This window comes from Rhinoderma darwinii, chromosome 6, assembly GCF_050947455.1.
Source record: "Rhinoderma darwinii isolate aRhiDar2 chromosome 6, aRhiDar2.hap1, whole genome shotgun sequence".
NCBI lineage: Eukaryota > Metazoa > Chordata > Amphibia > Anura > Rhinodermatidae > Rhinoderma > Rhinoderma darwinii.
The window spans coordinates 7,367,101-7,488,996 of record NC_134692.1 but is presented as its reverse complement, the minus strand read 5'-3'; the positions used below and the strand labels follow the sequence as shown (position 1 = coordinate 7,488,996).

Genomic DNA, 121,896 nt, shown 5'->3' with positions numbered 1-121,896 from the left:
AGTTGCTATAACTGCTATACAGGAAGCACGGCCGCCATCAAGACTGAACTAGTGTTACTGCCGTCATGGACCCAGCCGCAAATAATAAAAAGAAAAGGCTAATACCTCTACTGCCCACCACAATTTGTGCCTCCTACCCGGTAGAACGCCTGCCACCTCGTGTCTTACCACACTGAGCCCCTGCCACCTCATGTCTTACCACACTGAGCCCCTGCCACCTCATGTCTTACCCGCACTGAGCCCCTGCCACCTCATGTCTTACCGCACTGAGCCCCTGCCACCTCATGTCTTACCACACTGAGCCCCTGCCACCTCATGTCTTACCGCACTGAGCCCCTGCCACCTCATGTCTTACCGCACTGAGCCCCTGCCACCTCGTGTCTTACCGCACTGAACCCCTGCCACCTCATGTCTTACCGCATAGAGCCCCTGCCACCTCATGTCTTACTGCATAGAGCCCCTGCCACCTTATGTCTTACCGCACTGAGCCCCTGCCACCTCGTGTCTTACCACACAGAGCCCCTGCCACCTCATGTCTTACCACACTGAGCCCCTGCCACCTCATGTCTTACCACACTGAGCCCCTGCCACCTCATGTCTTACCGCACTGAGCCCCTGCCACCTCATGTCTTACCGCACTGAGCCCCTGCCACCTCGTGTCTTACCACACAGAGCCCCTGCCACCTCATGTCTTACCACACTGAGCCCCTGCCACCTCATGTCTTACCCGCACTGAGCCCCTGCCACCTCATGTCTTACCGCACTGAGCCCCTGCCACCTCATGTCTTACCACACTGAGCCCCTGCCACCTCATGTCTTACCGCACTGAGCCCCTGCCACCTCATGTCTTACCGCACTGAGCCCCTGCCACCTCGTGTCTTACCGCACTGAACCCCTGCCACCTCATGTCTTACCGCATAGAGCCCCTGCCACCTCATGTCTTACTGCATAGAGCCCCTGCCACCTTATGTCTTACCGCACTGAGCCCCTGCCACCTCGTGTCTTACCACACAGAGCCCCTGCCACCTCATGTCTTACCACACTGAGCCCCTGCCACCTCATGTCTTACCACACTGAGCCCCTGCCACCTCATGTCTTACCGCACTGAGCCCCTGCCACCTCATGTCTTACCGCACTGAGCCCCTGCCACCTCGTGTCTTACCGCACTGAGCCCCTGCCACCTCATGTCTTACCGCACTGAGCCCCTGCCACCTCATGTCTTACTGCATAGAGCCCCTGCCACCTCATGTCTTACTGCATAGAGCCCCTGCCACCTCATGTCTTACTGCACTGAGCCCCTGCCACCTCATGTCTTACCGCATAGAGCCCCTGCCACCTCATGTCTTACCGCATAGAGCCCCTGCCACCTCGTGTCTTACCGCATAGAGCCCCTGCCACCTCATGTCTTACTGCATAGAGCCCCTGCCACCTCATGTCTTACCGCACTGAGCCCCTGCCACCTCATGTCTTACTGCACTGAGCCCCTGCCACCTCATGTCTTACCGCACTGAGCCCCTGCCACCTCATGTCTTACTGCACTGAGCCCCTGCCACCTCATGTCTTACCGCACTGAGCCCCTGCCACCTCATGTCTTACCACACAGAGCCCCTGCCACCTCATGTCTTACCGCACTGAGCCCCTGCCACCTCATGTCTTACCGCACTGAGCCCCTGCCACCTCATGTCTTACCGCACTGAGCCCCTGCCACCTCATGTCTTACTGCACTGAGCCCCTGCCACCTCATGTCTTACCGCACTGAGCCCCTGCCACCTCATGTCTTACCACACAGAGCCCCTGCCACCTCATGTCTTACCGCACTGAGCCCCTGCCACCTCATGTCTTACCGCATAGAGCCCCTGCCACCTCATGTCTTACCGCACTGAGCCCCTGCCACCTCATGTCTTACTGCACTGAGCCCCTGCCACCTCATGTCTTACCGCACTGAGCCCCTGCCACCTCATGTCTTACCACACAGAGCCCCTGCCACCTCATGTCTTACCGCACTGAGCCCCTGCCACCTCATGTCTTACCGCATAGAGCCCCTGCCACCTCATGTCTTACTGCATAGAGCCCCTGCCACCTCATGTCTTACTGCATAGAGCCCCTGCCACCTCGTGTCTTACCGCATAGAGCCCCTGCCACCTCATGTCTTACTGCATAGAGCCCCTGCCACCTCATGTCTTACCGCACTGAGCCCCTGCCACCTCATGTCTTACTGCACTGAGCCCCTGCCACCTCATGTCTTACCGCACTGAGCCCCTGCCACCTCATGTCTTACCGCACTGAGCCCCTGCCACCTCATGTCTTACTGCACTGAGCCCCTGCCACCTCATGTCTTACCGCACTGAGCCCCTGCCACCTCATGTCTTACCCGCACACACAGAAGTCTGCTGATTTGAACAGCCCTGACTCCTCCCCCTGGGGGCCTAGAATTATTGGATGTCTGGAGCCCTGTCTAGTGGTAACGCCCATGGCCTGGGTGACGACTGCACTGAGAGAGCCGTGAAATCCGCTGATTACAGACAGGTAACGGTGCAGTCACACGCGCCGATTTTGTGGAATCTTTTTTTTTGCTGTGATTGTAGATTGCGATCTTGTGGCAAAAATGCTGCAGTGTTGCAAATTCACAAAAAAAAATAGTGTAGTTACGCAAAACCGCAATGTCTGACAAAATTCTGCGAAACTGCAGCTTTACTATGTGATAATTGCAGCGAAAATGCCACAAAATCGTCACATAGACATATTCTACGCAAAAAGCTCCTACATGGGCAGGGAATGGATTACGGCACTGGGCGGATATATAAGTGCCGGGACTGTTCCCATCGGCAAGGTTCACATTATATTTCAGCTTTTCCTGATACATCGAACGTGCCCATAAACTTTCATTAGCCAAACATATTCCAAAAGAGTTTCCTTACGAATATATGTTTTGTGTATATCCCAACTCATCGAGTAGAAATGTGTACTATAAGGTCAGTGATGTGAGTTCCTGTATAGGCATACAAAAAAAAATGGGACATAGAATGTAATTAAAACCACAGAAAAGGCCATACTCACAGATTAGGTGGTGGGTAAAATACCCGTTCCAAACAGGACGCAACCAGGTCAGAGAATGCTGTTGATGGGAAGTGCCCAGGTGTGTTTAAATAATGATAGCCACTCCCACTAACCTTGAGGGGAGTGGTGTGTTGGGCATGGAGGTAAATGTGTAATAATAATAAATAAATAATAAAGTACTATTCGGCGATATATGCTGTGCCTCACTATCCAAACACTATGCCTCCATGTTTACACACTACACTCACGTTTTTGTTTCACTCACAGCCCTGATTTCTACACACTACACTTAGTCATGTCCCCTATACCTCACATGTGCACTATACACAGTACTTTATTATTTATTTATTATTATTACACATTTACCTCCATGCCCAACACACCACTCCCCTCAAGGTAAGTGGGAGTGGCTATCATTATTTAAACACACCTGGGCACTTCCCATCAACAGCATTCTCTGACCTGGTTGCGTCCTGTTTGGAACGGGTATTTTACCCACCACCTAATCTGTGAGTATGGCCTTTCCTGTATAGGCATGTATAGTGTGTATAGGTGTTAGATGCCTCTGGGACATACGCTCAAGAGGTAATGGTAATTTTAACATTGATTTGTAAAGTTAATAATTTCATGATACGTCATTTGGGTCATGTGATCATTCATGAAAACGTAGCAATATATAAAGAATTCCTCTATACGTGTCGGCTGCGGCAATTTACCATATGTATTCCTATAGGTGAATAAAATCTCCAGCACCTACGTGGTTTGAATTTCCACACGGTAGTTTTCAATAGAGCGCGCATGCTCGACCGCCGCTCCATCCTACTCCTCCTCACTGCGGTGGTGCGGTGAGGAGGATCGGGGGGCTCAGGACTCTCCGTTCTTGTGATCGGTGGGGTTTCCAGTGATCAGATATTTATTACCTGCCCTGTGGATAGCTTATAAATGTCGATCTTGGTACAACCCCTTTAATTGCACGTCTGCGAGGTCGGGTGGTCTTATTCATTTTGTTCAAGAAAGAAAAATATCTTGTTTAACGGCAGAGATTGAAACCCCAATCTATCCATCATGTGCTGTCCCTAAAGATGTGTGAAAGTGATACAAATGACCTGTCACCCAGCGGCAGATATTAATGGACTGTTAAAGAATGGATAATGTTTATCTCCCGTAAATATGGAACAGCTTCACCGGGCAAGATGGGAATTTCTGATAAAAGTAAAGAAAAATATACTTAATTAATTGTTATTATTATTATTATTGTTTATTATTATTATTGTTATTAATATTATTATTTATATTGTTATTTGTATTAATATTATTATTAGTGTTTATTATTATTTCTATTATTATTATTATCATCATTATTATTTGTATTATTAGTGTTTATTATTATTATTACTTTTGTTATTATTATTTGTATTATTATTAATATTATTGTTATTGTTGATATTATTTGTATTATTATCATTATCATAATAATTACTTGTACTATTAGTGTTTATTATTATTATTATTATTATTATTAGTAGTAGTAGTAGTCATAGTATCTTTTTAAATTATATTTATTATTATTTTTGTTATTATTATTCCCCCTATTTTTTTCTTGCAAAACTTCATTCACATTCCAGTCCCGTTGCAGTGAATGGGATATTTCTGACAACAAACTCAAAGATCTGTTGATCTGCTAGTCAAAAGACTTAGGGCAAAGCACATGGGGGCGCTCCACATCTCCTCAGTTCTAGCGATCGGTGTGTACCACAGGGCTCAGACCCTACAAATAACATTCTCAGTGACATAATATTTGGAGGTGAATCTTCCTTTCAAAGAGGTTGTACAGGATTATAAAAATAGTGCCACTCTTGTCCACAGGTTGTATGTGGTATTGCAACTCAATGCAATCCCCTTTATTGGTGCTGAGCTGCAATTCCAAACACAACCCATGGAAAGGTGCAGCGCCACACCTGTCCTGGAAAGCAGCCATGTTTTTCTAATTCTGTACAACCCCTTTAAGTTTCATCTAAACTCTATTCACAGCCAAAGCTGCATAAATAGTTGTTGCTGATTGCTACTTGGAAACAGTCAATACTACCAACCCATAAATTCTTAGGACACATCCTACAGTGCACTGTATTCTGGGGATTTCGTTTTTCTCTTCAATAGTCTTGTGCATTGATTCACAAACTTTTGGGCCCCTCCACATGTTGGTGAGACACAGTTGGGGTGGTAGATATGACAGAAATGATCATATGCTGCAGAGGACGTTCTATGGCTGCAGCTTTAATGTTATACTGGGTTCAGAAAATAAAAAAGGACTATGTTTTACCTTTGGCATGGTGAGCCCCAGGCATCATCATCATCATCATCACATCATCATCATCATCATCTTCTTTCTTGGTGAAGTTGTAGTAGATACTGTAAAGGTTGAGATATCCTGACTTACTGTACAGTGTCTGGTGTAAAGACTACACCGCCCAGAATGCAAATCAGCAACTGTACAGACACTGAACAAGCAGGGAGAGAGGGTCTGAGTGAAGTTAGGTCACAAGACGAAGCCAGCAGAATTCTGAATGCAGATATGATAGAACTCAAGATCTGTATCACCTAATGAAATAAAGTAAAGTACAGAATCCATTGACATTTTTTGTCAATTTAAAATGTTGAGTTCCCCTTTAACTTGGTTTAAAGGAGATTTTCAGGACTGTAATATTATACAGCGCCGTACATTTGGTTGTGGCTTTCCCTGGTACTGCAGCTCTGTCTCATTCAACGTTGCTGAGCTGCAATGCCAGGCATCAGATAATGATGGTCTGTCCGTAGAAAAGGCCGTCAATATTACAGTCCCAGAAAACCTCTTTAAGTATTTGTCAAATGGTTAGATATAAACAAATGTATTGGCTTCATACTGGAAACATCGTATTTGAGGTTTCCTTCTAATGACATTGTTACATCCCACAAAGGTAAATCAGGTAAAGTGTGTGACAGAGAAGTGACCGCAATGTAGAGGAAGCATTCTGGAAATATAAAGCCTTCCCCGCTAGAACAGTTATTAGTGTCAAGGGCTCGGCCATCATTACCAGTAGAGTATTCCCAACATCCGTCAAAGGAAAACTGGGAAAATACAACAACCATCATCTCAGTCACTCCGCAGCGCTCAACTACAGTGAGGTCCAGAATTATTTGGGCAGTGACACAATCTTCATGATTTGGGTTTTGCTGCCACCACATTGGACTGGAAATGAAACATCTGAGATACAATTGAAGTTTAGACTTTCAGGTTTAATTCAAGGGGTTAGAACAGGGGTGGGCAAACTTTTTGACTCGCGGGCCACAATGGGTTCTAAAATTTGACAGAGGGGCCGGGCCAGGAGCATTTGGAGGGAGTGTTTGGGCCGGATATACTAAAGCATTAAATGTAGTGTGTGCAAACCTCATAGCACAGTAAGAACACTACAACCCAATTTATTAACTGTCTTTCAAATGTGAAAAATAGCCCTTATCAGTTAATAAATTTGTCTCAAGGAATATGCAAGATATGGCATTTACATACTATTTCGCAGATACTGGGAGGAGGAAATGTAAATAGATTAAAATAACATACGCACTGTGATTTATCAAGAAAAAAGTTCTGTTGACTCTGTAAATGAGCTGCCAACCTCTGAGCAGTAGCCGCCCGTTCTTGTGTTGACTGCTTGCTAGCATAGTTTGCATGCTTCGTGGCAAAGTGACGGCTGATATTGTACAATTTGAAAACCGAAGGGCTTAATGGTGACGTGAAACGAAGTGAAAATTAAAGTGAAATAAAGAGAAATACGCGCCACATTAACCCCTTAATGACCGGGCCATTTTGCACGTTAATGACCAAGGATTATTTTTTGTTTTTCCACGGTCGCATTCCAAGAGTCGTAACTCTTTTTTTATTCCGTCGACATAGCCGTATAAGGGCTTGTTTTTTCCGGGACGAGTTGTATTTTGTAATTGTACCATTTTTAGATGCTTATAACATATTGATTAACTTTTATTAACTTTATTTTAGGAGAGAATTGAAAATAAGCAGCTATTCCAGCATTAATTTTCACGTTATAAATTTACGCCGTTTACTATGCAGCGTAAATAACATGTTAACTTTATTCTATGGGTCGGCACGATTACAGGGATACCAAATGTGTAAAGGTTTTATATGTTTTTTCTACGTTTGCACAATAAAAACCCTTTTAGAAAAAAATTACTTGTTTTTGCATCGCCGCGTTCCAAGAGGCGTAATTTTTTTATTTTTCCGTCGATGTGGCCGTACGTGGGATTGATTTTTGCGAGACAATGTGTAGTTTTCATTAGTACTATTTTGGGGTACATAGGACTTATAGATGAACTTTTATTTTATTTTTTATGGGGGGAATGGGAGAAAAGAGAGAATTTTGCCGTTGTTTTTTGCGTTTTCTTTGGACGCCGTTCATCCGGCGGTTTAATTAATGTGTTCATTTTATTGGTCAAGTTGTTACGATCGCGGGGATACCATATATGTGTATGTGTGATTTGTTTTGACCGTTTTATTAAATAAAACCACTTTTTGGGGCAAAAAAGTAGTTTTATTTGACTTTGACTGTAATTTTTTTAATTTTTTTTTTCACAAACTTTATTTAACGGTTTTACTTTTTTTTTTTTAGTCCCACCAGGGGACTTCACTATGCGATGTGCCGATCGCATATATAATGCTTTGGTATACTTCGTATACCAAAGCATTATTGCCTGTCAGTGTAAAACTGACAGGCAACCTGTTAGGTCATGCCTCCGGCATCGCCTAACCGGCAGATGCTGAAGACAGACCTGGGGGTCTTTGTTAGACCCCCGGCTGTCATGGAAACCCGACGGCGACCCGCGATTTGTTTGCGGGGGCGCCGATCGGGAGACAGAGGGAGTTCCCCCCTCTGTCAAACACATTAAATGCCGCTGTCACTGTTGACAGCGGCATTTAATGGGTTAAACTGCCGGAATCGGCGCGTGCTTCGATTCCGGCAGTTGCAGCAGGAGCCAGGCTGTGTATAACAGCCGTGCTCCTGCCGCTGATCGCGTGGGTAAACTGTCAGTACCCGCGCGATCACAGAACGGATATATCCGTCCTCCTGCGCGAACTAGCAGCTGCTGAGGACGGATATATCTTGGACAAGTTCGGCGGGCCGGATTAAAAAGCCTAACGGGCCGTATGTGGCCCGCGGGCCGTAGTTTGCCCATGTCTGGGTTAGAACAAAAATATCCTGTGAAACGTTTAGGAATTGCCGCCATTTTTCTACACAGCCGCCTCATTACAGGGGCTCAAAAGTAATTGGACAAATTAACATTACCATAAATAAAATGTTTTTTTTTAATACTTTGTAGCAAATCCTTTGCAGGATATGACGGCCTGAAGTCTGGAGCCATGGACATCACCACACGCCGGGTTTCCTCCTCTGTGAGGCTTTGCTCGGCCGTCTTCAGTTGTCGCTTGTTTGTGGCTCTTTCTGCCTTAAGTTTTGTCTTATGTGAAATGCTGGATCGGGGTGAGATCTGGTGACTCGGCCATTGCAGAATATTCCACTTCTTTCCCTTATAAACTCCTGGGCGGCTTTCACAGGATGTTTCGGGTCATTGTCATCTGTCCTGTGAAGCGACGTCCAATCAACCTGCTGCATGTGGTGGAATCTGAGCAGAAAGTAAATCCCTGAACACTTCAGAATTCATCTGGCTGCTGCTGTATTCAGTGACATCATCAATAAACACTAGTGACCCAGTGCCAGGCAGCCATGCATGCCCATGCCATCACACTGCCCCCACCATGCCATCACACTGCCTCCACCATGCCATCACACTGCCCCCACCATGCCATCACACTGCCCCCACCATGCCATCACTCTGCGTCCACCATGCCATCACACTGCCTCCACCATGCCATCACACTGCCTCCACCATGCCATCACACTGCTTCCACCATGCCATCACACTGCCTCCACCATGCCAACACACTGCCCCCCATGCCATCACACTGCCTCCACCATGCCATCACATTGTGCCCACCATGCCATCACACTGCCTCCACCATGCCATCACACTGCCTCCACCATTCCATCACACTGCCCCCACCATGCCATCACACTGCCTCCACCATGCCATCACACTGCCTCCACGATGCCATCACACTGCCCCCACCATGCCATCACACTGCCCCCACCATGCCATCACACTGCCTCCACCATGCCATCACACTGCCTCCACCATTCCATCACACTGCCCCCACCATGCCATCACACTGCCCCCACCATGCCATCACACTGCCTCCACCATGCCATCACACTGCCTCCACCATGCCATCACACTGCCTCCACCATGCCATCACACTGCCCCCACCATGCCATCACACTGCCTCCACCATTCCATCACACTGCCCCCACCATGCCAACACACTGCCCCCCATGCCATCACACTGCCTCCACCATGCCATCACACTGCCTCCGCCATGTATTACAGAGGATGTGCTGTGCTTTGGATCATGAGTCGTTGTCAGCCTTCTCCATACTTTCTTCCTCCCATCATTCTGGTCCAGGTTGATCTTAGTTTCGCTTCTTTATTTGTTGTTTGGTAAAGTCTAATCCCGTCTTTCTATGTTTGAGGCTGATTAATGGTTTGCACCTTGTGGTGAACCCTCTGTATTTGCTCTCATGAAGTCTTCTCTTTATGGTCGACTTAGATACTGGTCCACCTACTTCCAGGAGAGTCTTCACTTGGGTAGATGTTGTGAAGGGGTTTTTCTTCACCATGGAAAGGATTCTGCGATCATCCACCACAGTTTTCTTCCGTGGACGTCCAGGCATTTTGGAGTTAACGAGATCACCAGTGCACTCTTGTTTTTCAAGAATGTACCAAACTGTTGATTTGGCCACTCCTAACATTTGTGCTTCTCTCTGATGGATTTCTTCATTTTTGTCAGCCTAACGACGGTCGGTGTCACTTGCATTGGGAGCTCCTTTGACCCCATATTGTGGGTTCACAGCAACAGCTTCAAAATGCAAATACTGCACCTGGAATCAACTCCAGACCTTTTACCTGCTTAATTGATGATGTATTAACGAGAGAATAGTCCATGTAGCCCATTAAGTAGCTTTTGAGATAATTGTCCAATTACCTTTGGTCCCTTGAAAAAGAGGCAGCTACATATTAATGAGAAAGATTGAGAGAGAGAGAGAGAGAGAGAGAGAGAGATGGATGGATGGATGGATGGATGGATGGATAGATAGATAGATAGATAGAAAAATATATAAAAGTGTGTCTTCAGAAACATGTTTAAAAAAACGTGGCATTTAAATGTTTCCCTTCTACATCATTTTTCAGAGCAGATAAGATCTAAATAGAAAATGAAGATATTTTTCAGAGAAATATAGTGAGTGGCGCCGGGTAGAGTAATGTAAAGGTTATGTCAGAACTCCGCCATGAAATATCACTCCTCTTATGAACGAGCTGTGAAAGGCTCGGAAGGTCAGGGCACTTTACACAATGGACTCCAGGATCAGAAGGAACGTCGCCCCGTTATTGATCAGAATTGTGACCTATCTTATAATTCATATTACGCCTCACAAGGATCCAGCGCCTCATCGTCAGTGACTCCGCAACAATGCCAGCCAGAAAGACCATAATCAATACAAATATAATTGTTGTCATCTTGTAAACTTTGTTGAAGAAGCAAATAGATGAATTAAAGGAGACCGGGCGCCCAATGACCTAAAACTTTACAGAATCCGATAGATTTGATCTAGGACAAAGGACAAGTGATGAGGCTCAGAGCTCCAGCCTGGCACCTCCTCACCCAGAGACATTCCTACCACCTGAGAGAATAAAGATTGTGTGTTAACCTTGATGAGGCCAGAATTCACCTCGTGCAATGTTAAGGGAAAAAAATTAATATCTAGTTCAGAACCCGAGGGGGTGGAGCATGACACAGGGATTCAAAGAACACCAATGAGAGAATCCCTGTGTCATGCTCCACCCCCTGGGGTCCTGCACTAGGTATAACACAGTGTATTCATTTATTAATTTTGCCCATAGTGTTAGTTTAACCTTGAACAATGTGAATTCTGACCTCATCAAGGTTTACACTCCACCTTTATTCTCTCAGGTGGTAGGAATGTACCTGGGTGAGGAGGTGCCAGGCTGGAGATCTTGGCTCTCCACCCCCTCAAGTCGTGCTCTAGGCAGTGTATCTGTTTTGCCCGGAGTGGTCCTTTAATAAATTACCCAGTTATTTTTACTCCTCTGGTGGGAGGAGGTGGGCATCTTGTGTCCTCTCCAGGGCAGAATCAGAAGTGATGTCGGCCAGCCTAAGGCTGGTGAAAGTGCAGGTATGGACTATGTACAGATGTAGCCAAGTTTATCTTGACTGATAACTTGCTGCAGAGTGATATTACACAACAAAAGCCATTGAAATGTCATTGAAAAGGTCAAGTTAGAGTTTCTTGCCACTGTATTTAATGTGTTGAGTCAAGATAAAGATGGCTACATCTGTATCTGACAAAAGCTGCCTCCTGCAGTCAAGGGAAGGATATTGCATAAGGCAAAGTTCTCATCTTGTTTCCTGGATGGTTCCTCGCTGGGCATGTCTCAATGCTGGAGCTGCCAGCGCTTGTGCTGAATGTGGGTGGCACATAGAGATGAGATGAATTCTGTTCTGTTGTTCAGCCATACAGTGTCTAATCATCAGCGTCATACAGCAGGGTGCCCAAATAACAGTGCCATATGTTGGCCAAAAGAAACTTTCATAAACAATGCAATACAGTGCCACCACCCTACACTGCAAAAAATAATAACCTGTGCAGCAGCAGTGTCACACCATGCCACCATACAGGGGTATACAATTGACAAAAAAAGCAGAGCAGCAGCACTCACCCCTGAAAAGATATGTCTGGGTGCCTAGCAAGTAGTCCTGATCCTTAGGACCATATACAATATTCAAAAAGAGATCTTGCAGCACTCCAATGGATAATAAAAAGGTATCATTTATTCAGTCCACATCCGAAAAGGTGCAACGTTTCAGTCCTGCAATAGGACCTTTCTCAAGAATGTTTGGGAAAGGTCCTATTGCAGGACTGAAACGTTGCACCTTTTTGGATGTGGACTGAATAAATTATACCTTTTTATTATCCATTGGAGTGCTGCAAGATCTCTTTTTGGATGGGGTATACAATTGAGATACCTGCTGATCACAAGCCTCATATGCCAGGTCTGCGGTGGTGCCCCTTTTATCCAGGACAACCCTGAGTCCAATTATGAAGTCCACTACAATGTCTCATTCAACCAGATCACATTGGGAATCCATAATGAGATGTTGTTTATCTTAAATAATACTACAATGTATCAGTGAAGTATAAATGTATCGTCGTGGAGTCCGGGCCGTTTACTGCAGCTCATAGAAGATGTTCTAGACTGGATACAATTGTAGCAAATACATTAGATTTATCTCAGCCTTATGATGTAACCAAGAATTTTCCCATTCATTGACAGCAATCAGAGATCTTCAAACACAAATATATTAGAAAGTAGCAAAACTTCTGTTATGCAATGAAATCATGACGAGTTAGGCCATGTTCAGACGTGGCGGAATTTTTCCGCTGCAAATGTTGGTGCAGATTTGAGACAATTACGCAATGAATCTGCAGCAACATTTGCATATTTGACAGGTAATTCAGACGTTGCAGATATCACAGCGGACTTGCCACAGATTTCAGTTTTTGCATTGCAAAGGCTGAAATCCGCAGTGAAATTCCGCTTCTCCGCAACAGACAGTGCATGCTGGGAGGGAAAATTCTGCACCGCAGCCTGATTTCCGCACAGTTATTTTCTGCAACGTCTGAACTAACTTTCCTAAAAGTGTATAGAAAGAAATGAAAAAAACGGCCGCAGCGCAATTCAACAGCAATCCCGCCAAGTCTGAACGTGCCCTAACGGTCTTTACATAAGTAGTTTCTGACACTTTTTTTCACGATTATGAAAACCACAAGAAATTAATGTCTCATGTAAATACTTCCGTAAACTCGGCTCTGCTACATCTGTGTAAATTCATAGAAATAGGTCTAGGGGCTGAGTGCTGCCTCTCTGACATTGGCGCTAGGGCTGAATGTACAGTATTTGCATTCTCCCCGGTCTCCCCCGTACAGCGATTTCACTCTTTACCAGTTTGCCGCGCTCCCCTCGTCCCCTCTTTTTGCGGCGAGACATGCATGTAATCAAAGTGTTTCAGAAAGCAATAAACTGTGAACAGCTGAGTTGTGTGATGAATGTGCTCCATTACCAATGTGATTTTCAATAAATCTTTCAACCATTAAACGCATTCTCAATACATTTTCAAAGCCAAAAAAGAGTTTTGTCCTTGAGTTGCTTGGCAGTCGTCAGACGGAGCCTAAGATTGGAAGAAATTCATTGTCTCATCATTCTCATTCATCGTGCGCCCCACTTTATAGACGCCCCTTTATTATTACATGGAGGATAAAGCTGCAGCTGCTTTATATGAGTCAGGAACAGTCTCTTCATGTGACATTAGGCGCCAACCAAGGTTAAATGATAGATCCGCTCAGTGCAATGTAACAACAATTCTCTCAGCAATTATGTAATCTAGTAGCTGGTGACAATGGATATTGTCCTGATTATAATTTACATGAGGTGTTATGCTCCAGTCACATCCAAAGCTGCATTCAGAGTTCTTTTTTTTTTTTACCCCTGTGCTGCTTCAAGTCCTGTACAGACTGTTGTGTATTATGGGAGATGTAGTGTTTATAATGTCCTAGAAAGAGATACAGCAGAGTGCATTACATTCTAGAGTCTATCAGTGAGGGGAGGGTCAGACAGTGCAGTGTTGACTGATTACAGGCAGCTACAGCAGAAATCTAAAAAGAGCTCATAGCAATTACATGCTCCAATAACTGATTAACAGGTAGACGATTTATATACTATTTGATAATGACTGAATGACTTACATAATGTCTTATACTCCAATCACATCCCAAGCTGCATTTACAACACTTGTTGCCCGATAATGGTTAATTTCCTGTATAGAGCATGCTTTACTGTGATGAATGTGGGAGATGAAGTGTTGTCAAGCAGTCCTAGAATTGTACATAGAGGTGTGTCTGTCAGCACAGTGTTGACTGAAAGTAGCAACCAAAATAATTTTGAATGCAGCTCTGGTTGTTACCGGAGGAATGATGTATACTGTAAATCAAGATCAGTACAAGATAAGTGTGAAAAATATTTGCAAATTTGTGGAGCATTATATGCAGATTAGATAGAGATGGAAAGTAAACTGTAAAGATGAACCCCAATAAAAAAAAAAATCGATCACATGGTCCCCAACTGTGACATGGAATTGTTAGTACTGCTGTACTCTTATGTAACCAGTGCTGTACCAACCATAGAGGCAAGGCATATGTTATAGTGGGAAGAGACCTGGCACTTTACATGGACACTGACACAATAGCTTCCTGCTCCCACCACTAGGTGGAGCTCATTGCATACAGATTTATACAGCTTCTCTTGAGTTCAACACTGGCTGTATAAATCCACGTGCAGTGAGCTCCCCCTAGTGGAGGCTGCAGGAAGCCATTTATCATTAATTAAGTTAGAAGAATAGAGCTCCCTATATAGATTTATTATGAAATGATACACAGAATTTTGGACCTAAAATATAATAGTGGACAGTAAAATGGGAAGTGGGGTCCATTCTGAGTTTTTCTATAGGGCCCTATGATATCTGTGTATGTGGCACCAGAGCCTAGGGGACCTCAGCAACCTCTGCGCTTCTATAGTAAGGCCTCTGATAATAATATATATTAATTCTCAGTGGATCTATAGAAATGTTTGCCAACAATATGAAAAGCCGCCTCTAGTCTGATCTGATGTGATCGCATCTAGTCTGCTGTCACAGCACTTGGCAGATTCCGTTATTTGTTTGTAAAGGATCTGCCAGACACAGCTTCTGTGTCGACGCCCGTGGTTAGTCAGTCTGCACCTGGTTCTATGTCTGATAGAGTGACTCCTTCTTCTACCACTCAGGCTGGGAGGCTGAGGAGTGGGAGAGCCTATCACAGCCTGGCCAGACGGAGCTAGCTCCCGCCCTCTGTCTATTTATACCTTCATTTCCTGCTTCTCCTTTGCCTGTGATTCTCCCAGGTCCCGACCAGCGGGCTTACTATGTTCTTTGCCCATTCCCCAGAGACCTTGGACCCATATCTCCATGGATTTTATCACCGATCTGCCTCCATCTCAAGGCAAGTCGGTGGTGTGGGTTGTAGTAGACTGCTTCAGTAAAATGTGCCACTTTGTGCCCCTCAAGAAACTACCCAATGCTAAGACGTTAGCTACCTTGTTAGTCAAACCAGGAGTGTACGAGGTACCAAACACAGAGCAAGAGAGTAGTCAGTAAAGCCAGGGTCAATATGAAGCAGAGGACAAATAGTACAAGCAGCAGCAGCAGAGACAGGAAACAAGCAGAATCACAGGCAAAGGAGAAGCAGGAAATGAAGGTATAAATAGACAGAGGGCGGGAGCATGATAGTATTATAGGGGTATACGTGTAATGTATATACGGCACATGAATATTGAAGGGAACTTGGCACCCGGTATATAAAGCCACAAATTGTTACGTAACTTTATTCCACTAATCCGGCACATGATGATTCAAAAATGTTGGTAGTTCGGCATGCTAAAAATATAAACCCCTGCCGGATTAGCAGAAATTGACCTGACAGTCCGGGATTTTACTCCCTCAGCAGGTTCATGGCATCTCTCAGCTCCCCGGAGGGTGCACAGGGGATACTCAAAATATATATATATGTCTAATACTTGGAATGTCTGATCGCCCAGCACCACAGCTGCTGCTGGAATAAAAACATATTGGCCTTTTACTGTACGTTGTCTAGCTTCAGTTACATCATGTATGCTCTAGTCACATTTAAAGCTGCATGTTTTATACTCAAGTCACATCCAAACCAATTATGTTGGTTTCTTTTTCTATTGTGCAAGCTCAAATAACAGTAACTCAGTCGGCAGGGTTGTAGTTTATGCTGGAGGAACAAACGGGGGGTGGGCACCAACAAACCGGTCTGTCTTGGCCAGGGTATACAGGGCTGGGGCAGTGAACTGAATATTTAACAGAACCCAGAACCCTAAATGCAGATCCCACACCAGACCCCTAAATACAGACCTCACGCCAGACCCCTAAATACAGACCTCACACCAGACCCCTAAATACAGACCTCACACCAAACCTGCTAAATACATACATACCCTCTAAATATAGACCCCAGACCAGACCCCCTAAGTAAACACAGACCTTAGATCAGACATGCAGATTGGCGCATTTCATTTCAGATTGATTTAAGATCAGATGTTTGCGTCTCACTAGACGCTAGAAAAAGAGGCGTGGCTTAATGGCGAAGGGAAGATTACTTCAAATGCGCCGAACGAAAACTAAGGCAACCAAGAGATGGTATAAGAAAGTGGAAAGTGTCCAACATGTCTAGCAATGATGGGGGTGCAATGCAGTCAGGTCCCGGCTCATAGTATCCAACATAGAAGAAGAACTTGTGTCATTCATTTACTCAGGTCATGATGGGGTGGGAAAGACCCAGGTTGGGGTTGAAACGTTGCATTATGACTTGGGTGAATATATGAGTAGTGGCGCCGCTGCTCACTGTGTTCCTCCTATCATCATGACTTGGGTGAATATATGAGTAGTGGCGCCGCTGCTCACTGTGTTCCTCCTATCATCATGACTTGTGTGAATATATGAGTAGTGGGGCCGCTGCTTACTGTGTTCCTCCTATCATCATGACTTGGGTGAATATATGAGTAGTGGCGCCGCTGCTCGCTATGTTCCTCCTATCATCATGACTTGGGTGAATATATGAGTAGTGGTGCCGCTGCTCACTGTGTTCCTCCTATCATCATGACTTGGGTGAATATATGATTAGTGGCGCCGCTGCTCACTATGTTCCTCCTATCATCATGACTTGGGTGAATATATGAGTAGTGGCGCCGCTGCTCACTATGTTCCTCCTATCATCATGACTTGGGTGAATATATGATTAGTGGCGCCGCTGCTCACTGTGTTCCTCCAATCATCATGACTTGGGTGAATATATGAGTAGAGGCGCCGCTGCTCACTGTGTTCCTCCTATCATCATGACTTGGGTGAATATATGAGTAGTGGCGCCGCTGCTCACTAGGTTCCTCTTATCATCATGACTTGGGTGAATATATGCGTAGTGGCGCCGCTGCTCACTAGGTTCCTCTTATCATCATGACTTAGGTGAATATATGAGTAGTGGCGCCGCTGCTCACTAGGTTCCTCTTATCATCATGTGACATTTTTTAAAACTTGCAAAAATATAAATAAAAATAAAGTCAGTGAAGAAACACAGAACAAGTCATTTGCATAAATCTGGTCTTAATTCTGCGCGTCTCGTGTGTTTATTGAACAGAGATGTTTTATTACCGTGACTGGATTTCTATAATGAAGATTGAACAGGCCGTATATTAGAATTAATGAGTTACAAACACAAACACAATCACATTGGAATGACAGAACACAAAGTCCTGGAGAAAAGCGTCACCACGAAGAGTCACACGTGAAATATTACTAATAGGGGGTAATCAAGACGCCGTCAGGGTGCGGAGCGTCCCAATAGATCACAGGGTAACTCTACAGATAATGCCCAGAAAGTATATAATTACTTGGTTTACTTGTACTGATCCCGAGTTCCATCATATCTTATCCTCCAGTCACATCCAGAGCTGCATTCACATTCTGCTGCTGGTACATATGGAAACAGACAGCAGGCAGTCATGTGACCTGATAGCTGAGCTCCAACTGCGGACTTGTAATCTGGAATGAAATGCGACAATCTGCTTGTCTGATGTAAGGTCTGTATTTACTTAGGGGGTCTGGTCTGGGGTCTATATTTAGGGGGTATGTATGTATTTAGGGGACTGGTGTGAGGTCTGTATTTAGGGGGCCTGGGATATGTATTTAGGGTTCTGCGTTCTGTTAATTATTAGTTCACTGCCTCAGCCCTGTATACCCTGGCCAAGGCAGAGTGGCTTGTTGGGTTCTGGGTTCTGTATTTAGGGGGCCTGATGTGAGATCTGTATTTGGGGGGCCTGGGATTTGTATTTAGGGGTCTAGGTTCTGTATTTAGGGGGCCTGGGATCATTATTTAGAGGGTCTTGGATCTGCATTTAGAGGGTCGTGGGTCTGTATTTAGTGGGTCTGGTCTGAGGTTTTTATTAAGGGCATGACCACACATGGCGGAATTCCTCCGCAACTGTCCGCATCGATGCCGCACAGAATCTGCGTTGCAGATTCTGCAGCGGATCTGCACAAAATGTGCAGTACATTGATGCGGACTAGCTGCTGCAGACTGCGGGAAAAGTGCTTCCCTTCTCCCTATCAGTGCAGGATAGAGAGAAGGGACAGCACTTTCCCTAGTGAAAGGAAACGATTTTCATACTTACCGGCCGTTGTCTTGGTGACGCGTCCCTCTTTCGGCATCCAGCCCGACCTCCCTGGATGACGCGGCAGTCCATGTGACCGCTGCAGCCTGTGCTTGGCCTGTGATTGGCTGCAGCCGTCACTTACACTGAAACGTCATCCTGGGAGGCCGGACTGGAGACAGAAACAGGGAGTTCTCGGTAAGTATGAACTTATATGTTTTTTTACAGATACATGTATATTGGGATCGGTAGTCACTGTCCCGGGTGCAGAAACAGTTACTGCCGATCGCTTAACTCTTTCAGCACCCTGGACAGTGACTATTTACAGACGTCTCCTAGCAACGCTCCCGTCATTACGGGAGCCCCATTGACTTCCTCAGTCTGGCTGTAGACCTAGAAATACCTAGGTCCAGCCAGAATGAAGAAATGTCAAGTTAAAAAAGCAAGACGCATCCGCAGCACACATGACATGTGCATGACAGCTGCGGACTTCATTGCGGAACTTAGAATCTCCATTGAAGTCAATGGAGAAATTCCGCCATGAGTCCGCCACTGCTCCGCAACAGACAGAGCATGCTGCGGACACCAAATTCCGCTCCGCAGCCTATGCTCCGCAGCGGAATTGTACGCATCGTGTAAACGAACACTGCTAAATTAAAGTGAAAGTCAATGGAGAAACGGCTCCGCTGCGGATTAACGCTGCGGAGTGTCCGCAGCGGAATTTAAGTGGAATTCCGCCATGTGTGAACCCGCCCTAAGGGGGTCTGGGATCTGTATTTAGGGGTCTGATGTGAGGTCTGTATTTATGGGGCCTAGGATCTGCTTTTAGAGGGTCGTGGGTCCTTATTTTACGGGTCTGGTCTGGGGTCTGTATTTGTTTAGGGGGTCTGGCCTGTGCACCGGCGCCATTGTTTACTTTGCCGCAGGAGCCAGTGTCATGTGACATACTAACTTATATAAGTCCTTGGTCTGTAAATGATACGATATATGGGTGGTCTTAAATAATACATATTACCAATAACAGTATATAATAATAGTCACCTGGGCTGTATACTGGGCTGTATACTGGGCTGCATAATGGGCTGTATACTGGGCTGTATACTGGGCTGTATACTGGGCTGCATAATGGGCTGTATACTGGCTGCATACTGGGCTGTATACTGGGCTGTATAATGGGCTGTATACTGGGCTGTATACTGGGCTGTATACTGGGCTGTATACTGGGCTGTATAATGGGCTGTATAATGGGCTGTATACTGGGCTGTATACTGGGCTGTATACTGGGCTGTATACTGGGCTGTATACTGGCTGCATACTGGTTTGTATACTGGGCTGCATACTGGGCTGCATACTGGGCTGTATACTGGGCTGTATACTGGGCTGTATATCACACTGTGTGCAGAGGAAAGTTCTAATCTACCATGCAAGACAAAGCAATAAGGAGGCGCAATAACCAAGTGTTACAGGAGAGATTCCTCGCAGTCAAAGTCAACTGATCACATGAACAAATGTCAGATACCGACAGCAGGAAAAAAAAAGAAACAGACACCCCCTTTAAATCATCAGGGTTTTTTTTGGGGGGGGGGGTGTATTGCAAAATGCTGTAGTTCATATTACAAACACCAGGTGGCGCTACATTACTATCTGTGGTAACAACAGCAGAGCATTACAGGGAAGCATAACCTGGCGCCAGCTATAGCTCCAGTTAGGCTGGGTTCACACGTGGCGGAATTTCACTTAAATTCCGCTGCAGACACTCCGCAGCGTTAATCCGCAGCGGTGCCGTTTGTCCATTGACTTACACTTTAATTTAGCAGTGTTCGTTTAGACGAGGCGTAAAATTCCGCTGCGGAGCATAGGCTGCGGAGCGGAATTTGGTGTCCGCAGCATGCTCTGTCTGTTGCGGAGCAGTGGCGGACTGGTTGCGGACTCATGGCGTAATTTCTCCATTGACTTCAATGGAGAGTCAAAATTCCGCAATGAAGTCCGCAGATCTTATGTGTGCTGCGGAGCGTATTGGTTTTACTACCATGACATTTCTTCATTCTGGCTGGACCTATGTATTTCTAGGTCTACAGCCAGACTGAGGAAGTCAATGGGGCTCCCGTAATGACGGGAGCGTTGCTAGGAGACGTCTGTAAATAGTCACTGTCCAGGGTGCTGAAAGAGTTACGCGATCGGCAGTAACTGTTTCTGCACCCGGGACAGTGACTACCGATCTCAATATACATGTATCTGTAAAAAAACATATAAGTTCATACTTACCGAGAACTCCCTGCTTCTGTCTCCAGTCCGGCCTCCCAGGATGACGTTTCAGTGTAAGTGACGGCTGCAGCCAATCACAGGCCAAGCACAGGCTGCAGCGGTCACATGGACTGGCGCGTCATCCAGTGAGGTAGGGCTGGATGCCGAAAGAGGGACGCGTCACCAAGACAACGGGCGGTAAGTATGAAAATCGTTTCCTTTCACTAGGGAAAGTGCTGTCCCTTCTCTCTATCCTGCACTGATACAGAGAAGGGAAGCACTTTTCCCGCAGTCCGCAGCAGCTAGTCCGCATCAATGTACTGCACATTTTGTGCAGATCCGCAGCAGAATCTGCAACGCAGATTCTGTGCGGCATTGATGCGGACAGTTGCGCAGGAAATCCGCCACGTGTGGTCATGCCCTTATAGTCCACAGTGGTCCAGACTCTGGGAGGATTTTTTCCCGGTTTTGGACTCGGCTTTATTCTCCTTCCCCTGATGATTTGAAGTTGAAGAGTTGAACAGATGGCGCTGAAGCAGTAATGAGACTTTGTAACAAGAACAAGAATCTGCACCCCCCTCATAGAAATTCTTGCTGCATTTGTAGCGCTGTCCATCAGCCTCACACCTGCCCGGCCGCGCGCCGTCCACATGGGATCCAAGAGGCGGAAATACTGGAGAAGTTCTAGAGGAGGAGGCGAGGAGAACGCTGATTTATAGCAGAAGTCTCACAACGACATCTTGGGATTTCTGGGCAGCCCCAAGTCATTTCCTATTTGCTGATGATTAACAAAAATCGATTAGCCGCCATATTTGCGGTTATTAACTTACCCGTGACAGATTTTCTCCAGCGCCGCGCTCCGTAATTTTATTATTTGCACTTGAAAGGCTTTTTTTTTTTTCTCTGGATGATTAAATCATTTATTTTAATGGAAAAATATGAAGGACAATTAAAAAAATAAGTAATTTCAGCTAAATAGATTTAGCAATTATGAATTCATCAATTTGTTTATCTGATGAAGTTAAGCTGTGCGGATATTTGTCTGATAAACGGGAGGAAGGGGGCCACCCCCCCCTATGCTATGTAAGGACGTATGGAGGAGATTTAGGGGGACCCCCAGGGACCCTCTGCATGGAGCACTGGAGTAATTGATCACTTAGGGGGGGGTCCTAGCAGATGGTCATTGGGGTTCTGCCACCTTGGGAAAAGTCCTTTAAAGTACATTTCCAATCATTCCTTTTAACTTTCTCGAGGAGCCGTCAGGTTTTGCAATATTTGTATTCCAGTCTGTGCCCTCCATTAAAATAAACCGAAATCCTAAGGAGTTGGCATTGCCAGAGTTCCTGTGGGCTGTCATGTGGCATTAATAGGTTTTGTATAGTTGTAAGGCGCAGTTGGCTTCTTACCATGAGAGTAATAAACACAAGACTGACAGAAGGAAGAGTCTGTGTTTTCTTGTATGCAGGTGGGTGACTGGGTGACCAAAAGATTCATCTCCATATCTCTAAAAATGATTCCCATGGATAATTGATATATGACGTCCCCAGCAAATATTAAATAGTTGAGGTGTTGGTTAAATATTAATTCAGTTATCTCTTAGTTACATCCATTTCTGAACCAGTCTGTGATGACATCCCCCGCAGAAGTAATGTCCCAGCTTTCTAGGAGTCCGGAATGGCAAGTTTGAGTGGTTGTGTCACCAGGGCCGGGCGGCACATTATTGAGTCAGAGCCTGAGCACTCTGCAGGATCTTCTGTAACTCTTTTGGGTGGACCTTGGGCCCCTTAGAGAAATTGGTCCCACCTGAAGATCCTCTGGTATATAATTCTGCCAATCTGACCCTACAACGATTCAAGGGTGAAATCTATATCACTACATCGGCCATGGAGAAGAAGCTTGAGGGCCGCACACAAATATCTCCATTCCTTGGCCGCCTCACCAGGCAGGACGGGGTTTTTGTAATGGGTTTGGGTTAGGGATGAGCGAATTTCCTGAAATTCATGTTTGGTCCGATTTGTTCAAATCGGCCAACAGATTTGATTCGCCACAAGTGCCCCGATTGCCCTGAAAACTCGTGTCTGACCCTCTGATGTCTCCTAGGACTGAAGGGGTCGGCCACTTTGTTAATTATCACTAATAAGTGGGAAACAGCATTATGTGGCACTTACTCATACATAGTTCTACGAAGATCAGCGTCAAAGTCTTCCTCTAAGAATTGCCGCCCCTCGTAAGTACAGTCTTCTCCACGGACTGTACGGTGTTTCCGTTTTGAATAGGGTCGCTGATGGAGGGGGCATGTGACTAGGCAAATCCATCAGCGCGTCTATTATAATGCCAAGCCAGCATAATGGCGGCTGGAGCTAGACAGTGGCCACTATTTTGCCGAGGTCCATGTGCCATGAACCCCAAGAGTTTCAGATTTCAAGGGACCCAAAACTTTGGGGAACCTTTTGACCGAATTAGAATCATGTAGATTTGATTCGCTCATCTCTACTGTGGGTCCTAGACGTGGCACCTAGCAGACATTTGTGGCAGATCTTGTGGAAACACCATATATGTCTATGATGGGAATACCCCTTTAAGGACAAGTGTTATTCTCCTGTAGATACTTTGTTACTTTCTTTGGCATTAAGCAATATGATAAACATACAATTTATTAAAGATAAAAAAATGTGTTTCCTGAGACCCTTCTTACCCCTCTATCAGGGACTGGGGGAAGCTTTCCAGTGGCAGCAGAGCCCGTCAGATGGTTTCATGTCGGTGCAGAGCGTTTTCGGGTCCCAGCGCTGTATATCTGTATTACACCTGCCACAATATATTTCTGAGGTCGCCAAACGCTGCATCGGGGATAACTCACTGTCTACCTGGTCAGCTGGAATTTACATGGTACTGAAATGTCAGAAGAGGTGATTCCCAGGCTGCTCCTCAGCTCTTCACAGCTCGCTGCTCCGGGATCAAGGTCCAGGAAGATCAGGGCTTCAGCTGTTAAATAGTTTCATGGAGTAAAATTTAGAATTTATTGGAGAACACGGCTGGAATTTGTTTATTTTATGGGGGATATTCATTATGCGAGAATCAGTCCTGTCCTGCAAATTGAGATTGTCAGGTGATTCTCTAAATTATGTCAGCAACATGGGAGCCAGAAAAATGATTGGAAACTCGGAGATGTAGTTAATAATGTGAACAGCAGTAAAACATGTACTACATATATATATATATATATGTGTGTGTGCGTGTGCGTGTGCGTGTGCGTGTGTGTGTGTGTGTATACTTATGTATAGTAACACAATATGGTATGTATGCATTTATATGTATGTATGTAAGTGTGTATGTATGCATGTATATATGTTTTTATATTTGTGTATGTATGTATGTATGTATGTATGTATGTGTGTGTATGTATATGTGTATGTATGTATGTATGTGTGTGGATGAATATATGTGTGTGTGTGTGTATGTATGTATGTATGTATGTATGTATGTATGTATGTATGTGTATTTCATATATGTATGTATGTATCTGTGTATGTATATTCCAACAAAGAAAGCAGCAGCACTCAATCCCAACAAAGGAAAAGCTTATACATGTGAACAGGTGCCAGCAAGTAGTCCAGATCCAAGGACTATATCAATATTCCAAAGAAGTAAATCTTGCAGCACTCCAATAAAGTGGATGAAAAACGGTGATTTATTCACGCCAACATACAAAGGTGCAACTTTTCAGTCCAACATTAGGACCTTTTTCAAGCATGTGTGTGTGTGTATATATGTGTGTGTGTATGTAGTGTGTGTGTCTATATATATATATATATATATATGTTTGTGTGTGTGTGTATATATATATATATGTATACATGTGTGTAGGAATATATGTATGTATGTATGTATGTATGTATCTGTGTATCTATATATAAACTTCTCAAGTCATAAAAAACAAAGATGTTTTGGATGCTGGGTGTGATCTATTATCTTATTATCAGTGAGGGTAACAGATGACTGCAGTGTTCTAGCTGAAAAGAGAAAAAAAATCTGCTGTATAAAGGGAAAATATCTTAACATTACTTTTTTTTTAACTGAATTTTTATTTTTTATTTATATAACAAACAGAATCTTCTAAGAAAATCCTGCAGAGACTTGTGTTCAGTTCCAGCTGTGGCCACTAGATGACAGCAAAGGGATTATAAATGTCCAGTAGAAATACACAAAATAAAGGGCGTCAGAGCGGCTCAGCGCCTGAAATATTTACCAATAATTTATCCATCAGGATTAGAAAGAGGACAAGCTGAATATATTTTATAGGATAATGTCAGCTTATAAAAATCACACGTATGAGATAACTCTAAAGAAGTGGCAAACAACTGCATCCCCATTGTAATCTACTTCCATATTGTATACCGGTCGCTAGATCAGTTTCATCACATAATCTATTACCAGGGCCACTTTAACCATAGAGCAAACGGGTCCAATGGTGGCGGTAAAACTTTCAACTATATCTGTGTAGACCCAGAAGAGGTATACAGATGAACACTATGGCAGAACAGGAGGCCACGGGCTCTCTGCCCCGCAATTCTCTCTATTAGATTACAGGCCAAGCACAGAGGGCACCAATATGCGCTGAAAAACTGAGTGCCCAGGACGAGTTGTGGCTAGAAGAAGTCTTCATGGCGTTCTAGGCCCGGATAGAGAAGAAAAGAAAGAGTGAATGAGAAGACGTCACCTGTAAGTCAGAACCTTTCCCATGAATGCATCTAATAAATTCCCTCGAAATATATAGAATTATTTATATAAAGTACAATTGACTGTGAATTTTTCTTGACTGTTTCGTGTCCCCATATATGTATAGTTTCGCTCTGATGACATCACTGTTCATAGGAAGTAAAATCAATATCCCCTCTGTAGGCAAAGTGGACTATTCCCTAAAGTATTGATGCTGCAGATAAACCAGCAAATCTTGACACTATAGAATGAATCTAGGATGACAGAAATTATTGCAGTGCAAATACTGTCACAATGACGGATGAGCTGCATCTCCGCAGAATCCATGATTACGGATTTACATGGCTGCAGTTCGTTCATTAGCCTCCATGTAACTTCAGAGGAGATTACAATACGTAAAAATATTTATGCAAAATTAAGACAAAGGCTACACGGCAACGCAGAGTCACCTGCCAGTCATGGGAAAATCGCGACTGTGATGCAACTTCATTACTTCCTTATAAGAGTAATGCAAAACGTCCGGCCGTGTGAGAAAAGTTTCAAAGTCACTTTTTTCCCTCACAATTTTCTTTTCCCACATGGAAGTAATTTTACCACGACTTGTGTCGCCGTATATTGTGTCGCCGTGTAATTCCAACCTAAAAACGCTTTGTTTCTCTTTTACCAATCTTTTGGACCAAAAACTTCTAGTCTGAGGACTTCCTCCTTCACTGCCGAATGTAAAAGCAACTCTCACTTACTCAGCCCCCTCCCCCACACATAGGGTGTATTTACACATGGCTGTTTTGGGGTGTTCTTTCGCTGTGAGCATCGCAAAACATATGCGCAAACAACACAATAGTGCGATAATCGCGGCAAACGCCACATGTAAATACACTTTCATAGATGTCATCCAAGATTAGAAAAACATGGCTACTTCCTTCCATTCCAAACATCGCCCCACCTGTCCATGGACTATGTCTGGTACTGCAGCTCAGCCCATTCAGTGTAATGCCAGACACAACCTGTGGACAGATGTGGCGCTGTTTTCAGAAGAAAGCAGCCATATTTTTCTAATCCTGGACAACCCCTTTAAAGAAAGTGGGGTTCAAGTGAATGGCTGTGGTGTAGTATCGGGCACACCTGCACACGTGGATGATCCACTGTATCTGGGTAAACAATAAAGGAGCGTCTGTTCGTGCTGGAGTGCTGCGGCCCCTTTATTCTGACGGGAGTCTTGGGGAATGACCACCGCCGATCAAACCTTAATGGCCTATCCTAAGGATCAATGAATAACTAGAGGGTGTAAATGGCACTCGAGTTGTCGTAGCTTAGCTTGCCTTGTGAGCACGCTCAAATATTCTGAAGAATGGTCACATGACACACTTCCTGTTTCTAAGGAGTCTGGGAGGCGGGCTCACATCTTCCAGACCCTGATTGGTACTTCAGGAAACCGGCGCAATTTCATCTAACAATTTGGCATAGATAAGATATTACACATATTTCCTAATCTATTGGGAGTCACATTTGATAGCAGGTCCCCTTTAAATCTGAGTGGAGAGACACTTTAAATGTTAGACCTGATCCAGTTTTGCTGCCTGCAGAGCGTGACAATGTTTGCACGGAGTGACCAGCTTATCTCCATTCTTCAGAATGCCCCTAAACAGCATGGCAGCGGGCAGCTGTGACATCGCCTCAGACAACGGCTCGCCTTTGGGAAATTCTGTCGTAGACGCTGGAAAAAGAAAAATATAATCATATCAAAAGTTATCGGAAGCCTTGATTGTGAAAGGTCAAGCGTTTGAAGCAGCTCAACAATTTCATGTTCTGTTCACGAGCTTAAAACACAAAGAGGCAGCGAGGAGGGTCAGCGAGGAGAGGCAGCGTGGAGGGGCAGCGAGGAGGGGCAACGAGGAGAGGCAGCGAGGAGAGGCAGCGTGGAGGGGCAGCGAGGAGGGGCAACGAGGAAAGGCAGCGTGGAGGGACAGCGAGGAGAGGCAGCGAGGAGAGGCAGCGAGGAGAGGCAGCGAGGAGGGGCAGCAAGGAGGGGCAACGAGGAGAGGCAGCGAGGAGGAGCAGCGAGGAGAGGCAGCGTGGAGGGGCAACGAGGAGGGGCAGCGTGGAGGGGCAGCGAGGAGGGGCAGCGTGGAGGGGCAGCGAGGAGGGGCAGCGAGGAGGGGCAGCGTGGAGAGGCAGCGAGGAGGGGCAGCGAGGAAAGGCAGCGAGGAGAGGCAGCGGGGAGGGGCAACGAGGAGAGGCAGCGAGGAGAGGCAGGGAGGAGAGGCAGCGAGGAGAGGCAGCATGGAGGGGCAGCGTGGAGGGGCAGCGAGGAGGGGCAGCGTGGAGAGGCAGCGAGGAGGGGCAGCGAGGAAAGGCAGCGAGTAGAGGCAGCGAGGAGAGGCAGCGAGGAGAGGCAGCGGGGAGGGGCAACGAGGAGAAGCAGCGAGGAGAGGCAGCGAGGAGAGGCAGCGGGGAGGGGCAACGAGGAGAAGCAGCGAGGAGAGGCAGCGAGGAGAGGCAGCGGGGAGGGGCAACGAGGAGAGGCAGCGAGGAGAGGCAGCGTGGAGGGGCAACGAGGAGAGGCAGCTAGGAGGGGCAGCGAGGAGGGGCAACGAGGAGAGGCAGCGAGGAGGGGCAACGAGGAGGGGCAACGAGGAGAGGCAGCGAGGAGAGGCAGCGAGGAGGGGCAACGAGGAGAGGCAGCGAGGAGAGGCAGCGGGGAGGGGCAACGAGGAGAGGCAGCGAGGAGAGGCAGCGTGGAGGGGCAACGAGGAGAGGCAGCGTGGAGGGGCAACGAGGAGAGGCAGCGAGGAGAGGCAGCGAGGAGGGGCAAGGAGGAGAGGCAGCGAGGAGGGGCAACGAGGAGAGGCAGCGAGGAGGGGCAACGAGGAGAGGCAGCGAGGAGGGGCAACGAGGAGAGGCAGCGAGGAGGGGCAATGAGGAGAGGCAGCGAGGAGAGGCAGTGTGGAGGGGCAACGAGGAGAGGCAGCGAGGAGAGGCAGCGAGGAGGGGCAACGAGGAGAGGCAGCGAGGAGGGGCAACGAGGAGAGGCAGCGAGGAGGGGCAACGAGGAGAGGCAGCGAGGAGAGGCAGCGAGGAGAGGCAGCGAGGAGGGGCAACGAGGAGAGGCAGCGAGGAGAGGCAGCGGGGAGGGGCAACGAGGAGAGGCAGCGAGGAGAGGCAGCGTGGAGGGGCAACGAGGAGAGGCAGCATGGAGGGGCAACGAGGAGAGGCAGCGAGGAGAGACAGCGAGGAGGGGTAACGAGGAGGGGCAGCGAGGAGAGGTAGCGAGGAGGGGCAACGAGGAGAGGCAGCGAGGAGGGGCAACAAGGAGAGGCAGCGAGGAGGGGCAACGAGGAGAGGCAGCGAAGAGGGGCAGCGAGGAGGGGCAGCTAGGAGGGGCAGCAAGGAGGGGCAATGAGGAGAGGCAGCGAGGAGGGGCAACGAGGAGAGGCAGCGAGGAGGGGCAATGAGGAGAGGCAGCGAGGTGAGGCAGTGTGGAGGGGCAACGAGGAGAGGCAGCGAGGAGGGGAAACGAGGAGAGGCAGCGAGGAGAGGCAGCGAGGAGGGGCAACGAGGAGAGGCAGTGAGGAGAGGCAGCGAGGAGGGGCAGCGAGGAGGGGCAGCGAGGAGAGGCAGGGGCAGCGAGGAGAGGCAGCGAGGAGGGGCAGCGAGGAGGGGCAGCGAGGAGGGGCAGCGAGGAGGGGCAGTGAGGAGAGGCAGCAAGGAGAGGCAGCGAAGAGGGGCAACGAGGAGAGGCAGCGAGGAGAGGCAGGGGCAGCGAGGAGAGGCAGTGAGGAGGGGCAACGAAGAGAGGCAGTGAACAGGGGCAGTGAGGAGAGGCTGTGAGGAGGGGCAGTGAGGAAAGGCAGCGAGGAGGGGCAGCGAGAAGGGACAGCGAAGAGAGACAGCGAGGAGGGGCAGCGAGGAGGGGCAGCGAGCAAGGGCAACGAGAAGAGGCATTTATCTAGCATAGCAAACTCTTGACTGGGGCCCCCCAGGTGCCACAGGCAGCCCCCCTTATAGATAGTGCCCACTGTAGATTGTGCTATACAGCCCCCCTGTAGACAGTGCTTTACAGCCCCGCCAGTAGACAGTGTCACACCTCACTTGTAGATAGTACCCCCCACCTCCTCCTGTAGATATCGCCATAAAGCCCCCCTGTATATAGCGCTATACAGATCCCACTGTATATAGTGCCACACAGCCCCCTCCCTTGTATATGGTACCACACAGCCCCCCCTTAGTTGATAGTGCCACACACAGACCCCTGTAGATTGCGCCACACACAGCCCCCTGTAAATTGCGCCACAGCCCCCCCTTGTAAATAGTGCCACACAGCCCCCCCCTTAGTAGTGCCACACAGCTCCCAATGTGTATAGTGCCACACATCTCCCCCTTGTGTATAGTGCCACACAGCCCCCCTTGTGTATAGTGCCACACAGCCCCCCAAGTAGTACAAGGCAATGGCACATCCGAGAAAGTTGTATCAGCCAGGGGCATGTCAATCAAACATGAAAAGGTGGGTTTGGAGGCAGGACTATGTAACTCTTCAGGATAGCGGCACCGCCGCATGAGCCTTTAATAAATAATTAGCATACAGTGTGCGTTGTTTTAAAAGTTGATTTTAAAGATTTTGCTGCATCTGAAAAAAACATACATTTGTGAATATTGTCAGGTCATGTATTACCGCATGGTGGCGGTTCAAGGGGTTAAAAAAACAGACAGATTCCCATTAAATATACAATGAATTGAAAAGTACTCCATCTGCCCTGAAATTGTGTTATTATAAATATATCCTATATAATTACAACTCCAGAACCAAGCGAATACATATATACAGTACCACAACCAAGCTCATACATATATACGGCACGAGAGCCAAGCTCAATATATATACCAGAACCAACCTCAGTACATAAATACAGCACCAGAACAAAGCTCAGTACATAAATACAGCAGTAGGACCAAGCTCAGTACATATATACGGCCCCAGAACCATGCTCAGTACATATATACAGCACCAGAACAAAGCTCAGTATATATATAAAACACCAGAACCAAGCTCAGTACATATATACGGCCCCAGAACCAAGCTCAGTACATATATACAGTGCAAGAACAAAGCTTGGTATGTATATAAAACACCAGAACCAAGCTCAGTACACATATACAGCACCAGAACAAAGCTCAGTACATAAATAAAGCACCAAAACCAAGCTCAGTACATATATACAATACCAGAATCAAGATCAGTACATAAATGCAGCACCAGAACAAAGCTCAGTACATAAATACAGCACCAGAACTAAGCTCAGTACATATATACATTCCCAGAACCAAGCTCAGTACATATATACAGCACCAGAACAAAGCTCAGTACATATATACAGAACGAAGCTCAGAACATAAATACAACACCAGAACCAAGCTCAGTACATATATACAGTGGCATAACAAAGCTCAGTACATATATACAGCACCAGAACAAAGCTCATTACATATATACAGCACCAGAACAAAGCTCAGTACATAATAACAACACCAGAACAAATAAAACTGAATTTAATGCAACCCCTGCCGTATATGTCTGTATGACGTAAAACTACAGATCCCAGCATGGCACAAACAATGGTACGGATATGCTGGGAGTTGCTGTTTCACAAAAAAAAATCATACCACCTACCATCTCAGATCATACAGTGACTACAATACTGATTAGAGGCAGAATCAACATTTACATTAAGTGAGTCACCGGTTACATCTCAGATTCTAGGTCTTTTTCTCTTTTCTTCTCCCTCCGGTCCAGACATCTATGATGGATTTCTACCGGCCTCGACCCATTTCTGTAGTTTTCCGCTCAGATGTCTTCAGCTTCCAACTTTTAAAACATTGCTGCACCTATAAAAAGAAGATAAAATTCTCAACACCTCTAAATATAATAAAGTGCCATATACTGTGTCCCACATACACACAAACCGTACCCCCTGTAGATAGTGCCCCCCATTGCCCCCTGTATATAATGCCCCACATACAGCCCTCTGTAGATAGTGCCCACATATGGACTCAAGAGCTGCAAGGCAATAGTGCTAACCACTAAGCCACAGTGCTGCCCTACATATAGCTTCTCCTATAGACAGTGCCTCAGATATAGCCCACCCCTGTAAATAGTGCCCCACAGGTAACCCACTCCTGTATATAGTGTCCCACATATAGCCCACCCCTATAGATAGTGCCCTACAAATAGCTCCCCTATAGATAGTGCTCCACATATAGCCCACCCCTGTATATAGTGTCCCACATATAGCTCACCCATGTAGATAGTGCCCCACATATAGCTCCCCCTGTATATAGTGCTCCACATCCCCACATATAGACCCCCACTGTAGATAATGCCACACACAGTTTTAGTAGAAAAAAATAAATTACATACTCACCCTGATCCCATTCCCGGAGCTGGTGGCAATGCAGATCTGCTCTCTTCTGAGTAGGTCTGCTAGAGCTGAACGACGCAAGTGGCGCAACGTTGTAAGGCGCTGATTGACAGGGCAGAATGACTTGCCCCGTCAATCATCGCCTTTCAAACACGGAAGCGGTGCGATGACACTAGCGTCGTTGAAAGGCGCTGATTGGCGGGGCAAGTCATTTTGCCCCTCCAATCAGCGTCATTGTAAGGCGCTGAATGATCGGGCACGCAAGAGGGGACGGCTGTCGCTAGCACCGGGGCCACATTCGGTGCTAGCGACGCCACCGGGCATGAGAGGGCCGATTCCGCCAGGCACATAAATGTTAGAGGCTCTGCGGCGCTGGCCCCATAGTAGCGTTGCTCCCGCTGCAGTGGCCATAACGGCTGCTAGCGACGCCACCGGGCATATGGAGGGGGTTGTCAGCGGGTGGCACGGCCTCCTTAAGCCGCGGGCCCCATAGCAGCTGCTACCTCTGATACAGCAGAAGTTATTGTCTGTCTGTCTATCTATCTATCTATCTATCTATCTATCTATCTATCTATCTATCTATGCAGACAAATTAACTTCAGAAGTCACATAATTAGATGAATAAGGTCGCCCTGTGTGCAATCAAAGTGTCGCATGATCTGTCACATGAATCACATAAATAACCCTGTTCTGAATGGCCCCGAGTCTATAGTGTCACTAAACAACATGAAGACCAAGGAGCTCTCCAAACAGGTCAGAGACAAAGTTGTGGAGAAGCTTAGATAAGAGTTTGGCTAACATCAAAAAAGCGTTCCCCCCCCCCCTTGTAAATAGTGCCACACACTCCCCCTTTATAGATAGTGCCAAACAGCCCCCCCTGTAGACAGTGTCACCCTCCACCTATGTATATAGTGCCACACAGCCCCTGTAGACAATGTCACACTCCCCCTGTAGATAGTGCCACACCCCCTGTAGATAGTGCCACACACCCCCTGTAGATAGTGCCACACACCCCCTGTACACAGTGTCACACTCCCCCTCCTTATATAGTGCCACACAGCCCCTGTAGACAGTGTCAAACTCCCCCTCATTATATAGTGCCACACACACCCTGTAGATAGTGCCACACCACCCTGTAGATAGTGCCAAACAGCCCCCTGTAGACAGTGTCATACTCCCCCTCCTTATATAGTGCCACACACACACCCTGTAGATAGTGCCACACCACCCTGTAGATAGTGCCAAACAGCCACCTTTAGACAGTGTCACACTCCCCCTCCTTATATAGTGCCACACAGCCCCTATAGACAGTGTCACACTTCCCCTCTGTGCATAGTGCCACACAGCTCCTGTAGATAGTGCCAAACAGCCCCCCTGTAGACAATGCCACACAGACCCCCCCGGTGTATATTGCTACACAGCCGCTGTAGATAGTTCCGCCCCCCTCCTTTGTAGATACTGCCTCCTCATTCCTGCAGCCTATGAGGCGCTACAATGGGATACTTGCTTAGGCCAGCGTGATTCAGTGACATCATGGTGCCGGCATGCGTAAGGATCTTGTCCCAGCATCTTATAGGCTGCAGGCTCAACGTGGCCTGTAGCCTAGTTAATGGCAGAGCAGGAAGCGGATAGCTTCCTGCTTTTCCATTGTATTCAATTGTTTCTGCACCTTGAGGACGCAGATACAATTGAATATGAGGGGCAGGGTTTGCCGGGGCATGTCCCAGGACAGTAATATACCCGGATTGTCTCTGTAAATTCAGGACAGCGCCGGCAAATTCTGGACTGTTGGCAGCAATGCAGGTTGCAGCCTTTTTCAGCGCCCCCAGCCGGTGCTAGAGACGGCTGTGTGTGGTGGCAGAAACTGTAAAACTGGTCAGGCTTGAAGGAAAAAGGGGTGAATACTTATGCACATTCAAGTTCTCCGTTTTTTTGTCTTATTTATTGTTTGTGTCACAGTAAAAAAATATTTTGTACTTTCAAAGTGGTTGACATGTTGTGTAAATCAAATGGTACAAACCCCAAAAATTACATTTTAATTCAAGGTCGTAATGCAACAAAACAGGAAAGACACCAGGGGGTGAATACTTTTGCAATGCACTGTATATGCGTATCACTGGTGCTATTATAAGACACCTATTTTTAAATCTCCATAGTGAGCAATATCTATTCTGCTGAGTAACTAAGGTCCCCAAGATGTTGCTTTATGCTGAGACGGTGCCACGTGTGGTTATGCAAGGTCATTAAAACGTCTTGATGAAACAATTAGTACAATGATCAGACATGTTTTCTGAAGGCTTCTTATGAGTCTTTGGCTATGACTCCTGAGACTTGGTAAAAGACAAGTTAATGAGAAGAACTTTACATCAACCATATGTTGTTAGTCAGCGTCACAGAGTAATGCGAGCGCAATGGGGTCAGATTCTGGATCCAGACAGATCTGGTTTAGAAAACTCATTTTCAAATCCCCTATTAGTGAATTCTGACTTAATATATGTTAGGCGGAGTGGAGAGCACCTTACAATGAATGTCTTCTCGCTGGAGGACCCAAATGTGTGTGCATTATACAGTCTATTGATTTTAATGGGAACTGTGTAATGCTTCATTTCCCCTATGGAGGCGCTGCAGGGAAATTCAACACTTGCTGCCAGGTTCAACCACTGGTCCTCAGGGGACTTTCTTGCGAAAAGTGATTGTCCAAAGCTGGCAACTTTTTTCAAGTAGAAAGAACTATACTGGACCGCACATTTCACCTATAGCACCCCCTATAAATTAGAAGGAAAAAAAAGTAGAAAGGGCAGGTGGTAGGTACTAGTACTGTTAGCAATGTAAGATATCATAATCAGCCATCAGGGTCAAAATCAAGTAGGACGTAATCAGAAAACCGATTCAGTACAGGGGGCACAAACTTCTACATAGTTAGAAACGAGCAGTGGTCAATAAATGTAGACGGCAGCAATCCAGTTTTGTTTCAGACAGATAGCGTAGTCAGTCAACCCGGGTCAAAACACAAGTCTAATAGCAATACCAGGCATAACAAGGAATAAAGCTGGGTACAGGGTATAGCTAGAGACAGGGAAGGATACAGGGCAGTTTAGATACAGCGCCCTCTAGTGGGATTGGTTGAGGGGTTGGGCGTCACTTAATGCCCCAGGAGGACATTGTTGGCTCGTTGTGAGGTTTATTACACAATCCGTTTCACAGCTTTAGGGTCTATTCCCACATATGCCGGAGGTATCCAAAGGGGTCTCATTCACCCAACAGATTTTTTTAAAATCCTCTTGTATCCGTTGGGCCAGCATATGTCCGTATACGTTTTTTTTTCAACTGGAATAGCGTTTTGTTTTTTTACATGGGAGCCTATAGGTGACGTATGCCCCTGTGTGCCTATACAGTAGCATGCGTGCGTTGCAGGCTTCCATCAGCGCTATATATCAACAGCTTCATGTAGGGCTCCCCATGGTCTTGGGTGGGTGCCTTAGGACCCCGTTAGAGGTTGGGCTCTCTGCCTTATAGATAAGAAGATTGTCTTTATCTTTGTGGCCGGAAAAATGTTTCATATTTTATCCGTGGAGCAATGGCGGCTTCTCCTTAGCCCATAATTTGTGAATATCTTATTTATTAATTGTTTTATTTTCCGGCAGAGCTAAAGTCAGTTCACCAATTGCTTCCGTAAATAACGTTGTTGGGTGAAGGATATTTCTTCTTCGGCTTGTTCATGGTTTATAGAAATTGTAATTAGTTGTGAGGTTATCATCAAGCCACTTGAATCTGCATCATCTCAGCTCAACGTATACAATGTACACGGCGAGATGTTGATTCCTCAGCTAAAAAGCGGGCGCCGATAATACGAAATTAACTTGTTCTAATTAATGTTACTCCATGCAGCTTGATTAGAATGGAAATAATTCACTGGTAAATCTCTCGTGCCGTGTGGTAGACATGTCCTCCAACTCACAAGATAAAATACATGATATTTTCTGTAAATTCTCAGGATTAATACATTTCTTATCCAACTTTTCAGCCAACAAATATATATTTTTTAAGTTTGGAGGATATTTTTAGATATACTATATGGAGAAAAGAATGTGGATCTCCCTCTAAATTAATCATCTCAGGTTTTTTAGTCACACCCACTTAAAACAGGTGTATAAAATCAGGCACACAGTCGTGTAGTCTCCATAGAGAAACATTGATAGTAGTATGGGTCGTACTGAAGAGCTAATAGGATGCTACCATTTCCACAAGCCAGTTGTTGATATTTCTGCTCTGCTACTGTAGCGTCCATGGCCTCGGACCGTCGGGTTTACTCACCCCCTGGCGGCCAAAGCCATGGATCCGTGAGCGCTGGCTCGCATCTCCTTCCCAGGAGACGCCAGTGCTCACTTCCGCTCCGGTCCGCTGTGTCCCGTAGGGTAAAACGTGCACGCTTGTGCCCGGCCTTAAAGGGCCAGCGCACATGGGAAATCATCATCATCATTTGCCATGATTTCCTGGACTATAAGAAGAGCCCTGTCCCTTAGCTCATTGCCTGCGCGTTGTTAGTTTTCCCATGTCAGTCTTGCAAATGGTCCCTTAGTGTTATCTGTTCCTGTAGTTACCCGTGCCCTGCTACCTGTATCCTGTATCCCGTGCTATGTTCTTGTTCATGAGCCTGTTGGAGTCGTGCCCTATTGCACCTGCTGTCGTCTGCCCCATCCAGTGTTATCTGCCATGTCTGGCGCAACCTGCTGCCCCTGCTGTCATCCACCATGTCTGGCGTAACCTGCTGCACCCACCTCCATCCATGTTAAAGCCTCAGCCACTGTTTGGACTATTCAGGTACCCTAGAGTGGGACTTTGTATTGCTGGGGTGATCTGTTGTTTGGCCAGCTGCCTCCCCACTACGGCGGTGCAGCCTAGTGGGTCCACATACCCACAGACTGTGACAGCTACATTTGCCTGCTCACTTGTAAGTGTCATTATTATCTGCTAGATCTGCCCCAGTCAACTGTGAGTGTTATTATCTGCTAGATCTGTATGGTCACCTGTAAGTGTTATTATCTGCTAGATATGGTTTGGTCACCTGTAATCGTTATTATCTGCTAGATCTGCCCTGGTCACCTGTGAGTGTTATTATCTGCTAGATCTGTATGGTCACCTGTAGGTGTTATTATATGTTAGATCTGTATGGTCACCTGTAAGTGTTATTATCTGCTAGATATGGTTTGGTCACCTGTAATCGTTATTATCTGCTAGATCTGCCCTGGTCACCTGTGAGTGTTATTATCTGCTAGACCTACCCTGGTAACTTGTAAGTGTTATTATTTTCTGCTATTTCTGCCCCAGTCAGCTGTAGGTGTTATTATTATCTGCTAGATCTGCTCCGGTCACCCATCTGTAAGTGTTATTATCTGCTACATCAGCCCCGGTCACCTGTAAGTGTTATTATTATTATTTTTATGTTCTAGATCTGTCCTGGTCACCTGTAAGTGTCATTATTATGTGCTTGATCTGTCCTGGTCACCTGAAAGTGCTATAATTATGTGCTAGATATGCCCTGGTCATCTGTAAGTGCTATAACTCCATAGTGGAAGCATTAAGGAGTAACATCAGCTCAGCTGTGAAGGGGTAGACAATGTAACCCACAGAGTGGGTCCGCCGAATGCTGAAGTGTGTGGTCAGTAAACATCTGTAAAAATCAGCTATCCTCTGTTGTATCACTCACTGCAGAGATCCACACCGCTTCTGGAAGTGACATCAGCACTAGATCTTTGCATCCCAAACTTAATGAAATGGGTTTCCATAGTCGCTGCACACAAGCATAAGATCACCATGCACAATGCCAAGCAGCGGCTGGAGTGGTGTAAAGCACGAGACCACTGGACTCTGGAGCAGCGTGTTCTCTGGAGAGATAAACCACGTCTTACTATCTGGCAGTCTGATGGAGGAATCTGGGTTTGACGGATGTCAGGAGAACTTTACCTACTTGAATACAAAGGGCCTATTGTAACATGGGGTGGCGGAGGGGTATAATGGTCTGGGGATGTGTTTTAGGGTTTGGCTCCTTATGGGAATTTCTCATTACTCAGCTGAGACAGACCTTCTGCTGGGGGGACCTGGGGAACTGTGTAAGTTCCTTGACTGGGCCAAACTGTGGGAAACTGGCCAATCCCGAGAACAAGCTTTGATATTGACAGTCTGGTTAAATTTCAGGCCAAACTGTTGAATGCTTTGGTTATAAAAAAAAAACAACAACGATTTAGCGCTTTTACTCTTGAAAAAAAAAAAGGCTTTGTAATAAGACGTTGGTTAAAAAAAATCCCCTATGGCGACCACTAAACTGAAAACTTCATATAAACATTGAAGCAGTGCTCAAGTAAGTCAATCTTCCCACTATCTATGCAATGTATAGGAGAGACTTTCCCCCCTGCAGTTGTGGGACATGTCTGAAATACGCCTCGGCTGCAGCAAAAAGATTCTCTGTGCAATGTACGGGTGTCCAGTACAGACCATGATGGGGGGCATGTATGGACATGAGCACTGCTGCAATGTTTTCAATAATAAGAGGGCTAATTAATAAAAGATAAATCCTGGCCAACCATGTTAAGGTTACACTTGGCAAATCCTAGGCTAAAATGTTGTTATAGAATTCAAGACCATCTTCACCAGCCCAAGTTGTTATGGTGAGATCCTGGCAAAGATATGATGAGATCCTGGTGAAGATGTTATGGTGAGATCCTGGCAAAGACATGATGAGTTCCTGGTGAAAATGTTATGGGGGAGATCCTAGCAGAGATATTTTAGTGAGATCCTGAGAAAGATGTTTATGCAGCAAACAAAAAAATGTTGACCACACACTGCAAACACTAATGCCACCTAAGCCGCTAAATATAAATATATATGCATTAATGCTAAATCTACTAACAATAGGGTGGTTGTTAGCGCACATTTTGATCAAATTGTGTGAGCCCACCTGCCACGAAAAGGCGACCTCTATGAGGTAGGAACCGACGCTGCACGTACACCCAGAACTGGGACTAAGCCTACAATCTATTTGGAGATGGAAGGAACCAGCATTAAACTAATTAAAATCACCCAGGACAGAATGGGAGGAGGGCAAGATCAAAATTGGAGGCAGTCACTAACCCCACATATATGGATCACATAAACAACACAAAAATTTGTACAGTACATTCCAACAAAATGAAACAAAACGTGTATATAGGTGCAAGAATGCTGTGACTAAAAAAATTATACAGCACACAAGATAATGGCGACAGCACACTACGAACACTAATGTCACCTAAGCCACTAAATATAAATAAATATACATTGCTGCTAAATCTACTTACAATAGGGAGGTTCTTAGCGCACATTTTGATCAAATTGTGTGAGCCCACCTGCCACAACAAGGCGTCCTCTATGAGGTGGGAAGCTACGCTGCACAAACACCCAGAACTGGGACTAAGCCTTCATGTACTTGGGGATGGTAGGACCCATCATTAAACTAATTTAAATCACCCAGGGCAGAATGGGAGGAGTGCAAGATCAAAAATGGAGGCGGTGTGCTGTATATTTGCAGTCACGGGCGTTCTTGCTCCTGTATACACGTTTTTTTTCATTTTGTTGGAATTTGCTGTACAAACTTTTGTGTTGTTTATGTGAGTCATATATGTGGGGTTAGTGACAGCCTCCATTTTTGATCTTGCACTCCCCCCATTCTGCCCTGGGTGATTTTAATTAGTTTAATGATAATTCCTACCATCCCCAAGTATATGTAGGCTTAGTCCCAGTTCTGGATATATGTTCAATTTTTTGTGTTGTTTATGAGGAAGATGTTATGGTGAGACCCTAGCAAAGATGTTATGGTGAGATTGTAGCAAAAATCTTAGGTGAGAACCTGGCAAAGATGTTATGGTGAGATTGTAGCAAAAATCTTAGGTGAGAACCTGGCAAAGATGATATGGTGAGATCCTGGAGAAGATGTTTTGATAAGTTCCTAGCGAAGATGTTATGGTGAAATCCTGGCAAAGATATTATGATGAGATCCTGGTGAAGATTTTATGATGAGTTCCTGATGTTATGGGGGGAGATTCTAGTAAAGATATTTTGGTGAGATCCTGAGGAAGATTTTATGGTGAGATCCTGGTGAAGATGTTATGGTAAGATCCTGGTGAAGATGTTATGGTAAGATCCTGGTGAAGATGTTATGGTAAGATCCTGGTGAAGATGTTATGGTAAGATCCTGGTGAAGATGTTATGGTAAGATCCTGGTGAAGATGTTATGAAGAGATCTTGTTGAACATGTTTAGTGAGATCCTAGCAAAGATATTTTGGTGAGATCCTGGTGAAGATTTTATGATGAGTTCCTGATGTAATGGGGGGGAGGAGATCCTAATAATGATATTTTGGTGAGATCCTGAGGAATATTTTATGGTGAGATCCTGGTGAAGATGTTTAGTGAGTTCCTAGCGAAGATGTTATGGTACTATCCTGGTGAAGATGTTATGAAGAGATCTTGTTGAACATGTTTAGTGAGATCCTAGTGAAGATATTTTGGTGAGATCCTGGTGAAGATGTTATGACAAGTTCCTAGTGAAGAAGTCCACATTTCACCAACTACTCTACAGGGGGTCCACTATCCAGTTATGTTACACTGACAGAAGATTTTGGTTTTAGAAGAATATTCACTAGATAAATTGCTATTTATTTATTCAATCAAAATTGAGGCTGATGGCCCAACCCTACGTGACAGTCTAAGAAAACAAACATTCAGTATTGAGGATCCAGAATGAGTTCAGAGGGAGTGACAGAGACAAGTTTATGACTTTGATCTTGTTTCAGAAAGTGTCCAAGTATTAAATATACAAAGAGCTTAAATCTGCCAAATGTGGATTTGAAGGAAATATATGAATAGAAAGAAAAGGTCTTGCTTGATAAGAACACCAAGGATCTTCATAGCTGTGACCAAGGCTGATGGATGTGTTGTCAAAGTTCCGAGCATAGGGGTAAGTGAGCTGTGTGATAGAATCCGGAGGAAGATCAGACTAAATGGACTGAGGAACATTGATACATTGTTCACTGCACCAGAGGATATTGGATTAAAAACCGTATTGGATTCCGTTAAATCCTTTATTACGTGGAGTGTGAGTGGTCTACAGGGATGATCTGTCCCCACCTAAGTGTCGAGCTTGTTTTATCGATCACTAACGGCTATTCATGTGAATTTCTGTTAACAATCTCTAATGAGAACGGCACTTCAGAGAACTGGTCCTAGGGATGAGACTTGATTTCAAATCCCAGAAACCTCGTTAAGGAGAGTCCTGGCGGGTAATTTAGATAATTTAAAGGTCATTCACAAGTTGAGAAATATGCAAGGTGCACAGCGTTTATGGGCATCAAGTACTAATTGTCTGCCTTGGGGATAATAAGCGGCACACCCATCATTTATAAATGCGAGCATTTCTGAAAAAAAATAAAAATGGGCACGTTCCTGGGTCATCGCAACTTCACAAAGAAACATCCTGATTCTGACTGACAAGAACATAACTACTATGATACTGCCCCTATATACAAGAAAATAACTACTATAATACTGCCCCTATATACAAGAATATAACTATATACAAGAATATAACTACTATAATACTACTCCAATATACAAGAATATTACTACTATAATACTGTCCCTATATACAAGAATATAACTACTATAAAACTGTCCCCTATATACAAAAATATAACTACTATAATACTGCCCCTATATACAAGAATATAACTACTATAATACTGCTCCTATATACAAGAATATAACTACTATAATACTGCCCCCTATATACAAGAATATAACTACTATAATACTGCTCCTATATACAAGAATATAACTACTATAATACTGCTTCTATATACAAGAATATAACTACTATAATACTGCTCCTATATACAAGAATATAACTACTATAATACTGCTCCTATATACAAGAATATAACTACTATAATACTGCCCCCTATGTACAAGAATATAACTACTATAATACTGCTCCTATATACAAGAATATAACTACTATAATACTGCCCCTATATACAAAAATATAATTACTATAATACTGACCCCCTATATACAAGAATATAACTACTATAATAGTCCTCCTATATACAAGAATATAACTACTATAATACTGATCCTATATACAAAAATAAAACTACTATAATACTGCCCCCTATAGACAAGAATATAACTACTATAATACTGCTCCTATATACAAGAATATAACTACTATAATACTACTCTATAATCAAGAATATAACTACTATAATAGTCCTCCTATATACAAGAATATAACTACTATAATACTGCCGCTATATACAAGAATATAACTACTATAATAGTCCTCCTAGATACAATAATATAAGTACTATAATACTGATCCTATATACAAAAATAAAACTACTATAATACTGCCCCCTATATATAAGAATATAACTACTATAATACTGATCCTATATACAAAAATAAAACTACTATAATACTGCCCCCTATATATAAGAATATAACTACTATAATACTGCCCCTATATACAAGAATATAACTACTATAATACTTCCCCCTATATATAAGAATATAACTACTATAATACTACTCTATAATCAATAATATAACTACTATAATACTGCTCCTATATACAGGAATATAACTACTATAATACTGCCGCCTATATACAAGAATATAACTACTATAATAGTCCTCCTATATACAAGAATATAACTACTATAATACTGCCCCCTATATAAGAATATTACTATAATACTACTCTATAATCAAGAATATAACTACTATAATACTGCTCCTATATACAAGAATATAACTACTATAATACTGCTCCTATATACAGGAATATAACTACTATAATACTGCCCCCTATATACAAGAATATAACTACTATAATACTGCTCCTATATACAAGAATATAACAACTATAATACTTCCCTCTATGTACAAGAATATAACTACTATAATACTGCCCCTATATACAAGAATATAACTACTATAATACTGCCCCTATATACAAGAATATAACTACTATAATACTTACCTCTATGTACAAGAATATAACTACTATAATAGTCCTCCTATATACAAGAATATAACTACTATAATACTGCCCCTATATACAAGAATATAACTACTATAATACTGCCCCCTATATATAAGAATATAACTACTATAATACTACTCTATAATCAAGAATATAACTACTATAATACTGCTCCTATATACAGGAATATAACTACTATAATACTGCCCCCTATATACAAGAATATAACTACTATAATACTGCTCCTATATACAAGAATATAACTACTATAATACTGCCTCCTATATACAAGAATAAAACTACTATAATAGTCCTCCTATATACTAGAATATAACTACTATAATACTGCCCCCTATATAAGAATATTACTATAATACTACTCTATAATCAAGAATATAACTACTATAATACTGCTCCTATATACAAGAATATAACTACTATAATACTGCTCCTATATACAGGAATATAACTACTATAATACTGCCCCCTATATACAAGAATATAACTACTATAATACTGCTCCTATATACAAGAATATAACTACTATAATACTTCCCTCTATGTACAAGAATATAACTACTATAATACTGCCCCTATATACAAGAATATAACTACTATAATACTTACCTCTATGTACAAGAATATAACTACTATAATACTGCACCTATATATAAGAATATAACTACTATAATACTGCCCTATATACAGGAATATAACTACTATAATACTGCCTCCTACATACAAGAATATAACTACTATATACTGCCCATATATACAAGAATATAACTACTATAATGCTGCCCCCTATATACAAGAAGATAACTACTAGAATACTGCTCCTATATACAAGAATATAACTACTATAAGGGCATGACCACACATGGCGGAATTCCTCCGCAACTGTCCGCATCAATGCCGCACCTAATCCGGGTTGCGGATTACGGCTGCGGATCTGCACAAAATGTGCAGAAAATTGATGCGGACTGGCCGCTGCGGACTGCAGGAAAAGTGCTTCCCTTCTCCCTATTCAGTGCAGGATAGAGAGAAGGGACAGCACTTTCCCTAGTGAAAGTCAAAGAAATTCATACTTACCGCCCGTTGTCTTGGTGACGCGTCCCTCTTTCGGCATCCAGCCCGACCTCCCTGGATGACGCTCCAGTCCATGTGACCGCTGCAGCCTGTGCTTGGCCTGTGATTGGCTGCAGCCGTCACTTAGAATGAAACGTCATCCTGGGAGGCCGGACTGGAGACAGACGCAGGGAGTTCTCGGTAAGTATGAACTTATATGTTTTTTTACAGATACATGTATATTGAGATCGGTAGTCACTGTCCAGGGTGCAGAAACAGTTACTGCCGATCGCGTAACTCTTTCAGCACCCTGGACAGTGACTATTTACAGACGTCTCCTAGCAACGCTCCCGTCATTACGGGAGCCCCATTGACTTCCTCAGTCTGGCTGTAGACCTAGAAATACATAGGTCCAGCCAGAATGAAGAAATGTCATGGTAGTAAAAACAATACGCTCCGCAGCACACATAAGATCTGCGGACTTCATTGCGGAATTTTGACTCTCCATTGAAGTCAATGGAGAAATTCCGCCATGAGTCCGCAACCAGTCCGCCACTGCTCCGCAACAGACAGAGCATGCTGCGGACACCAAATTCCGCTCCGCAGCCTATGCTCCGCAGCGGAATTGTACGCATCGTGTAAACGAACACTGCTAAATTAAAGTGAAAGTCAATGGAGAAACGGCTCCGCTGTGGATTAACGCTGCGGAGTGTCCGCAGCGGAATTTAAGTGAAATTCCGCCATGTGTGAACCCGCCCTAATACTGCCCCCTATATATAAGAATATAACTACTATAATACTACTCTATATACAAGAATATAAGTACTGTAATACTGCCCCTATATACAAAAATATAACTGCTATGATACTGCCACTATATACAAGAATACAACTACTATAATACTGCCCCTATATACAAGAATATATCTACTATAATACTGCCCCTATATACAAGAAAATAACTACTATAATACTGCCCCTATATACAAGAATATAACTACTATAATACTGCCCCTATACACAAGAATATAACTATTATAATACTGCCTCCTATATACAAGAATATAACTACTATAATACTGCTCCTATATACAGGAATATAACTACTATAATACTGCCCTCTGTATACAAGAATATAACTACTATAATACTGCCTCCCATATACAAGAATATAACTACAATAATACTGCCCCTATATACAAGAATATAACTACTATAATACTGCCCCTATATACAAGAATATAACTACTATAATACTGCTCCTATATACAAGAATATAACTACTATAATACTGCCCTCTGTATACAAGAATATAACTACTATAGTACTGCTCCCATATACAAGAATATAACTACTATAATACTGCCCCTATATACAAGAATATAACTACTATAATACTGCCCCTATATACAAGAATATAACTACTATAAGACTGCTCCTATATACAAGAATATAACTAGTACAATACTGCTCCCTATGTAGAAGAATATAACTACTATGAGGGCGGGTTCACACATGGCGGAATTTCACTTAAATTCCGCTGCGGACACTCCGCAGCGTTATTCCGCAGCGGAGCCGTTTCTCCATTGACTTTCACTTTAATTTAGCAGTGTTCGTTTACACGATGCGTACAATTCCGCTGCGGAGCATAGGCTGCGGAGCGGAATTTGGTGTCCGCAGCATGCTCTGTCTGTTGCGGAGCAGTGGCGGACTCATGGCGGAATTTCTCCATTGACTTCAATGGAGATTCAAAGTTCCGCAATGAAGTCCGCAGCTGTCATGCACATGTCATGTGTGCTGCGGATGCGTCTTGCTTTTTTAACTTGACATTTCTTCATTCTGGCTGGACCTATGTATTTCTAGGTCTACAGCCAGACTGAGGAAGTCAATGGGGCTCCCGTAATGACGGGAGCGTTGCTAGGAGACGTCAGTAAATAGTCACTGTCCAGGGTGCTGAAAGAGTTAAGCGATCGGCAGTAACTGTTTCTGCACCCGGGACAGTGACTACCGATCCCAATATACATGTATCTGTAAAAAAAAATGAAGTTCGTACTTACCGAGAACTCCCTGTTTCTGTCTCCAGTCCGGCCTCCCAGGATGACGTTTCAGTGTAAGTGACGGCTGCAGCCAATCACAGGCCAAGCACAGGCTGCAGCGGTCACATGGACTGGCGCGTCATCCAAGGAGGTCGGGCTGGATGCCGAAGGAGGGACGCGTCATAAAGACAACGGGCGGTAAGTATGAATTTCTTTTACTATCACTAGGGAAAGTGCTGTCCCTTCTCTCTATCCTGCACTGATAGGGAGAAGGGAAGCACTTTTCCCGCAGTCCGCAGCAGCTAGTCCGCATCAATTTTCTGCACATTTTGTGCAGATCCGCAGCCGTAATCCGCAACCCGGATTAGGTGCGGCATTGATGCGGACAGTTGCGGAGGAATTCCGCCATGTGTGGTCATGCCCTGATACTGCCTCCTATATACAAGACTATAACTACTATAAGGGCAAAGCCCCACGTGGCGGAATTGCTCTGGAATTCCGCTGCGTACACTCCGCAGCGTTAATCCGCAGCGGAGCCGTTTCTCCATTGACTTCCACTTCTATTTAGTAGGCTTCGTTTAGACGAGGCGGAAAATTCCGCTGCGGAGCATAGGCTGCGGTGCGGAATTTGGTGTCCGCAGCATACAATGGATGTTGCGGACCTGTGGTGGACTGGTTGCGGACTCATTGCGGAAGTTCTCCATTGACTTCAATGGAGATTCTAAGTTCCGCAATGCAGTCCGCAGATGCCATGTACATGTTATGTGTGCTGCGTATGCATATTGGTTTTTTAACATGACATTTCTTTATTCTGGCTGGACCTATGTATTTCTAGGTCTACAGCCAGACTGAGGAAGTCAATGGGGCTCCCGTAATTACGGGTGACTACGTGTGTGCACCCGTAATTATGGGAGCGTTGCTAGGCGACGTCAGTAAATAGTCACTGTCCAGGGTGCTGAAAGAGTTAAACGATCGGCAGTAACTGTTTCAGCACCCTGGACAGTGACTACCGATCACAATATACATCAACCTGTAAAAAAAATAGAAGTTCATACTTAGGCCTCATTTACACGAGCGTATTATACGCGCGTGCGACGCGCGTGCTTTTCACGCGTGTCGTACGCACCTATAATAGTCTATGGTGCTGTTTAGACGATGCGTGAATTTTGCGCAGTGCGCTTGCGTTGCGTAAAACTCACGACATGTTCTAAAATCGTGCGTTTTTCGCGCATCACGCACCCATTGAAGTCAATGGGTGCGTGAAAACCACGCATGCCGCACGGAAGCACTTCCGTGCGAACTGCGTGATTCGCGCAAGAGCTGTCAAACTCCTGAATGTAAACAGAAAAGCACCACGTGCTTTTCTGTTTACAAACATCCAAACGGAGTGTCAAATTCGAGATGAGTGCACCGAACTTCACCGGGTTCGGCCAAACTCGTTTTGACCGAAACCGGTAAAAAATGTTCGGGTACGCGACGTCAGGAGACAGTCTCTGTCCACGGTGCTGAAAGCGTTAAACTGGTTCAGCACCATGGACAGTGACTTCCGCTCCGAAAATCCATGAACCTGTAAAAAAAAAAAGACGTTCTGACTTACCGATAACTCCGGGCCGACCTCCCGGGATGACAGTTAAGTCCAAGTGACAGCTGCAGCCAATCACAGGCCAAGCACAGGCTGCAGCCAATCACAGGCTGCAGCGGTCTCATGGACTGCGGCGTCATCCTGGGAGGTGGGGCCGGATGACGAGAGAGGGACGCGTCACCAAGGCAACGGCCGGGAGACCGGACTGGAGGAAGCAGGCAGTTCATGGTAAGTTTGAACATCTTTTTTTATTCACAGGTTGGTGTATATTGTGATCGGCATTCACTGTCGAGGGTGCTGAAAGAGTTACTGCCGATCAGTTAGCTCTTTCAGCACCTTGGACAGTGACGGGCGTCGACTAGCCTCATCTCTATGATGGCGGCTGCGCGAAAATCACGCAGCCGCGCATCATACACGGATGACACACGGAGCTGCCAAGTGCCTTTTGCGTGCGCAAAACGCAGCGTTTTTTGCGCGCGCAAAACGCACACGCTCGTGTAAATGAGGCCTTACCGAGAACTCCCTGCTTCTTCCTCCAGTCCGGCTTCCCAGGATGACGTTTCAGTCTAAGTGACGGCTGCGTCATCCAGGGAGGTCGGGCTGGATGCCGAAAGAGGGACGCGTCACCAAGACAAAGGCCGCTAAGTGCGAAATTATTTTACTTTCACCATGGAAAGTTCTGTCCCTTCTCTCTATCCTGCACTGATAGAGAGAAGGGAAGTACTTTCCCCTCAATACGCAACGGCCAGTCCGCATCAATTAACTGCACATTTTGGGCAGATCCACAACAGAATCTGCAACGCAGATTCTGTGCGGCATTGATGCGGACAGTTGCGGAAGAAAACCGCCACGTGGGGCCATGCCCTAATACTGCCAGCTATGTACAAGAATATAACTACTATAATACTGCCCTCTATGTACAAGAATATAACTACTATAATACTGCCCCCTATATACAAGAATATAACTACTATAATACTGCCTCCTATATACAAGAATATAACTACTATAATACTGCCCCAATATACAAGAATATAACTACTATAATACTGCTCCCTACATACAAGAATATAACTACTATAATACTGCCCCCTATATACAAGAATATAACTACTATAATACTGCCCCCTATGTACAAGAATATAACTACTATAATACTGCTCCTATATACAAGAATATAACTACTATAATACTGCCCCCTATATACAAGATTATAACTACTATAATACTGCCTCCTATATACAAGAATATAACTACTATAATACTGCCCCCTATATACAAGAATATAACTACTATAATACTGCCCCCTATATACAAGATTATAACTACTATAATACTGACAACTATATACAAGAATATAACTACCATAATACTGCCTCCTATATACAAGAATATAACTACAATAATACTGCCACTATATACAAGAATATAACTACTATAATACTGCCCCCTGTATACAAGAATATAACTACTATAATACTGCCCCCTATATACAAGAATATAACTACTATAATACTGCTCCTATATACAAGAATATAACTGCTATAATACTGCCCCTATATACAAGAATATAACTACTATAATATTGCCCCTATATACAAGAATGTAACTACTATAATACTGCCCCCTATATACAAGAATATAACTACTATAATACTGCTCCTATATACAAGAATATAACTACTATAATACTACCCCTATGTACAAGAATATAACTACTATAATACAGCTCCTATATACATGAATATAATTAGTACAATACTGCTCGCTATGTAGAAGAATATAACTACTATAATACTGCTCCTATATACAAGAATATAACTACTATAATACTGCCCCATATATACAAGAATATAACTCGTATAATACTGCCTCCTTTATACAAGAAGATAACTACTATAATACGGCTCCTATATACAAGAATATAACTATTATAATGCTGCTCCTATATGCAAGAATAGAACTACTATAATACTGCCCCTATATACAAGAATATAACACTATAATACTGCCCCTATATACAAGAATATAACTACTATAATACTGCCCCTATATATAAGAATATAACTACTATAATACTGTTCCTTAAATACAAGAATATAACTACTATAATACTGCCCCAATATACAATAATATAACTACTATAATACTGCCCCTATATACAAGAATATAACTACTATAATACTGCCCCTATATACAAGAATATAACTACCATAATACTGCCCCTATATACAAGAATATAACTACTATAATACTGCCTCCTATATACAAGAATATAACTAATATAATACTGCCTCCTATATACAAGAATATAACTACTATAATGCTTCCCCCTATATACAAGAATATAACTACTATAATACTGCTCCTATATAGAAGAATATAACTACTATAATACTACCCCTGTGTACGAGAATATAACTACTATAATACTGCTCCTATATACATGAATATAACTAGTACAATACTGCCCCTATATACAAGAATATAACTACTATAATACTGCCCCTATATACAAGAATATAACTACTATAATACTGCCTCCTATATACAAAAATATAACTACTATAATACTGCTCTTATATATAAGAATATAACTACTATAATACTGCCCCCTATATACAAGAATGTAACTAGTATAATACTGCCTCCTATATACAAGAAGATAACAAGATACGGCTCCTATATACAAGAATATAACTACTATAATACCGCTCCTATATACAAGAATATAACTACTATAATACTGGCAGCTATATACAAGAATATAACTACTATAATACTGCCCCATATATACAAGAATTTATCTACTATAATACTGCCCCCTATATACAAGAATATAACTACTATAATTCTGCCCCAATATACAAGAATTTATCTACTATAATACCGCCCCCTATATACAAGAATATAACTACTATAATACTGCTCCTATATACAAGAATATAAGTACTATAATACTGCCCCTATATACAAGAATATAACTACTATAATACTGCCCCCTATATACAAGAATATAACTACTGTAATACTGCCCCCCTATATACAAGAATATAACTACTATAATACTGCCCCCTATATACAAGAATATAACTACTATAATACTGCTCCTATATACAAGAATATAACTACTATAATACTGCCCCTATATACAAGAATATAACTACTATAATACTGCCCCTATATACAAGAATATAACTACTATAATACTGCCCCCATATATAAGAATATAACTACTATAATACTGCCCCCTATATACAAGAATATAACTACTATAATACTGCCCCTATATAAAAGAATATAACTACTATAATACTGCCCCCTATATACAAGAATATAACTACTATAATACTGCTCCTATATAGAAGAATATAACTACTATAATACTACCCCTGTGTACGAGAATATAACTACTATAATACTGCCTCCTATATACAAGCATATAACTACTATAATACTGCCCCCTATATACAAGAATATAACTACTATAATACTGCTCCTATATACAAGAATATAACTACTATAATACTGCCTCCTATATACAAAAATATAACTACTATAATACTGCTCTTATATATAAGAATATAACTACTATAATACTGCCCCCTATATACAAGAATGTAACTAGTATAATACTGCCTCCTATATACAAGAAGATAACAAGATACGGCTCCTATATACAAGAATATAACTACTATAATACCGCTCCTATATACAAGAATATAACTACTATAATACTGGCAGCTATATACAAGAATATAACTACTATAATACTGCCCCATATATACAAGAATTTATCTACTATAATACTGCCCCCTATATACAAGAATATAACTACTATAATTCTGCCCCAATATACAAGAATTTATCTACTATAATACCGCCCCCTATATACAAGAATATAACTACTATAATACTGCTCCTATATACAAGAATATAAGTACTATAATACTGCCCCTATATACAAGAATATAACTACTATAATACTGCCCCCTATATACAAGAATATAACTACTGTAATACTGCCCCCCTATATACAAGAATATAACTACTATAATACTGCCCCCTATATACAAGAATATAACTACTATAATACTGCTCCTATATACAAGAATATAACTACTATAATACTGCCCCTATATACAAGAATATAACTACTATAATACTGCCCCTATATACAAGAATATAACTACTATAATACTGCCCCCTATATATAAGAATATAACTACTATAATACTGCCCCCTATATACAAGAATATAACTACTATAATACTGCGGAAAAAAGAAAAAAGAAAAATGATCCAGGAATATAAATAGGCACTCTTGGGTTAAGTAAAATTCAATATAGTATTTTATTTTTGAATCCAGATAATACCGGCAATATAAATTTTAACAACAAAAAAAGTATATTTTTAAAAAGAACCTCCTGGCCAGGAAAAAGGAAAAAGGACATACAATGGCACCCTTAATACATTAGAGATATTACCAGATGAATATACAACGTACTATATATGTACAGAACAGTTTTGAAAAGATAAGAAATTCCAAATGAAAACCGCTGGGTTGTGTTCACACTTGCGGTTTTCAACCATATCTGTTATTTTAATCACAAAATGGCCAGAGTTCCTATTGGGAGTGACTGGTAATGATGTTTATGAAGAAATTCTTTTGATACGCATATAATTGAATATAACTCTAACGATAGGAAGATAGCCCCATGTATTAAGGGGATGTAGTTTACAGCATGTTTTTTTCCTCTCATAAGTGGATCCTTGGTTCTAATTTGAATCTTGTGGTGATAGGAAGTCTTTTCACAGACCCGTAGGGTCAAATGTGTAGCCCTCGTAATCTTGAGCTTTAATACAAAGCACTCTTATAACTTGTATAGGATTTTTACCTTTAACATCCAGCGAGTGCCGAGAGGCCAGCTGTAGAGGTGGTCAGCCCAAGGATGGAAAATAGTAGATCTCCACAGAAGCAGAGTTCATCTGTATGGCCACACATTTAATTCAAAGCCTCCAAATCTCCACCATCACATCAAATGACGATCTCCTCCTTTCATCCATGCGGGTATTTCACCACTGCACTCAAAGAGATACGGACCTGAGAGGGCAGGATCACATGCCGGCATCAAGGTGGATTAGGAGCACTCCGAGAGACACAGACCCGACAGGGTAGGATCGCACGCCGGCAACCAGGTGAGTTGAAAATCCAAAGTAAGTTTCCTTCCACGTGGTATCTCCAACATTGGACAGGGATTCTCAGGGCAAGGTTTAGACGTCACTACCTGCCCTGTTGATTAGAAACTGCTCTGAAGAAATCCCGTTCAGGGATGAAACGCGTCAGCTGTTCTAATCAACAGGGCAGGTAGTGACGTCTAAACCTTGCCCTGAGAATCCCTGTCCAATGTTGGAGATACCACGTGGAAGGAAACTTACTTTGGATTTTCAACTCACCTGGTTGCCGGCGTGCGATCCTACCCTGTCGGGTCTGTGTCTCTCGGAGTGCTCCTAATCCACCTTGATGCCGGCATGTGATCCTGCCCTCTCAGGTCCGTATCTCTTTGAGTGCAGTGGTGAAATACCCGCATGGATCAAAGGAAGAGATCGTCATTTGATGTGATGGTGGAGATTTGGAGGCTTTGAATTAAATGTGTGGCCATACAGATGAACTCTGCTTCTGTGGAGATCTACTATTTTCCATCCTTGGGCTGACCACCTCTACAGCTGGCCTCTCGGCACTCGCTGGATGTTAAAGGTAAAAATCCTATACAAGTTATAAGAGTGCTTTGTATTAAAGCTCAAGATTACGAGGGCTACACATTTGACCCTAAGGGTCTGTGAAAAGACTTCCTATCACCACAAGATTCAAATTAGAACCAAGGATCCACTTATGAGAGGAAAAAAGCATGCTGTAAACTACATCCCCTTAATACATGGGGCTATCTTCCTATCGTTAGAGTTATATTCAATTATATGCGTATCAAAAGAATTTCTTCAAAAACATCATTACCAGTCACTCCCAATAGGAACTCTGGCCATTTTGTGATTAAAATAACAGATATGGTTGAAAACCGCAAGTGTGAACACAACCCAGCGGTTTTCATTTGGAATTTCTTATCTTTTCAAAACTGTTCTGTACATATATAGTACGTTGTATATTCATCTGGTAATATCTCTAATGTATTAAGGGTGCCATTGTATGTCCTTTTTCCTGGCCAGGAGGTTCTTTTTAAAAATATACTTTTGTTGTTGTTAAAATTTATATTGCCGGTATTATATGGATTCAAAAATAAAATACTATATTGAATTTTACTTAACCCAAGAGTGCCTATTTATATTCCTGGATCATTTTTCTTTTTTCTTTTTTCCATAATCTTTATCAGTAATGGCACCGTGCTATATTATATTGCAATTTTGGGTTTGTTAGGTTTGGTTTGGTTATAACCACATCTTTTTTCTTTACTATAATACTGCCCCCTATATACAAGAATATAACTACTATAATACTGCCCTATATACACAAGAATATAACTACTATAATACTGCCCCTATATACAAGAATATAACTACTATAATACTGCCCTATATACAAGAATATAACTACTATAATACTGCTCCTATATACAAGAATATGACTACTATAATACTGCTCCTATATACAAGAATATAACTACTATAATACTGCTCCTATATACAAGAATATAACTACTATAATACTGCTCCTATATACAAGAATATAACTACTATAATACTGCTCCTATATACAAGAATATAACTACTATAATACTGCCTCCTATATACAAGAATATAACTACTATAATACTGCTCCTATATACAAGAATATAACTACTATAAGGGCATGACCACACATGGCGGAATTCCTCCGCAACTGTCCGCATCAATGCCGCACAGAATCTGCGTTGCAGATTCTGCAGCGGATCTGCACAAAATGTGCAGAAAATTGATGCGGACTAGCTGCTGCGGACTGCGGGAAAAGTGCTTCCCTTCTCCCTATCAGTGCAGGATAGAGAGAAGGGACAGCACTTTCCATAGTGAAAGTAAAAGAAATTCATACTTACCGCCCGTTGTCTTTATGACGCGTCCCTCCTTCGGCATCCAGCCCGACCTCCCTGGATGACGCGCCAGTCCATGTGACCGCTGCAGCCTGTGCTTGGCCTGTGATTGGCTGCAGCCGTCACTTACACTGAAACGTCATCCTGGGAGGCCGGACTGGAGACAGAAACAGGGAGTTCTCGGTAAGTACGAACTTCATTTTTTTTTACAGATACATGTATATTGTGATCGGTAGTCACTGTCCCGGGTGCAGAAACAGTTACTGCCGATCGCTTAACTCTTTCAGCACCCTGGACAGTGACTATTTACTGACGTCTCCTAGCAACGCTCCCGTCATTACGGGAGCCCCATTGACTTCCTCAGTCTGGCTGTAGACCTAGAAATACATAGGTCCAGCCAGAATGAAGAAATGTCAAGTAAAAAAAGCAAGACGCATCCGCAGCACACATGACATGTGCATGACAGCTGCGGACTTCATTGCGGAACTTTGAATCTCCATTGAAGTCAATGGAGAAATTCCGCCATGAGTCCGCCACTGCTCCGCAACAGACAGAGCATGCTGCGGACACCAAATTCCGCTCCGCAGCCTATGCTCCGCAGCGGAATTGTACGCATCGTGTAAACGAACACTGCTAAATTAAAGTGAAAGTCAATGTAGAAACGGCTCCGCTGCGGATTAACGCTGCGGAGTGTCCGCAGCGGAATTTAAGTGCAATTCCGCCATGTGTGAACCCGCCCTAATACTGCTCCTATATACAAGAATATAACTACTATAATACTGCCCCTATATACAAGAATATAACTACTATAATACTGCTCCTATATACAAGAATATAACTACTATAATACTGCTCCTATATACAAGAATATAACTACTATAATACTGCCTCCTATATATAAGAATATAACTACTATAATACTGCCTCCTATATATAAGAATATAACTACTATAAGGGCATGTTCACACGTGGCGGATTTCCTCCGCAACTGTCCGCGTCAATGCCGCACCTAATCCGGGTTGCGGATTACGGCTGCGGATCTGCCCAAAATGTGCAGTAAATTGATGCGGACTAGCTGCTGCGGACTGCGGAAAAAGTGCTTCCCTTCTCTCTATCAGTGCAGGATAGAGAGAAGGGACAGCACTTTCCCTAGTGAAAGTAAACGAATTTCATACTTACCGGCCGTTGTCTTGGTGACGCGTCCCTCTTTCGGCATCCAGCCCTACCTCCCTGGATGACGCGGCAGTCCATGTGACCGCTGCAGCCTGTGATTGGCTGCAGCCGTCACTTAGACTGAAACGTCATCCTGGGAAGCCGGACTAGAGACAGAAGCAGGGAGTTCTCGGTAAGTATGAACTTCTATTTTTTTACAGGTTGCTGTATATTGGGATCGGTAGTCACTGTCCAGGGGGCAGAAACAGTTACTGCCGATCGCTTAACTCTTTCAGCACCCTGGACAGTGACTATTTACTGACGTCTCCTAGCAACGCTCCCGTAATTCCGGGAGCCCCATTGACTTCCTCAGTCTGGCTGTAGACCTAGAAATACATAGGTCCAGCCAGAATGAAGAAATGTCATGTCCAAAAAAGCAAGACGCATCCGCAGCACACATAACATGTGCATGACAGCTGCGGACTTCATTACGGAATTTTGACTCTCCATTGAAGTCAATGGAGAAATTCCGCCATGAGTCCGCAACCAGTCCGCCACTGGTCCGCAACAGACAGAGCATGCTGCGGACACCAAATTCCGCTCCGCAGCCTATGCTCTGCAGCGGAATTTTACGCATCGTCTAAACGAACACTGCTAAATTTAAGTGGAAGTCAATGGAGAAACGGCTCCGCTGCGGATTAACGCTGCGGAGTGTCCGCAGCGGAATTCAAGTGAAATTCCGCCACGTGTGAACCCAGCCTAATACTGCCCCCTATATACAAGAATATTACTACTATAATACTGCCCCTATATACAAGAATATAACTACTATAATACTGCCCCTATATATAAGATTATAACTACTGTAATACTGCCCACTATATACAAGAATATAACTACTATAATACTGCCCTCTATATACAAGAATATAACTACTATAATACTGCCCTCTATGTACAAGAATATAACTACTATAATACTTCCCCTATATACAAGAATATAACTACTATAATACTGACACCTATATACAAAAATATAACTACTATAATACTGCTCTTATATACAAGAATATAACTACTATAACACTGCCCCCTATATACAAGAATATAACTACTATAATACTGCCCCTATATACAAGAATGTAACTACTATAATACTGACACCTATATACAAAAATATAACTAATATAATACTGCTCCAATATACAAGAATATAACTACTATAATACTGCTCCTATATACAAGAATATAACTACTATAATACTGCTCCTATATACAAGAATATAACTACTATAATACTGACACCTATATACAAAAATATAACTAATATAATACTGCTCCAATATACAAGAATATAACTACTATAATACTGCCCCCTATATACAAGAATGTAACTAGTATAATACTGCCTCCTATATACAATAAGATAACAACTATAATACGGCTCCTATATACAAGAATATAACTACTATAATACTGCTCCTATATACAAGAATATAACTACTATAATACTGGCAGCTATATACAAGAATATAACTACTATAATACTGCCCCCTATATACAAGAATATAACTACTATAATACTGCCCCCTATATACAAGAATATAACTACTATAATTCTGCCCCAATATACAAGAATTTATCTACTATAATAACGCCCCCTATATACAAGAATATAACTACTATAATACTGCTCCTATATACAAGAATATAACTACTATAATACTGCCACTATGTAAAGGAATATAACTACTATAATACTGCCACTATGTACAAGAATATAACTACTATAATACTGCCCCTTATATACACGAATATAACTACTATAATACTGCTCCTATATACAGGAATATAACTACTATAATACTACCCCTATATACAAGAATATAACTACTATAATACTGCCCCCCTATATACAAGAATATAACTACTATAATACTGCCTCCTATATACAACAAGATAACTACTGTAATATGGCTCCTATATACAAGAATATAACTACTATAATACTGCCCCTATATACAAGAATATAACAACTATAATACTGCCCCTATATACAAGAATATAACTACTATAATACTGCCCCTATATATAAGAATATAACTACTATAATACTGCCCCTTATATACACGAATATACCTACTATAATACTGCCCTCTATATACAAGAATATTACTACTATAATACTGCCCCTATATACAAGAATATAACTACTATAATACTGCCCCTATATACAAGAATATAACTACTATATTACTGCCCTCTATATACAAGAATATAACTACTATAATACTGACCCTATATACAAGAATATAACTACTATAATACTGCTCCTATATACAAGAATATAACTACTATAATACTGCTCCTATATACAAGAATATAACTACTATAATACTGCCCCTATATACAAGAATATAACTACTATAATACTGCCCCCTATATACAAGAATATAACTACTATAATACTGCCCCTATATACAAGAATAGAAATACTATAATACTGCCCCCTATATACAAGAATATAACTACTATAATACTGCCCCTATATACAAGAATATAACTACTATAATACTGACACCTATATACAAGAATATAACTACCATTAGTGCAAAGCCCCACGTGGCGGAATTTCTCTTGAATTCCGCTGCGGACACTCCGCAGAGTTAATCCGCAGCGGAGCCGTTTCTCCATTGCCTTCCACTTCTTTTTAGTAGGCTTAGTTTAGATGTGGCTGAAAATTCAGCTGCGGAGCATAGGCTGCGGTGCGGAATTTGGTGTCCGCAGCATACAATGGATGTTGCGGACCAGTGGCGGACTGGTTGCAGACTCATTGCGGAAGTTCTCCATTGACTTCAATGGAGATTCTAAATTCCGCAATGAAGTCTGCAGATGTCATGCACATGTTATGTGTGCTGCGGATGCTTCTTGCTTTTTTGACATGACATTTCTTCATTCTGGCTGGACCTATGTATTTCTAGGTCTACAGCCAGACTGAGGAAGTCAATGGGGCTCCAGTAATTACGGGAGCGTTGCTAGGAGACGTCAGTAAATAGTCACTGTCCAGGGTGCTGAAAGAGTTAAGCGATCGGCAGTAACTGTTTCTGCCCCCTGGACAGTGACTACCGATCCCAATATACAGCAACCTGTAAAAAAATATAAGTTCATACTTACCGAGAACTCCCTGCTTCTGTCTCCAGTCCGGCTTCCCAGGATGACGTTGACAGTCTAAGTGACGGCTGCAGCCAATCACAGGCTGCAGCGGTCACATGGACTGCCGCGTCATCCAGGGAGGTCGGGCTAGATGCCGAAAGAGGGACGCGTCACCAAGACAACGGCCGGTAAGTATGAAATTATTTTACTTTCACTAGGGAAAGTGCTGTCCCTTCTCTCTATCCTGCACTGATAGAGAGAAGGGAAGCACTTTTACCGCAGTACGCAGCAGCTAGTCCGCATCAATTTACTGCACATTTTGGGCAGATCCGCCGCAGAATCTGCAACGCAGATTCTATGCGGCATTGATGCGGACAGCTCCGGAGGAAAACCGCCACGTGGGGCCATGCCCTAATACTGCCCCTATATACAAGAATATAACTACTATAATACTGCCCCCTATGTACAAGAATATAACTACTATAATACTGCCTCCTATATACAAGAATATAACTACAATAATACTGCCCCTATATACAAGAATATAACTACTATAATACTGCCCCCTGTATACAAGAATATAACTACTATAATACTGCCCCCTATATACAAGAATATACACTACTATAACACTGCTCCTATATACAAGAATATAACTACTATAATACTACCCCTATGTACAAGAATATAACTACTATAATACTGCTCTTATATATAAGAATATAACTACTATAATACTGCCCCTATATACAAGAATGTAACTAGTATAATACTGCCTCCTATATACAAGAAGATAACTATAATACGGCTCCTATATACAAGAATATAACTACTATAATACTGCTCCTATATACAAGAATATAACTACTATAATACAGCCAGCTATATACAAGAATAAAACTACTATAATACTGCCCCCTATATACAAGAATATATCTACTATAATACTGCCCCCTATATACAAGAATATAACTACTCTAATTCTGCCCCAATATACAAGAATTTATCTACTATAATACCGCCCCCTATATACAAGAATATAACTACTATAATACTGCTCCTATATACAAGAATATAAGTACTATAATACTGCCCCTATATACAAGAATATAACTACTATAATACTGCTCCCTATATACAAGAATATAACTACTATAATACTGCCCCTATATTAAAGAATATAACTACTATAATACTGCCTCCTATATACAAGAATATAACTACTATAATACTTCCCCCTATATACAAGAATATAACTACTATAATACTGCTGCTATATACAAGAATATAACTACTATAATGCTACCCCTATGTACAAGAACATAACTACTATAATACTGCCCCTATATACTAGAATATAACTACTATAATACTGCTCCTATATACAAGAATATAACTAGTATAATACTGCCCCATATATACAAGAATATAACTAGTATAATACTGCCTCCTATATACAAGAAGATAACAACTGTAATACGGCTCCTATATACAAGAATATAACCACTATAATACTGCTCCTATATACAAGAATATAACTACTATAATGCTGCTCCTATATGCAAGAATATAACTACTATAATACTGCCCCTATATACAAGAATATAATAACTATAATACTGCCCCTATATACAAGAATATAACAACTATAATACTGCCCCTATATACAAGAATATAACTACTATAATACTGCCCCTATATATAAGAATATAACTACTATAATACTGCCCCTTATATACACAAATATACCTACTATAATACTGCCCCCTATATACAAGAATATTACTACTATAATACTGCCCCTATATACAAGAATATAACTACTATAATACTGCCCCTATATACAAGAATATAACTACTATAATACTGCCCTCTATGTACAAGAATATAACTACCATAATACTGCCTCCTATATACAAGAATATAACTACAATAATACTGCCTCCTATATACAAGAATATAACTACTATAATACTGCCCCCTGTATACAAGAATGTAACTACTATAATACTGCCCCCTATATACATGAATATAACTAGTACAATACTGCTCCCTATGTAGAAGAATATAACTACTATAATACTGCCCCTATATACAAGAATATAACTACTATAATACTGCTCCTATGTACAAGAATATAACTACTATAATACTGCCCCATATATACAAGACTATAACTAGTATAATATTGCCTCCTATATACAAGAAGATAACTACTATAATACGGCTCCTATATACAAGAATATAACTACTATAATACTGCCCCTATATACAAGAATATAACTACTATAATACGGCTCCTATATACAAGAATATAACTACTATAATACTGCTCCTATATACAAGAATATAACTACTATAATACTGTTCATATATACAAGAATATAACTACTATAATACTGCCCCCTATGTACAAGAATATAACTACTATAATGCTGCTCCTATATGCAAGAATATAACTACTATAATACTGCCCCTATATACAAGAATATAACAACTATAATACTGCCCCTATATACAAGAATATAACTACTGTAATACTGCCCCTATATATAAGAATATAACTACTATAATTCTGTTCCTTATATACAAGAATATACCTACTATAATACTGCCTCCTATATACAAGAATATAACTACTATAATTCTGTTCCCTATATACAAGAATATTACTACTATAATACTGCCCCTATATACAAGAATATAACTACTATAATACTGCCCCTATATACAAGAATATAACTACTATAATACTGCCCTCTATGTACAAGAATATAACTACTATAATACTGCCCCTATATACAAGAATATAACTACTATAATACTGACACCTATATAGAAGAATATAACTACAATAATACTGCCTCCTATATACAAGAGTATAACTACTATAATACTGCCCACTGTATACAAGAATATAACTACTATAATACTGCCCCCTATATACAAGAATGTAACTACTATAATACTGCTCCTATATACAAGAATATAACTACTATAATACTGCCCCTATATACAAGAATATAACTACTATAATACTGCTCCTATATACAAGAATATAACTACTATAATACTGCCCCTATATACAAGAATATAGCTACTATAATACTGCTCCTATATAATAGAATATAACTGCTATAATACTGCCCCTATATACAAGAATATAACTACTATAATACTGCTCCTATATACAAGAATATGCGGTTGGGTAGAATGTATTTGGCACATTATGCTATAGATGTGTAACTACTTTAGCATTTGATGAAATGGTTCCATATCAAATAAACTAAACATCTCTTTGTATCTGTAATTTTGTAATGCAGTTTTTTTATTTTGTGGGATTGTTTGTTCTCCTGATTGGTTACTTTGTTCACACTTCTGCTAGTTCAGATCAGGTCTCCATGGCTCATTGCTGGTGTACGTAGTACGTTGCGCCAATCTCTCCATTAAAAAAAAAGCATGCAGTAAAGTTGACGTCGGTCATACGGATCTGTCATATTCTTTATGGATTCTGTAAAATCGAAAGCCATATCATCAGTGTGAGCAGAACCCAACATGAAGGTTAATATGATAATGACCAGCAGTTTGGTTAAAATATGGTGTTACCACTTCTGCCTCCTCCATGCTGGTTAGACTGTGGTCACATCTGCATGCAACGCTATATTCACGTCAAAACGACAGACACCCCAATGGGACCCAACTTACTGCATTATAAGTCAATTGAGTCTATCAGGCGCCGGTGGAATCCCTATAATGGCAGATACGGCACTACGACACAGATGTTAACAGATTGGTAACAGAGTTCTTTACCTGTATACATATATAGGGTTTTCCAACATAAAAAAAGGTATACATGTGCATTAGTGTATACTATTAGTCCCTAGAGCAACATGGCAGTACTCATATAAACATTCATCAATACTAAAAATTACAAACAATAGCAATTAAATAATGAATCTACACAGATGACAATAACGGCCACCAATACAGGGATATCACATCTTTTACATATAGCAGTGCCTCGGTACAATATCTATGCATCACTTCTAAATATAATATACTTGATCAACAGCATGATATAAAGGGAATGTGTAAAGGATCTGCCAGACACAGCTTCTGTGTCGACGCCCGTGGGTAATCAGTCTGCACCTGCTCCTAAGTCTGAGAGAGTGACACGATCTTCTACCAGTCAGGCTGGGAGGCTGAGGAGAGGGAGAGCCTATCACAGCCTGGCCAGACGGAGCTAGCTCCCGCCCTCTATCTATTTATACCTGCATTTCCTGCTCCTCCTTTGCCTGTGATTCTGTCTATGTCCTGGCTCTGCTGCTTGAACATTTTGTCCTCTGCTTCATTTTGACCCTGGCTTTACTGACAATTCTCCTGCTCTGCGTTTGGTACCTCGTACACTCCTGGTTTGACTCGGCTCGTTCGCTACTCTCGTTGCCCCATTTCCCTAACTTCTGTGTTCCTTTGTCTGTTTGTCTGTCGTGCACTTATCTAGCATAGGGACCGTCACCCAGTTGTACGCCGTCGCCTAGGACGGGCTGTTGCAAGTAGACAGGGACTGAGTGGCGGGTAGATTAGGGCTCACCTGTCTGTCTCCCTACCCAGTCATTACAGAATGTTTCAAAATAGCATCAAATGTATGTGTTGGGAAGGAGAAATGTGCAAAGTTGTATCAGTTCTCTCAATAGTTATTATAAGTTACCTATTTGTCACAATACTAGTACTATGTCTACTCTATATAACCGACCTCAGTATAAAGTGCTAAGTGCAATATATTAAGTATATAATGAAGGAGGACAATGTACTAACCGGTCATGTTAAATCCCTGAACTGGCATCCTGCCCCGACGCGAGTTTCGCTTCTGCCTTCGTCTGGGGGTGGCGCTACTTTCTAGGGGCCATTCACATATGTCCGGCGTCCGCTTCAGTTTACCTCTGGCGTTTTGAAGTAAAGCCGGGGGCAAGCTGATGCTAGAACGGATCCCATAGCTTTCTATGGAATCTGTTCTGGTGCAGGGTACATCAGGACCTCCCTGGGAGCCAGGTCCAAAAACGTTACCTGCAGCGGTTTTGGTTCCGGCTCCCATTGAGGTCTGGCGCTGTATCCTATCTATTTTAATTGTGGCCGGATGAACGCCGGGTGCTGCCGCATCCACCTTCCGGCAGCACCCGGCTGGAAGGTGGATGTGAGCTAGGAACGGAATCCTCGGTCATAGCGTTGCCGGGGATTCCGCTCCAGGCATGGCTCATGATGACTACATTCCCACCCGTCCCAGATTCATCAGGACAGTCCCTGATTCCGGGCGGTGTCCCGCTGCTCCGTGCGGCCGGGGGTATGTGCCCCTGTCAACTGTGTTTGCGTCCTCAGGACGCAGACACAGTTGAACTTAATACTGAAGCAGGGAACAATCAGGTCCCTGCTTCAGAATGAGTTCAGAGCGGAAGAGCAGAGGAAGCTCCTTCGCTCACCGAGAATTCCACGGGCACAGTGCTACTTTAAGAGCTAAGTTCGGGGAATCCCTTGATATCCCTGTCCATATATGGACAGTGATGTCAGTGACTACTGATTAAGCGGAATCGCCATTGCCCATGATCTGGCCGAGAATTCTGCTCTTAGAGGAAACTCCTGAGGTTACTGCCCATATATGGACATTGACGTCAGGGGCTGCTCCTTGAGCGGATCCCCGGCCAGAGTCAGCAACGTCGATTCCGCTCACAGTGTAGCTACTGATGTCACTGTGGGTCCTCCATGAGGGAATCTCCGGACACAGCATCAGCGATGCTGTGGCTGGGGATTACGTTCAGGGAGTAACCCCTGACATCACTGTCCATATATGGACAGTGGTATCAGGGGGTCCTCCGAGAGGGAATCCTCGCCACAGTATCAGCAATGCTCTGGCCGGGGATTCCTCTGCTAGAGGGAGGTTCAGTGGCGCTATCTACAGGGGAAGGGGGGTAGCACTATATACAGTGGAGGTGGCGCTATCTACAGGGGCGCTATGTGGCACAACCTACATGGGGCACTATGTGGCACAATCTACATGGGGCGCTGTGTGGAGCCATCTACAGGGGGGCTGTGTGACATTATCTACATGAGGTAGTGTGGCATTATACTCAGGGGGTACTCTGGCATTATACAGAGGGCACTGCGGCATTTTCTACAGTGGCGTGTGTTTGGTGCCATCTACAGTGGGCGCTGTGTGGTGCTATCTACAGGGGGTACTGTGGCATTATATACAGAGGCATGTGTGGAACTATATACAGTGGCATGTGTGGCACTATATACAGGGGGGTGGCACTATCTAAAGAGGGCACTACTGCATTATTTACAGGGGGTGTGTGGCACTATATACAGAGGGCACTGTAGCATTAGCTACAGGGGGTATGTGGCACTATCTACAGAGGGCACTGCGGTATTATCTACATTGGGGTGTGGATATATATACACAGAGGGCACTGCGGTATTATCTACATTGGGGTGTGGATATATATACAGAGGGCACTGCTGCATTATCTACAGAGGGCAGGCTTTCATTATCTACACATGAAATTCATCTGTTTTTAAAAATTTGTCAAAAACTGAAAACACGGAACAGATAGAAAACGGATGCAAAACGGCCGTCAAAAACGTACCTAGATGGCTGTTTTTAACGGCCGACACCCGAACCCTGTTTTGTGAATAAAAACAACAGCAATCCCTGCCTGGTGTGGGGTGGGTATGAGATGTGGGGTGGTGTTGGGTAGCTGTAAAGGCGCCTAAAACTATCTACTTCCTGAAGTTATGGTTAGTGTTTGGCGTCTTTTGAGGATCCCATGTCTGCTTCGAAGATTTGATCTGAGGTCAGTGGTCAGCAGCTGCCTTCTGGGCTCTCTCTCTCTCTTGGCGCCGGCCTTGGCGCTGCACTGAATATAACACACATGATATTACAATGTGTGTGTCAGTCCTCAGTGTAGCGCTGAGGCTGGAGCAGAGAAGGAGAGCCCTGACATGGTACACAACAAGTATCTAATCTATCACGTATCCAATCTATCACAAACTATGCACCACTCTGATACAAACTGATGTTAAAAACGGATGGTAAAAACTGATGACAACTAAAGACAACTGAAGACAACTGATAGTTTTGTAGTAAAATTTGTGAAAAAGTCTGATGACAACTCATACGTTTTTGCATTCGTTTTTGCATCAGTTGTAATCACTTGATAGACAAAAAAACTGATGCTGATGCAATTGATATATGTGAACGCACCCTAAGACCTATCTATTTAATATACGTGGTGACCAATTACAAGTGACCTGGTCCATGTGGATAAATATATTAATCAAGGGATTTTTTAAAAAGATTTATGCTAATTAGTTTCTTAATAGACAACTGGGCGTGTTTTAACTTTTTTACCAAGTGGGCATTATAAAGAGAAGTGTATGACGCTGACCAATCAGTGACGAATCAGTGACCAATCAGCGACCAATCAGCGTCATACACTTCTCTCCATTCATGTACTCAGACATGAATGGGACTTACTCACACAGCACAGTATGATCTCGCGAGATCACGCTGTCAATTACTGTACAGCGTGATCTCGATGTGCTGTGCTGTAAGTCCCAAACAAACGTTACCAAAGTGTCGGGAGTGTGAATAGACATCGCGTCCTGGCTGGAGGTGATGTCTATTCACTCTCAAGACACTTCAGTAAAGTTAATGTGTGAGTAAGTGACAGCACATCGTGATCTCGCAAGATCACGATGTGCTGAGTACATGAATGGAGAGAAGGGTATGACACTCATTGGTCACTGATTGGTCAGCGTCATACACTATGTCAAAAAGCAAAAACACGCCCAGTTGTCTATTAAGAAAGTCATTAGCATAATTCTAAAATAGGTCGTAACTTGGTCAAAATGTATTGTTTTTCTAAATAAAAACCACTGCTGTAATCTATATTACAGCGCCGATCACATTATGTAGTAGATAGGGCACTTATAATCTGGTGACAGAGCCTCTTTAATGAGTAATTAGAATATAATGTGCGCCGTTTTGAAAGTTGATTTTATAGATTTTGCTGCATCTAAAAAAAACACACAGGGGAATGTTTGGAAATATTGTCAGGTCATGTATTAGTGCATGGTGGATGTTCAAGGGGTTAAAACTACCTGACAGATTCTCATTAAATATACAATGAATTGAAAACAATTACATCTGCCCTGCAATTTTGTTATTGTAAATATATCCTATATAATTACAGCTCCAGAACCAAGCTCTGACATATATACAGTACCACAACCAAGCTCATACATATATATAGCACCAGAACCAAGCTCTGCCATATATACTGCACCAGGACCAAGCTCAGTGCATAAATACAACACCACAACCAAGCTCAATACATATATACAGCACTAGTACAAAGCTCAATACATATATACAGCACCAGAACAAAGCTCATACATATATACAGCAGCAGAACCAAGCTCAGTACATAAATACATCCCGAGAATCAAGCTCAATACATAAATACAACATCAGAACCAAGTTCAGTACATAAATACAGCACCAGAACCAAGCTCACTACGTAAATACAACATCAGAACCAAGCTAAGGACATAAATACAGCACAAGAACCAAGCTTAGTACATAGAGACAGCGCCAGAACAAAGCTCAGTACATAAATACAGCACCAGAACCAAGCTCAGACATATTTACAGCACCAGAACTAAGCTCAATACATAAATACAGTACCAGAACAAAGCTCAGTACATATATACAACACCAGGATCAAGATAAGTACATATATATATATATAACACCAGAACCAACCACAGTACATAAATACAGTACCAGAACTATGCTCAGTTCATAAAAACAGCACCAGAACCAAGCTCAGTACAAACACACAGCACCAGAACAAAGGTCAGTACTTAAATACAACATCAGAACAAAGCTCAGTACATAAACACAGCTGCCCCTACTTCCCCTTTGCTTCTGTGTGCCCTTGTCTTGTGTTGTCTGTCTTGCACTTACTGAGCGTAGGGACCGTCGCCCAGTTGTACGCCGTCACTTAGGATGGGCCGTGCAAGTAGGCAGGGATTGAGTTGCGGGTAGATTAGGGCTCACCTGTCATCTCCCTACCCCGATTCATTCCACAGCGCCAGAACAAAGCACAGTAGATAAACACAGCATCTGACCCAAGCTCAGTACATATATACAAAACCAGAACCAAGCTTAGTACATATATAACAGTGCCAGAACCAAGCACAGTAGATAAATACAACACCAGAGCAAAGCTCAGTACATAAATACAGAACCAGAACAAAACTCAGTACATAAATACCGTCGAAAATATGCTGGTCCGTTCACCAATGATACAAATTGGTACACCACGTCTCTGTCTTGAATTTGTGCTTCGGACAGAAGATCTACGTCGGAGGTAGGCAAGGATCCAAAAGTTCTAGAGATGGGTCCGGCACACAATATGTGTAAAATTCAATGCTGCTTTATTGGTACATAAATACAGTACCAGAAACAAGCTTACTACATATATAAAGCACCAGAACCAAGCTCAGTACATATATGCAACACTAGAACCAAGCTCAGTACATATAGTACCAGAAACAAGCTCACTACATATATTCAGCACCAGAACAAAGCTCAATACATATATACAACACCAGAACATCCTCAGTACATAAATACAACAACAGAACCAAGCTCAATACATATATACAACGCCAGAACAAGCTCAGTACATATATACAACACCAGAACAAAGCTCAGTACATATATACAGCACCAGAACAAAGCTCAGTACATAAATACAGCACCAGCACAAATACAGCTGAATTAACCCCTACCGTATAGGTTTGTACGGTGTAAAACTACAGCTCCCAGCATAGCCTGAACAATGAATACCTATATAGAACCAGACCTAACGATAAACGTTATAGTAAACGTCCACACATATCAAGGAAAAACAGACAATAAATACCTATAACTGTATGTGAAGACAAATCAAATCTCCCAAAAGGGAAAAATAATGACACCAAGTACAGTAAGTAACTTGCAAAAAATATAAATTCTTTATTACAATATACATAAGAACATGTTGGCCATCAGGACCTAAAAACCACAGACAATTAAAATATACAATGTGGAGAACATGAGGCTACTCAGAATGGCCTATATTCAACATTCAATAATACCGGACCGGGTCACTATGACAGTCATGCTATAAATGTACAGTACAAGGATAGCCGACACCACAAAATGTGTCTCCAAAAAGCATGCTGAAACAGAACAATGTAATACAGACCCTGTAAAGTACAGGGTCTGTGACGTCTTTTCAGATTCTAGTTGTTCACTTTTCTTCTCCATCCTGTCCAGACCTTTATGATGACTTCTACCGGCCACAGCCCATTTCTGCAGTTTGCCGCTCAGGTGTCTTCAGCTTCTCATTTTTCAAACATTTCTGCAACTATAAACAAAGATAAATTTCTCATGGTGCACAATACACTGTGTCCCTGATTATAATAGTGCCATACATTACTCCCCTAAATATAATAGTGCCATACACTGCATCTCTAATTATAAAAGCGCCATACACTGTGTCCATGATTAAAATAACACCATACACTGTGTCCTGCAACACACACACAGTGCTCACTGTAGACAGTGCCCCCATAGAGCCCACTGTAGATAGTGCCCCCATAGAGCCCCCTGTATATAGTGCCCTCCATAGATACTGCCCTACATAGATCCCCCTGTAGATAGTAACCCCCATAGAGACCCCTGTAGATAGTGCCCTACATAGATCTTCCTGTAGATAGTGGCCCCATAGATCCCCCTGTAGATAGTAGCCCCTGTAGATAGTGCCCTACATACAGCCCCTTGTAGACAGAGCCCACATATAGCCCCCCTGTAGATAGTGCCACACATATAGCGCCCTCTTGTAGATAGTGCCCCACATATAACCTGCAGATAGTGCCACACATATTGCCCCCTGTAGATAGTGCCACACACATATAGCCCCCCCCTTTAGATAGTGCCCTACATATAGCCTGCAGCTGGTGCCACACATATTCCCCCCTGTAGATAGTGCCCCACATATAGCCCCCCTGTTGATTGTGGCTCACATATAGCCTGCCTGTAGATAATGGCACTCACATTTTTTAAGAGAAAAAACTTTACATACTTACCTGATCCCGTTCCCATGCCGTGCTCTGTTAGGCAATGCAGACCTGCTCTCCTCGGAGCAGGTCTGGCCGGGCTGAACGACGCAAGCAGCGTGATGACGTCATCGCGTCACTTGCATTGTTAAAAGGCACTGATTGTCATTCTGCCCTGCCAATCGGTGCCTTTCAACGACACAAGCGGCACAATGACATCATTGCTTGCGTCATTGAAAGGCGCTGAATGACGGGGCAATCAGCGCTTATGTATGTAATTGTATCTGCATCCTACAGAGGCACATGTAATTGTATCTGCATCCTACAGAGGCACATACAATTATAGTGCAGGACCAGTGGCGGAGAAGCTCATATCGCCTCATGGACGGTGCGGCCCTGCCTGTATTGGTGGCCCTTCTTGTCATCTGTGTAGATTGATTTTTTAATTGCTATTGTTTGTCATTTTTAGTATTGATGAAATAAAAACTTGATGTTTTATATAATATGGACTCAGTTTCTCTTATTGGTGGTATATATAGGGTTGTGCCAATTTCTTATTCCCAAAGACTTTGAAGGACACAGACAAATGATTGTTACTTTCTTATTTTGTCTCAGAGCCAGAGAAAGAGGGAATGAAATGACGTTGCTCCGCAATGCATCTTACAAATAGCTGAACCCAATCAACAAGGCGCATCTTAAAGACGTCTGGAAGTGAGACAGCTGCAGCTGGCAACCCGGGCGCACACTCTTCTGCCTCCATAATGTGTACAGTCATTTTCTGCTATTTCGATTGAGACACAAACAGACGGACAATAAGGTCTCACTTCCCGGAAGGTAATCATCGAAATGGCGCATAACTGATTTTAGAGGAGGTCACAGACTGAGTTGTGTAGTTAAAGGAGCTGAGTTTTCTCAGCAGCACAGAGTAATTTAGGAGATACATGTTCTCATCTTATGGGAGTTCACATACTGAGAGTTACATAGTGGAAGGAGCAGAGTCCCCAGCAGCACAGAGTATTTCAGGAGAGGAGTGTGCTGATCCTTGGGGGGAGTGACTCCTGTGATGATGTTAGTTAGGGCTGGGCTGTATGAGACAGGTGAATAAAGATAAGCAAGAGCCATAGACTACAGACTCCCCAAACAGCACACGGGTATATAATATGTAAGTACACCCCTCAATAGGAGCTGCCCTACGTTCTGTTTATTGAAGGTTGATCTGGAAAAATCACTTTAGTAATCAGCAGCTCTGAGATTATATAAACATCTCATCCTAAAAATTCCCTTTTCCAATCCCTTCTTAAATATTCAATTTCATCACGGCGGGGTTAACGGCCCATCAATTATGAATAAACTCCCAAATGAACCCAAGCACCTTCCATTAAATATTTACCTGCGCCGCGGCCTCCCTCGCTCGGGTGCATGTTATCTACTAAGGAGGCCGCACAGCCATTGTGTTCATTAATTTTTAGGAATAATTGTGCCGGGCTTAATAATTAATAGCCGCTGTTCAGACCTGTGCATATTATATGTGACTTCCTTGTTAGAGTCAGACCTGCACACACAGACGCCGGGTCTATAGAATCAAATCCACTGCCAATCTACTATCCCCGGAGAATACACTCAGCTATTTACATGATCACATGATCTAAAGACTAATTCATTGTACAATGGGACAAAATGCACACAATGTATAGAAATGTAATCTATCTATCTATCTATCTATCTATCTATCTATTTATCCATCTATCTATCTATCTCATATCTATCTCATATCTATCTATCTATCTATCTATCTATCTATCTATCTATCTATCTATCTATCTATCTATCTATCTATCTATCTATCTATCTATCTATCTATCTATCTATCTATCTATCTATCTATCTATCTATCTCATATCTATCTATCTATCTCATATCTATCTATCTCATATCTATCTATCTCATATCTATCTATCTATCTATCTATCTATCTATCTATCTATCTATCTATCTATCTATCTATCTATCTATCTATCTATCTATCTATCTATCTATCTATCTATCTATCTATCTATCTATCTATCTATCTATCTATCTATCTATCTCATATCTATCTCATATCTATCTCATATCTATCTATCTATCTCATATCTATCTCATATCTATCTATCTATCTATCTATCTATCTATCTATCTATCTATCTATCTATCTATCTATCTATCTATCTATCTATCTATCTATCTATCTATCTATCTCTCTCTCTCTCTCTCTCTCTCTCTCTCTCTATCTATCTATCTCATATCTATCTATCTATCTATCTATCTATCTATCTATCTATCTATCTATCTATCTATCTATCTATCTATCTATCTATCTATCTATCTATCTATCTATCTATCTATCTATCTATCTATCTATCTAATCGATCGCTCTGAGGACCGTGGCAGGTGGAGCGTTTGACTGGGGCGGTACAACCTGATCTGTGTTCTCCCCATAGATTTTGTTTGAATCTATTCACTAATCAATGACCATAATCAACAGCAAGAGGGTCCAAGAAATGGCAGGTACAAGAAACGAAGGGTTTAAAAAATAGAAAGGTTGACAGATGGACTCAATACGGCCATAAATAACATAATATGAGAACATGGCGGTCTATTGAGATATTGTTTTACATCAGAGGCGGACGCAGACCGCAGAGGGCACCTGTGCATAGAATGTGCCTGCCCCCCCCCCCATAACCGTACCACGCCCGCGCGCTTATAAAACTATACAAATCTATATTGCACATTTTATTGCTAGTTTAGAACACAAGTAACAAACATAAATAATGTGAATAATTTCCATATTTAACAACTGAGTAGAACACAAAGCGCTCGTGTAACTTATAACGACTTTCTCCTGCTCATTGTCACTTATCCAGCAGGACTAACGTGCGATACGTCACCTATAGGAATGAATAGTCCTGAACCGCGGAAGTGATGACAGAAAAGTTACATTTTTTTATTTTGTAAATAAATAGTTGAAATTCTAATAACCAATACAGTAGTATAAGAAAACGTACTTTATAGAGCAAAATACTATAACCAAAGTAGTCAACTAATAATAAAATCAGTGTATTTGTGGTGGTGCTGTGGGGGTGGCACCCCATACAGTGCTTGACGAGGCCACCATAGTGAGTGAAAACTTTAAAGGGGTTTATCCATCTTCTTGGACATTTATGGCTTAACTCCAGGATCCACAGGATATGTCACAAACGTCCCATAGATGGGGGTCCCACTTCTGGGACCTGCGCCTATCTCTAGAACGGGGCACCCTAAACCCTGTTCTGCCTTTCTCGGCTCCTGCTGCTTTCCGGCCACTTTCTGATTAGATCATCGGGAGTTACGAAAACAGAAAGCTGCGCTGTTTCCGTAACTCCCGTAGATCAGCGAGTTTTGCTGTTTTCATAACTCCCGAACATCTAATCAGGAAGTGGCTGGAAAGCAGCGGGAGTCGTGAAAGGTAGAACAGGGTTTAGGGGGCCCCGTTCTAGGCACAGGTCCCATCTATAGGACGTTTATGGCATATCCTGTGGATCCTGTGGCTATGCCATAAATGTTAAAGGGTAAACCGATTTAATTGTCCTCTGAGCTCCACTCCAAACATTTTCTACAGACGGCAGCACCACAACCTCCTCATTCTTTTTATTTTCAGTCAGTCGCCTTCACGACGCGTAGCGCACAGTAAAAGAACCGGCAGGCTCAAGAACAACCCTAACACTGATTGGCTGAGAGGCTCAGCCCACCAGTATCAGGCTTAATTTCAGTAACGCCGTTATCCCGGATCAATAACTGGTCTGAAGATGGCGATGCTGCTTGCCAGGTGCGGTGCGCTCTAGCTGGCGGTCTTGGTCACCTAGTGAGCGTCACTGTTAGAGGTCGCACTGAATCTGACAGCAACGCTGGTTACTAGATGACGAAGACCACCAGATAGAGTGCGTCTCGCCTGGCCCCTCCCCTCCGAATACAGTTTATAAGTAATAGATCGGCGTGGCAGACGGAGGGGGCCCCCTCCCACCCCGTGCACTTTCAGCAACTCTCAGATCGGGCTCCATTCCTTTACATATGTTATTGATGGCATCAAAAAAGAAGACACAGAGGTATTGGGGTATTGTTGCAGGGTGGTCAACAGTAATGTGTTTTGTATGAGATTTTACACTCACCTTTTATAGTTGTGCTAGATGGTCGGCACAACTCGATTATTAAACCAATTGGGACTCAGTTCTCCGTGTGTAAGCAGTTTGCTAGCCCTCTGGGTGAACACCGGCGGATGAGAGATCAGCGGTAGTCGATGTGGATGCAGTCCAAATTGTGAAGAAGAAAAAATGTATCACTCCTGATGGAAGGCGCTCCGGCACTTGTAGAGTAAATTCAATTGAAGATATCAAATTGGAGTAAAAAAAATAATTAACTTATGTCATAAAATCAGCATAAAAGCTAGGCGTTTCGACCCTGAACCAGGGCCTTCCTCAGGCTTCTTCCACTTTTTTCAAGCCTGAGGAAGACCCTGGTTGTGGGTCCAAACGCATAGCTTTTATTCTGATGTTAAGACATGTATTGTCTTATCGTGTATGTCTTTTAAAAAATTATTATTTTTTTACTCCAATTTGATATCTTGTCCCGACTTGGACTTCAGTTGAATTTATTCCACAAGTGCCGGAGCGCCTTCCATCCGGAGTGATACATTTTTCAAAATTTTGATATGTGAATTAAGGGGCCCGTTCTGTGAATTGACGAATGTGCACAGGGAAGGAAGGGGGCCCCTATGTCTGCCGCACGGCCGGGCCGATCTATAAGCACAGAGTTTAGGGCAGCTGACCCCCTCCGGGCATGTAGTTTATAACAGCAAATTGTGCCGTGCTCTATCTGATGTCTTACTGAGCCACTGTATCTAATCCTATCATGTGTGATACTGTCTGCTGAGCTGTGTATCTAATCCTATCATGTGTGATATCATGTGTGATACTGTCTGCTGAGCTGCTGTATCTAGTCCTATAATGTGTGATACTATCTGCTGAGCCACTGTATCTAATTCTATCATGTGTGATACTATCTGCTGAGCTCTTATATCTCTAACCCTATTATGTGTGATACGATCTGCTGAGAGGCTGTATCTTAGGCTGTCGTGCGTAAAACTGCTGTATCTAATCCTATTATGTGTGATACTGTCTGCTGAGCTGCTGTATCTAGTCCTATAATGTGTGATACTATCTGCTGAGCCGCTGTATCTAATCCTATCATGTGTGATACTATCTGCTGAGCCGCTGTATCTAGTCCTATAATGTGTGATACTATCTGCTGAGCCGCTGTATCTAATCCTATCATGTGTGATACTGTCTGCTGAGCCGCTGTATCTAGTCCTATAATGTGTGATACTATCTGCTGAGCCGCTGTATCTAATCCTATCATGTGTGATACTATCTGCTGAGCCGCTGTATCTAGTCCTATAATGTGTGATACTATCTGCTGAGCCGCTGTATCTAATCCTATCATGTGTGATACTGTCTGCTGAGCCGCTGTATCTAGTCCTATAATGTGTGATACTATCTGCTGAGCCGCTGTATCTAATCCTATCATGTGTGATACTATCTGCTGAGCTCTTATATCTCTAACCCTATTATGTGTGATATGATCTGCTGAGAGGCTGTATCTTAGGCTGTCGTGTGTGACACTGCTGTATCTAATCCTATTATGTGTGATACTGTCTGCTGAGCTGCTGTATCTAATCCTATCATATGTGATACTGTCCGGTGAGTTTGTGAATGGTGGATCTTGTGGATCATTAAACTGATCCCTCATCCCAGATTTCCTCGTTCTACAGGTTATAACAAAAAGTTCTCATCCTGGTATAATAATTAGAGGCTGGCAGATAAATGGCGTTCAGTGAGTGCGCAGGAGATGGCGGCCTGTGGGTGTCCGCAGATGAGTTATTCTTCTAGTCCTTCAATGATGTCTCTATGATCAATGGCTGAAGTTTTAATTACAGGACTCTGGCGCAAACCGCGTGTCACCAGGGGAGAAAAAAAAACACTTTTTAACCCCTTGTGGGACCCATTTGCAATGCAGACGCTCAGGGCTCGTGTGACGAGCGGCTCCTGCATCAATCACAGGGTTAATGACACAATTTCATGCACACCTGGGTTTTCCGCTCGCTTTTGCAGAAGATCAGAGGTTAATATTTTATTTTCACAGCTTGAAGTGGAGTCTTGACATCACAATTAATCTGCGTTCCTTGGTTTTTTCGGCAGTTATGACCTTGCTAGTGGACGAGGTGAAATCTCTGGGGTTTTGGGACGCCTTCAGATATTTTCAATTTGCGTTGACTGGGTAATTCTATAAAACCCACTTCTGAAATCTTTCATTTTCATTAAAGACGGACAAGCGCAATCAATCCTCGGCGGACATCACTGATCGGAAGCCGTGTCCTTCTCAGACCCCACAACGCTGAACTTACTTCTTTTAACACAACTTCTTATGCTGTTCCCAAATATACATATATGTGCCGGACTATCAAATGTTCCGGATTATCAACCGATCAACGTTTTCTAATAAGGGTTTATTTATACGTTGAGGTCAAATTGCACGTTTTTTTGAAATGTAGCTCAATGGAGCCATGAGATTTGTAGTACAAATATAATTTTAGAATACAAAACGCCTCAATCTTTTTTTCGTTCTTTGCAGAGCGAGTGATCCATATTATTGCACTACACCTTCCTACCACTAGGTGGTGCTTGGACGCATTGCTCTCCTGGTTTTTCATTTGCCTATTGCCCTTGTGTTTCATTAAGAAATTCCACATGTCCATCTATTATCTGTGGTTTTTCTTGCTGCTTCTGTCACTTTATATCACACTGAGGACCTTTGCATAGCCACAGTGTGATTCAGGCTTCGGTGACGCGCTCTTTCTACTTGATAGGTTAAGCTTGAGTCACTCATACAGACACCAGAACTTCTTGTATGATGTCATTACATGGATTGTATCACACAGACTCTCTACGGGGGGCATCAGTTACTGCTGATCATAACACAGGCTCTTGTCACATAATAAGAAGATCACAGCTCAGCCTCCCTGGCTCTATACTTATAATATCTTATCTTATATAGGAGAATACAGAGGGAAGGATAATGTCACTGTCCTCCCTAGCAGGCAGAGATGATACTGTCTCCAGCTGCTCATATGATGATGTGCTTAGGCATCATGGGATTGATAGCAAAGCACAGAGGAAGATGAAGCGAAGTAAAATGTTGATTAGAGCCTGGACTGCAGGAAAGAGAGTACAATATACTCAAAAGAAGTGCAGAACTGGACAGACAATCATGTGGCAGGGTTGCAATGTGGGAAGGTTGTGTTTCCACTTGAGGTCTACTTGAACAGCACTCCATATGGCCAGATATGGTATTGCAAGTAAAACAATTCATGGCATTAAAGTGAAACATTAACAATACTAAAGAGTTTTCACAAATTATAAAATTGACAAGAATGCCATATATATATATATATATATATATATATATATATATATATATACATATATATAATGTAAATTGAGACATAGGGTGATACAAGATCCTGTATAGACTGGGATTACATTCTGAATTTGAGAACAGTGATAGTCCATTGGTGCAATACATTGTGCACACAGTCTCCGCACCTGGATGATAGGGATTATCTCTCTGTGATCGGCTACAGCTAATGATCTGTTCTCCCAGATGTTGCACAAGGGAAACAAAATATTTTTTGTGTTTCCTCAGCTCTGATGTTGTGAGAAGAACAGATGTTAGTCCAGCTGCTCTCATTTCAGCTGTCTCTGGAGTTCCAGGAACAATGTCTTAAAGCGATTAATTGATAGTAAATAATATTCTAATGAAATTATATTTAGTGTACAAGGATGTCTAGAAAATGAGCTGTTCCTCTAAGAAGCACCCAGAAAATACATTGCCCTGGGCAAGCCAGCGAGACCTGATGAGGTGACAAGCACAGAAATGAATGGACTCTTCTCTAAATTGGACCCTGTCCCCAGAACCTGCAGTGGCAGCATGGGCAAGCAGTGCACCTGCCCGTATCCTCCACCATTCTGACGCCGCCATGACCTAAACTTAATGGCACCAGCTCTTTTAGAAAGTTATAGTGTTATTATTTGAGCACTACATAGTAATGTTATTATGGCACTGTGATGTGTTTGGTACTATTATACTGATTTTATTCTGCATCACTCAGAGGAGACCCAATCAGATGGCACAATTTCACCTATGGTATCCCTTTCCCCCGGTCTTTGGTTAGGATTGAGGCACTCAGCTGGCCCCAGGACGTAGGTGCCTCTAGCTGGTCCGGTGGTTGATTTTCTAGATAATGGCTAATGGGGTGGAATGGGGACAAATGTAAAATCATAACATAATGTAAGTCACTATAAACGAATCAGGACGGATGTACAGAAGATGAGAACCACAGCGAGGGCCAGCATAAGTGGTCCACGGAAATCAGACAGATTTCATGCAGTGCGAGAGGTGAAGCGTAGATCATATTTGGATAAGCCGGGTCGATACCAGTCTTGTAGCAGTGCCAGGTATGCAGCACAGAATGGTATTCAAAATAATCATCAGAAAAAAAACAAGGTTCAGTAACGGAGATTTAGCAGCGCTGAGTTTGCGGTACAGCGGGGGCGAAACAGAAGGGGTGTCAAAATGGGAATCGAATACAAATAGTAATATACTGGAACAAAGAAAAAGTTTATCTAGATAATTACCCTAATAACTGGCACTGAAGCCATTGTGTTGTTGTTTTAAATAGGCGCCTAAGTCTCATTGCAGCGGCAGCTGGGGGGGGGCGGAGAGACGGCGCTGGATCAATCATGTGGAGGCAAATATGTAAAAACTATTATGTGCACACTATATGGCAGTTTTATATGGACACCGTTTGGTAATGTATAGGGGTATTATTATGCACCAGGAGAGCAAATAGAGGAGAGGGGTCCTCATAGCAAACTTACAATGGGGCCCCTTATATCATCTGTCCACTTATACCACCACATGTCCCACATTTAGGGTCCGACACTTGTTCCCCCCGCTACCCATCTTTTGTAGGAGGGATAAGTACAGATACTATATAGGATATTTTTCAAGGCATCGTAAATTTTTACTGTGAGAGCTACAAACCTTATGGAAATCGTAAGTATTAGGAACAGGAAAAAAAACAATGTGGATAAATAAAAATGCAAAGGAGGCGATTAAATAAAGCATTTAAAGGGGACCTGTCATCTCTCCTGACGTGTCTGTTTTAGTAAATATTTGTATTCCCCATGAAATAACAATTCTAGAATATATTTTCATACAACTCTGCGTGGTGCCGTTCCTCTGTTATAACTCCTAGAAAAGTGTGAACAAATTGACAACTGGGCGTTACCATTTCCCATGTTAAAGGGGCGTGTCCCTACACTCTAACTCTGTCAGCTCTGATTGGACAGTGTCAGTCTGTGGTGGGACACACCCCCAACTGGTAACACCCAGCTGTCAATTTGTCTTTAACTTTTTAGGAGAATAACGGAGGAACGGCACAACGTAGAGTTCTAGAAAAAGATGTCTCAGAATTGTTGTTTCATGGGGATTACAAATATTTATTAAAATAGACATGTCAGGAGAAGTGACAGAGGTGACGGATCCACTTTAAACTTTAAAGAGACGAAGCGCTAATGAGCTATAGGTAAAAACCATAAATGAGGTAAAAAAGAGAGAATCATTGCCAAAGGGAGTAAAACTGACCCTACAATAACTGGCCCTATAATAACTGACCCTACAATAACTGACCCTACAATAACTGGCCGTACAATAACTGACCCTACAATAACTGACCCTACAATAACTGGCCCTACAATAACTGACCCTACAATAACTGACCCTACAATAACTGACCCTACAATGTTCTTCAATTACATAAATAATAAAAAAGGTTAAAACTGAAAGTGTTGGCCCTGAAATTGTGGAAGGTGATGAGCAAATAGCTCAACATTTTTTTGGGCCATTGTGTTCAGAGGAGAATGAAATGTCCGGTGAAATGAAGAGGAATAAAATAAATTAAATGTCACCCTAACCCATATTGAAATGCAGCGCCCCCTTAAAAAGATTAAAACAGACAAATCACTGGGTTCACATGGCATTCACCCCCGAGTTCTAAGGGAACTAAGTCCATTAATAGGAAGATCATTATTTCTGATATTTAGATTCTATAATGACAGGGTCTGTACCACATGACTGGACACAGAGCAAATTCAAAAAGGGGTCAAAAAGTGAGTCCAGAAACTGTAGGGCTGTAAGTTTAATTTCTATTTTGGGTTCAATAATAAGAAATTCAACGAGAATAAAGATATAACTCCAGATTAGCGTGGGTTTATGAGGGATCGGTCCGGTCACACTGATCAGCTTCTATGAGGAGATAAGTTCTAGACTGGACCGGGGGGAGTCATGGGATGTCATGTAGCGTGAATTCCAAGGTATTTGATGATGTGCCACATAAAAGATCAGTTTATAAAAAGAGAATGCTGGGACTGGGGGATAATGTGTGCAACTGGGTAACTAACCGCTTAGTGATAGAAAACAGGGTGGCTATTAATGGTAGATACTTAGATTGGGTCACCGTTACTGGTGGGGGGCGGCAGTATTGGGCCCTATGCTGTTTAATATATTTATTAATAACTAGAGATGAGCAAATTTCACTAACTTGATTTTGGATCCGATTCGATCAGACTGGTCGTCAGGTTTGATTCAGTCTGAATAAATTTGTTATAAATCGAAAATGCCCCGATTGATGATCGTTTAGAAAAAATACGGCTGAAAGACGGCTGAGGGGCGACCTAATCACTATGTATAAATATATCACAGGTCAGTACAGAGACGTCTTATCATCTATTCATATCCAGGACAGGAACTATAACAAGGGGGCGACTACTACATCTAGAGGAAAGAAGGATTCTACACAAATATAGGAGCTTCTCTACTGTAAGAGCAGTCACACTATGGGACCTCTACTGTAAGAGCAGTCACACTATGGACCCTCTACTGTAAGAGCGGTCACACTATGGAACCTCTACTGTAAGATCAGTCACACTATGGAACCTCTACTGTAAGAGCAGTCACACTATGGAACCTCTACTGTAAGAGCGGTCACACTATGGAACCTCTACTGTAAGATCAGTCACACTATGGACCCTCTACTGTAAGAGCAGTCACACTATGGAACCTCTACTGTAAGAGCAGTCACACTATGGAACCTCTACTGTAAGAGCAGTCACACTATGGAACCTCTACTGTAAGAGCAGTCACACTATGGAACCTCTACTGTAAGAGCAGTCACACTATGTAACCTCTACTGTAAGAGCAGTCACACTATGGAACCTCTACTGTAAGATCAGTCACACAATGGAACCTCTACTGTAAGAGCAGTCACACTATGGAACCTCTACTGTTAAAGAAGTAACACTATGGAACCTCTACTGTAAGAGCAGTCACACTATGGAACCTCTACTGTAAGAGCAGTCACACTATGGAACCCTCTACTGTAAGAGCAGTCACACAATGGAACCTCTACTGTAAGAGCAGTCACACTATGGAACTCTCTACTGTAAGAGCAGTCACACTATGGAACCTCTACTGTAAGAGCAGTCACACTATGGAGCCTCTACTGTAAGAGCAGTCACACTATGGACCCTCTACTGTAAGAGCAGTCACACTATGGAGCCTCTACTGTAAGAGCACTCACACTATGGACCCTCTATTATAAGAGCAGTCACACTATGGAACCCTCTACTGTAAGAGCAGTCACACTATGTAACCTCTACTGTAAGAGCACTCACACTATGGACCCTCTATTATAAGAGCAGTCACACTATGGAACCTCTACTGTAAGAGGAGTCACACTATGGAACCTCTACTGTAAGAACAGTCACACTATGGAACCTCTACTGTAAGAGCAGTCACACTATGTAACCTCTACTGTAAGAGCAGTCACACTATGGACCCTCTACTGTAAGATCAGTCACACTATGGAACCTCTACTGTAAGAGCAGTCACACTATGGACCCTCTATTATAAGAGCAGTCACACTATGGAACCTCTACTGTAAGAGCAGTCACACTATGGAACCTCTACTGTAAGAGCACTCACACTATGGACCCTCTACTGTAAGAGCACTCACACTATGGACCCTCTATTATAAGAGCAGTCACACTATGGAACCTCTACTGTAAGAGGAGTCACACTATGGAACCTCTACTGTAAGAACAGTCACACTATGGAACCTCTACTGTAAGATCAGTCACACTATGGAACCTCTACTGTAAGAGCAGTCACACTATGTAACCTCTACTGTAAGAGCAGTCACACTATGGACCCTCTACTGTAAGAGCAGTCACACTATGTAACCTCTACTGTAAGAGCAGTCACACTATGGACCCTCTACTGTAAGAGCAGTCACACTATGGAACCTGTACTGTAAGAGCAGTCACACTATGGAACCTCTACTGTAAGAGCAGTCACACTATGGATCCTCTACTGTAAGAGCAGTCACACTATGGATCCTCTACTGTAAGAGCAGTCACACTATGGAGCCTCTACTGTAAGAGCAGTCCCACTATGGAACTCTCTACTGTAAGAGCAGTCACACTATGGACCCTCTATTATAAGAGCAGTCACACTAGGGAACCTCTACTGTAAGAGCAGTCACACTATGGATCCTCTACTGTAAGAGCAGTCACACTATGGATCCTCTACTGTAAGAGCAGTCACACTATGGAGCCTCTACTGTAAGAGCAGTCACACTATGGAGCCTCTACTGTAAGAGCAGTCACACTATGGAACCTCTACTATAAGAGCAGTCACACTATGGAGCCTCTACTGTAAGATCAGTCACACTATGGATCCTCTACTGTAAGAGCAGTCACACTATGGAACCTCCACTGTAAGAGCAGTCACACTATGGAACCTCTACTGTAAGAGCAGTCACACTATGGAACCTCTACTGTAAGAGCGGTCACACTATGGAACCTCTATTATAAGAGCAGTCACACTATGGAACCTCTACTGTAAGAGCAGTCACACTATAGAACCTCTACTGTAAGAGCAGTCACACTATGGAACCTCTATTATAAGAGCAGTCACACTATGGAACCTCTACTGTAAGAGCAGTCACACTATAGAACCTCTACTGTAAGAGCAGCCACACTTTGAATTCTCTGCAAGAGTTGTTATGGGGAAATCACTGAAAGAGTTTAGGAGAGGTCCGGTTGTCTTACTTTAGTATAATAATTAGACAAGTTATAGTTACTAGATTACTGGAGATCGGTCGTTGATCCAGGGATTTATTCTGATTGTTATATTGGAGTTTTGAAGTAATTGCCCCTAAGATGAGATAAATTGGCTTTTGCCTCTTGGGGGTTTTGTCTTCCTCTGAATTAACATTGCAGAATAATAGTCTGAACTGGATGGACTTATGTCTTTTTTCGACCTTACAGTCTATGATACTCTGATATATACTGACTGGTTCTTGGGCTGAGCGTATTTAAGGACAGTGAGTATTTGCCAGCTATATCATTGAGGGTTGGGAGTTCTAGTGTACATTTAGCACTTTCCCTTTAAATCCCCCGTTCCCTGTTCTGTCTGATCTGACATCGCTGCCATGTTCAGAATCTATTTTGCTCAGGCAGGAATTTGGGATTAGTACAATCTTATCGCCATTATGGGAGTCTGCTACGTGAATTGTCAGGGCAAGATTAACTTAAGCCTAAAATTTTAATAAGACCTGCGCTTCCACGGGGCCGCTCCACATTAATTTCTTTGTGTCTCGCTATCTCCCTCTGATGTCCCCGCTTGTCAGCCATTCACTTTGAACTCCTGAGCAGACATCAAATCTTTTATGCCCGGTATAATGTTATGTGCTATTTTTATACAGTAACTGCTATTCGGTGGCCACATTGGGGCATCAGAGACTCTTCTGAAGATTTTCAATAGTAAATTCATCTCTCCTTCCATTTTATGAAGATTTACTGAACTTTCCAGAAATGGCTGGTAAATTGTAAAACATTTTCGACATTGCAGGTAAGCGGCCTTTGGTAAAATGCCCATGAGGGACGTGAAACAACTTAGCATTGGAAACTGTTTTATTGATCTAATTCTTTTGAAGTAGCGTAATAAAAACTTACATTCGATGATTATGCCTAAAATACCCCAAAAAGCCCCCATAGAGTCTTGCTTGATTATACATAAAGTGTCGAGATGAGCGAATCGATTCTACACAAAACAAATTCTTTCCAAATTTTCTCAAAAAGTTCCAATTTGCCAAACGCCAAAACTTTTGGCGTTAGTGGTGCACACATCCTGGCAAAATAGTGGTGGGCGCTTTACAGATTAGAAATAGGATCACATGACCTTAGGAGGGCTTCTGTGTAATTTCCCATAGAGCACTGCGGTTATTCCTCCCTCTACCCTTATAGGTTGCCGTCACTTTGACATTACTAATACTGTCTTGGTGTTAAAGAGCTTGAGATGGGTTGGATAGAGTCCTAGAAGACTTCAGAGAGTCAGACATCTGTTTTCAGGGCAATTGGGACCCTAGCAAATTTATTTGGACTGTATCAAATTAGATCCGAGACAAATTTTGGCAAAATTTGCTCATCTTGAAAAAGGTGTTTAGTTTATGGAGACCCAATAGTGAAGACTGTGCCCAATCTCTGGTAGTCAATAATATATAGTGTGCCCAGTAACTGGTATATAACCCATATATTGTGCCCATACATCCTGTGTAATGTCCTGTCTCTGGTAATTAAATGACCTACATTGAGTAAATCTCCAGGTCCAAATGTATTATTCTGTTCCTAGTGTCCTAATGTTAAGTCCTTAGTAGGCCAGCGGTACGTTCTGTGCATAGTCCCCCGAGACTGTGATATATTTGGTGCTTAGTGCCATGGTGTCTAGTCTAATAGTAGAAGTGTTTGGTAATGGCCTATTTGCGCCTAGTATAATTCTGTGCCCAGTCTCATGAGATCATATGGCATATTAGTACCCAATGGCATTGTGTCTAATCAAGGTTGTAGAATGCTGGGCTCCTGGTGTCAGGTGGGGCCAGGCGGTGTACGGCCCCCTGCTGGTGTGTCGCGGCATATGAAGCAGGGGATTTTATGCCGTTATTCTCTGCACAACCGGCTACAGCAAGAAAAACAAGAGCATTTCTTCTCAATATAAGAGGCACAGTTCTCAGACACAGCTGATGCAGGCAGCTGATGGTTGGCTCTGCTTGCAGTCTTGGATAAGGCCAAAGATGCCTCTCCCTGATAAAGGGGTTGGTCCTGCAATGTTAGACTTAGTAAACCGCAACTGGCTTACTGCTTGCTCGAGTGGGAAGGCTCCTGCCCAAACTTACGACTACTCACACAACTCTCACACACAATCATGGGGAAACTCTTTACCATCATCCGCAATATGTTCCAGCACCGTAGACCCAGGCCCAACCTAATATCATTCTAAGCTTGCAGCTCCACACTACACACACAGATCTGCAGCAGCACTCTCTCCACAGCAGCTCTCCTACCACAGCAGCTCTCTCTGTACAGCAGCTCTCCCTCCACAGCAGCTCTCCCTCTACAGCAGCTCTCCCTCCACAACAGCTCTCCCTCCACAGCAGCTCTCCCACCACAGCAGCTCTCTCTCCACAGCAGCTCTCTCCACAGAAGCTATCCCTCCACAGCAGCTCTACCTCCACAGCAGATCTCTCTGTACAGCAGCTCTATCTCCACAGCAGCTCTCCCTCTACAGCAGCTCTCCCTCCACAGCAGCTCTCTCCACAACAGCTCTCTCACAACAACAGCTCTCTCCCCAGCAGCTCTCCCTCCACAACAGCTCTTTCTCCACAGCAGCTCTTTCTCCACAGCAGCTCTCTCTCCATAGCAGCTCTATCTTTACTGCAGCTCTCTCCACAGCAGCTCTTTCTCCACAGCAGCTCTCTCTCCACAGCAGCTCTCTCTCCACAGCAGCTCTTTCTCCACAGCAGCCCTCTCTACTGCAGCTCTCTTACCACAGCATCTCCCTCATTACTGCAGCTCTCTCTCTCGACAGCAGCTCCTTCTCCACAGCAGCTCTCTCCACAGCAGCTCTCTCCACAGCAGCTCTCCAACCACAATAGCTCTCTCTGTACAGCAGCTCTCCCTCCACAGCAGCTCTCCCTATACAGCAGCTCTCCCTCCACAACAGCTCTCCCTCCACAGCAGCTCTCCCACCACAGCAGCTCTACCTCCACAGCAGCTCTCTCTGTACAGAAGCTCTATCTCCACAGCAGCTCTCCCTCTACAGCAGCTCTCCCTCCACAACAGCTCCTTCTCCACAGCAGCTCTCTCTCCACAGAAGCTCTCTCCACAACAGCTCTCTCACAACAACAGCTCTCTCCCCAGCAGCTCTCCCTCCACAACAGCTCTTTCTCCACAGCAGCTCTCTCTCCATAGCAGCTCTATCTTTACTGCAGCTCTCTCCACAGCAGCTCTTTCTCCACAGCAGCTCTCTCTCCACAGCAGCTCTCTCTCCACAGCAGCTCTTTCTCCACAGCAGCCCTATCTACTGCAGCTCTCTTACTACAGCAGCTCCCTCATTACTGCAGCTCTCTCTCTCTCTACAGCAGCTCCTTCTCCACAGCAGCTCTCTCCACAGCAGCACTCTCCACAGCAGTTCTCCAACCACAACAGCTCTCTCTGTAGAGGAGCTCTCCCTCTACAGCAGCTCTCCCTATACAGCAGCTCTCTCTCCACAGCAGCTCTTTTCACAGCAGCTCTCTCTACTGCAGCTCTTTCTCCACAGCAGCTCTCTCTACTGCAGCTCTCTCTCCACTGCAGCTCTCTCCACAGCAGCTCCCTCTCCACGGCAGTTCTTTATCCACAGGAGCTCTCTCTCTACTGCAGCTCTCTCTCCACATCAGCTCTCTACACAGCAGCTCTTTCCACAGCAGCTCTCTCTCTCTCTACTGCAGCTCTCTCCCCACAGCAGCTCTCTCTCCACAGCAGCTCTCTGTCAACAGCAGCTCTCTCCACAGCAGCTCTCTCTCCACATCAGCTCTCTTCACAGCAGATCTCCCTCCACAGCAGCTCTCTCTCCAGCAGCTCTTTCCACTGTAGCTCTTTCTCCACAGCAGCTCTCTCTCCACAGCAGCTCTCTCCCCACAGCAGCTCTCTGCACAGCAGCTCTCCCTCCACAGCAGCTCTCCCTCCACAGCAGCTCTCTCTATTCTGCAGCTCTCTCTCCACAGCAGCTCTCTCTCCACAGCAGTTCTCTCTCTCCACTGCAGCTCTCTCTCCACAGCAGCTCTCTCCACAGCAGCTATTTCCACATCGGCTTTCTCTCTACTGCTGCTCTCCCTCCACAGCAGCTCTCCCTCCATAGCAGCTCTCTCTTTCTATGTCATGAAGCTCAGGTTCCACCTCTTCCACCCCAACACTGAAAACTCACTGACAGGAACAGCAGTGTTTTATTCATTAGCTACCGCTCCAGGATGCGGTGTTGTCACGCTGATTCCTGCTGTTTTAGCGCGACAATGCAGAAAATATGGTTTCCGGGCCGTACATCCGGTGCCTGCAATTTACATTGCTGGTGAGCCAAACATAATTTGGCTTACAAATAAACTGTCATACAGTGCATTAATATAGCAGCAGCACAACATTAGTACATAGCCGAACTGGCCACTCCTATAGCGTGCAACGCCACCTAGGGGGTAAAACAGCACATATGAAAAAATGCATACGAACAACGCCATTACTGGACGTCCCCTTGTACAGTAAAGTCCACTCTAAGGGTGTGAACTCTGCCCCATACACTTTCACTGGTACTAAGTGATTTATTATAAGTCCAACTCCTAGTAGTTATGTGGAATATTCTGTCACTGGTGGTATCATGTCCATTTACTGGTGGGTCAGTAGTATGTTTTGTGCCCAGGACTTGGTGAGCTAAAAATATAGTCTCCACTCAGTCCCTGGAGACAATATGACATATACATTGCCCAGTGTCATAGTATCTAGCCCCATAAGCTTGCATAATGATCTGTTTCTGGTAACCAAGCCAAGTTCAATATTCTGTGCCTAGTGGCAAAGTGTCCAGTCCCTGGTGGGCCAGTGGTATGCCCTGTGCCGTCACAATAGATCATGAGACATATTTAGTCCTCCTAGGCATGCCTGTTGAATGTTTTGTGCTTGGTAACTATGTGATTTATTCTGTGTCTTACTCCTGGTAGCCAAGTGGAATATTTGTGCCTACTACCATAGTGTCCAGATCCTGGTGGGCCTGTGGAATATTATGCACCCAATCCCAGCAGTCTAAGTGCAATTTTAGTGGCAAAATATATAATGTTTGGTTAGATAATGGTACGTTCTGTGCCCATTCTCTGTTGCCAAAAGCATCCGGTTCCTGGTGAGCTAGAAGTGTGATCTGTACTGACATTTTTGCAACTCAGTAAATGTCATATGACGGCCACATCTACTCTGAGACCAAACAAGAGATCTCAAAGATGCAAAAGTGACCCCCAGTCACTCTATCAAGAGACAAGCAGCGGCGTCCTTGACCAAAGGGGCACATACGAACCCGCGACCGCAGGTAATAATTTTGTAGCTTCATCTGCTGACTGCTCTTAGAGACGTATTTTAGTATTACTTTTATCATATGAACAATTGTTTTCTTTCTCTAATGCTGAGAAGTTACCGCAGAAATGAGTCTTAATTAATGAAGTGCATGTGAAGAGGAAGTATCAGAGATGTGTGACCCCCGCTGTGTGTACAGAGACATAAACACTTTTCTGCTTACTTATCATGGACTGACAAGTGTGAGACAAAACTTAACTGCTTCATTACTGGGGGGTTCAGTCCTGAGACGCATTATATACAGCAAGCAACTAATTTATATACCGATCATCCATAACATTAACACCCCGGCCTAATATTATGTAGTCGCCCTCGTGCCGCCCGTACAGCTCTGACCCCTCGTCATGGACTCCACAAGACGTCTTCAGGTTCCTGTGGTCTCTGGCACAAGACGTTGGCGGCAGATCCTGTAAGTTATGAGGTGCGGCATCCAGGGATCGGACGTTTCTCCAGAACATCCCACAGATGATCGATCGGATTGAGATCTGGGGAATTTAGAGTCAACTCCTTGAAGTCTTTATCATGTTTCTCATCATTCCTGGATAATGTCTGCAGTGTGGTGGGGGCATTATCCTGCAGTGTGGCGGCAGTGTGGCGGGGGCATTATCCTGCAGTGTGGCGGGGGCATTATCCTGCAGTGTGGCTGGGGCAATATCCTGCAGTGTGGCGGGGGCATTATCCTGCTGACAGGGGGCGCTGCCACTAGCGAACACCGCTGCCATGAAGGGGGTACTTGTCTGCAGTAATGTTTAGGTCAGGGGTACGTGTCACATCCACATTAATGTCAGGACACAAGATTTTCCAGCAGAACATTGTCCAGGTCATCACCCTGCCCCCGCCGGCTTGTCTTTTTCCCATAATGCATCCTGGTGCCATCTCCTCCCCAGGTAAGTGGTGCACCAGCACCCGGCCGTCCACATGATGTAACACGCGCTTCATCAGACCAGACGCCTCCTTCCATTGCTCCAGTTCTGGTGGAGTTCTAACGTGCCCATTGTAGGCGCTCTCGGTGGTGGACAGGGGTCAGCATGGGCGCACTGACCAGTCCAAGGCTACACAGCCCCATATACATCAAGCTGCGATGCTCTGCGTGTTCTGACATCTTTCTATCATAGCGGCAGTAACTTTATCAGTAATTTGTGCTACAGTAGATCTTCTGTGGGAATGGACCAGACGGGCTAGCCTTCACTCTCTACGTGAATCAATGAGCCTTGTGTGTCCATGACCTGGTTACCGGTTGTCCTTCCTTGGAACACTTTTGGTAGTTATTAACCACTGTGTACTGGGAACACCCCACAAGACCGGGAACACCCCACAAGACCGGGAACACCTCACAAGACCGGGAACACCCCACAAGACCGGGAACACCCCACAAGACTGGGAACACCCCACAAGACCGGGAACACCTCACAAGACCGGGAACACCTCACAAGACTGGGAACACCTCACAAGACCGGGAACACCCCACAAGACCTGGAACACCACACAATAATAATAATAATAATAATAATAATCTTTATTTATATAGCGCCAACATATTACGCAGCACTTTACAATTTAGAGGGAACATGAAACAAACAATATCAGACATTACATAGTGACAAAGTTCATTTACAATTCAAACCTGGGGAGTGAGGACCCTGCTCGCAAGAGCTTACAATCTATGAGGACATAAGGGAGACACAAAGTGTAACAGTGTTTGTTCTGCACAATAGTCCGGCCATTTTTATACACATGCGGTGGTAACATAAAGCTGCATGAGCCGGTCACCAGCCACTATCCGTGTATGACGGACATGAAGAGAAGGAGTGTGAGGGAATCTTATTCTGATGACTAATCTAAATGGAGGGCCATGGAAAGGAGTCAGATTAGGGAATGTTTTCGGCCTGTCTAAATAGATGTGTTTTCAGGGCACGTTTAAAACTGTGGATATTGGGAATTAATCTGATTGTCTGGGGTAGCACATTCCAGAGGACGGGTGCAGCACGAGAGAAATCCTGGAGACGGTAGTGGGAGGTTCGGATTATGGAGGATTTTAATCTAAGGTCGTTGGCAGAACGTAGAGCCCGAGTAGGGTGGTAGACAGAGATGAGGGAGGAGATGTAAGGAGGTGCAGCACTGTGGAGAGCTTTGTGGGTGAGAGTAATAAGTTTGAATTTTATTCGGAAGGGGATGGGCAACCAGTGCAGTGACTGGCACAGATTAGAGGCGTTGGTGTAGCGGTTGGTCATAAAGATGAGCCTGGCTGCTGCATTGAGGATAGATTGGAGAGGGGAGAGTTTAGTGAGGGGAAGACCGACTAGTAATGAGTTACAGTAGTCAAGACGAGAGTGAATCAGAGCAACAATGAGAGTTTTGGCAGTTTCCTCCGTAAGAAAAGAGCGGATTCTGGAGATGTTTTTGAGGTGAAAATGACAGGAGCGTGAAAGTGATTGTATGTGAGGAGTAAAGGAAAGATCTGAGTCAAAAATAACCCCGAGACAGCGGGCGTGCTGCTTAGAAGTTATGATAGTGCCACACACAGAGATGGAGACATCAGGTTTAGGGAGGTTAGTAGATGGTGGGAACACAAGGAGCTCAGTTTTAGAAAGATTCAGTTTCAGATAGAGAGAGGACATGATGTTAGACACAGCGGACAGACAATCACTGGTGTTCTGTATTAGAGCAGGGGTGATGTCACGGGAAGAGGTATATAATTGGGTGTCATCAGCGTAGAGATGGTACTGGAAGCCAAATCTGCTGATGGTTTGTCCAATAGGAGCTGTGTAGAGAGAAAAGAGGAGTGGACCTAGGACTGATCCCTGAGGAACCCCGATATCAAGGGGAAGAGGAGAAGAGGTGGTACCAGCAAATGACACACTGAATGAGCGGTCAGAGAGATAGGAGGAAAACCAAGAGAGAGCCGCGTCCTTGAGGCCAATAGAGTGGAGCATGTTAAGTAGGAGTTTGTGGTCTACAGTGTCAAAGGCTGCAGAGAGATCCAAAAGAATCAGGAGAGAGGATTTACCGTCCGATTTAGCCGCCAAGAGATCATTTGAGACTTTAGTAAGGGCAGTTTCTGTGGAGTGTAGAGTGCGGAAACCAGATTGTAAGGGGTCAAGAATGGAGTTAGCAGAGAGATAGCGGATAAGGCGAGAGTAGACCAAGCGTTCCAGGAGTTTGGAGATGAAGGGCAGATTAGAGACTGGTCGGTAGTTGGCAGCGCTGGATGGGTCAAGTGTTGGTTTTTTCAATAATGGGTTTATAATGGCATGTTTAAAAGCGGAGGGAAAGATACCAGAGGAAAGAGAGAGGTTAAATATTTTAGTGAGGTGACTAGTGACAGCTGGGGAGAGGGACTGGAGGAGGTGTGAGGGGACAGGATCACTAGGGCAGGTAGTAGGACGAGAAGAAGAGAGGAGCCTCGAGACTTCTTCTTCAGTTATTGGGTCAAATGCTGAGAGTGAAGAAGAGGGAGTGCGGGGGGGAAGGGGATCGATGTTACTAGGGGACTGGGAGATAATATCATGCCGGATGTTGTCAATTTTAACTTTAAAATAATTGGCCAGGTCTTCAGCACTGAGATCTGTGATTGGCGTCTGCACTTTAGGACTAAGGAGGGAGTGAAAAGTATCAAAGAGGCGTTTTGGATTATTAGATAGTGTGGAGATGAGAGAAGTGAAGTAGACTTGTTTGGCGCGGTGAAGGGCAGAGTTGTAAGTTTTGAGCATAAATTTGTAATGGAGGAAATCTGCATCCAAATGCGATTTTCTCCACAGTCGTTCAGCACATCTCAAGCACCGGTGAAGAAAGCGGGATTGAGGCGTGTGCCAGGGTTGTCGTCGTCTTTGTCGGGTGGTTCGGAGTGTAGTGGGGGCTGCTTCATCCAATGCATTTTTGAGAGTGTTATTATAAAGTTTGGCAGCCAGATTGGGACAGGAGAGGGAAGAGATAGGGGACAATGAGGACTGTAGACTGTCTATGAGTTTCACAGTGTTAATGGCATGTAGATTTCTGTATGTCTGATACGTAGGGATGACCTGAGGAGGCAGAGAATATTTGATAGTAAAGCAGAGAAGATTGTGGTCAGAAAGCGGGAGAGGAGAGTTAATAAAGTCAGAAACTGAGCAGAGCCGGAAGAAGACCAGGTCAAGTGAATGCCCGTCTTCATGTGTAGGAGAGTTAGTAAGTTGTGACAGACCGAGGGACGAGGTTAAAGATAGAAACTGGGAGGCAGATGAGGAGATTGGGTTATCAATGGGGATGTTGAAGTCACCCATGATGAGAGTGGGTGTTTCAGAGGATAGAAATTGTGGAAGCCAGGCAGCAAAATGATCCAGGAATTGGCGGGGTGAGCCCGGTGGGCGGTAGACAACTGCCACTCGGAGGGGAAAAGGGTGAAAGAGTCTGAGGGTGTGGACTTCAAAAGAGGGAAATGTGAGTGAGGGGACCGGGGGAATGACCTGGAAAGTGCAGTGTGGGGAAAGAAGTATACCTACTCCTCCACCCTGCCTGTTCTCAGGTCTGGGGGCATGAGAGAACTGGAGACCACCATAAGATAGAGCAGCAGGGGAAGCAGTGTCAGACAGGTGTAGCCATGTTTCTGTAAGAGCCAGAAGGTTGAGAGAGTTAGAAAGGAATAAGTCATGAATAAAGGTGAGTTTGTTGCACACGGACCGAGAGTTCCAGAGAGCACAGTTAAAAGAGACAGGAGAAGACATACAAGGAATGGCAAGAAGATTTGCAGGGTTTCTATGTGTGGCAGGTAAGTGGTTGAGCTTGGCAGAAGAAAAGGGAGGCCCAGGGTTGGGAGAGATGTCCCCTGCAGCTAGTAGCAGGAGAATGGAGAGAGACAGCATATGGTTATGTGATTTATGAGAGTGTTTTTTATGTTGGGCAGTGGGATGAGATGGGTTAAGTTGACTGAGGAAAGTGAATAGTGAATGGGAGCTGTACATGGGCGAGGCAAGGAGAGAGGGACTGATGTAGACTGTTTTTGGGCAAGTCTTAAATGGGTGATAGGATTGAAAACCAAGAGCAGCTATAATGATGAGAGCGTTGGCAAACATCTTTGTTTACAGATAGTTAGAAATCTAATATTGAGAGCGTGGGCTAGTTTGTCTGGTTTGGTAATGCAGCTTACCTGTCACTGACCCTGTGCAACTGCCATGTATAACTGCCAGGACACTTTGACAGTATGACACTTAGACAGAGATGACTTCTGCCGTCGTGCCCCCCTGCACGAGTGCCTTCCCCATATGCTACATCTAAATTTATAGGGGAGTAGATGCTCAGATCTAGGCCTAATTAAGCTCGTTCAGCTATTAATCAAATCAACTAGACACATGAGGTGAAAAGCTATGCAGAGATAAACAAATAAACTAGCTGGTCTGGATGATCATAAAACTTAATGACGATCAAACACTTTGACAAAACTTTGAGATAACATTAGACTATATAGGAAGAAAGGAAAGCAGAGTGATATACCATCAAATAACAGTTTCAGCTTTTTGAAATGCAGCTACAGCAGGGATGAGGTTCATGCAGGAATGAAATGGATTATATACCTGTATGAAGAGAAGAGAGATGGATGTTAGATCTGTGCCATGTATAACTGCCAGGACACTTTGACAATATGACACTTAGACAGAGATGACTTCTGCCGTCGTGCCCCCCTGCACGAGTGCCTTCCCCATATGCTACATCTAAATTTATAGGGGAGTAGATGCTCAGATCTAGGCCTAATTAAGCTCGTTCAGCTATTAATCAAATCAACTAGACACATGAGGTGAAAAGCTATGCAGAGATAAACAAATAAACTAGCTGGTCTGGATGATCATAAAACTTAATGACGATCAAACACTTTGACAAAACTTTGAGATAACATTAGACTATATAGGAAGAAAGGAAAGCAGAGTGATATACCATCAAATAACAGTTTCAGCTTTTTGAAATGCAGCTACAGCAGGGATGAGGTTCATGCAGGAATGAAATGGATTATATACCTGTATGAAGAGAAGAGAGATGGATGTTAGATCTGTGCCATGTATAACTGCCAGGACACTTTGACAATATGACACTTAGACAGAGATGACTTCTGCCGTCGTGCCCCCCGGGAACACCTCACAAAACCGGGAACACCCCACAAGACTGGGAACACCCCACAGGACCGGGAACACCTCACAAGACTGGGAACACCCAACAAGACCGGGAACACCCCAGAAGACCGGGAACACCCCACAAGACTGGGAACACCAAACAAGACCGGCCGTTCTGGTGATGCTCTGACCCGGTCGTCTGCACATCACAATTTGGCGCTTGTTACAGTCGCTCAGATCTTTGCAACTGACATTTTTCACTTCCGAGCTGCACCCGTGCTGGAGACGATATCACGGATCCCCCATAGACTTGAGTCTATGGAGGGATCCGTGAAAACGCAGAAATATAGGACAGTCCTATTTTTCCACGGACCCTTCACACGCTCTGTTGAAACAACAGCCGTGTGAACAGCCCCAATGAAACACATGAGTCCGTGTGACGGCCATTGTTTTAACGGCCACCACACGGACGAGTTGCACGCGTGTCTGAATGAGCCCTTAGCCCAGTAACGTATGGATTATGAGTGATCACCGACCTTACGTCAGCGATGTAAAAACATCATTATGTCAAATAAACGGAAAAAAACGTTGAGCAGTAAATCTGGCAGACGTGGCGAGCCTGGTGGGACGGGGGTATAACCATCACCAACCAAGCGAGGGGCGACTCAAGTAAGACCTCATCTTGTCTTTGCCAGGACAGTGAGAAGAGACTATTAAAATAAATTAGCTGTCAGGACGGGAATAAAAGCGTCGCTTCACGAAATTCATTTGCGTTACTTGCAGTTCTCTCCGAGCCTGAAGTTATGCGCGATAAAGCAATTTAAATGTCCTTGACCAACGTAATTGTTAAATTGCAGCGAGGTGCGAGTCCTAGTAGACAAAACCTTCCTCTACCTGATCTATTCCTCATCTGATTGTCTGGACTGCACATGAGGTGTGTAAGGCTGATCATTAATGGGGTGATTCCACTGGTAATGTTCCAGGAAAAAAAATAAGAAGTGGGGGCGCAAAATACAAAATGAGGTCCCTTAATGGGGCGAGTTCACGCCATCTCCCCTTTATCTAAATTAAAATCCCTGTCCTCTCAACATGCAATACAGCAGGAAACTGTGACCCCTAGTGGTGAGCTGTAAAAGGTGTAGAGGTTACTGTTACCCTAAGGCCCTAATGTATGAGGGGCCCCAAATAATAGAACAGGGATACTGGTATGGATTTCCACTGTAGCCATCGAGATATGTCCTTGCATTGTGGCAGGTACTAATATAATTGAGTGTCTGTGTGCAGGGCCGGCATCAGCACCTGGCGAACCCGGGCAAGTGCCAGGGCCCACTGCCCTTGGGGGCGCCCACTTTACTTCTGTCATTGCGCATTTAGGAGTGGAATCCCCGTCCTCAGTGTTGACGACGCTCTTCCTTGGTATTCCGCTCCTGGACATGCCCCTGACGTCCCTGTCCATATATGGACAGCGACATCAGGAGCTCCTCCAGGACTGGAATCCCCGGCCAGAGCATCAGGAACGCTCTGGCTGAGGATTCCACCCCTAGAGGGAGCCCCAAAGGCGCTATCTACAGGGAAGGGGGTGTGGCACTATCTACAAGGGGGGTGTGGCATATCTACAGGTGGCTGGGCGTTGTACTATCTACTGGGGGCTGTGTGGCACTATGTATAAGGGGCACTGTGGCATTATCTACAGAGGGCACTGTATATATGGGGCGCAAACTGGGGGCCTAACTTCTATATCGGGCATTAACAGGGCCTAACTTCTAGAAGGGGGCACAAACTGCCGTTTTCTGCCATTTTACTGCCGTTTTACTTTGTACTTGCATTTTCTGTGCAGTTATTTTACATTCTGATGGGATCGTCAGGAATCCTCCCCACTCATAAACCAGTAATAATATAATTCCGATTGGTGGCAATCTTAACCGCTACCAATCACATGGGCCCACCCCCTGGTAATAGTAACATTAAAAGCTAATGTAATACGATTAAACATCAAGACCTTTAATATGTATAGAATTCAGAGCAAAGGTGGACAGCTAGACTAGATACAATTGTAGTAAATCCTCAGCTGTGAGAAGTTTTAAGTAAGGACAATTTGAACTTTCTTTAAACTGAGTTACAGCTTGTGTGATACACCAGAGCGGCATTCACAAATTTGTATATAGGGCTGAAATCTCCAGTATTCCCTTGTTTTTTGTATATATGTCCCCTTGTTTTTATCTGTTCTGTCTGTGCATCAGGAGCTTTTCGTTCCAGTTAGGGAGTTAGGGACTCGCAAGTCTGGGGATCCTTGTCGTGGATTGCGAGCTTGCGTCCTTTTGGCCAAAATGATTACCAATACCCCAGGTATTTTTCATTATTATGTATATTCGCTTCTCTTGGACACAGCCGGGTCTTTGATGCTGGGAGAGCATGGTGTGTTGTTGTTTGGCTTAGCAAGCAGGGTAGCCCGCTCTATGAATTATCAAGGCGTCACAAATAGGCTTCTACCTGGCTATACACGTTGTGCCTCATGACATACACACTATCCCTCCATGTTTCACACACTTGCACCCCATTATTCATTTATTTTTATTGAGGCACTTTACTCATTACTGCCCCCTATATTTCACTTATATTATTACACTTGCACACACACTATTCATTTATTATTTCTTACTACACATCCCATGCACCACACACCACTCCCCTCAAGACTAGTGGGAGTGGCTATTATTATTTAAAGCACCTGTTTACTCTCCTTCATCAGCGTTTCTGACCTGGCTGTGTCCATTTGTAAGTATGGCCTTTTTCGGTGTTTTTGTATATATGTCCCCTTGTTTTTATCTGTTTTGCCTTGTTCAGTGTCTGTACAGAGCTTGATTCTGTGATTGGTATTCTGGACTGCTTTACATCAGGCAGTGTGCAAGAATCTGATGTAGTAGAAACGGACTGCACTCCTGCATTAAAGGAGCTCATAGGATGTGTTTGTATACGTGCTTGCTGATTGTTTCCAATAACCACTACCGGAATTGTAAGTGCAGCTCTGGAGTATAATACAGGAAGTAACTCAGGATCAGTACAAGATATGTAATGTAATGTATGTACACAGTGACTCCACCAGCAGAATAGTGAGTGCAGCTCTGGAGTATAATACAGGATATAACTCAGGATCAGTACAGGATAAGTAATGTAATGTATGTACACAGTGACTCCACCAGCAGAATAGTGAGTGCAGCTCTGGAGTATAATACAGGATGTAACTCAGGATCAGTACAGGATAAGTAATGTAATGTTTGTACACAGTGACTCCACCAGCAGAATAGTGAGTGCAGCTCTGGAGTATAATATAGGATGTAACTCAGGATCAGTACAGGATAAGTAATGTAATGTATTTACACAGTGACTCCACCAGCAGAATAGTGAGTGCAGCTCTGGAGTATAATACAGGATGTAACTCAGGATCAGTACATGATAAGTAATGTATGTGCACAGTGACTCCACCAGCAGAATAGTGAGTGCAGCTCTGGAGTATAATACAGGATGTAACTCAGGATCAGTACAGGATAAGTAATATAATGTATGTAAGGAGACAAGGAACAAAGGTAGGATCCAGCGCTGGATAGCGTTTAAAATGGAAGACTGTTTTCCAAGTTTAATGATGTAGATTTAAAAGGAAGTCCAGTAGTATTAGGTCCTGGGTGTGTACAAAGTGGAGGGATGGTGTCCTCTTAGGCCTACGCGTTTCGGACGACAACTGCGTCCTTAGACTTGGCTGTATTAGGTTTTGAAAAGAGCGCGCTGTCATATATATGCTTTGTTAGTTGGGACAGCTGATTTGTTAGTGGTAATTGCGTGTCATGGTTGTATTGCTCTTGGAACGCAAACACCGGCAATAGATGTCAGGTAACCGTGACTTGGTATTTTTATGGATGTTTGTGTGTATCTGTATGTGCAGAATTTTATTCGAAAATCTGCTTATATGTTTCCTAAATACATTTCTAAATCTTGTAGTTTTTAGAGATCGTGTCAAATTGCGTATTTATATATTTATTGAAAATTTATTTGATTGGGTTGCGTTCCAGGACTCGTTTTGAAGTACGAATGGAGAGACAGACGTCGGCCCAGTCACACCTCCTTGTCAGCTTCGTCAGACAGAGGAAGATCGTGAATGTCTTTATTGGCTGTCGGTCAGTATTTATATCAGAATTTATTTTGTGATAATGTGTAATAATAATGGAATGTTTACATATTGTTACTGGTTTAGATAGATTAAAAGAGTTGTATTATTATTTATAAAGATGATTAATCTAACAGAACTGATTGAGTCTCTCGGACTTTGAGTTTTCTCTGTGATTCTGCTTGATTCTGTGATTGATATTCTGGACTGCTTTACATCAGGCAGTGTGCAGGAACCTGATGTAGTAGAAACGGACTGCACTCCTGCATTAAAGGAGCTCATAGGATGTGTTTGTATACGTGCTTGCTGATTGTTTCCAATAACCACTATCGGAATTGTAAGTGCAGCTCTGGACTATAATACAGGAAGTAACTCAGGATCAGTACAGGATAAGTAATGTAATGTATGTACACAGTGACTCCACCAGCAGAATAGTGAGTGCAGCTCTGGAGTATAATACAGGAAGTAACTCAGGATCAGTACAGGATAAGTAATGTAATGTTTGTACACAGTGACTCCACCAGCAGAATAGTGAGTGCAGCTCTGGAGTATAATACAGGATGTAAGTCAGGATCAGTACAGGATAAGTAATGTAATGTATGTACACAGTGACTCCACCAGCAGAATAGTGAGTGCAGCTCTGGAGTATAATACAGGATGTAACTCAGGATCAGTACAGGATAAGTAATGTAATGTATGTACATAGTGACTCCACCAGCAGAATAGTGAGTACAGCTCTGGAGTATAATACAGGATGTAACTCAGGATCAGTACAGGATAAGTAATGTAATGTATGTACATAGTAACTCCACCAGCAGAATAGTGAGTACAGCTCTGGAGTATAATACAGGATATAACTCCGGATCAGTACAGGATAAGTAATGTAATGTATGTACACAGTGACTCCACCAGCAGAATAGTGAGTGCAGCTCTGGAGTATAATACAGGATATAACTCAGGATCAGTACAGGATAAGTAATGTAATGTATGTACACAGTGACTCCACCAGCAGAATAGTGAGTGCAGCTCTGGAGTATAATACAGGATGTAACTCAGGATCAGTAGAGGATAAATAATGTCATGTATGTACACAGTGACTCCACTAGCAGAATAGTGAGTGCAGCTCTGGAGTATAATACAGGATGTAACTCAGGATCAGTACAGGATAAGTAATGCCATGCATGTACACAGTGACTCCACCAGCAGAATAGTGAGTGCAGCTCTGGAGTATAATACAGGATGTAACTCAGGATCAGTACAGGATAAGTAATGCCATGCATGTACATAGTGACTCCACTAGTCACTGAAACCAACAGAATGACATTTTCTGTGGATATTTCTTTAAAAAATGTATAAATAAAAGTATAAATGGACAACATGTGTGATCTGAATCGTCTGCAGGAACTTCTGTTCACCATTTACTGAGTCCCTCACATCTTCTGTTTACAACCGTGTCCACTCCGATTTCTGTGTAATTTATTTCTATGGTTTTCATGGTGGAAATATTCCAGATGTTCCGTCTGGCCTCGTCCATTACATTAATCTCACATCCTCATCCAGTGACACCGCACATGATTTTATTTTGTCAGATGTACTAATTGCAAAATAGTTTTGGTAGTCGCAGCCATTTGGAGGAAGCTCCTTTTGCATTTAAACGGCCCGATATCTACAGATCCAGCTTCATGTGAAAGCAGATCCCAGAGACAAGAGTGGCTCTAACACAACATCCCATCCACAATCAGCAGACTGGATGTTACCACCGTGTATCAACAGATACAACTTTGTGACAAGATACTTCTTCTTGGATGCGACTTTGTTCACCTTCACAACCAATTGTTTTATAATTTCATTGCATCTAAAATACAAAAAAAAAAAAAAAGAAGTTTTGCAAATAGTCGAATAAAAATCCTAACCCATTTCGTGTATACAGCTCCTATGCAAACCTATGTGTCTCCATGGTTACAGACTGCAAACGAACCCTGTGTAGTCTGATCCTGCAGTCACGTGTTACTCCACTCCATCTGTCCACCCCTCTACTGTAAAGGAGCCAGAAGGAATGGAGTAACATATTGGGAGACCTACTACTGGGACCCCAATATACCTGGAATGTAGGAGCCACTGTCCTACCAGAACTTTCTTTGCACAATAACGTTCAGTTGTAGATCTCCCCAGCGCAGGGCAAGGAGGGCATTGTGCAGGGGAAAAAACTGATGTTTCTGCTGTTCTTTACGTGACCTCCAGGCTCCAGACAGTTTCTATTAAGGGTATCTGCGGTAAAGCACCCTCAAAACAAAAAGTTATATTTGTAGGAAATGCCTTTTAGAGTTAGTTTACCTTTGCACGTAGATCTGCATAGGAGCTGTATACACAAGACAGTAGCAAAATTTAAATTTAGACTATTTGCAAATTTGCTTCATTTTTTTAAATTTTATATGATTTGGAGTGATAAAAAAAAAATTGGTTGCAAAAGTATACACGCCCCTCAATCAGTTTCCTCCTTAACCATCTTCACATTTCACTTGAGAAATGCAGAAATGTGATAATATATCAAAAGCTCAAACAAAATTGGGTGTTATAGGGTCCGTTCATCAGATTGTGGGGTACATAAATTTGTTCATGGTTTAAAACTGCATCCTCTATATTCTCGGATAAGGGGTCGTCTCATGACTATAACCCTTGCCCTTATGTCCTGCTTAGAGCGCTCCTTTATGATACAGAACGCTCTGTAAGAAGCTGTCTATTTATTACATGGCCGGCCATATATCTGAATGGTCGCCATGTAAGACGCCATTTCCCATTCAGCGGCCAGGGAAATGCCCATCTGGACACGACTTTCCCCAGCAAAATCAGTGGCGGACCAATTGCTAATGGGGACATCTATGTTGAGAAAACGCCCTTTTAAGCGGAACTTATAGGGCACGGCCAGACGTGGTGGAATTTTTCCGCTGCAAATGTTGGTGCAGATTTGGGGCAATCACGCAACGAATCTGCAGCAACATTTGCATATTTGACAGGTAATTCAGACGTTGCGGATATCACAGCGGACTTGCCACAGATTTCAGTTTTTGCATTGCAAAGGCTGAAATCCGCAGTGAAATTCCGCTTCTTCTCCGCAACGTCATGAGCTGCTGCGGAGGGAAAATTCTGCACCGCAGCCTGATTTCCATACAGTTATTTTCTGCAACGTCTGAACTAAGATTCCTAAAAATGTATAGAAAGAAATGAAAAAAACGGCCGCAGCAGAATTCTACTGCCGACTGTCCACAGCGCAATTCAACACCAATTTTGCCACGTCTGATGTGTCGTTAGAGGTTTGTATCCCATACAAGGCATAAAGGTTATTTGTCCACCAGATCTTATGGTCCAAAAATATCCAAACCCACAAAAACAGATTATTAAGAAGAAATTTCTCCTGAAATAACCCCAGACTTGCCATCATTACTGAGCGCCGACTCCGGAGCGGGAACCTCCTCATCTGTCATATTATTTTTTTGGTTCATTTGCTCTTGCATAATTCAGGGTAATATCATGAGGTCCCACAAGTCACCCGATTCAGCCTTCCAGGGCCACTAATTGAGGCTGTACATAGCGAGCGCTGCTCTGACAGACGATAGCCGGCCGGGCAGTTATCCTCACTAACGAAGCAGGCTTGACACAGAAAGAAGCATAAAAGGCCTGGTAACGGCACCGCTGGGATCGCCTCCCGCATTGCACATTTATATTTAATAAACCCATTTGTCAGGAATTATTCAGTTTCACAAACACTATCCGTAAATTACCACATCCAGCCGGATCATCCCCCCCACCATCCACATTCATTCCCGCGCTCCCTCCATCTGCCCCTGCTCTGCCAATCACATAAAACTGACAATTAACTCCAGAAGTCATTAAACTGATGCTGCACATGATCCAGAGACACATCGACAGCAAACACGTCACGTCTTAAAGGGAAAGGAGCTTATTATATATTGCTAACATGTTTCAAATGTTTAAAAGGCTTGTCTGGGATTTGGAATCAGCACTACTCGTCTTGACCATAACGGCACGTTCAGACGCAGCAGAGTTTTTCCGCTGCAAATATTGGTGCAGATTTGGGGCAACGAATCTGCAACGAATCGGCAACGAATCTGCACCAACATTTGCATATTTGACAGGTAATTCAGACGTTGCAGATATTACAGCGGACTTGCCACAGATTTCAGTTTTTGCATTGCAAAGGCGGAAATCCGCAGTGAAATTCCACTTCTTCTCCGCAACAGTCAGTGCATTCTGCACCGCAGCCTATGGTCCGCAGCGGAGTTTTCCGCAACGTCTGAACTAACTTGCCTAAAAATGTATTGAAACAAATGTAAAAAACGGCCGCAGGAGAATTCCACTGCGGAATTCAACAGCAATTCCGTAACGTCTGGACGTGCCCTAATCTGTGTATAGTATTGCAGCTCATTTCTACTCAAGTAAATAGAGCTGAGGTGCGAAACCAGCCGCCGGAGCCAAAAGACAAGAGTGCACTGTTTCTGGAAATAAAAGTAAACACTTTTTTCCTAATTCTGGACATCCCCTTACAGACCAAACTGTATCCAGATCATTAGATATGTCAGCAGTTGTCTGTCTATAGGGGGCAATATTATAGTAGTTGTATTCTTGTATATAGGGGGCAGTATTATAGTAGTTATATTCTTGTATATAGGGGCAGTATTATAGTAGTTATATTCTTGTATATAGGAGCAGTATTATAGTAGTTATATTCTTGTATATAGGGGCAGTATTATAGTAGTTATATTCTTGTATATAGGGGGCAGTATTATAGTAGTTATATTCTTGTATATAGGGAGCTGTATTATAGTAGTTATATTCTTGTATATAGGGGGCAGTATTATAGTAGTTATATTCTTGTATATAGGGGGCAGTATTATAGTAGTTATATTCTTGTATATAGGGGGCAGTATTATAGTAGTTATATTCTTGTATATAGGGGGCAGTATTATAGTAGTTATATTCTTGTATATAGGGGCAGTATTATAGTAGTTATATTCTTGTATATAGGAGCAGTATTATAGTAGTTATATTCTTGTATATAGGGGGCATTATTATAGTAGTTCTATTCTTGTATATAGGGGGCAGTATTATAGGAGTTATATTCTTGTATATAGAGGGCAGTATTATAGTAGTTATATTCTTGTATATAGGGGGCAGTACTATAGTAGTTATATTCTTGTATATAGGGGCAGTATTATAGTAGTTATATTCTTGTATATAGGGGCAGTATTATAGTAGTTATATTCTTGTATATAGGAGCAGTATTATAGTAGTTATATTCTCGTATATAGGGCAGTATTATAGTAGTTATATTCTTGTATATAGGAGCAGTATTATAGTAGTTATATTCTTGTATATAGGGGCAGTATTAGGCTGGGTTCACACGTGGCGGAATTTCACTTGAATTCCGCTGCGGATACTCCGCAGCGTTAATCCGCAGCGGAGCCGTTTCTCCATTGACTTCCACTTCTATTTAGAAGTGTTCGTTTAGACGATGCGTAAAATTCCGCTGCGGAGCATAGGCTGCGGAGAGGAATTTGGTGTCCGCAGCATGCTCTGTCTGTTGCGGAGCAGTGGTGGACTGGTTGCGGACTCATGGCGGAATTTCTCCATTGACTTCAATGGAGATTCTAAATTCCGCAATGAAGTCCGCAGCTGTCATGCACATGTTATGTGTGGTGCGGATGCGTCTTGCTTTTGTAACATGACATTTCTTCATTCTGGCTGGACCTATGTATTTCTAGGTCTACAGCCAGACTGAGGAAGTCAATGGGGCTCTCGGAATTACGGGAGCGTTGCTAGGAGACGTCAGTAAATAGTCACTGTCCAGGGTGCTGAAAGAGTTAAGCGATCGGCAGTAACTGTTTCTGCACCCTGGACAGTGACTACCGATCCCAATATACAGCAACCTGTAAAAAAATAGAAGTTCATACTTACCGAGAACTCCCTGCTTCTGTCTCCAGTCCGGCTTCCCAGGATGACGTTTCAGTCTAAGTGACGGCTGCAGCCAATCACAGGCTGCAGCGGTCACATGGACTGCCGCGTCATCCAGGGAGGTAGGGCTGGATGCCGAAAGAGGGACGCTTCACCAAGACAACGGCCGGTAAGTATGAAATTCGTTTACTTTCACTAGGGAAAGTGCTGTCCCTTCTCTCTATCCTGCACTGATAGAGAGAAGGGAAGCACTTTTTCCGCAGTCCGCAGCAGCTAGTCCGCATCAATTTACTGCACATTTTGGGCAGATCCGCAGCCGTAATCCGCAACCCGGATTAGGTGCGGCATTGATGCGGACAGTTGCGGAGGAAATCCGCCACGTGGGGGCATGCCCTTATAGTAGTTATATTCTTGTATATAGGCGCAGTATTATAGTAGTTATATTCTTGTATATAGGAGCAGTATTATAGTAGTTATATTCTTGTATATAGGAGCAGTATTATAGTAGTTATATTCTTGTATATAGGGGCAGTATTATAGTAGTTATATTCTTGTATATAGGGGCAGTATTATAGTAGTTATATTCTTGTATGTAGGAGCAGTATTATAGTAGTTATATTCTTGTATATAGGAGCAGTATTATAGTAGTTATATTCTTGTATATAGGGGCAGTATTATAGTAATTATATACCTGTATATAGGGGCAGTATTATAGCAGTTATATTCCTGTATATAGGAGCAGTATTATAGTAGTTATATTCCTGTATATAGGAGCAGTATTATAGTAATTATATTCTTGTATATAGGGAACAGTATTATAGTAGTTATATTCTTGTATATAGGGGGCAGTATTATAGTAGTTATATTCTTGTATATAGGGGGCAGTATTATAGTAGTTATATTCTTGTATATAGGGGGCAGTATTATAGTAGTTATATTCTTGTATATAGGGGGCAGTATTATAGTAGTTATATTCTTGTATATAGGGGCAGTATTATAGTAGTTATATTCTTGTATATAGGAGCAGTATTATAGTAGTTATATTCTTGTATATAGGGGGCATTATTATAGTAGTTCTATTCTTGTATATAGGGGGCAGTATTATAGGAGTTATATTCTTGTATATAGAGGGCAGTATTATAGTAGTTATATTCTTGTATATAGGGGGCAGTACTATAGTAGTTATATTCTTGTATATAGGGGCAGTATTATAGTAGTTATATTCTTGTATATAGGGGCAGTATTATAGTAGTTATATTCTTGTATATAGGAGCAGTATTATAGTAGTTATATTCTCGTATATAGGGCAGTATTATAGTAGTTATATTCTTGTATATAGGAGCAGTATTATAGTAGTTATATTCTTGTATATAGGGGCAGTATTAGGCTGGGTTCACACGTGGCGGAATTTCACTTGAATTCCGCTGCGGATACTCCGCAGCGTTAATCCGCAGCGGAGCCGTTTCTCCATTGACTTCCACTTCTATTTAGAAGTGTTCGTTTAGACGATGCGTAAAATTCCGCTGCGGAGCATAGGCTGCGGAGAGGAATTTGGTGTCCGCAGCATGCTCTGTCTGTTGCGGAGCAGTGGTGGACTGGTTGCGGACTCATGGCGGAATTTCTCCATTGACTTCAATGGAGATTCTAAATTCCGCAATGAAGTCCGCAGCTGTCATGCACATGTTATGTGTGGTGCGGATGCGTCTTGCTTTTGTAACATGACATTTCTTCATTCTGGCTGGACCTATGTATTTCTAGGTCTACAGCCAGACTGAGGAAGTCAATGGGGCTCTCGGAATTACGGGAGCGTTGCTAGGAGACGTCAGTAAATAGTCACTGTCCAGGGTGCTGAAAGAGTTAAGCGATCGGCAGTAACTGTTTCTGCACCCTGGACAGTGACTACCGATCCCAATATACAGCAACCTGTAAAAAAATAGAAGTTCATACTTACCGAGAACTCCCTGCTTCTGTCTCCAGTCCGGCTTCCCAGGATGACGTTTCAGTCTAAGTGACGGCTGCAGCCAATCACAGGCTGCAGCGGTCACATGGACTGCCGCGTCATCCAGGGAGGTAGGGCTGGATGCCGAAAGAGGGACGCTTCACCAAGACAACGGCCGGTAAGTATGAAATTCGTTTACTTTCACTAGGGAAAGTGCTGTCCCTTCTCTCTATCCTGCACTGATAGAGAGAAGGGAAGCACTTTTTCCGCAGTCCGCAGCAGCTAGTCCGCATCAATTTACTGCACATTTTGGGCAGATCCGCAGCCGTAATCCGCAACCCGGATTAGGTGCGGCATTGATGCGGACAGTTGCGGAGGAAATCCGCCACGTGGGGGCATGCCCTTATAGTAGTTATATTCTTGTATATAGGCGCAGTATTATAGTAGTTATATTCTTGTATATAGGAGCAGTATTATAGTAGTTATATTCTTGTATATAGGAGCAGTATTATAGTAGTTATATTCTTGTATATAGGGGCAGTATTATAGTAGTTATATTCTTGTATATAGGGGCAGTATTATAGTAGTTATATTCTTGTATGTAGGAGCAGTATTATAGTAGTTATATTCTTGTATATAGGAGCAGTATTATAGTAGTTATATTCTTGTATATAGGGGCAGTATTATAGTAATTATATACCTGTATATAGGGGCAGTATTATAGCAGTTATATTCCTGTATATAGGAGCAGTATTATAGTAGTTATATTCCTGTATATAGGAGCAGTATTATAGTAATTATATTCTTGTATATAGGGAACAGTATTATAGTAGTTATATTCTTGTATATAGGGGGCAGTATTATAGTAGTTATATTCTTGTATATAGGGGGCAGTATTATAGTAGTTATATTCTTGTATATAGGGGGCAGTATTATAGTAGTTATATTCTTGTATATAGGGGGCAGTATTATAGTAGTTATATTCTTGTATATAGGGGCAGTATTATAGTAGTTATATTCTTGTATATAGGAGCAGTATTATAGTAGTTATATTCTTGTATATAGGGGGCATTATTATAGTAGTTCTATTCTTGTATATAGGGGGCAGTATTATAGGAGTTATATTCTTGTATATAGAGGGCAGTATTATAGTAGTTATATTCTTGTATATAGGGGGCAGTACTATAGTAGTTATATTCTTGTATATAGGGGCAGTATTATAGTAGTTATATTCTTGTATATAGGGGCAGTATTATAGTAGTTATATTCTTGTATATAGGAGCAGTATTATAGTAGTTATATTCTCGTATATAGGGCAGTATTATAGTAGTTATATTCTTGTATATAGGAGCAGTATTATAGTAGTTATATTCTTGTATATAGGGGCAGTATTAGGCTGGGTTCACACGTGGCGGAATTTCACTTGAATTCCGCTGCGGATACTCCGCAGCGTTAATCCGCAGCGGAGCCGTTTCTCCATTGACTTCCACTTCTATTTAGAAGTGTTCGTTTAGACGATGCGTAAAATTCCGCTGCGGAGCATAGGCTGCGGAGAGGAATTTGGTGTCCGCAGCATGCTCTGTCTGTTGCGGAGCAGTGGTGGACTGGTTGCGGACTCATGGCGGAATTTCTCCATTGACTTCAATGGAGATTCTAAATTCCGCAATGAAGTCCGCAGCTGTCATGCACATGTTATGTGTGGTGCGGATGCGTCTTGCTTTTGTAACATGACATTTCTTCATTCTGGCTGGACCTATGTATTTCTAGGTCTACAGCCAGACTGAGGAAGTCAATGGGGCTCTCGGAATTACGGGAGCGTTGCTAGGAGACGTCAGTAAATAGTCACTGTCCAGGGTGCTGAAAGAGTTAAGCGATCGGCAGTAACTGTTTCTGCACCCTGGACAGTGACTACCGATCCCAATATACAGCAACCTGTAAAAAAATAGAAGTTCATACTTACCGAGAACTCCCTGCTTCTGTCTCCAGTCCGGCTTCCCAGGATGACGTTTCAGTCTAAGTGACGGCTGCAGCCAATCACAGGCTGCAGCGGTCACATGGACTGCCGCGTCATCCAGGGAGGTAGGGCTGGATGCCGAAAGAGGGACGCTTCACCAAGACAACGGCCGGTAAGTATGAAATTCGTTTACTTTCACTAGGGAAAGTGCTGTCCCTTCTCTCTATCCTGCACTGATAGAGAGAAGGGAAGCACTTTTTCCGCAGTCCGCAGCAGCTAGTCCGCATCAATTTACTGCACATTTTGGGCAGATCCGCAGCCGTAATCCGCAACCCGGATTAGGTGCGGCATTGATGCGGACAGTTGCGGAGGAAATCCGCCACGTGGGGGCATGCCCTTATAGTAGTTATATTCTTGTATATAGGCGCAGTATTATAGTAGTTATATTCTTGTATATAGGAGCAGTATTATAGTAGTTATATTCTTGTATATAGGAGCAGTATTATAGTAGTTATATTCTTGTATATAGGGGCAGTATTATAGTAGTTATATTCTTGTATATAGGGGCAGTATTATAGTAGTTATATTCTTGTATGTAGGAGCAGTATTATAGTAGTTATATTCTTGTATATAGGAGCAGTATTATAGTAGTTATATTCTTGTATATAGGGGCAGTATTATAGTAATTATATACCTGTATATAGGGGCAGTATTATAGCAGTTATATTCCTGTATATAGGAGCAGTATTATAGTAGTTATATTCCTGTATATAGGAGCAGTATTATAGTAATTATATTCTTGTATATAGGGAACAGTATTATAGTAGTTATATTCTTGTATATAGGGAACAGTATTATAGTAGTTATATTCTTGTATATAGGAGGCAGTATAATAGTAGTTATATTATTGTATATAGGGGGCAGTATTATAATAGTTGTAGTCTTGTATATAGGGGCAGTATTATAGTAGTTATATTCTTGTATATAGGAAGCAGTATTATAGTAGTTATATTCTTGTATATAGGAGCAGTAATATAGTAGTTATATTCTTGTATATAGGGGCAGTATTATAGTAGTTGTATTCTTGTATATAGGAGCAGTATTATAATAGTTGTAGTCTTGTATATAGGGGCAGTATTATAGTAGTTATATTCTTGTATATAGGGAGCAGTATTATAGTAGTTATATTCTTGTATATGGGGAACAGTATTATAGTAGTTATATTCTTGTATATAGGAGGCAGTATAATAGTAGTTATATTATTGTATATAGGGGGCAGTATTATAATAGTTGTAGTCTTGTATATAGGGGCAGTATTATAGTAGTTATATTCTTGTATATAGTGGCAGTATTATAGTAGTTATATTCTTGTATATAGGAGCAGTATTATAGTAGTTATATTCTTGTATATAGGGGCAGTATTATAGTATTTATATTCTTGTCTATAGGAGCAGTATTATAGTAGTCAGGACCGCCATCAGGAATTTCAGGGCCCCCTACAGCTAAATTTTCTGGGCCCCCCCCCTACCGTGGCACCGCCTGTTAACGGTACTCCGTCCAGCACTATATCATGGTACCCAGGGCCGCCATCAGGGGGGGTATTAGGGGTACTGATGTGAGAGGCCCGGCCAAACCTAATTGAAAGGGGGGCCCGCCAAACTGCCGCGACTTGCCTTTGGTAGAAAAAAAACAGGCCCCTGCAATGGGGCCCGTTTTTTTCACCAAAAGAATGTCATTAGCTGCGGGCCCCCCTTTCAATTAGGTTTGGCCGGGCCTCTCACATCAGTACCCCTAATACCCCCCCTGATGGCGGCCCTGGGTAGCATGGGGGCCGTCAAACACCGCCGCCCGTGCGACCGATCACGCGCACCCGCAAACTCCCGCGCATGCGCACCGGCGACCGCCTGGAACCGCGCACCGAATTTTGAGGCAGATTTTGACCTGCCAACACTATCTTGCCGCGTTTTTTGCCTGCGGCGATTGAGGACAGCAGACAGAAAACGCAGCGAAAAATGCATTTTCTGCCTCCCATTGATTTCGATGGCAGGTCAGAGGCGGAACCGCGGCAAGAAAGGACGTGCTGCTTTTTCTTTTTTCCGCGACTGGCTCCCATTGATTTCAGATTACATCAATGGGAGGCGGTTTTGGAAGTTTTTTGGTGCTGATTCTGACGCAGTGTCCGAGTCAATATCAAGGCCCAAAAACTCTGTGAACTGGGCCTTATTGTTAGGGCTTATTCAGACGAATGTGTAATACATCCGTGCAACGTGCGTGATTTTCACGCGACTCGCACGGACCTATGTTACTCTATGGGGCCGTGCAGACTGTCAGTGATTTTCACGCAGCGTGAGTCCGCTGTGTAAAACTCACGACATGTCCTATATTGGTGCATTGTTCGCGCATCACGCACCCATTGAAGTCAATGGGTGCGTGAAAATCACGCCCAGCACTTCCGCAGCCGTATAAACTATGAATGAAAACAGAAAAGCACCACGTGCTACAAACATACAAACAGAGTGTCATAATGATGGCGGCTGCGGGAAAATCACGCAGCCACGCATCATACGCTGCTGACACACGGAGCTGTTATGGACCTTTTGCAAGCGCAAAACGCCACGTTTTTGCGCGCGCAAAAAGCACACGCTTGTGTAAATCCGGCCTTAGGGTAGGAACACACTAGGCATGAACACTGCGGATTTTATGCAACACATTTTATTGTGGATAATCCGCAGCGTATTACAGTCGCAGCCGAGTGGGTGAGATTTAAACAAATCTCATCCACACGCTGCAAAAATAATGGACCTGCCCTGCGGCTTTTTGGCTTTTTAAGCCGCAGCGTGTCAATGTATTCTGTGGAATCGCTGCTCCTCTGTTGCGGAAATGCTGCGGTTCTGCCGCAAAAATCACACATGAGAAAAAAAAAAAGGCACTTTTTTAAATTTATAAAAAAGTTTAGACTTGCCCCGGCCGTAGTCCTGGTGACGCGATCCTCTATTCTTAGCGCAGCCCCGCCTCCTGTCATGACGTTTCATCCCATGTGACTGCTGCAGCGGTCACATGGTCTACAGCATCATCCCAGGAGGCGGGGCTACGTTCAGAAGAGAGAGACGCGTCGCCCTAAACTACGGCCGGGGCAAGTCTAAACTTTTTTTCCCTGCAGGATTCCCGCAGCGGACACGCCTCACGAAACCTGCGCCACTATTTGGTGCGGTTTTGCTGGCAGAATTCCCTGCGGCTATCGGGGCGGATAAGCGGTGGAGTTTTACTCAGCATATCCGCCTAGTGTGTCCCTTATGATGTCGCTCCTGGAGCTGCTGCCGGTCTCTAAATAGGCAATTGGTTCAGTAGAATTTGGAATTATTTTTTTTTGTGAACCAGCTTAAAAAAATACAAAACTTTTGTGTTAGGGCCTGTTCACATCACCGTTCGCTTCCGCTCCGGGGTTCCGTCTGAGGTTTCTGTCGGGTGAACCCCGCAACGGAAAGTGAAAGTGATAGCACAGCTTCCGTTTGCATCACCATTAGCGCAGTCGACTATGCTATTGATTCTGTCCGAAAACCTGCCGGAATGGTGACGAACGGAAACCATTAGCGATGTTTCCGTCACCATTGAGATCAATGGTGACTGAAACGGAAGCTGTGCTGTCACTTTCACTTTCCGTTGCGGGGTTCACCCGACAGAAACCTCAGACGGAACCCCGGAGCGGAAGCGAACGGTGATGTGAACAGGCCCTAACACAAAAGTTTTGTATTTTTTTAAGCTGGTTCACAAAAAAAAATAATTCCAAATTCTACTGAACCAACTGCCTATTTAGAGACCGGCAGCAGCTCCAGGAGCGACATCATAAGGGACACACTAGGCGGATATGCTGAGTAAAACTCCACCGCTTATCCGCCCCGGTAGCCGCAGGGAATTCTGCCAGCAAAACCGCACCAAATAGTGGCGCAGGTTTGGTGAGGCGTGTCCGCTGCGGGAATCCTGCAGGGAAAAAAAAGTTTAGACTTGCCCCGGCCGTAGTCCTGGTGACGCATCTCTCTCTTCTGAACGTAGCCCCGCCTCCTGGGATGACGCTGTAGACCATGTGACCGCTGCAGCAGTCACATGGGATGAAACGTCATGACAGGAGGCGGGGCTGCGCTAAGAATAGAGGATCGCGTCACTTAAACTACGGCCGGGGGAAGTCTAAACTTTATCAATTTAAAAAAGTACCTTTTTTTTTCTCATGTGTGATTTTTGCGGCAGAACCGCAGCATTTCCGCAACAGAGGAGCAGCGATCCCACAGAATACATTGACACGCTGCGGCTTAAAAAGCCAAAAGTCACACTGCAGGTCCATTTTTTTTTCAGCGTGTGGATGAGATTTGTTAAAATCTCATCCACTCGGCTGCGACTGTAATACGCTGCGGATTATCCACAATAAAATGTGTTGCATAAAATCCGCAGTGTTCATGCCTAGTGTGTTCCTACCCTAAGGCCGGATTTACACCAGCGTGTGCTTTTTGCACGCGCAAAAAACGTGGCGTTTTGCGCATGCAAAAGGTCCATAACAGCTCCGTGTGTCAGCAGCGTATGATGCGCGGCTGCGTGATTTTCCCGCAGCCGCCATCATTATGACACTCTGTTTGTATGTTTGTAGCACGTGGTGCTTTTCTGTTTTCATTCATAGTTTATACGGCTGCGGAAGTGCTGGGCGTGATTTTCACGCACCCATTGACTTCAATGGGTGCGTGATGCGCGAACAATGCACAAATATCGGACATGTCGTGAGTTTTACGCAGCGGACACACGGACACACGCTGCGTGAAAATCACTGACAGTCTGCACGGCACCAGAGTAACATAGGTCCGTGCGAGGCGCGTGAAAATCACTGACAGTCCGCACGGCCCCATAGAGTAACATAGGTCCGTGCGAGGCGCGTAAAAATCACGCACGTTGCACGGATGTATTACACGTTCGTCTGAATAAGCCCTAACAATAAGGCCCAGTTCACAGAGTTTTTGGGCCTTGATATTGACTCGGACACTGCGTCAGAATCAGCACCAAACAACTTCCAAAACCGCCTCCCATTGATTTAATCTGAAATCAATGGGAGCCAGTCGCGGAAAAAAGAAAAAGCAGCACATCCTTTCTTGCCGCGGTTCCGCCTCTGACCTCCCATCGAAATCAATGGGAGGCAGAAAATGCATTTTTCGCTGCGTTTTTTGTCTGCTGTCCTCAATCGCCGCGGGCAAAAAAACGCAGCAAAAAAACGCGGCAAGATAGTGTGGGCAGGTCAAAATCTGCCTCAAAATTCTTTAAGGAATTTTGAGGCAGATTTTTTTTTGCCTGCAAAATACTGTGTGAACAGGGCCATACATGATCAGCACTTTGAGATAATTTACTCACTGTGTCAGAAGAGCTGCTCCCACTCCAGTCCTCTTCCGGCGATGTCTTCCAGGCGAGGTCTTCGGTCCAGACGTCCAGTCCTTCACCTCCAGCCAGGCTCCAGGTAAGTTTTGTCCATGTGTGTCCGCGGCTGCGCGCGCTTCGTTCGCGGGTGCGGTCTCCAGTGCGGGCGTTCGTGGGTGCGCGCTCGCGAGTGCGCACGCGCGGGAGTTTCCTTGTGCGCGCGCGCGGGCGGACGGTTTGACGGCCCCCCATGACGAGGGGAGGGGGCCCGCAGCAGCAGCAGCAGCAGCTCACGACATGCTTTTGGTGAAAAAAACGGGCCCCATTGCAGGGGCCCGTTTTTTCCTACCAAAAGAATGTCGCGGCAGTTGCCGGGCCCCCCTTTCAATTAGGTTTGGCCGGGCCCCTCACACCACTACCCCTAATACCCCCCTGATGGCGGCCCTGATAGTAGTTATATTCTTGTATATAGGGGCAGTATTATAGTATTTATATTCTTGTATATAGGAGCAGTATTATAGTAGTTATATTCTTGTATATAGGGGGCAGTATTATAGTAGTTATATTCTTGTCTATAGGAGCAGTATTATAGTAGTTATATTCTTGTATATAGGAGCAGTATTATAGTAGTTATATTCTTGTATATAGGAGCAGTATTATAGTAGTTATATTCTTGTATATAGGAGCAGTATTATAGTAGTTGTATTCTTGTATATAGGGGGCAGTATTATAGTAGTTATATTCTTGTCTATAGGAGCAGTATTATAGTAGTTATATTCTTGTCTATAGGAGCAGTATTATAGTAGTTATATTCTTGTATATAGGGGCAGTATTATAGTAGTTATATTCTTGTATATAGGGGCAGTATTATAGTAGTTATAGTCTTGTATATAGGGGCAGTATTATAGTAGTTATATTCTTGTATATAGGGGCAGTATTATAGCAGTTATATTCTTGTATATAGGGGGCAGTATTATAGTAGTTATATTCTTGTATATAGGGAGCAGTATTATAGTAGTTATATTCTTGTATATAGGAGCAGTATTATAGTAGTTATATTCTTGTATATAGGAGCAGTATTATAGTAGTTATATTCTTGTATATAGAGGGCAGTATTATAGTAGATATATTCTTGTATATAGGGGCAGTATTATAGTAGTTATATTCTTGTATATAGGAGGCAGTATTATAGTAGTTATATTCTTGTATATATGGAGCAGTATTATAGTAGTTGTATTCTTGTATATAGGGGGCAGTATTATAGTAGTTATATTCTTGTCTATAGGAGCAGTATTATAGTAGTTATATTCTTGTATATAGTGTGCAGTATTAGGGCATGTTCAGACGTGGCAGAGTTTTTCAGCCCTTGCAATGCAAAAACTGAAATCTGTGGCAAGTCCGCTGTGATATCTGCAACGTCTGAATTAGCTGTCAAATATGCAAATGTTGGTGCAGATTCGTTGCGTAATTGTCCCAAATCTGCACCAATATTTGCAGCGGAAAAATTCCGCCCCTTATAGTAGTTATATTCTTAATTCTGAAATTATTGTCATTTCATAATACATATGGGAGCATTACTGATGCTACAGTATATGTCCAGTTCTGTAGGGTGGGGGAGAGGGGTGCACAATCATCCCCTGATTTTTATTTTACATTAAAGCATTCCTGTAGCACAGATATAGGTAAGAGACCTCACATATAACATATAGATTATATATGATGACATACAATATTATAAAATTGCACCAAAAACCATAAACTACATGTAAGTTTTTTAAAGACACCTCCACCAAACTGGAACTTTGGGGCAAACATGAAATAGGCCGACCTGTATGACCAGTTACATCAATGCTACGGAGGCCTCGGCGGGTCATTGGTTCCATATCTACAGACCCGCTGAATTATCTGGAAGATTCCGTCTCAGAGGGAGAAAACATGACCCCGCCGACTGATTTTGTCCATCATTGTCTAAAACTCCAGAAGATTTTACGAAATAGTCAATCAAACGAGAGGCAATTTCTTCCTTAAAGACAGAATGAGGTTACATTGCAGCGGAGAGTTTATCTGCAGCTTCTACATAGACGATGGGGAAGATAATCGCCTCTAATCATTGCATTGTTTTAGAACCTTAATAAAGAGTCCATTATAAAGGGTGGACGCAGCGGGGGAGGGGAGAGGACTCTAGTAATAAGTTGCAGCAGCTTCATTCTGCTTTATCTCCATTATTTAAATTTAGGAGGCAATGGAACTGAGGATCCGCTACAGAGCTGGACTCAAGCTGCTTACAAATGATAAATGGATTGTGATCCTGCCTGTGCCGTGCAGCCGGAGTAACCGAGAAGTCTGATGATATATGAATTGCACTTTGCCTATAATGGATGAAATGGAGGGTTTTGTAGTGTGTAATGTAGGAATTACAGCAGAGGCATTCAACACGGCACCCTTTCAGCTCCAGTCTGATGTTACTTTCTGCTTTTAGCAGCCAAGGATGAAAAGATATAAGAAAAAAAATTGATATTTCAATGTAACAAGGCGAATCGGCCACTAGAATGTTTATAGCTGCTCATTTTGAGGACGGTGTTAGGACTAATTGACTACAGTGAATTGTATATGTGCTTTGGTGCTCTCATATTTAAAATGTAGCCACATCCAGAGCTGCATTCAAAATTCTGCTGACTTCCTGGTACTCACCCTTTCCTGCAGTCCCGTTTTTTTTCAGCACATGATGCATTGCAATCTTGTTTATCCACAGGACCATTTTACGCTGGACCGTCCCATTTAGAAACAGGAAACGAAAGGGGCAGGGCTTATTCTGATTTACATAAAAGTGGTGTTTTATGCTATTTTGGGGCATTTCTCGATGCCTAAAATGTCTTATAATTTGGGTTTCAAATATTGGAAGGTAGGGTAGCAGGTGACGGGTTTATAGCAGGTACTGGATGTAGTGTGATGCAGAACTGTACCCCACAATGCAATGCACCGGCGAGCGATATGTCTTATTATATCTGCTAAACTGATAGCATATCCAGTTCTTAAAGGGGCTATATGAGATTAGAAGAGAGACCACTCTTGTCCATGCACCATGTCTAGTATTCAAGTCAATAGGGATGAGTTGCAGTACCAGATACGACCATTGGACAAGAGCGACGCTGTTCCTGGAATTAAAAGCAAGCCCTTCCTCGTTTTATATATAGCCGCAGTTAAATTCTGAATTCTGTGACTTTCCAGCTATTTCTCAGCATACAGGCAGTGGCGTAACTACCGCCGTAGCAGCAGTAGCGGCTGCTACGGGGCCCGCGGCATGAGGGGGCCCGTGTCGCCCGCCGGCACGGGTCCCCACCATGGCCGGAGGCTCCGCTAGCAGCCGCTATGGCTGCTACAGCGGGACGCCACTGAACACTACGGCAGAGCAGGGAGGTATCTCCCCGCTCTGCCATTAACTGGTTCCCGACCGCTGGCTGTATTTTTATGGCCAGCGGTCAGGGTCCTTAAAACCCGAGCCATAGACTTTCTACGGCTCGGGTTTTAACTTGCTGCCCGAGCGATCGGGCAGCTGAATGTCGGGTCTCCGGCTGTCAGTGACTGCCGGGGACCCTGAGGAGAGGATAGAAGCAGCTTTCGCTGCTTCTGTCTTCTCTGATCACTTGTACACAGCGCTGAATGCGCGCTGTGTACAGGAATAGAGACCGCAGCAGCGGCGCTGTCTCTATTCCTCCCGGTGATCATGTGACTGGTCACATGATCGCCGGGTGCCGTTAGTGGCAGACTGCTGCTGGGTCTTACTAGACCCAGCACAGCCCTATTAGTGACAATCGTCACTATGAGAGGGCTGATTTCCCCTGTAACTGGGGCTGCTGTGCAGAAACATGGTGTAAAAGAAAGAAAAAAACTAATAAAGTAAAGTGCAAAAAAAATGTAAATAATAAATACACATAAAATCCACACCCCCAAAAAAAACCCGTCCCCCCCCCGCCAATCATTGTTGTAACACTAGCGCTGACCCAATTACCCAAATATAGACATGTAATATATTAAAATTTACGGTAGACAATGACGATCACAAATAAAAGGTCTATTTTAGGGTAAAACTATGTTATTACCAAAAAAAAATAGCTGAAATGTAAAAAAGCTTATTTTTTTATTATTATTTTCAAACTTTATGAATAAAAATTCTAAAATAACAAAAAAGGTGCGTATAAAAACGATAAAAAATGAAACCTGCATTGTCTACGGAAAAAAACGTCGCAAAAATCACGTCGTTAGCCCAACAAATAAAAAAGTTATAGCCGTTTAACGAACACGTGCTAAAAATAGCTAAACGGTGTCTGGTCCTGAAGGCGCAAAATAGAGCAAAAGACATGTATCCCCCCCCCCTCTCCACAGGACATGTATCCCCCCCCTCTCTCCACAGGACATGTATCCCCCTCTCCACAGGACATGTATCCCCTCTCCACAGGATCTCCACAGGACATGTATCCCCCCCCCCTCTCCACAGGACATGTATCCCCCCCCTCTCTCCACAGGACATGTATCCCCCCCCTCTCTCCACAGGACATGTATCCCCTCTCTCCACAGGACATGTATCCAGACCCCCCTCTCCACAGGACATGTATCCCCTCTCCACAGGATCTCCACAGGACGTGTATCCCCTCTCCACAGGATCTCCACAGGACATGTATCCCCTCTCCACTGGACATGTATCCCCTCTCCACGGGACATGTATCCCCTCTCCACGGGACATGTATCCCCTCTCCACGGGACATGTATCCCCTCTCCACGGGACATGTATCCCCTCTCCACGGGACATGTATCCCCTCTCCACGGGACATGTATCCCCTCTCCACAGGATATACACAGGACATGTTTCCCCTCTCCGCGGGACACGTATCCCCTCTCCGCGGGACACGTATCCCCTCTCCGCGGGACACGTATCCCCTCTCCGCGGGACACGTATCCCCTCTCCGCGGGACACGTATCCCCTCTCCGCGGGACACGTATCCCCTCTCCGCGGGACACGTATCCCCTCTCCACGGGACATGTATCCCCTCTCCACAGGACATGTATCCCCTCTCCACAGGATCTCCACAGGACAGGGGATACATGTGTGATCGCTGGCAGCGATAGGGAGAACGGGGGACTGAAAGTCCCCTGAAGTTCTCCATCACAAACCTCGGACTTCCGGGGTCTGTGTCGGCAGCTCCGTAGAAATGAATGGAGCGCCGGTCGGGCTTGTGCGCATGCGTGACCAGAGCGCCTTTCATTTTTATTGAGCTGCGCAGACGCCGGAAGTCAGAGGTTAGTCATGGAGAACTTCAGGGGACTTTCAGTCCCCCGTTCTCCCTATCGCTGCCAGCGATCACACATGTATCCCCTGTCCTGTGGAGATCCTGTGGAGAGGGGATACATGTCCCGTGGAGAGGGGATACATGTCCCGTGGAGAGGGGATACATGTCCCGTGGAGAGGGGATACATGTCCCGTGGAGAGGGGATACATGTCCCGTGGAGAGGGGATACATGTCCTGTGGAGAGGGGATACATGTATTTTGTAGGACACACTGTAGGTCGCATTTTTTTGGGAGGGGGTACTCTGTATGGCGTTCCCTACAGGGGGGGGGAACGCTGTATGGCGTTCCCTACAGGGGGGGGTTGGCTGTATGGCGTTCCCTACAGGGGGAGCTGTATGGCGTTCCCTACAGGGGGGGCTGTATGGCGTTCTCTACAGGGGGGCTGTATGGCGTTCCCTACAGGGGGGCTGTATGGCGTTCTCTACAGGGGGGGGCTGTATGGCGTTCCCTACAGGGGTGGCTGTATGGCGTTCTCTACAGGGGGGGGCTGTATGGCATTCTCTACAGGGGGGGCTGTATGGCGTTCTCTGCAGGGGGGCTGTATGGCATTATCTACAGGGGGGCTGGATGGCGTTCTCTACAGGGGGGTGTATGGCGCTATCTACAGAGGGGGGGGCTGTATGGCGTTATCTACAGGGGGGGCTGTAAAAAAGGCCCTATCTACAAGGCGGGGGTTGTGTGACACCCAGGGGAGGGGGGGCCCCAGTCAAAAGTTTGCTATGGGGCCCAGTCTTTCCTAGTTACGCCCCTGCATACAGGACTTCTCATTTCCCTAATGTCACCGCCTGATTCAGATCCTATACATGCATCTGATACTTAGGAAATCTAGCATTTACACGAGGCAACGTACCTTGGTGTTAAAAAAAAAAAAAAGTATCTCTTACAATGCAATACAACAAAGCTGAAATGTTATGCTGCAATGATTTGAGTGCATGTAATGGATTCTTAGTGGTAAACAGTACAAGTATTGATGCAGCTCTTGTTGTGACTTAAGGCCATGTTCAGACTTGGCAGAATTTTTCCAGTGCAAATGTTGGTGCAGATTTGGGGCAATTACGTAACGAATCTGCAGTAACATTTGCATATTTGACAAGTAATTCAGACGTTGCAGATATCACAGCGGACTTGCCACAGATTTCAGTTTTTGCATTGCAAAGGCTGAAATCCGCAGTGAAGTTCCGCTTCTTCTCCGCAACAGTCAGTGCATGCTGGGAGGGAAAATTCTGCACCGCAGCCTATGGTTCGCAGCAGAGTTTTCCGCAACATCTGAACTAACTTGCCTAAAAATGTATTGAAACAAATGTAAAAAACGTCAGCTGGAGAATTCCACTGCAATTCCGCCACGTCTGGTCATGCCCTACGTGTTAGGGCATGCCCACACGTGGCGGATTTCCTCCGCAACTGTCCGCATCAATGCCGCACAGAATCTGCGTTGCAGATTCTGCAGCGGATCTGCCCAAAATGTGCAGTAAATTGATGCGGATTAGCTGCTGCGGACTGCGGGAAAAGTGCTTCCCTTCTCTGTATCAGTGCAGGATAGAGAGAAGGGACAGCACTTTCCCTAGTGAAAGTAAACGAATTTCATACTTACCCGCCGTTGTCTTGGTGACGCGTCCCTCTTTCGGCATCCAGCCCGACCTCCCTGGATGACGCGGCAGTCCATGTGACCACTTTAGCCTGTGATTGGCCTGTGATTGGCTGCAGCCTGTGATTGGCCTGTGATTGGCTGCAGCCGTCACTTAGACTGAAACGTCATCCTGGGAGGCCGGACTGGAGACAGAAGCAGGGAGTTCTCGTAAGTATGATATTCTATTTTTTTGACAGGTTGCTGTATATTGGGATCGGTAGTCACTGTCCAGGGTGCAGAAACAGTTACTGCCGATCGCTTAACTCTTTCAGCACCCTGGACAGTGACTATTTACTGACGTCTCCTAGCAACGCTCCCGTAATTCCGGGAGCCCCATTGACTTCCTCAGTCTGGCTGTAGACCTAGAAATACATAGGTCCAGCCAGAATGAAGAAATGTCATGTCAAAAAAGCAAGACGGATCCGCAGCACACATAACATGTGCATGACAGCTGCGGACTTCATTGCGGAATTTAGAATCTCCATTGAAGTCAATGGAGAAATTCCGCCATGAGTCCGCAACCAGT

The 121,896-nt window shown here is 43.5% G+C and overlaps 1 long non-coding RNA gene across 1 annotated transcript; it reads left to right on the top strand.

Annotated features, from left to right (window-relative positions):
• The first annotated feature begins 2,467 nt into the window (after nucleotides 1–2,467).
• On the top strand, nucleotides 2,468–76,825 carry LOC142656158 (uncharacterized). Its single transcript, XR_012849594.1, has 3 exons — nucleotides 2,468–2,526; nucleotides 70,853–71,071; nucleotides 76,507–76,825. It is a non-coding gene; the product is annotated as an uncharacterized LOC142656158 (long non-coding RNA).
• The last annotated feature ends 45,071 nt before the right edge of the window (nucleotides 76,826–121,896 follow it).